The sequence below is a fragment of the Triturus cristatus genome, chromosome 3_1 (assembly GCF_964204655.1).
Source record: "Triturus cristatus chromosome 3_1, aTriCri1.1, whole genome shotgun sequence".
In the NCBI taxonomy this organism is placed as follows: domain Eukaryota; kingdom Metazoa; phylum Chordata; class Amphibia; order Caudata; family Salamandridae; genus Triturus; species Triturus cristatus.
This window is the reverse complement of record NC_140583.1, coordinates 781,607,874-781,752,052: the sequence shown is the minus strand read 5'-3', so window position 1 is coordinate 781,752,052 and position 144,179 is coordinate 781,607,874. Positions and strand designations below refer to the sequence as shown.

General features: G+C 44.3%; 1 long non-coding RNA gene across 2 annotated transcripts; it reads right to left on the bottom strand.

Moving 5' to 3' along the window:
• Positions 1 to 64,316: 64,316 nt before the first annotated feature.
• On the bottom strand, positions 64,317 to 141,017 carry LOC146861022 (uncharacterized). Of its 2 annotated transcripts, none has more exons than XR_014978900.1 (7): positions 140,870 to 141,017; positions 132,956 to 133,049; positions 132,439 to 132,572; positions 132,165 to 132,262; positions 129,347 to 129,406; positions 125,212 to 125,442; positions 64,317 to 65,525 (listed from the first exon to the last, which is right to left on the bottom strand). It is a non-coding gene; the product is annotated as an uncharacterized LOC146861022 (long non-coding RNA). The 2 variants fall into 2 exon arrangements; XR_014978901.1 differs by lacking the exon at positions 64,317 to 65,525 and adding an exon at positions 66,095 to 66,141.
• Between the last annotated feature and the right edge of the window lie 3,162 nt (positions 141,018 to 144,179).

The window sequence follows — 144,179 nt, the reverse complement described above, 5'->3', positions numbered from 1 at the left end:
TCCATATTTGCTATATATGCATCTCCCACGTTGGGCCACAAGACCATTCTCAGTCTTAACAAACATTTCATACAACGTATACGCAACCTGCTCTACCTCCATACAGCTACCCGTCACTGTGTCATGAGACTAGAACTAAGTTTCAGATCTCTAATATCACTCCACTACAGAAGCACCATGAATTAATTCTGTGATCGTGCAAAAGCGGATCCAACATCACTAAAACATCTAATTTATCAGGAAGTAAGCAAAACTACATACAAGGACTTAGAGTTGCCTTCTTTACCTGCAAGCTCAGAAAACTATGATCTACCGGATCCACAGACACTGGAGCAAATTATTCGATCATCCAGAAAATCCTACTGTGTGGTATCTTCTCTCACAGAGGGACTCTGACCTGGCACAGGCCAAAGAATACAATCACATGGGCTTAGTGTTTTATACCTGCTCTTTACAGAGTCAAAAATACTTAGGGTAAACTTTGCTTGGTTATGTTAAAATTACATTTTTAAGGTTCAGATAGTTTTTAATCCCGATTTATAAAATTGAAGGGAAATGGAACCCAGTTTTTAAAGATAAAACTGCTTGTCAACTATGTGAGCAGACAACCGAATCCCTTCTGCACATTTTATGTATCTGCCCTAGACTGTTGCATTTAAGGAAAAATCATTTATGCCCCATGTTCAACAAGGCAACATTCTAATCAACTGTGGAAGCTGTCAGGTACTGTTTTAGCGTTAGGGAAGATAGTGAAATAATGTGAACAACATTTTTAGATCAGGTTTATAAATCCCAATCTGTATGATTTTATTCTCTTATCCATAAATCCTGCTTTGTCTCTTTTGTATTTATATTTAAGCAAGCTATTTGTATACAACCTACATCAAATGATATGCTTTTGCACATATTGGGCACTTGCACTACTACGTATCTAAGTAAAGTCAGCTAGTAAATCAAACGAGATCGATGGAAGAGGCCGCTTGTGACTGTGTAATTGCCCAGGACAATAGTGAAATAATAAGGCTAGTAATGTTAATGGTCGAGATTTATAAAGCATGTCTTCCATTACACTTTGCTTGATCATGCATGTATCAAGGTTCATGCAAACAGCTCCTATATACTGATTGCAAATGATAAATCTGTAGATTTTTGTACACTTCCTAAAAATGCGTATTTTGGAAATGGCATTTGGCCAAGAATTTCCATGAGATCTACCGTTTAATCCGCTTGTTACTGTGATAGTTTTAAGGGTAGTAGTACAATAATCTGCCAATAAACCTTTTATATCAGGCACACAAATCATAACTCTGTGATTTAAATATTTTGTCCACAATCTGAATTGTATTGATCAGAGTTCATATGCAAAGAAACAGTTTTCTTTTATGCCTTGAATTTATAACACTATTATTTGAGAAATGTTTCACCCATTTTTTAAAACTTGTATCCCTCCCTACTCCCCCTCCCCCCCGCCCCCCCCCCGCCCACGAAATGTATCTCTAGTTGCGCCTCTGCTTGTCACCAATGCAATAACATGTGATTTTGGTATATTTGGGGCAGAGCCATCTTGCAAACACACTCAAACTTTCTGCCCACTCACTGGACCAGACACTTGATTCCTCTTTATTTTTCAGATAAACATTTCTGCACCACATAACAACATACAATGTCATGCCTAATGCGGGCTACAGAGGGCGGGTTCAAGGCTTGGGGAACAAGTAGTGTCCCAAGCATAAGTAACCCCATACCATCCCAAGGTCGGAGCTGCTAACTAAGGAGCTGGGGAACCAGGGGGCATATTTACAATGAGGCGATAAAAAATTATCGCCGCTTTAGCGGCCGTTTTCGGCCGAAAAGCGGCGATAATTTTATCGCTATATTAGCAAGGTCACGCTAACGTGTGAAACCTTGCTTTAGCGTGGGGATTTCTAACGCGCAGCTTTGCATCTCTAATGAGATGCAAAGTGGGCGTTCCTGACCTGACATGATAGGAGAAATGTCGCTAAGCAACATTTCTCCTATCATCAAGCCCCACGCTATGAAGCATAGCGTCAGGAAAAGTAGCGATAACACCTGTTATCGCTACTTTCCTAACACCTGCTTCAGGACTGACTTAGCCATGATATCCTATGGAAGGAGGATATCACGGCTAAATTTGTGAGTCCCTATCAACAAGCTAACGTGAGATTATCGCTGGGTTTCCAGCGATAATCTCACATAAGCCAATTAGCGCTAGGATTTTTATCGCTGATGAGATAAGCGTTGATAATAGCACGCTATCTCAGCGATAAAAATCGGCGATAGCCGGCGATAATTATCCGAGCGCTAAGTGCGCTCAGCGATAATTATCGCCGGTTGTTGTTGATATGCCCCCAGGTTCGAGTCTCGGCATCGGCTCAATATCCTGTGATTCTGGGCAAATCACATAATCTCCCCGTGCCTACCAAAAATGAATGTGTGGGAGACCGCAGGAGGAGGAACGCGCACTAAGGACCTTGCACTTTGCACTTTCTCCAGAGGCCCTGACCTAAAGGCACCCAGCACTTTGACCCTGGTCCCTGGGCGGCAGTGAAATTGACGGCGGCGGTCCCGCTTCGCGGGAGACCGCAGGAGGAGGAACGCGCACTAAGGACCTTGCACTTTGCACTTTCTCCAGAGGCCCTGACCTAAAGGCACCCAGCACTTTGACCCTGGTCCCTGGGCGGCAGTGAAATTGACGGCGGCGGTCCCGCTTCGCGGGAGACCGCAGGAGGAGGAACGCGCACTAAGGACCTTGCACTTTGCACTTTCTCCAGAGGCCCTGACCTAAAGGCACCCAGCACTTTGACCCTGGTCCCTGGGCGGCAGTGAAATTGACGGCGGCGGTCCCGCTTCGCGGGAGACCGCAGGAGGAGGAACGCGCACTAAGGACCTTGCACTTTGCACTTTCTCCAGAGGCCCTGACCTAAAGGCACCCAGCACTTTGACCCTGGTCCCTGGGCGGCAGTGAAATTGACGGCGGCGGTCCCGCTTCGCGGGACGCGCGCGGGCGCGCCCGTGCGAAGACCGGGCCAAGACGGGCCCGTCTTAGCCCGTCATAGCCAGGCATAGACCGGGCTGGGCCTATGACTTTGGTTTTTGGTGTTTTGGCCCTTCTACCTTTGAACATCCTTGTCTTACCAGCTAAGTGGTTATTATACTGCTTTTTATAGTTTATCTGAGTTACTACCCTGTGGTATTCCTCTTTCTTATTGTCTGTTTTATCATACTTTAGCCTTTTAGTCTTCCCTACTTAGATTTCACACAATGACTAAGAGAAAAGCTGTAAGTTCCCAGTCTAAGAAACAGACAAAAGCGGGGAGGGACCCTGCGCCTCTATTTTAAATTATCTAACCGGCGCAATGGGAGCCTTGGAGGAGCAAATAGTGTCGGTTGAAGAAGCCATCTCTCGTGATGGCACGGTTGTTACAGTCTGCTCAGGGGACTTACCGGCGAACCATAGTAATCAATCGGTGGCTGACCATATTGTGACGAGTAATGGGTGTGTACAAGACACTCCAGATCATATATCCTTTTCTGAACAGGACGCTGAACTACAACCACCCTCTAAACGTTCAAAACACCCAATTACAAACGCACGTTTAGCGGTAGATTCAACCCCGAGGGCTAAAGTCAATCTACCTAAACCCGGTCCCAAAGGAACTAACAAGCCCCCTGCAAAAAAATCTAAAAAAGCATCGTGTGATTTGGAATTTACCTCGTCCCATAAACCACCCCAGGCTAGTTTATCAGCTATTCAAACCAAGTTAGAGGCACTGGATACCTTTATTAGGGATTCCCTCAGTAACATCTCCACTAGGCTTGGTGTAATCGAAGAGGTTATACTTAAATATCCCGAGCACGTTATTACTTCCGAAGTGCCGACATCCAACTCTATCGTACCTATAAACCGGCCAAATAAAGACAAAGCTGAGATCGCATTTAGATCTAACAACACACAGTCGAACAACAACAGACATCCTGGTGTGCGTTCACTCACATCGCAGGGTAGTACCTCAAATTGCTTACATCAAAGGCAAACCCTGCCAGACCACAACATTGGTGACGTCAGTAGACACAATATGGTACCAGCTGTAAGCCCTGTGCCTGCACAAACTGCCCCTTTCCTCGACCTACCGCCCCCCGCGACACCCTACACTGTGATTCTAACCAACGTACCAAAACTCAGAGTTGACCAGAACGAACCCTGGCAGGAGTTAAGAAATAAATCCTTGGCGTGGCTGGGTTCTAGGATCGGTGAAACAGGCAGATTGTTTGCGGAATTTAAAATGGTAAGAAGGGTGGGCTGGGTGGGAAGAGATTCTAAAAATTTGCAAGGTGATTGTGTGGTTTTGAGCTTTAAGACACCTCAATTTGTTCAATGGATCTTGGGCTCTATGGAATATCACTCACTGATCCCAGGCAACATTGGTGTGGTTCCCCTGGGTTTCTTTTATAAGCCCGGTGCCTCAGGAAAAAGAGCTCCAAACAAAGACTTTGGCCATTCATATCCTATACATACATATAACCGATTTGAGTCCTTGCCCCCTCTAGAAGATGTAGACTGACATAGTAGACTGGTCAAGCAAGGGGACATTTTGGACCAAACACCTGGGGCGGCGCCATCGCCTAGTACAGATGAAATCCGCATGCCACTTCTCGATAATAATGTACGGCGAAGTGACATGGCTTGTATTATACCTCTCCGTCCGGACTTAGTGGGAAGTTCAAGCTTAGATTCTATAATTTCCAAAACTACCCTAGCACCTGACTTCACGACCATGGGTCCCCAAACTTGTATGTCCCAGTTGTCACCTATGGAAATTGTGGTTCATGACTGTGAGGGGGAGAATGCAAGAGTTAGTCCTAAAGGTCTTCAAATTGCTTACTGGAATGTAGCAGGACTGAAATCGAAATTGTCAAATGGTATCTGGCTGGACTTTATACGGAATTTCGATATTCTTTGCCTACAGGAAACTTGGCTAGTGGAAACTGTTCACCTGGCTGGTTTCAGAACCTTTTTTACACCAGCAGTTCCATCCTTTTCCGGTAGAGCAAAGGGTGGCCTTTGTGTTTATATTTCCAATTTATTGAACTTTGATAAATGTAACTTCTTTGATGGCCCCTATTACCAAATTATCGGCCTTACTTGTGATCGTCATTTGAAATTGATAGTAGTAAACTTTTATAAGATTGTTCCTCAGCCACTATTTGTGAGCACTCTAAAAACCCTTTTAGAAAAGCTGGAGTGGATTCAGGATTCCCAGAACAAGGATGCAGTCCTTTTGTGGGGGGGAGACTTTAATTGCCCATTATGTGAACATACAGGTAAAGGGCTATGTGGCTTAACTCACGATTATAATGACGAAGATTGTCTGCCACATTTTGCACACACAATCCAAGGAGAGTTACTTTATGATGTTTTATCAACACTGGATTTGGGCTTTTGTAACATGTTAACTACCCCTCCAACTGCGTTCTCTCCAACATTTAATGGTCATGGTGCCTCTTCCACAATAGATTTTATATTGTCACATAACAGGCACTCTTCTAGAGTTATGAATTTTTATACACATGACCTAGCCTTAAGTGACCATTTCCCACAAAGTACATGCATGATGATGAAGTCCCATCCATCTGGCAAGAGGGGCAGAGATCTCAACAATATTGATAACATCAAACTCACCAGACAGAATGGATACGTACTAAGTTGGGAACGAGTTAATCCTGAAGAATTTCTGGGTACATTAGTCAGAGATTGTTATAGTAACATTGTAAACTGTCTACAAGATCCAGGTGATTATAGAGCCATTTTGGAGAATTTCTTAATAATAGGAAAATCTATTAAAAAGGCTCTTTTTGTTGAATCTAATAAAAGTAAGGCTACAAAGTCTGGGTGGTTTGACCACATATGCACTAAAGCATATTCAAAGCTGAAGCAAGTGCTACATGCCAATCCCAAAAACCCAATCGATGTTTCTAATGCTAGGAGGGAATATAAAATCGCTTTGAAAAATAGGAAATTGGAAGTAAAAAAGATATTGTGGTCCACTCTTCAGGAAGCGGCCTTATCGAAAGACTCGGCGGCCTTCTGGAAAGCCGTCAATGCTCCATTCCTAATTAACCAGAATAGGGCCACCATTGAGATTGAGACCTGAAAAAGAATGGATTAGTCATTATATGCAGCTTTATAGTTGTCCTATTGACACTGAAAACGCCCCAGGCCTAGTGGATTTTGAGAAGCCCCCGCCGGGTGCAGAATCCGCAACTCATCTGGTATTTGAGCCCCATGAGGTAAATGAGGCCATTTTGGCTTGCCAACGGGGCAAGGCACCAGGTCCGGATGGCATCCCTGCGGACCTTTTTAAATGTAATCCTGATTTATGGGGACCTCTTTTAACCTTACTTTTTAATGCTTCTAGTGCGTTAAGTCTTCCTCCTACCTGGTTAGTCTCGATTTTAGTTCCCATTTTTAAAAAAGGCGATAGAGCTAACCCGGCATGCTATCGTCCAATTTCCCTGTTAGACTCTTCGATGAAAATTGCTGGTCGAGTGGTTTTAAACAGATTACAAGAATGGGCTGAAGACACTGGGATTTTAAGTGACACTCAATATGGATTTCGCAAGGGTATGGGGACAGTGGATCAGAGCCTTAATTTAAATCTTTTAATTAATAAGTATACGACAGCGAAAAGGGGCAATTTATACTTAGCCTTCGTCGATTTATCTTCAGCATTCGACTGTGTCGTCCATGATAAGCTATGGGCAATCCTAGAAGACTTAGGTGTGGATATTCCCCTAATTTCTTTTCTCAAACAGCTCTACGCAGGGGCCAAGGCAAGGGTGAGGTACGGGACTGAGGGTCAATGTACTACTGATTTTAGGATAGGTAAGGGAGTGAGACAGGGTTGTGTTCTCGCTCCCTTCCTCTTTAATCTTTATATTAATGGTTTAGGTAAACACTTAGTACTTAATTGTATTGACCTTCCTCAAATAGATTCTAGACCCATTCCGGCTTTACTATATGCTGATGACGCCGTGTTAATGGCCCGTACTCCCCTTGCCCTACAACGTGTTGTCACTGCTTTTGAGAATTTTATGACCAATTTGGGACTCACTATTAATGTTACCAAAACATTTGCTATGTCTTGCGGTACTAGACAGAGTAGAACCCCTAAGACCATGTTTGTATACGACAAACCTATAGAGTACACCAAATCATTTGCATACTTGGGCATTTTATTTGATAATAAATTGAGTTGGCATCAAGCTGTGAAAGCTAGGAGGATCCTGTTCGTTAGAACAGTGACTGCCCTACATAATTTTAGCAAAAAGTTGGGCAAAAGGCCCCTCTACGAATTGTTAAAAATATATAACGCAAAATGCGTCTCTGTTGCTACTTATGGAGCAGGTGTCTGGGGGGGTCGTTGATGTCACTACCTTACAGACGGTGGAAAATAAATTTTTAAGGTTTTTATTGGCGGTTCCAGAGTCCACCTCAACTTACTCATGCCACGTAGAATTAGGAATTGGTTATTTAGAAGACATTATCAAAACACAACCAATACTCGAGTGGCACAGGATTTGGACCTCGGATAATCTGGCTCTGAACCGCTCTATAATCCTTGACCTTTTAAAATTGGAAGGGGTCTTAAAGATTAGATGGCTAACATACGTCAAATCATTCTGTGGCAAATTAGATCATTGTGAGTTTTACGATAACCCCACAACCTTGGCCGGGATAGCGAGAAAAGATCTGAAAAAAATGTGTTTGGATTACCTAAATGATCGCAGATTGGCCATTGAACTGAAGAAAACATCAGTCCAGAGCCACCAGTTGATTTCTACTCATTTATCAATTCAACCATATATAAAACTAGTAGATGGTGACTTTAATAGGTTTCTGTTAGTTCGATTTCGCCTGGGAATTATTCACAGGCTATTAAGTTTCCCGGAACGGAACAACTGGTCCAAACAATTATGCAATTGTCCCTGCGACGATATCTCGACTCAATCGACGTTGCATGTTGTACTTCTGTCTAAATTCTATTCCATTCCTAGGAAAAGATGGATTTTGCCAGTCTTGAAATTGTTTGGCCTCAGGCACTGTCGACCTGCACTTATTGCTCTACAAATGTTAGATACTGTCTTTGCTGTAGCTTCAGTCAATGCTTTTTTAAAATTTATCTTCAAATCAAGGAACCAGTTGTTAATGTAGTCATATTTGTTTGTGTTTTTAACTTGAACTGTGATATCCATGCTTTTATGATTATTGATTTTAATCGAATAAAGCTGTATTTGATTTGATTTGAATGTGTGCTTGTGCAATATAACTAGTGCTCATGTAAAGCGCCCCAATACCTTCGGGTCGATATTTGCGCTATATAAAACTGCTAAAAAACAAAAGGCTGGCTGGAACGTTCTACTCCAAACTCTGGATCTCAACCCTGTGTACTGCCCTGATATGCCCTTCTCTATCACAGGACATGTAGATAAACATTACCCTGCCAAGCTGCACAAAGCAAACTTACCGAGGCTCCTTGTTACTGAAGCCAAGAAAATGATTCCCAGTCTCCCGCTCACATAATATATATCAGAATCACTTAATTTCGTTTCAAATTTTCCTGGTGGGAGGCCTTTCTGGGTTTCACCACCGAGTGCTGCAAAGCTGGACTCTGCTGATAGGAGCCAAAGTCTCCCCATAAACTAAAGGTGCCCCCCCTGAGGAGGGCAGGGGCAGAGAGCACAGAGTTATGTGCTGGGAGGGCCGGGGCATGCTTTATGCTTTGTTCTGTTTATATAGAAGCCTATCAGCAGCAAACCTCTTATCCGAAACGTGTAAACAACACAAATCCCTCTTTATAAACTATCCTGAATCGCAGCTTGGGGCTGCGGTCCTTGTTCGGCTCCCCACTGCTGTGATAAGCTCCCACTTTTCCGAGAATTATAACATTAATGTGGTTTTGTAAAATTTGCTCTGTCCATGGTCACTCTCTTTTTATTTAATGTCAAACAGTTTATTTTATTGGTCGTAAACAGACCACAGTTTATAAACTGCTGTGCTTTGTCACTTCGCTTAGTACATATGTTCAAATCTGGTGAAAACCGGGAAGCGTGGCTTGAGTTCCAGAATGGCTGCATAGTAGCGGAGCCCCTCCTCTCCCAGGATAATGCTCCCTAAATAGTGCAGTAGCGCAAAAAGGTATCTTGGAGGGGACTAGACATGGGGAACTAACGGGAAGTGGTAGGGAAGAGGCTAACTTGTTCTCTGGGTCTACTTTCCTACTGGATTCACGCGCTGCCCTTTGAAGCCGGGTCTGATTTGGGATGTTGCCTTGGGAAGGGCCCCTTGTATGCATTATAGTGGATCCTGGGAGTGCTTTTTACCTTCTTCTCCATGGGGCCCATTGAACAGCCATACTGAGATCTGATGTAGTGCTTGCCTGGTGGGGAGCGCTGTTTGCCATTATTGGGGGATACCTCTAAGGATACCGGCAGAGAGGATCTAGCAGTATTGACTGGAATTTCAGGGCAGTGGGGGCTTGTTTGCCTGAGCACAGCCGTCTTGCTGTCATCAAGGTTGACTAAGGTTCCATTTGGGGTTGGAGTGAAGCCCGCCTGCCTCCGAGGCTGGCAGCAGCATTCTGAGCTAACTCCATGCTCATGAATTAAGAGCAGCATTTCAGAACCAACGTTAAACCGTAATTTCAGTCCTGGAACCTGCATCCACAACCTGTGAAACTCCGTAGATTCAGAGCCTCCCTGCCATCCCGCTACTTGGCAGGATTCAATTTTCCTGGAATATTGGTCTATCACGTTTCCCACCCTCTTCCCTTCACCCATGCTTAGTTCCATATTTCGGAGGAAGTGATGGAGCGGCTGGCTGGAAAGGGTGGGGTCAGACCAAGGAGGAGATCTGGGATCTGGTGCTTTGGAAGATAAGAGGAATTCTGCACTGGAGCTGGGTGAACCGCCGGAGGACTCATTCAGTGTCCCTGAGTCCCATGGGACCAACAACTTGTTTCAAGAATGAACCGGGGTTCTGCCCCTATCAACGGAACTAGAAGGCCTCCCTTGAAATTTTTTCAAACACTGAAGAAAGTGTCACATAGAAAGTCTTATGCCTCACCAGGTATGTACTTGCTGCTCGATACAGAACACTTGGGGTGATTGGAACCAAATTTGGATAATGCCATCTACCAAGCAGGATATTGGAGTGCATAGTCCCTTATGGTTCAAACATGGCTAATTAATTCAACTCTTATTCTCCTATGTCCCATAACCTGCTACAATGCCTGTTAATGCTCTGTTTGACTTTGTTTATCCAATTTTAGGCGATGATATTTGGGTTAAATCTTTAATGTTTTGTGCTACCTGGAGGTTCGACTTGTCAATAGAGGGTAACAGGGGTGGCAAGAGGGATCTGCTTCCCACTCTAACATTTTAAAGCTATGTTTATTTTTCTGGTGAAACAGGCACTTCGTACATTGAGGACGTAGGCCGTACAATTCTTACCGTCTGGAAGTGTTTGGTGGGCATAGTTAATTCAGGTGATGTGGATTTTGAGCTTGGAGCTGAGTAATTATTTTAGTTCGTGCTTTAATTTGAGTGGGGCGCATTGAGTGAAGCTGGTGTCTCTTCTGGATTGTGGCTACGGAAGACTGCTTTTTACTGTCAGTTTTAAGGGTTCTGTGGTGCAGAGGTGGAAATGTACTGCTGTGATGACTTGTGGCGAGGACCTCTATCTGAGCTTTAAGGTCAGTAGGGCCCTATCCTAGGATGATCATGGCCTGCAGGTCAAAATTAAGCAAACACTGTTTTTAACTCTTGCTGTAGCACTAATCAGGCTCTGTTCTTTTGCAAAAGCCTTACCTCCTATCAAGGGAAGGGAATTTTATCAATAAGCGTTAATACAAATGGCTGGCTGGCGCTGGTTTTATGAGGAATTCTTGGGGTGTTCCTATCCTTGCAAAGAAACCCTTGCCATTTTGTTATGAGCAAATGGATTCCCTCCCCTCCAACATCACAACGAGATCTTTTTTGAGCCACAGTTCTATATGGGTAGCCTATGTGTCCACAGAGTGGGCGAAAATAGAGAACAATCTTACTGACCCTTCTTGGCTAAGTCACACAGAACGGATTAATACAGAGACTCCTCCAGGACAGCCGGAACTCTTGCAGGGTTATTTTTTAAGTGGGCTTCTCACATTGGGTTCGGAGGGGTCAACAAATACCACACAACATATCCATAAATGATTACTATATACTAACCTAGAGCAAAGAAAATGACATACAATTATGGTACTCATAAATAAAACATTAGCAAAGGCACTTATTTAAAATGTGAGCTATAAACTATAGCTAAGATTTTAATTAAAGGCTAGTGGAAGCCTGTGATATAGTCCTTGCTGATCTTTCATATATATAGGGTGATGGATTGTGGGAACAGCAGATATGCCTGTGACTAGGGTGTGACTGGTGGGAATAAGAGCGCCACCCACATGGGGGAAGGTACTTACCGTTTCTCGAATCCCTGCCACGAACACCGTGTGTCTTCAGCCTATCATAGCGAAGCAGGCACTTTTTAAATTGGATTCCAGCAGTATTCTTTTACTGGAAAGGCATCTGACGAAGGAATCAATCCGAAATGCATTATGCCACTACCAATTAAATCTGCTGCCAGAAGCGATCCTGAGTGTGTGCCTGGTTCTTCTTCTCTTGAGGGGCCTTGGTTTTTGATATGTCGGTGCGTGGCCACTATGCACCAGGGCGCCCCACCCTACAAGCAGCACTACAGCGAAAGTGGCAAAGTTGGTGTTTTTTCAATGGACTTGAAACGCTGCAGCGCCGCCGTTCTCCTGCGACCTAATACTCCAGTACGGGACTTCCAAGGAGTCTGGAGGCGGCAGGGTGATGGATTGTGGGAATAGCAGATATGCCTGTGACTAGGGTGTGACTGGTGGGAATAAGAGCGCCACCCACATGGGGGAAGGTACTTACCGTTTCTCGAATCCCTGCCACGAACACCGTGTGTCTTCAGCCTATCGTAGCGAAGCAGGCACTTTTTAAATTGGATTCCAGCAGTATTCTTTTACTGGAAAGGCATCTGACGAAGGAATCAATCCGAAATGCATTATGCCACTACCAATTAAATCTGCTGCCAGAAGCGATCCTGAGTGTGTGCCTGGTTCTTCTTCTCTTGAGGGGCCTTGGTTTTTGATATGTCGGTGCGTGGCCACTATGCACCAGGGCGCCCCACCCTACAAGCAGCACTACAGCGAAAGTGGCAAAGTTGGTGTTTTTTCAATGGACTTGAAACGCTGCAGCGCCGCCGTTCTCCTGCGACCTAATACTCCAGTACGGGACTTCCAAGGAGTCTGGAGGCGGCAGTGTGATGGATTGTGGGAACAGCAGATATGCCTGTGACTAGGGTGTGACTGGTGGGAATAAGAGCGCCACCCACATGGGGGAAGGTACTTACCGTTTCTCGAATCCCTGCCACGAACACCGTGTGTCTTCAGCCTATCGTAGCGAAGCAGGCACTTTTTAAATTGGATTCCAGCAGTATTCTTTTACTGGAAAGGCATCTGACGAAGGAATCAATCCGAAATGCATTATGCCACTACCAATTAAATCTGCTGCCAGAAGCGATCCTGAGTGTGTGCCTGGTTCTTCTTCTCTTGAGGGGCCTTGGTTTTTGATATGTCAGTGCGTGGCCACTATGCACCAGGGCGCACCACCCTACAAGCAGCACTACAGCGAAAGTGGCAACGTTGGTGTTTTTTCAATGGACTTGAAACGCTGCAGCGCCGCCGTTCTCCTGCGACCTACTACTCCAGAACGGGACTTCCAAGGAGTCTGGAGGCGGCAGGGTGATGGATTGTGGGAACAGCAGATATGCCTGTGACTAGGGTGTGACTGGTGGGAATAAGAGCACCACCCACATGGGGGAAGGTACTTACCGTTTCTCAAATCCCTGCCACGAACACCGTGTGTCTTCAGCCTATCGTAGCGAAGCAGGCACTTTTTAAATTGGATTCCAGCAGTATTCTTTTACTGGAAAGGCATCTGACGAAGGAATCAATCCGAAATGCATTATCCCACTACCAATTAAATCTGCTGCCAGAAGCGATCCTGAGTGTGTGCCTGGTTCTTCTTCTCTTGAGGGGCCTTGGTTTTTGATATGTCGGTGCGTGGCCACTATGCACCAGGGCGTCCCACCCTACAAGCAGCACTACAGCGAAAGTGGCAACGTTGGTGTTTTTTCAATGGACTTGAAACGCTGCAGCGCCGCCGTTCTCCTGCGACCTAATACTCCAGTACGGGACTTCCAAGGAGTCTGGAGGCGGCAGGGTGATGGATTGTGGGAACAGCAGATATGCCTGTGACTAGGGTGTGACTGGTGGGAATAAGAGCTCCACCCACATGGGGGAAGGTACTTACCGTTTCTCGAATCCCTGCCACGAACACCGTGTGTCTTCAGCCTATCGTAGCTAAGCAGGCACTTTTTAAATTGGATTCCAGCAGTATTCTTTTACTAGAAAGGCATCTGACGAAGGAATCAATCCGAAATGCATTATGCCACTACCAATTAAATCTGCTGCCAGAAGCGATCCTGAGTGTGTGCCTGGTTCTTCTTCTCTTGAGGGGCCTTGGTTTTTGATATGTCGGTGCGTGGCCACTATGCACCAGGGCGCCCCACCCTACAAGCAGCACTACAGCGAAAGTGGCAAAGTTGGTGTTTTTTCAATGGACTTGAAACGCTGCAGCGCCGCCGTTCTCCTGCGACCTAATACTCCAGTACGGGACTTCCAAGGAGTCTGGAGGCGGCAGGGTGATGGATTGTGGAAACAGCAGATATGCCTGTGACTAGGGTGTGACTGGTGGGAATAAGAGCACCACCCACATGGGGGAAGGTACTTACCGTTTCTCGAATCCCTGCCACGAACACCCTGTGTCTTCAGCCTATCGTAGCGAAGCAGGCACTTTTTAAATTGGATTCCAGCAGTATTCTTTTACTGGAAAGGCATCTGACGAAGGAATCAATCCGAAATGCATTATGCCACTACCAATTAAATCTGCTGCCAGAAGCGATCCTGAGTGTGTGCCTGGTTCTTCTTCTCTTGAGGGGCCTTGGTTTTTGATATGTCGGTGCGTGGCCACTATGCACCAGGGCGCCCCACCCTACAAGCAGCACTACAGCGAAAGTGGCAAAGTTGGTGTTTTTTCAATGGACTTGAAACGCTGCAGTGCCGCCGTTCTCCTGCGACCTAATACTCCAGTACGGGACTTCCAAGGAGTCTGGAGGCGGCAGGGTGATGGATTGTGGGAACAGCAGATATGCCTGTGACTAGGGTGTGACTGGTGGGAATAAGAGCGCCACCCACATGGGGGAAGGTACTTACCGTTTCTCGAATCCCTGCCACAAACACCGTGTGTCTTCAGCCTATCGTAGTGAAGTAGCCACTTTTTAAATTGGATTCCAGCAGTATTCTTTTACTGGAAAGGCATCTGACGAAGGAATCAATCCGAAATGCATTATGCCACTACCAATTAAATCTGCTGCCAGAAGCGATCCTGAGTGTGTGCCTGGTTTTTCCTCTCTTGAGGGGCCTTGGTTTTTGATATGTCGGTGCGTGGCCACTATGCACCAGGGCGCCCCACCCTACAAGCAGCACTACAGCGAAAGTGGCAAAGTAGGTGTTTTTTCAATGGACTTGAAACGCTGCAGCGCCGCCGTTCTCCTGCGACCTCATACTCCAGTACGGGACTTCCAAGGAGTCTGGAGGTGGCAGGGTGATGGATTGTGGGAACAGCAGATATGCCTGTGACTAGGGTGTGACTGGTGGGAATAAGAGCGCCACCCACATGGGGGAAGGTACTTACCGTTTCTCGAATCCCTGCCACGAACACCGTGTGTCTTCAGCCTATCGTAGCGAAGCAGGCACTTTTTAAATTGGATTCCATCAGTATTCTTTTACTGGAAAGGCATCTGACGAAGGAATCAATCCGAAATGCATTATGCCACTACCAATTAAATCTGCTGCCGATCCTGAGTGTGTGCCTGGTTCTTCTTCTCTTGAGGGGCCTTGGTTTTTGATATGTCGGTGCGTGGCCACTATGCACCAGGGCGCCCCACCCTACAAGCAGCACTACAGCGAAAGTGGCAAAGTTGGTGTTTTTTCATATATATATATATATATATATATATATATATATATATATATATATATATATATAAAGAATGGAGAGCCCACAGCTGTAACATCCACTCTTGCGGACACTTTATTTGTGCATGGCAGCATCAAATCTTTTACCTTACGCGTTTCGGCGCGCATGCGCCTTGTTCACAGGTGAGTATCATAATAACCCAGTGGTCTTCTGGCTCAATTAAAAACCACATTACCCAGAATGCACCAATATTCAAAATTAGTATCACGGAAAGTCCTTTGTGTTTCACGATGCACTCGGGTTGTTAAAATTTCAAGCTTAGTGCTCTTGGCTGCCACACACTAAAATACTTGCTCGAGATGAAAGATCAGAGTCTGTCGGAAAGAGGAAACACCTCCTTCGTCTCCCTTTCTCTTAGCCATCACCAAATCAATTCGGAAGTCCATAAGGCTGGCGTGGTGTCGAGCGAGTCATGCCCCTCCATTGAATCACCACATGTTTCTCCACTTTGCTGGGGCCACCAACTCTGCAGGGCAGGCTCTAAAGCAGGAATGGAGAATCCTGTTAAACAACAACACGAAGAATGGAGAGCCCACAGCTGTAACATCCTCTCTTGCGGACACTTAATATATATATATATCACGCACAACAATCTTCTTCACAGAAAGACTCGCGCTCAGAATGAAACCAGAAATTTATTCAGCAAGGTTACGCGTTTCGACAGCCAAGTTGTCTTGATCACACAAAGTAATACACATTGCAAGTAAATCTATATAGGTGCTGATACAAAGAAAGGACTATTGTTTGACAAGTGGTGATGGTAATCACGGCGGCCATTATTGAATGTATCAGATCATAAAAAGTCACATATATAACTGAATTAGATCTCTTCTCCCTGTGTTATAATATGCCACCTATTATTGTTTTAGTAAACATGGTTGAAAAATCATGTAATATGGTGCAAGCATACGAACAGGTTCAAAATGCATGATTTGCCAAATGCAATATAACCAAATCGTACGCGACAATAAGCGCAATAAATACAACGCTGCCAAAACATGGTAGAATGGTTATAGGATATACAACATTCAAAAATGCCTCAAATATTATAGCGTGTGTTATAAGACAATGGACAGACACAGAATCATGTCCTAAATCCATAGAAATGCCTCTAGTAACAATATATTACCTGATATACCTCAGATATGTGTTCAGCAATAGTGCTGCAATAATAGCATATGAGGTAATTATCCCACAGTAACATGTACCCAATAGAATCAGCATAGTGCTGTGACATGGAAAAATTACTACCGGCATAGTGCCCATGTAGCGGGCTATATATATAATTCAACTATATGTATACAGTCAGAGAACTTGTAAGATATGCATACGACACTGCTACCATGATGTATCCTTTGAACACATAGCATATGAGAGATCATTGCAATGTTAATCGGCCAACAGCACATCAACTATATAAAAACCTATTATCTAGCACCCTATAACAGATTCCTAAAACAAAGAAAGGAAAGAAAATACCCAAAATTAAATATACAATATAACAAAAATAGAAAATCTTATCTAGGATGGACCCACAGGACGGGGAAGAAAAGGGTAGGGTGACCGGAACGGATGAGACAGTCCGCAACTAAGGTGACCCTTCCTTTCCTCCTATGTAAAGAAAAAATATACAAATTGATATTAAAATCTGATAGTATAAACTATTACTGCATAGTTAGTACCCATAATTTAAAAGTGTCAAACAGTAAGAATAAGAATACATGCAGTCACATCAAAATAGCTCATATCCCAAGGTTGAAACCAGTCTTAATCATAACGTAAATGTGAACTCAATTCTTCATCAAGATTGTGGCCCTTCGGGTACTTAGTTTCAAGTTCAATTATCCACCTGGATTCTCGTTTACGTAAAAGTAAAGTTCTGTTACCTCCTCTAGGACCAGTGTGGACTTGTTCCAACGCAAAATAACTAAGCAGGGAACTGTTAGACAAATGGAACAACTCAAAATATCTGGCAATAGGATAATGAGTGTCGTTTTTATTTATGGCATGCATATGCTCCAGCACTCTTTTCTTTGCCATAAGTGTCATACTGCTCACATACCACATTTGACATGGACATACCAGGACATACACGCAATATGTGGAACTGCATGTAAGAAATTGGTTAATAGTCTTGGATGAACCATGACCTGGAATTGGCACTGTTTTTATCATACAACTGTTGCAGCAGGCTTTGCAATGCCCACAGGGATAAAAATCTTTGAGATTGTGTTCACTTATAGGTTTGCTAGATGTTATATCATTATGGATGAGAATATCTCTGATACTGCGGCCTTTTCTATAAGTTATTTTGGGTCTCCGCTGAAAAGTTTGGCCAATAATGGGATCACTAGTAAGTATGTCCTACTTGTCAGCAAGTATTTTGCGTATCTGTCCTGAGTTCCCATTATAGGTGAGAATAATTCTACTTGTCTCCTCCGAGGTATTGGCAATTTCAGTGTTCACTTTATCTTTGGGACCTAATATTTGAGTACGATCAACTTGATTTACTCTGCTGATGGCTCTTTGGATTACCCACTCTGGGTATCCCCTGTCTCTGAATCTCTTGGTCATGGTCTCCTGTTCTCTTTCAAATGCAGTGATAGTACTACAATTTCTTCTCGCTCTCAGCAGCTTCCCATAAGGAATACTCCATTTGAGGGTATCTGGGTGGCTGCTGAGAGCGTGAAGAAGAGTATTACCAGCTGTTATCTTGCGAAACAGACTGGTTTGAAGTGTATTTGCTTGAGGTTTTATGAGTAAATCCAGAAATTCAATGGAATGTCTGCTCATATTACTGGTAAGAGTAATATTGCTGTTGTTTACGTTGAGTTTATCTATGAATTCTGTAGCAAGTCCCTCAGTATCTGACCACATGAGAAAAAGGTCATCAATATAACAAAGCCAAAGTTTAACTTTGGTGAAATATGGGTGAAGTGTTTTATCATGTCTAATGTCCTCCTCCCATTTTCCCAAGAAGAGATTAGCGAAATTAGGGGCAAAACATGTACCCATAGCAGTACCCATGGTTTGCTTGTATAGAGTGCCATCAAACATAAAACTATTGTTGGTGAGGCACAGTGACATCATCTCTAATAGCATGTTTGTGTGTTCAAGGTATTCAATGGGTCTAGCTTTCAAATAGTGATGACATGCCTCAATGCCTTCAGTATGGTTTATAATAGTGTAAAGTGAATTTAAATCTAGGGTTATCATAAGGTCATTGGGTTCCCAAATAATTCTTTGAAGTTTTACCAAGAAATCTGTAGTGTCTTTGACATGAGAAAGGAGTTCTGTGACGTACTCCCGTAGAAAATGGTCTACATATTTAGACACGTTTTCTAAGGCACTCCCTATTGATGAGACAATAGGCCTACCAGGTGGTATTGTAGGATTTGTATGGATTTTAGGCAAAAGGTATAAAATAGACAATTTGGGGTAATCCCGTTTGAGAAAACAGTATTCTTCCCATGTTAAATAACCTTTTTGCTCCCATTCTTTTAATCTGTCCTAAATGTCAAAGATGCTAACATTGTACATGTCCATGTTGACTTTCATATAAAAATGATGATCATCTAGTTGCCTTTGTGCCTCCAATAAATACTTGTCTTTTTCCCAAAGGACGATATTTCCTCCTTTATCATCCGGGCGGATAATGATATCGGTGTCACTGGCCAATGTTTTCAAGAAATCTTTTTGTTTGGTAGATAGATTGAACTGAATGTTATTATTCGTTCTATGTTGAAGTTTAAGTAAAGCTTGGGTAACAACCTCCTGGAAAGTATCAATGTTGTCGTGGGGGAGGTTAGGGTAAAATATAGATCGAGGTTTAAATTTTGTAGATGCAGTAGAGTCAGTAGGGATATCAAGCTCCCATTCTTCATTGCTTGTAGACATATTAGGATCATATCCCATTGCTAAGTCATGCATCTCATGTAGCGTTTGGGCATCAGCAATGTTTAAATTAGAGAAAGGACGGTTTATGTTCTCAACTCTAGATGGTTTGTTACCACTGTCATGTCTGTACAAAAGATGCCATTTCTTCAATTTTGCTTTCCCAACAAATTTATACAGATCAATACGTGTGTCTGCATAATTAAAACTTTCAGAAGGACAGAAAGTTAAACCCAGGTATAATGTACTTTTCTCAGAAAATGTTAACTGTCTTTTACTCAGATTAACAATAGTTTTGTTTACCGTGTCCGGATCCATTATTATTTGCCTCTGGAGCCGCGTGTCTTGCTTCCCATGGGCTCTCTTGCATTGTTCTTTTGTTTCCCTTTGTTTTCTTCGTTTGCGTCTCTGTTTGCTCCTCCCCTCCCTCTTCCTCTTCCACGGCCTCTGCCTCGTGGTTTCCCTCTTCACGGTAATGATTGGGGTGCTGATCTTGGTATCTGGCGGCCTTTTCTCGAGACCCTGACCTTGTCTAAAAAAGTCGCAGTTTTTGCTGGAACTAGTCTTTCAGAAATTGAACTTACTGTGGAGATTGAAACATCAGTATCTGATCCACTTGCTTCTATTGTGGGATTCTCTGCTTCCTTTGTTATGGGTTCTGTCATTTCTTTTGATTTTGGTAAGTTTTCATATAAATAGTCATATTTATGACTATATGTTAGAATACAACCGGATTCATAATCCACACAGTCTCTATGTAATTTCCGCTGTTTGCGATTCTTTATATCTTCCTCATGTTGCTCCAATTTAATTTTTAGATCTTTCATGAATTTACTAATTAAATCTTGCTCATTATTTTTGGATAATTCATCTTCAAGTGCGCTTATTTCAGATAGGATTGAGGAAATTTGATTACGGCCCCATCTTGCTTATTGACACCATTGTGATGTTGCCCTCACTCAGGCGCCATGACCTTCGTAGCGTTTCTTCGTACTCTGAACTGTAACATGTTAAATGACCTTTTTGCTGTCTCTCTGAGCAAAGCACATTCTGGGACCCGGCTCGAAGCAACTAATTTCTGTGATAACCATCTATTGACCCTTGGTGATCCTTCTCTGCCTTCCCTTTGTTTTACCAATCACCACCTGCATCACACAAACACGTCCTGTTGTAAATTAATTAAACTTAGGAATGCTCATGCCACCTGGCCTATAGGGTCAGGTAGAGAACACGACCCTAGGGAAGGAATTTCTATTACCTGTTATCCTGTATCTTGTAAAAGAAATGTTTGCTAGTGAATGACATGTTTTTGCACATTGAGGGCGTTGTTGCTTTAGGGGATTTAAGCGCTATAAAAGACTGTGTGCCACGGATTGAAGTGACAGTCTCCTGAGAACCTACCACTGATGTACTTCTAGGACAACTGTACCTAGCTGCAGCTAATAAATTGAAGTTCCTACGCCAACAGAGTGTTCCGTGTCTCTGTACAATTAAGCAGGCGAACTCAGAAGATTTCAGGCGTACCCTGTGCCGCCAGGCCAAATTCAGCCTGGTTCTTCAAATGGTGCCCTCTGTGAGGCGGCTTCAGAGGTAGTGGGTCCAGCCCTAAGATCGTGAGGAGCCCCACAAGGAAATTCCGGAGGACGCGCACCACGTGATCGACCCCTGCATGTCGTAAGTGGACCGAAGGTTTTTACAGTGTGGCTTCTCCTTTCCAACAGCTGCGAAGACCTGCTGCCCTGACTGCCGCCGTGCTTTGGCTCCTTCGATGATGATTGGTATCGTGAGACATTAGACGGACCTCTGTTGGCGTAAGAAAACATCTGGTTAAGTTAAGTATAGTGGCCACTCCTTTGTCTTTGTTTTGTCTTTGTTCGACTTTTGAAAAAGCCGAAACCGAGGGGTGAGTGCAGTTTTTGTACTATAAAGTGACTAATTAACCCCTTGAAGTTTGTGAGGAAACTAGTGTAATAGCGATGCCTGGTTTCAGTAAGTTTAGAAGATGGTGTTGTGGTTGTTGCGATAGGGATTCCCGACTGGAGGACTCTTGTCCAATTCCTCTGGCCGGGACTCCCACTTATGAAGTATATTCTAAACATGGTATTGGCCCCATAGCTTTTAATGAGGCGTGGGTTCGCTATACTAGGAAAGATGGTGTTTTACGGTGGCCGCAGAATGGCAGTTTTGAGCTCAATATCTTCGATAATTTGGAGGGAACTTTGTTTAAACGAAAAGCCCGGCCGGCTATGTTTGACTCTTTCCGCTTATGGCGTAAGGAGGCCAAACAGAAAGAAATAAAACAAGCTAAAATAGATAGGAGGGATATGTCATACAAGCTGCCCAACAGTTTAAAAATAATGGGACCGATCATGTGATTGAGGTTTCAGATAGGCAACATCGTATGGCGGTAGATAAATGTTATCCAGTGTTGCCAATTTCCCCTACAGAGAAGAATGTGGACCCTGAGAGGGATCCCTTAATGTCCCATCTGTTGAGGTTACCCCCGCCTTATGCCCAGGGGGCTAATGTACCTTTTGCACTATAGCCTGTGCCAGGGGCAAATGTACCTTTATTATTACCACCTGTCCCACCTGTTATTCCACCTGTCGCTTCTCAATCGATTCCTGCACCCCCATCACAGCCTCTTCCGGTATTACCGGGCTCTCCCTTACCTTCGTCTCCCTTCGTACCTATTACTCCCTCTTCTGCCCCGCCTAATATTCTGTCTCCTGTCCTAATCAAGAATTCTCCCTCCGTTCGAAGGCGAATGGTTGATACCGTTTCTGGCCTTTTGACCCCTCTCTTTGGGACACTTAAAATGACCCCTGTTCCTCCTCGTAGACAAACTCGTAGTCAGCTCCCAGGTCCAGATGAACGGGAAGTGTTAGATCTTCTTGCCCGAAGGTGGATCACGAATGGCTCCCAGTATAGTATGCAAGAAATTATGGACACCTTTCAGCAGTGGGAGGCACCAACGCAGAGATATGTTTTTGATACTATGTGTAACATTTTAGGTCAAGAGTGGAAGGATATGGGATTGGGACCAGCCCCTCAGGGCCTGCTAGATGTTCAGGCCGAGTTTGGTAAAGGGCTGATTGTGGGCGCAGAGTTTGAGGTTGCGGTAAGAACGCTTTTCACCTTTAGAATGATGTTTGTTTGTCGGTCTTTGCCAGAACGCGATTCCTCTGTTAGACGAAAATTAAAACACTATCCTATGAGAGAGGTTCCCCCAGTGTGGAGAGAGGAGGTTGCAGCTCAGGGTGGTAATCCTCTTATACCTGCTCACTTTCAACGTGTGTGGGTGCACATTCCTTGGAAACGATCTGAGGTATTGGCCCTTAAACAGTCCTTGCCGGACACCCGTAAAAATCCTGCTGGGTACTACAAAGAGTTGTCCCAAACTGTTGATGCATGTATTATGAATTTGGCCGATATAGACATGCTAATGGGTAATGTGGTTCCACAACCATTATGGGCTAGGATTCGGAAGGAGAACCATCCCGGGGAATTGGGGGGTCATTGCGCTGCCATACTTGCCGCAGACAGACTCCAAGTGGGTGGTGCCAAACCTGAGGCTTTAATTACAGAACTCCCGCTAGGATCATTGCCTTACTGAAAACTATGATGCCCCCTCTGCGAGTTAATTGGGATAAGTTAACAGCTTGTAAGCAGAAAGCGTATGAAAGCATCTCTGATTTCTTCACTCGTTTTGAGGAGACGTTTATTGATCATAGTTGCCAGGATATGAGCACGGAAGGTGGCCAACGACTGTTTGTAGACAAATTTGTGTCTAATTTGGTTCCGGAAATATCTAATAAATTGAAGAATTGCGAAAGTGCGTGGGCAGTATCATCTTCTGCCCAGATATTGGCTACTGCTCAGTATTATGAAAACAGGGATAAAGAGGAAAGAGAGAAACTTGATAAAAAGACTAAAGAGCTGAAAACAAAAGTTATTTTGCAACAAGCTTATACCCCTCGCCCTGCCCAACGTGAATTTCAGCCACCTCAACAATTTCAGAGACAGTTGCAGAGGTCTGGGCCTTTTGTTCCCCGACCCCCACTGGGCCAAAATCAATGTGCTTACTGTAAAGAAGAAGGCCATTTAAAGTATAATTGCCCGGTTTTGTTATAGCGTACGGGCGGCATTCCCGGGTCACGAGGCCGGGGTGGTTATCAGTCAGCACCCAGAGGTAGAGGACAAGGTACATCGCCTAATAACCAACATTCCATGCCCCCTGGAAACTCCACGAATTATTTTGATCAGCCAACTGTTCAGTCTACCAACTATTACAATGATGATTATTACACCGAGGATGAGAGTCAGAATTTCAAATCTAGTTAGGACAGCCATGGACAAAGTGAGGGAGTAGTATCAGTTCCAGTGGACCAAAGCGGGCCTTATGTTGATGTTGTAGCACTAGGTGTTACAGAGCCATTCCTATTAGACACTGGTGCGATGAAGAGTTCTATAATTCACTCTAAACTCCCTGGGGCACCTTTGTCTGGCTGTACAAATGTTTCTGTAGGTTTTTCTGGCGCCCCAGTTCAAAACCCAGTTTCACGCACTTTGCCCATTTCCATAGGTCCTTACAAATTGGAGGCCCTGCTCCTTTTAACAACTGGTTGTGGTGAAAATGTGCTGGGTTTGGATTTATTGAAGAGATTGTATGCGACATTACACTGTTCCCCTTCTGGTGTACGTCTTACCGATGTATTTGTCTAAAGACCAGCTTTCCCCTGAATTACACTCTCTTCCCGCCGCCCTCTGGGCCACCGGCCCCAATGATGTGGGCCTCCTGCGGATCCCGCCCTACATTGTTACCCTCAAGCCTAATGTTAAATTTCCTCGCATTCCACAGTATAGAATTTCCAATGACGGCGAAAAAGCTCTTTTGACTATAGTTCATGATTTGGTACAAAATGGTGTGGTTGAAGAGACTAGGGGAAATGTATGCAATAGCCCTGTTCTGCCTGTTTTTAAACGAACCGACCCTTCTCAGCCACCTGTCTATCGTTTTGTGATTGATCTCAGAGAGGTCAACAAGACTGTAGTACCTCAATTCCCTGTTGTCCCGGATATCAATGCCCTATTGACAATGATACTAGGCCTGGGCAAAAATTTCGTTCCGTTCGCGGAAATTGCGATAATTTGGCATTTTTGCGTTCCGCGGAGAGCGCGAAAATGTCAAAAATTCCGGTTTCCGCAGCTTGGCGATAATTTGTTTCTTGCTCGCGCTGTAAAATGATACATTCTCGCGCGCGCGCGATCGCCTTACCTGAATCCCTGCGTTCGCCGACAAGTTTTCTTGATCCGGTCGCGTTCTCCATGAGATGTTGTATTGTTTTTAGCCATTTGCGCTGTCTCGCGACAGTTCGCGCCCGCAGTGACGTCATGCGTCGCGCGATCACGTCTTTCTTCTCGCGATCATGCACCGCGAGAACAACTCAAAACAAGATGGCCGCGCCCGCAAGCAACCACATGGGTAAGTTGGCGACCCGCAACCATGCAGAAAATCTCGCGAACATGCCGGAAAAAAACTTCCGCATCTTCGCGATATTTCTGCTTGTTTGCGATAATTTTAAACATTCTCGCGATAATTTGCGAAGGTTAATTCCGCAAATTCCGCCCACCCCTAAATGATACCTGCCTCAGCCTCCTGGTTTTCCGTAGTGACCTCAAGGATGCTTTTTTCAGCATTCCCATTGCTGAGGAAAGTAGGGATATTTTTGGCTTCTCCTTAGCAGGCCGAAGCTTCCGGTTCAAACGGGTTCCTCAAGGGTATTGTGAGAGCCCCTCCATTTACAGTCAAACATTGAAATCACAGCTCGATACTATGTCTTTACCACCAGGTGCCACTCTCATTCAATATGTGGATGACCTGTTGGTTGCAGCAGATTCTGAGGATACTTGTAAAAAGGCTACTATTTCACTGTTACGCCACTTATCTGATCACCACCACAAGGTTTCACCGTCTAAATTGCAATATTGCTGCCAAGAGGTTACCTATCTAGGTCATCTCTTGTCAAAGGAGGGACGGGGATTGACCCCAGAACGTATTCAAGCAATTGCCCAAATGCCTATTCCATGTACGCAAAAAGAGGTGCGTGCCTTCTTCGGTATTACCTCTTATTTTAGACAATGGATCCCCAATTGTTCCCTTCTGGCGAAACCCTTGTTGGCACTCACTCTTAAAGATACACCACACCCGCTTCCATGGACTGCGGAATGTCAGAAAAGTTTCACTGATTTACGTACTGCCTTGTGCTCTGCCCCTGTGTTAGGTACTCCTGATTACAGTAAGCCTTTAACACTCTATGTTCATGAGAAAGAAGGTTGCGCATTATCAGTTTTAACGCAACGATTTGGGGACAAGCAACGTCCCTGTGCCTATTTTTCGGCCATGTTAGATCCAGTGGCCAAGGCGTTACCTAGCTGTTTGAGAGCTACAGCCTCCGCAGCCGTTTCCATTCGCCAGTCTGCTGGATTGGTATTAGATAATACCCTCATTGTCATGGTGCCGCATGCAGTAGACACCCTCCTAAATAGAACGAAGACTCAACACCTCACGAGTGCCCGCCTTTCGGGGTACGAGTTGACGCTCTTGGCTAGCCACATACACATTAAGCGATGTAATACCTTGAACCCGGCGACATTGCTGCCAATTCCAGTAGAAAACGGTACGCAAGAGCAGCATGATTGTTTCCTCCGCACGGAGGAAGAGACGAGAGGCAGAGTTGATTTAAAGGATACTTCACTCCCGGACCCGATGGGATCCTATGGGTGGACGGTTCTTGTTTTAAGCTTCCCAATGGTGAAACGACCTCAGCCTATGCAGTCACTACCTTGTACACCGTTGTGGAAACAGCGCGTATTATGCATAATTCAGCTCAGGCAGCTGAATTGATAGCACTGACTAGAGCTTGTGTGTTGGCTGAAAGGAAAAGGGTGAATGTGTATACTGATAGTCAGTATGCGTTTGGAGTGGCTCATAGTTTTGGCCGCCTGTGGAAGGAAAGAGGGTTTCTCACATCCTATGGCACTAAGATACAACATGGCCAATTGGTAAATGACCTTCTTGAATCGCTCACCTTGCCCACTTAGATAGCGATTGTGAAGTGTAGTGCACATAAGAAGATTACTGATGATGTAGGTCAAGGAAATGCTTTCGCAGACCGGATAGCGAAAGAGACGGCTAGAGACGCTACAAGCCGCATGTATGTTGCGGGCTCTGCTAGATGGGTTACACAAGGAGGGATGTGTGAGAATACTGTGGACAGTGTGAAAACGATCCAGGCAGAAGCCACAGAGAAAGGATTGAGTAAATGGAAAGAGAGTATAGGAAGGTTGGATGTGACAGGGTGCTGGACAGACTTGTCAGAACATCAACGCTGGTTGTTACCAGATGCTTATGTACTCACAGTAGTTACCATGGCGCATGGTCCAGCCCACATTAGCGCTAAAAGTATATGCAAACTTCTAGCTCCGGTATGGCAGAATGTGGGGATCTCTAAATATGCAGACAATCTGGTTAAGCATTGTATTATATGCTTGATGCATAACCCGGGGAAGAGAACACCAACACCGGCAGGCCACTTTGCTCCCCCAATGTACCCTTTTGAGGTGTTGCAAATAGATTACATTCACATGGAACGATGTAACAATCTGAAGTATGTTCTTGTTGTGGTATGTGCCTTCTCCCGATGGATAGAGGCCTATCCCCATAAAGATAATACTGCTCTATCCACTGCAAAAGTCCTTTTGAAGGAGTTTCTGCCGAGATGTGGGTTACCCAGAATTATTTGGAGTGACAACGGAAGTGAATTTGTAGGTCAGATCATGCAGAAAGTGTGTGCAGGCCTTGGCATCAGACAAAAGTTCCACGCAGCAAACCATCCTCAGTCAGCGGGTTTGGTAGAATGCTATAATAGCACTCTTAAGCTTAAACTCGCGAAGATACAAGCCAGCACGGGTCTTGCTTCGCCTGATGCTCTGCCCTTGGACTAGAACAGCCACCCATTCCCGTATGGGGCTTAGTCCTTATGAGGTTGTATTTGGACGCCCTGCAAATGTTTGGGGAGTCCCAAGGCCGAAGAAATACTCAGAGATAGAGCATCCGTTGTTAATTGACTATTTGCATGATCTCACCACTAAATTACGTGTCCTTCACCAACAGGTACAAGATACTTTGCCTCAGGCTTCAACTGATCCTGGTCATACCATACGACCCGGAGATTGGGTCTGCATTAAAAACTTCCAGAGGTCGAAGAACTTGGAACCTCGCTGGAGAGAACCTCGTCAAGTACTGTTAACGACACTTGAAAAAAGAACTGGGTACATGGGGTACATTGCAAGATAGTGCCCCTACCATTGCCTTATAATCAGTGGGTTCGTAAACGAATTGGCGATTCTGAAAGCGAAAGGATACCAAGATATGGTCCGTTTAGCGATTCACACCTAGACTTTGCCAGATCAGAGGGAAAAGACGACGAGGTCGCCCAAGCAGCAATACCACCGGCATTGGAGTTGGACCCTACTGAACCACATCTCCTTTTCCCAGAACAAACTGTACCTGGTTACCGGAGGTACGATTTGAGGTCCAGACTGAACAAGAATACCTCAATAGTACCTCATTGACTTTGTCTTTATCCCGATTTCCACACGTTGCAGGGCCGTTATCGTAGTCTCAGAATTGTGACCCAAGGTGTGGCTCTAGGCCTGTGGGACTTGTAGGAAAATAAAAAGAACTACAGACAATCACAGCTTAGTGGAGCAGCCTCCCGTCACGGGCAACATTTAGAGATGGAAATGACTGTTCGAAAGGGAATGGACAAAATACAAACAATAAGCACGAAGCATTGTAAATTATTGCATAATCGTTTTGTGGTGGCTTTAATAATATTGATTTTAATGTGTATTATATTGTCTTGCGCAGGATGGGGACTACATGTAATTTTTACGCAGCCTATTCCCAAAGTTACCGTTGAAATGCATACACATGTCACTTTACCCCCTCATGTTGAGTCGAGAAGGAGTGAATTCCGTAACAACACATTTGTTTCTATGCTACACCAACATCAATTGGCTACTAATGCGACGAACTGTGGGTTTGTGGTCTTCTGCCAAGTTCGGTGAACACTGGAATACCATACATTACCCTTCCTTTTTCATTTAATGGTTCTTGTAGTGCATGGTGGGAATTGAGTGCCAGTTGGGTATTTTCTGGAGATGGTGATACCATTTATGTTGGCAGGACAGAAAAAGGATAAATGGGACGAATAGTGAGAAGTCAGAATATGCTAATCGCCAAACCAGATCTACGGATTTGTTTTTCCTGTCCTCTAATAAAACCTCTCGAAAAGGACAAACTTTTCTAGTGGTACCTGAACAAGCACCATTCTGTATTAGGAAAGGAGGGTTAGAATATAAAGGTACAAGCAAATGGCAGCATATTGTGACCTTGAATGGGACATACTTCGTGTGTGGAAATAAGGCTTACACTTCTCTACCTGGTAATTGGAGAGGCACTTGTTATATCGCTTGGTTGTTGCCACCTACATATATAGCGGATGCCAAGCATCATTTACAGAAAAGAAGGGTGGTGTCTGACCAGGATGCGTCAGGACAAAAAGTCGGGGATGTCTTGAAAGGACTCCTTCCATCCTGGGGCCCAATAGCCAACAGTAGAGACATAAGACAACTAATTTGAGTTGTAGAAGCCACTGTCAATGAAACAGCTGGAGCTTTGAGTAATCTCACTGCAGAACTCGTTGCTGACCGCCTTGTCACGCTTCAGAACAGGATGGTATTAGATATTATTCTTGCTGACCGTGGGGGCATATGCAAATTGATCGGATCTAGCTGTTGCATTTATATTCCAGACAACGCCCCTACAGTATACCAAGCCATCTCTAAACTACATAAGATCGCTGAGTCCGTTCACCAGGATGAAGGGAATTGGTCTCTGATGGGATGGTTTTGGGGACTACTGTCTACATGGGGATGGAAGATTCTTACGTTTGTCGGATCGACTTTGGCTATTCTCTTCTCATGTTGCCTTTGCCTACAATGTGGTCCCGCTATATGCGGGCTCTGCGCCACCCTGTGTGTTCCAAATCCTATATCCCAGAAAGCAGAAAACACAAAAATAATGCTGCAACAACAGCTTGTAGATTTCATGACTATTGAAATCAATTCTGATTAACAACAGCCTGTGTGTTTTTGCCTGAGTAATGGCAAAAGGAGGGTCTGAGGAAATTTGATTACGGCCCCATCTTGCGTATTGACACCATTGTGATGTTGCCCTCACTCAGGCGCCATGACCTTCGTAGCGTTTCTTCGTACTCTGAACTGTAACATGTTAAATGACCTTTTTCCTGTCTCTCTGAGCAAAGTACATTCTGGGACCCGGCTCGAAGCAACTAATTTCCGTGATAACCATCTATTGACCCTTGGTGTTCCTTCTCTGCCTTCCCTTTGTTTTACGAATCACCACCTGCATCACGCAAACACGTTCTGTTGTAAATTAATTAAACTTAGGAATGCTCATGCCACCTGGCCTATAGGGTCAGGTAGAGAACACGACCCTAGGGAAGGAATTTCTATTACCTGTTATCCTGTATTATGTAAAAGGAATGTTTGCTAGTGAATGACTTGTTTTTGCACATTGAAGGCGTTGTTGCTTTAGGGGATTTAAGCGCTATAAAAGACTGTGAGCCACGGATTGAAGTGACAGTCTCCTGAGAACCTACCACTGATGTACGTCTAGGACAACTGTACCGAGCTGCAGCTAATAAATTGAAGTTCCTATGCCAACAGAGTGTTCCGTGTCTCTGTACAATTAAGCAGGCAAACTCAGAAGATTTCAGGCGTACCCTGCGCCGCCAGGCCTAATTCAGCCTGGTTCTTCAGGATTATCTCTCTATCTTCCCAGGTGTACTTTATAAGTATATTCAACATTGTTCTGGATAGGCCTGGGCGAATATTTCGTTCCGTTCGCGGAAATTGCGATAATTAGACATTTTCGCGTTCAGCGGAGTGCGCGAAAATGTCAAAATTTACTGTTTCCGCAGCTTGGCGATAATTTGTTTCTTGCTCGCGCTGTAAAATAATACATTCTCGCGCGCACGCGATCGCCTTACCTGAATCCCTGCGTTCGCCGACAAGTTTTTTTGATCCGGTCGCGTTCTCCATGAGATGTTGTATTGTTTTTAGCCATTTGCGCTGTCTCGCGACAGTTCGCGCCCGCAGTGACGTCATGCGTAACGCGATCACGTCTTTCTTCTCGCGATCATGCACCGCGAGACAACTCAAAACAAGATGGCCACGCCCGCAAGCAACCACATGGGTAAGTTGGCGACCCGCAACCATGCAGAAAATCTCGCGAACATGCGGGAAAAAAACTTCTGCATTTTCGCGATATTTCCGCTTGTTTGCGATAATTTTAAACATTTTTGCGATAATTTGCAAAAGTTAATTTCGCAAATTCCGCCCACCCCTAGTTCTGGAGCTATTGGCTGAGTTCATCCAAGACTATTAACCAATTTCTTACATGCAGTTCCACATATTGCGTGTATGTCCTGGTATGTCCATGTCAAATATGGTATGTGGGCAGTACGACATTTATGGCAAAGAAAAGAGTACTTGAGCATATGCGTGCCATAAATAAAAACGACACTCATTATCCTATTGCCAGACATTTTGAGTTGTTCCATTTGTCTAACAGTTCCCTGCTTAGTTATTTTGCGTTGGAACAAGTCCACACTGGTCCTAGAGGAGGTAACAGAACTTTACTTTTACGTAAACGAGAATCCAGGTGGATAATTGAACTTGAAACTAAGTACCCGAAGGGCCACAATCTTGATGAAGAATTGAGTTCACATTTACGTTATGATTAAGACTGGTTTCAACCTTGGGATATGAGCTATTTTGATGTGACTGCATGTATTCTTATTCTTACTGTTTGACACTTTTAAATTATGTGTATTATTTTGTGTGATCAAGACAGCTTGGCTGTCGAAACGTGTAACCTTGCTGAATAAATTTCTGGTTTCATTCTGAGCGCGAGTCTTTCTATGAAGAGGATTGAGACCTGCCCGGTTTGACTCGCCACCTGTCTATGGGCCACGGACTTTGGTAATCTTGGTCGTTTTGTGTGCACATATATATAGATATATATATTTTCACTCCTCTTCCCCTCGGTACAGCCGCCGCTCTCCAAACCAACGGGTGCGCCGTCGCCAAAGGACCACCCAGGAACGGTCCGTAATATTGCGCTTTCTTTCTCCCACAGGCAAAGATTGACGACGCTATGTTCTGGCCAAATAATTTAATGGGACAGCTTGAAATATATATACCGTAATTGCACATATATTTCATTTTTCTCGATGGGGGAGCACAACCCTTCTAATGCCAATGTTCTGAGTTCATGGGCAAGCTGCTTGTGAGTCTGTCATAGTGTTCCCAATGATCTACTGTTCTCACCTGAGGTGCAAAAACCTCTGGGGTTATACACTGTCTGCGTTAATACACTATGCACACTGTTGCATTGTATTGGGCTGGGCCTGACAGGTATTATAATATGATTGTAGAACTGCTTGGTGAGCTACCAAGCCCAAGACTTCTGGATGAGGACAGCCATAGATTGGATGAGGTGTTCATAATCGACAAGATCACTGGTGATGTCTCTCTAGTGCAGTCCAGGAAGATGCGTGGGCACAATTGTTCACAATACTAGTGGTTGGATCAGTGGGTAGTTCGCAAGATACAGAATGAGGCTAGGGCAGATGGGGGTTTGACCAACTGTCCAAGGAATGCAAGCATATCTTTAGTACACAAGAAGGGTAGCCCAGTGGAGGCATGTTCTTCCTTGTGTCCTATCCAATCAAAATGCTGGCCAACAAACAATTATTGGTGGTGACTGCTATTATTCACCCGGATGAATAAAGATTCCCCAGAGGTCCAACAGGCCGAACCTCTGTATGCTTTAGGAGAGAAAACTGAAAAACCCTGTCACAATCTTTTGGCTAGACCCCGAGAAGGTGTTCCATTCAATATAATTGAGCTTTCTCACAGTGGTTCTACAGAACATCGCTTTGGGTGGTACTCCTGCATTCATATCAGATGATGTTCATGTAGGTAAATGGCAAATTGTCACATGATCCATGAGAGTTGTAGCTGGCACTGGCACTGGCACCCCAACACTGTGTCTTTGTGAGCCCCATGATGAAGTATGCCACCCTTGGATGGGTATGAGTAAGTTCATACATTTGAGACTGATGTTTTGGTTTGGGACAGATAACTTGGAGTATTCTATGCAGTGCTACCAATGTCTGCCCCATTGACACAAGAGCAGAGTGTGCATGATGGCCTGGAAAAAATACAATCACCTTCAACCTCACCCAACTCTAATGCCCACACAAAAAAGTGTTTGTCTATGGCAGCACATCCTCAGTTAACATTGCTGGTGATTTTCTTACAATGATCTCTCACTTCAAACAATCCATTGAAGTTCATTTTTTATAACCCACAATATAACACACTCCTCAACTGTAAAGCATCAGAGGTGCTGCTCTTTACCTTTGCAATTCGCATACAACAGTGCAATGTTGATCGCATGCTGAAAGTATACAGTGGTATTAACGGCAATGGATTCTTAAAAGGGAAGCACATCTTTCTACACATCTTTATCTTGATACTACCCACAGCACTGTGATAGGGAAGAATTCCCTTCCATGTGGAAGAACTGGTAGAAGAGTTTAAAATAAGCTTGATGCAGGATGGATCATCATCAAAGGTGAAGGACCCACTCCAAAGGTACCATCATAGTAATTGCTCGCAAACCAAAATATCAGGGCAATGACAATGCATTGACATACGGGTGCTGAACAGAGCAATTAAGAGGGAACATCACATTATGCCAACATTCAGTAATCTCATAACTGATGCAAATGCAGCCAAGTGGTTCTCAAAAATTGCTCTGAAAGACAGATATCATATTTTAAGACTACAGAAAGCCTCAAGATACATTACCACTTTTCCCACAAACATTGGGCTCCAAAGACATAAATGCCTCCACTTTGGGATTTCAGGTGCCGCAGATTTGTTCCAGAACTGCTTTAGAGAAGTACCATCAGCCCTTCCAATTGGAGTAAATGTGAGCATTGATATTCTGGTATATGCTAATTGATTGCGCAACACAAGAGCCCTAATCCAAAGATCCGTAAAAGTGGTACGAATTTCTCAAAGTGGAGATTGATTTCTTTAGGTACAAGTTCACCTCTGAAGGTGTCACCTCGAATCTCAAAAAAAAGATGCTCCATAAATGCACTTCCATCACTCCAAAACATCTCAGAAAATCATTGTTTTCCGGGAATAGTGACATACTGTGGGTGATTCCTACAGAACTCCACAGTTCTCACGAAACTACTGTGCAACCTTCTTAAATCAGATTCCATCACCATGAGGGTCTGATTTGATGAAAACGGGATTGCTTTTCAAAAGAGAAAAGATGGACTGTCGCAAAAATATCAAAGAATCTTTTGATCCCTCCAAGCTGACCGAGTTAGTGGTTGATGCCAGCCCCATAGGCGCCTTTCTCCTTCAACACCCGGATAATGTGGGCTCTGGTAACATACACTACTAAAACGCTGATCAGCGCAGTGATATTTATATATTTTAAAAGAGGCTATTGCAATCCAGTGGGGGTGCAGACACCTCCATGTATTCCTGCATGATAGTAACTTTAGAGTTTACGCAGACCCCAAATGACTAATCCCTGATAGAGCGTCTTGAGATTTTGAAAGTTGTAGGGGTGCATCATATTCACCGTTAGTCAGCACCCTGCATATTAATCAATGTATGTTTAGAAGTGCCATAGAAATGTATTGCTGTAATCATTTAACATTGAGGTGATTAGGAATGTAATAATGCTTTGTGAAGATTAACGTTGCTAGTTATCGTGAATGTATTCAATAAAACGAACAATCATTAGTTTTGTACGATGCAATGTATTAGGTTAAACGTGTGTCATGTTAAAGTCATACGTGTAGGGCGCTTATTTACTTACATGAGAATAGTGAACTAATGCTTAGAGGGTGATTTAGTAGTGTGTTTAATTTTGTAAAGGCCCGATCGCATATACGTTAGGAGAGAAGGCCTGTTCATTTCTTATGTTAGCTAATGTTGTAGGCCGAAAATGATTCCCTTGGTAAAGGCTTTGGGTTGTAGAGGAATGTAAATTCTTAAGACGTGAAATGTTTCTTCTCGTTCCCATGTTTCTGTTGCAGGTGCAAGGACATTTAGCTCGTTAGTGAGAATAGGTCTTTGTTTTAGGAGTTAGGATGCTGTGGGAAGCCAACAGGGGAGTGTGTTGGAATGTGAAGAATTTACTTCTGGCGAGAAAAGGTGCCTGGGACCCAAGGTCAAGCTAACAGACGTTGGACGACAGACAATTTCTGATGGAAAATTACAGAGAGAAGACCTGGCCGAAGAGGTGTGCCGAAGGGCGTGTTCTATGATTTTGGGGTTTTGTATTAGGGACAGTGCCCCGTGGGTTGAGCAGATGAGGATTAGGTGGGAAGCTAGAAGGAGCATCTTAGATCGAGCTCTGACTAAGTGAATGTACTTCTTAGGAAGTCTTCACTTCTGACACCTTTTCTTTGATCCTCTTGCTTGGGATGGGATTGTTAAGTAGGGATGTCACCTTAGAGTTAGTGTAGGGATAGAATCGTTTTTCCTTTGACTAATGATTCCCAAAATAGACATTAGCCTGACGATTATTTTCCTGATGCTTTTAGAATCTGTAATTTTTTTTGTTTTGAGCCGAATGAGAATCTTGCGTAGGCTTACTTTTGTGTTAGTGCCTATTTACCTTTTGCACCTTGTATTGAGGTGTTTATATGTTGAGATGTTTTTGATCGTAATAAAATCTTTAAAATTTTAGATTCAGAGTCAGTGATCCTTTTCAAATTAAGTCTAATTGTGGTAGTTATATTTTGATAATTGTGTTCATCCCCTCTCCGCTATTTGGCAGATAAAAAGATCCTGGCGACCTGTGAAGGATTCTTGGAGACAACCAGGTAGGCAAGAATCCGACCCTAGCATCCCCTTGTTCCAAGCTCAGCATTTGAGCCACACCCATGGACCAAAAAGTGCATACTGCAGCTGTGGAAATATAACTTTGACATCATCAACACGCCACACAATTAAGGCAATCCAGCAGACTGCCTTTCACAAGATCCCCACTGAGAAATGAGAGAAGAGGAAGAACAGATCACTGAAACATAATAGAATGTTCGAATTACAATTCGCACCTAAAAACAACATTCAATCACGCTGGAGGAAATCACGGCTGCTACTCACACTGATGAATGACTGACCACTGCAAAGGACACCACCCTCAACAACACATGGCAATCAATAATGCAAGCATATTCATACAGACCCCTCTGGAAGCTATATCCACCATATAGCCCCTCTTCAATGTGAGAGTAGAACTCCCAGGAGCCAGAGAAGGGATATTATTATGACACAACTGAATTGAGATACCCAAGTCACTAGTCCCAACAATGCTGCAACTCACCCATAAGTTCATCAAGGTGGGGTGGTGAAGACAAAAATGGGTCTAGGACAAAACATGTTGTTACATATGTGAGCACCCTAAACAAAGTCCATTTCATCGCTGCATTTGAGAAAGACAAAACAGTGGGCAATATTTACATTTCTACCTTAATTACCAACCCACTTCCAACAAATTTGCAAAAAGTACCTTTGCATAAATGTGGCTCACTTACCATTTGGAGGACTCTATATACCGTACTACTCCTCATAGAACCCTTCACTGAGATGCATGAATTGGTTCAGAGTCAACAGTGAGTGACTAATGATAAAGTTAGCAAGAAAAAGCAAGCCACAATCAACAAGTGTTAGAAGGTGGTTCTGACACTATGGGCCGCCCGGATTTTTTGATTTTTGAGCACCTAATTGTTGAGCTTTTACTGTGGGGGAGCCTCATAAGTTGGGACTCACCCACAGTGAACTCAGGATGTAAGAGACTGCATGGGGATTTTACTGATGTTCCCCTGGCTTGACCAGGCCACTGCGCAGCAGCTGGAGTAAGGGACACCGGGCTGGTTACAAGCAGACACATGTGTACATGCGTGTGCACACGTGTACGGGCTGCGCAGGGGAGATTCCTAGCGTGCACAGTCCAGGAGCAGCTACAAAGTGAATGGTGTGGCAGGACTTATGCAGTATTGGATGGTGATATGGAATAGGCTTTATACGCTGGAAAGAAACATGCCAGGGAAAGTCAGTGTGTTTTACTGTGTTTTCACTTCATTATTTCCCTAAGGGAATGTGGGGCCCATGGCTAAATTAACTTCCACAAGGCCTACAGTTTCCAGACATGCACTAAAGTCCATTGTATTGGAGGTGAAAAGAAGTATTCTGCAGAGTCCAAAGTCATATTTGTACTGCTTTTGGGTCATCCAGAACTGTCATATTTCTGTGAGCCAGCCAGGACCAGACCCAGGCTGAGGGCTGACCTCAGCTGGATGGATTGATAACCTTTCTTCCACAAGCTAGGGCCTCCTCTCCACGAAGAGAAGATGGGAGGGGCTACAGGCTCATCCATTAGCAGCTGTCACTGGGTGCCAGGCACCAGGCTGCACCAAGGAGGGAAGGCAGTGTGGGCGAAAGGGGCTTCAGAGACACTGGATGACACCATTTTTAACAAACCCAGAGGCTGGACAAGAAGGAGGGAGCAGGGGCAGGGACGTGATGTGTCGCTGTTTGATAGGACCAACAGAGACTTCCTGCCAGCCCCCTACTCAACTTTTAAAAAGTGCCTGCACAGGAAGAGAAGCTCTCTGGGGTGTGTGCTCGGCTGAGGCTTAAGGTGCTGGAGCCTGGCGCAATGGGCAGTTGGAAGGAGAGACCCCCTGACTGCCCCCAGGACCCTATCAGCACCAGAAGAAGAGCCCAGGACTGGTGTACAGAAACAGGGGCCTCTGCGCAGGGACAAGAGGGGCCCAGAAAGAGAGCCTGGCGAAAGGCTGGCGCAGGGAGCCAGTGAAGACAGCACACTGCTGAATCTACGCTCTCAGAGTCCCAGAGGGCAGAGGAGAGTGTTCCCAGTGGCGGGGGCTGGTGAAGAGGAGCATGAAGCGCCCCATAATGCGTCGCCAGGCATTTGGAAATCTGCAGTTTTGGTGCTTTGTGGCCCCCAGAGGAGGGGGTCACACTCACGTGTGAAAAGGGGTGCAGGGGGCTGCAGGAGCAGGTGCTGGGGAGCTGTTGGAGAGGCCCAGTCTTCCCCCCCCCCCCAGCACGAAGAAATCTGCCATTTTGGTGCCTGGTGGCCCCCAGAGGAGGGGGTCACCCTCACGTGTGAAAAAGGGTGCAGGGGGGCTGCAGGAGCACCGCAGTCTCCCCCAGCATAAAGAAGAACAGTCCACCCCTAAGTTTCACGGGGCATCTGAAAGAATAACCTCTCAAGGGCTCAGCCAGCCTTTAACACCTTCTAGGCTGGAACTTATGTTCTACAGCTGAGGGTGTACTATGAAGTGCATCACGGAGTGAAGGGCTGAGTTGGGGGATGTCTGGAGAAGGGCATCCCCTGGAGGTGAAGTGGTGTAATTGCACCAAAATGCATTTACTATTGGTTATTTCTTTTTCGGTGGACTGAAAGTCACATGTGTAAAGTGAAGTGCCTGTGTAAGGTGATGTTAAGCTAAATGGAGTTATGTTGCTGGACCTTCCTGCTAGGGGGTCTGGTTGCATTTATGTAATCCCATGCTTTTACCTGTGATTCCTTTTAAAGTGAAGAGGCACACTGCAGGAGAAGTGTAGTTGCCAGGAGTACTTCTTTTGAAGGGACTGTAAGTCACATGTGTAAGGAGATGTCATAAGCCAAGTGGGGCTATGTTGCCAGACAGTCCTGCTAGGGTGTCTGGCTGTATATGCGCAATCCTGTGATTTCATCTGTGATGCCTTTAGGGGCTGTAATTGCAATGCATTCAAATGATCAACCAAGGTGATGAGTACTGTCATTCTAAAGTGTGCGTAAACATGGATTCTTGCTGCTGCGCTTAGGTGAAGACCCCAGACTGCTAGCCCTTAAGATATAGAGGTGCATACTTTATGGTCAGTAGGAGATGCTCAGTCAGGGTCATGTGTCACCAAGGCAGGTTTACCCCTTTTTAATGCTTGTTGAGGTAATGGGGTGGGTCGCCACTGGGATGGTGTCAGTGCGCAGGGCCCTTGCTCCAGGTTATGTTCAACTAACTGCATTGGGGGCAACTTGATGTGTATACATGGGAGTGGTGGTACTAGACCCCACCCCCCCCTGCGGGAGGGGTGGAGATGTTATGCAATGTCACAAAGTAATTCCATCAGCTTATGTATATTTGTAAATTGGTGCATAGTATTGAGTGGTGTGTGTGTTTAATAAATGTACTCTTACTTTTATAAACCAAAGTACAGACTGGACAATCAATTATTGAGTGTTATTGTTGTGCACCTGCAAATGGCGATTACTAGCCCACACCACCTCCCTTGAGTAAGCCTCAGACTGCTCTGCAACGCTACCCACTGAGAGTCAGGCGCTACAATTGGTTGTTTGGTTCCCAGTGAAGGACAAATGTAGTCATGTTATTTGTGCAGGCCTCACAGATGCTTCCTCGTTTTCCAACAACAAGCATTTGCAATGCAATCGGTCTCGCCTTTGGGACCTTATATGTATTTAGCTATGCAGCACATTAGCCTGGCTGCTGAAACATCTACTGTTTTTTAACATGGAGGGAAAGTGAGCACCAAACTGCGTGGCACACCCGGTATGGGAATACATGGAGAAAAATATTGCCTTTCAGAGGGAAATGGTACAGTCCAAAGCTCTGTTTTTAATATAAAAGCAGGGCCTTCGGTGGTCACATCACTGAAAATACAAGATTTAAAAAAGAAATTGTGTCTATGGGTGCTTGTGGAGGACAATGTCTATGGACTGGAATCTAGAGGATGCTAAAGTCTTTCTGGTATTGTACTGCCCTCTGCTGGTCGTTTTATATCAAGAAAGTTAAATAGAGGCAGTTGCCAGAAAAATAAAAAAAAGAAAGTTCCTCAGCAGAAAGCAAGTCTGGTATTTTACTGAGCTCTGCTGGTCATTTTCTATCAAGACAGTTAAGTAGAGGCAGTATAACAGAAAAAAAGTTTCTACGCGGAAGCAGACAAGTCCTAGGGCTGATCTCCAGAGCCCACAAAGTACATACACATATGAGTATATACTAAAGTATATGTACTAAAGTATATACAAAAGTATATACAAGAGGTCTCGAAGTCTCGACCTAAAACTCTGAATTAAGAAGACTGTGTTCTTCACTGTGGCTGATTCCCTACAAGCAAGTTCAGACCAAAATGTGACACCCTCCAGTGGATTGCCATAATGAGACAAGTAACATAATGATTTTGGCTAAATGAGGTGAACTCAAAACATATAATATTTGAAGAGGCTAAAAGGCATGGGAATGAGCGCAACACACTCCTTAGAGAGGAAGGCTATTGCCTGTGAGGGGGAGACAGAGGAGTTCTGCCCGTGAATAGCACAAACAGATTCAGAACAACTCAATCTGGGGGTACCCCTCCAGTCTTTATTGGTTTGTTTTCTTATTGTAACACTGCAGTTTTTCTATAACTTTGCCTTTTCGATGCTTAATAGACAAAATGTGTAGGATGAAGTATCAGTTCTGATATTCTGGCCTCTTAATAAAAATGATTTAAACATAGAACGCCGCAATCCCAGACACCACAGGGCAGTGGCATAAAGAACCCCACTGAAACTACACCTCCCGAAATCATGAAAGATTGCAGGGTTTCTTTCAACAATCCCCACTGCCATTTGTGGTCGCAGCCTACCTTGTCTCAGTACTATTGAGACTTTGACGTTCAGACTCTTTATTATATATTCTGTTAACCAGGTTGTTTTATTTTGTTTTTAATACATTTTTGAGAGGTGTGTTCTGAGCATATATCTGAATGGGTGTGGGCATTACTTGATCCGGTGCTGTGACTCTTGCTCCTGTGGGCAAGTTTATTGTGTCCTAGTGATGTCAGCAAGGTCATAAAATAAATGGACAAAGCACGAAAAGTGTTGATACGTGCTGATGGACACCGGAACACCCGTGCCCATGCCCAGCTACATGGCAGGCCGCATAGTAAGTGACACCACAACACACACCTGCTAGTTGGAGGTCAGTGCCAAATTGTTAAAAGTATTTCGAATTAATGTTCCCAGGACATCCAGAGGCATGGTTCTTTATATCTTTGCCAATAATGACTTGCAGAGGAGTAGTTTACATGATGTATTGGGGCTCATGCTGATGAAGCGTGGTGTTGCATGAGAGTGGGGGAACACGTCGTGTTCCAGTTTAGGGCTATGGCACATTGGAAGGACTGGCACATGACCTCCAAGAAAGTAGTGTATGAGGGTCATGATGGCCCCAGAGAATGTATTAAGATCTGAGAGCAGTGGTTTTAACACTTTGGACTAAGCATTGCTTTGTGAGGATACGAGGTCAATGGGAAATTGCCTGGACATGTATCCTGATACTATTGCCCGGTGTACGGCTGGAAATCTCAACACCATATACACAAAGACACAATGCCTTCATCTCATGCAGGATATTCGGCGCGGTCAGTGGTTGATCACTGTTATGGATTGAGCTCTTCATTTGCAATGAATGTTTCAGATGTTGGGGGGACATAGCAACATTACCTTTTAGGAGGATGTCCAGAAAGTGACGATGATGAGGCTTAGGTGATGAGGTGACAGTCGTAGTGTGGCCCAGTGTCAAACCCCCTTTCAGGGGGTTGGGGGCTAGCAGGGGTTACTAGGCACAACCAACGGGGTTGTGGCCTTTTTACTTTTGCTATACCGTGGCCCAACCTATTATGGGTCCTGAGTAACTGGTCTAGCACTGGAATTTCAGTGATGGGTTTCGAGCAGTCCAAGGCTCTTCGAGGGAGAGGTAGGTGTGAGCATACTCAAGCGCAAGACTCAAAGTACAAACAGTAACTGTAATAAGCTGCCTGTGCAGTCAAATACTTGATTTTGTATCAAAGCACTATTTTGATATAAACACACAAAGTATAGAAATAATACACTAAATAATATCCATAGTCTCTTAATATCAGTGTGCTATTCCTGGGCGGTTCCCTTTGTCCCTTCTAGTGGGGCTGGTTATTCTCCATTAAATAATGGAGGTGGCTTTCAGGTGTTGTCCATGCTAGCCACCACACAAAAAACTCTAAGGTTGGCCTTGAGTGAACATCTACAGCACTGCCCTCTAGGTTCATGCAAGTCCCCGACAGGCCTAATGATGCCAAATAGTCTTACCCGACTCGAGTGCAGTAGGACCAGGGTGTGTCTTCATGGACTCCAGTTTCCTGATGCTGATAGCCTGCGACCTCTCACAATCTTTTCCTGATGATGCATCAGGCTTACTTGGTCTCTGACTGGCCCGCTGTAAGTGTTCTTCACAGCAGCCTTGGTACCACGATCTAGGGCGACAGCCCAGTCTTCACAATACCTCCCCCCCCCCCCCCGGCACACAGGGAGCGATATCACTTGCACAAGGGCGAAAGCTGGCACAAACGCTAAGCCGAAATTTCACAGGGGCCTCCTCCTGGCACTAGGGAGTTGTTGACTTCGTAGACACAAGGGCAACAGCCCTAGTTTCACTGTATCCCCCTTCTGGCACATGGGCAATAGCTCAGTTTCACTGCGACCCCCATCTGGTACATGGAGTCGCCAACATTGCAAGAAAAGGTGGGCGGCACACTTGCAGCAATCCCAACCAGACTGGGTATCTCACACTTCGCTCACAGGGATCTTCTCAGCAAGGTCCTTACTGGGACTTGCTACCTTCAAGTGCTCTCCTCCTCACATGCTGTTCTTGTCAGGCAGGCAGAAGGCTGATGCTCCATGCTCAGAGCAAGTGGTCTGACTTCCTGGGTGATGGCTCCTCACCCAGCAGGGAGGCTAGCAGCCCTTGATCCATAGTCCTGGTTCCAGCAGTTAGAAGTCTTGTGATGTTCTCTTCTGTTGTACAGTGCTGTGAGCAACTTGTGGGACTCATGCTTCTACCTTTAAGATCAAATCCAGACACAGATGTGATTTAATGTCTGGTCTTTTGAAACTCCAGTTGTGGGTCTCGACGTCTTTGAAGTGCCCTCCCCCCTGTCCTGTTCTTTGTCAAAGGGACAGTCTGCCACAGCAGGAGTGGCTCCAGTTTTGATTGATCCACAACACAGGGCTAGGAAGTAACTGGGGATCACACCTGGCTCTATGCCTCCACAGAAATATGCCTCAAAAAGGTCCAAACTCCTAATCCTTCCCCTTAATCATGAATCCCTGGTCCTACAGTGACAACCTTATCAGAGACCTTAGATGTGTGAAGGCGATGCTCTGCTCCCCTTCCTTCAATCTGAGTGTTGGCCACAGGAAACAGTTCAAAGTTTCTATCTTGGTGCCTGAAATCTGCTCTTCCTCTGTGCTGGCTCAACAGAAGGAGAAAAGGAAACACAACAGACTCCATGTGGGCGGAGTTGATTGTCCCACTGCTGGAACACTGTATGGCGGTGCAGTTGTGGTTGATTAGCAGCTCGTAACACCATTCCAAGTAGTATTGCAGGATCAGGATATGCCGAGTTTCTGTTTATTATCAAACACTGCTCCCAACTTTTAGATCAAGGTGATTATGTGCTATGCAGGCGGTGCCCTGAGCTGCCCGGATTTGCAGATAATAGCCCTCAAGCTTAGCCCTTTTGAGGACAAAATGATAAACCAATATGAGGTTTCTTTAAAAATGAGTTTAGGTTCTATTCTCATTCATAAATTGAAATAAATTCAGCAATGCACCCTCGGCACTGGGTTGTGCTTTCTGCAATGCTTTATTTGACCTGAAGTGGCGCTGTCTGTATGCTTGTGGATGGCGCTGAATAACTACAAAGGAATCGTAACCAGAACAAGAATAGTCTGCCCTCCCTAGCAGTCTAGCGTGTGCTGCTGAGACTGTGCCGACTTCCTGGAACAATATGCTTAGTTTGTATTTGCTGTCCATGTGTTTTATCAAGTGTAATACAATGGCTTTTAAGTCATGCCTTAAAAATTTCATGATTGGTCTAAAAAATTAGAGCCGGTGCTTTCCGGTGCTGAGCACCGGCACTTAATTGGTAAAACAACACACTTCGGACAGAAGAAACCAGCAAAAACCCTGCCAACTACAAAAGGCTCGACAGTTGGACCTCCTGCCCTTCCTGACAACTGCAAGGCCTCCAAGTACCCCCAGAAGCCCTTCCAGCCTTCACCAATCACCCTGGACCTCCCTTTGGTCCAGAGGCTGTAGTCCCCAGCATCCACCGGTAAAGAAACCGCATTGGTCGAGGACCGGCACTTGTGTCGACGCAACTCTCCATTGCCAACGAAACTCCAAAGAAACCACGTTGGTTGAGGACAGTCATTTGTGTCAACGCAGCTCTCCACCACCAATGAAACATTGCAGCCCAAGGCCTCCACCAACCTGAGGGATCTTCGCAGCATGACGACCCATGCGGCAAACAGCCCCATTCCTGTGAGCCTGTACCTTCCTGCTGGTAGTCCTGATGACTAACAACTGCACTGACCGCACAACCACCTCTCCTTTATGACAGTCTGCCCTATAAATCCATCTGTGGGCTGAACGCTGTTGGTGAAACCTCCACAACCAGTGTCCTCGACTCCTGCACTCCTGCTACAGGCCCAGCCCTACTCCTGAGGTGCCTGAGTCCTGGACTTCCGAACATCTTCATCCAGCCGGAGCAGAAGACCTCCAGCCTTTACAGGTAGCGTGGTCAACCAAAACTCCCTGGCAGAGTCCTCATTCCAGCAACTGCGACTGTTGGCTTGGTGGTACAACCCCCCTCCCCCAAGCCTGCATCTTCATTTCAGCAACCGCAACTGCTGCGTTGGTGTTGCTCCCATAGAACCTCAGTGACTTTCTGCTAGTGATCGCGACGGTAACTGTGTTGGCGTTCTACTCAACTAGAAGAAAGCCCATACTTCTCCATTGCTTTCTGCACCGATTGCTAAATATTCAATGGTATTGGCTGCCGACGGCGTGGATACGAAAGTACTGCATACTTTGAACTGCATTGTTTTTATTTTGATCCCTAGTCTACAAAGTATTTATTGAAGTATTTTACACTGTACAAAGTTTATTCTTATTTTAAATCTTGCTTCTCCAATACATATAAGGATTCCTGTTATTTTTCTACATCATTAGTCTCAGATTTATTCTTGAGTGCATGTCTTGTTTATTGGCTCAGTGTGTGACAACAAATGCTGAGCACAACCCCGAGATAAGCCTGTCTGCTCGCCCCCACACTACCAAACAATAGAGCATAAGTGCTATCTATTTTACCACTAAACACCTTCATGGGGATTCTTGGTCTCTCTGCATAGTATACTTCATTTTAGTGCACTGTACAGAAAGCCAGCCTCCTACAAACACGCTATCTGCTGGAAAGGCCTGAGAACCCAAATTGTTGATAGAAGATATCTACAAGACAATGAAGACCTCAGACTAATAATTAACAGGCACATGCATCAAAAATGCCATTTGCGATTCCTTATTAGCGAAAAATAAGGATTCGCTAATAAGGAAGCGCGAATGCCTATGCATGTAGGAATCGCTGTGAAAATAGTGATTCCTACAAATTCCTTAATTGCGACTCGCTATTAAGGAATGGCTCCCAATTCATTCCTATGGGTCTACTGGCATAAACTTTGAGTATAAGAATGAAGGCAGAGATTTATCAAGCCTTTGCGTCGTCCCTGAACAAGGTGATGCAAGGATAACGCAAAGACTTCAGTAATATGTGCAAAGCTGCGCAAGGGATGATATGCGATGCCTTGAGTAGCTGTGTAAAAAAATGCAATGCAATGCAGCCACTTGCACTGCGTTGTGTTACATTTTAAGCTCTGAGGCATTCCATGGATGGAGCATTAGGCATTCCTGTGCATCCCCACATAGTTTTGTTGCAATCCTAGATTTACTGACGTCTGTAAGCCTGGGATTGAGCCAAAATAGTACGCCACCCCTACCATGGTGTAACGAGGAGAAAATATTTGTTCTTATTATTATTTCCTCTTTCTAAGTAGATGCATTGTACATCAGGCATGGAAAGAAGAAAATGCCTCTAACGATTGTTTTTGTGCAGGAACATAGGCAGCCTTGCCGTAAGGTGCACGGGTGCCTATTGGTGCTAGGCGATACCAAAGGGGATGATGGACGGAGCGTTAGAGCAAATCAAACACTCACCCCCAGTCAACTGATCTGGGTTTAATCCATCATCATTCTTTAGCTCACTCCACCACCCCAGTTTAGACATGGCCATATGCAAATCAGTTTGACCCTGTGCCTCATGGGAACAGTCAAGCCCGAACTGCCAAGCCATGTCTTCCCTGGACCGGTAAAAAAGCATCCTGGGACCGGTTTCGGGTTTATAACCCTCGTCAGCCAGGCTATCTTGAATCCAGTGGCAAAGTGAGCAAGGGACCCACGTCTGGGCATACCCTGCCAACTTAGGGCGAACAAAGCGATACCAAAGGGGATGATGGACGGAGCGTTAGAGCAAATCAAACACTCACCCCCAGTCAACTGATCTGGGTTTAATCCATCATAATTCTTTAGCTCACTCCACCACCCCAGTTCAGACATGGCCATATGCAAATCAGTCTGACCCTGTGCCTCATGGGAACAGTCAGCCCGAACTGCCAAGCCATGTCTACCCTGGACCGGAAACAAGCATCCTGGGACCGGTTTCGGGTTTACAACCCTCATCAGCCAGGCTATCTTGAATCCAGTGGCAAAGTGAGCAAGGGAACCACGTCTGGGCATATCCTGCCAATTTAGGGCGAACAAAGCGATACCAAAGGGGATGATGGACGGAGCGTTAGAGCAAATCAAACACTCACACCCAGTCAACTGATCTGGGTTTAATCCATCATCATTCTTTAGCTCACTCCACCACCCCAGTTCAGACATGGCCATATGCAAATCAGTCTGACCCTGTGCCTCATGGGAACAGTCCAGCCGAACTGCCAAGCCATGTCTTCCCTGGACCGGAAACAAGCATCCTGGGACCGGTTTCGGTCAGCCAGGCTATCTATTGATGCTAGGCAGCACAGTTTGCCAGCGCAAGGAGAGAGCAGAAATGCTCTGTATCTTTGTAAATATGGACCATTTCTGCTCACTGCCTTTCATGCAACACAGCGCAGCAACTTTGCTTGCTGGACTGCGTTGCATGAAAGATTGGTAAATGTGCTCATCCCCCCACGTGCTGTGGAGAGTGTGAGAGGAGGCACAGCCGTGCATGACTACTTATTCAATAACCTGAACCTAATCAACAGCACTGGCAAAACGAAAAGTGAGGGGGCCTCCCTGCACGGTACGAAAAGGGGCCCCCTCCAAGCTCAATCAGGAGCTCTCTGGCCAGAGTGCAGTGCTGAGGCGGCACCCTGGAGCTTGGGGCCCCCCACACTGCGGGGGCTCTGGGGGCCTGTGTTACGCCCCTGAGCATATGGGATTTAGGAGACTTGGGGGCATATCAACAACAACCGGCGATAATTATCGCTGAGCGCACTTAGCGCTCAGATAATTATCGCCGGCTAGCGCCGATTTTTATCGCTGAGATAGCGTGCTATTAGCAACGCTTATCTCATCAGCGATAGAAATCCTAGCGATAACTGGCTAACGTGAGATTATCGCTGGAAACCCAGCGATAATCTCACGTTAGCTTGTTGATAGGGACTCAGAAACGTAGCCATGATATCCTCCTTCCGTAGGATATCATGGCTAGGTCAGTCCTGAAGCAGGTGTTAGGAAAGTAGCGATAACAGGTGTTATCGCTACTTTTCCTGACGCTATGCTTCATAGCTTTAGGCTTGCTGATAGGAGAAATGTCGCTTAGCGGCATTTCTCCTGTCATGCCAGGTCAGGAACGCCCACTTTGCATCTCATTAGAGATGCAAAGCTGGACGTTAGGAATCCTGACGCTAAAGCAAGGTTTCACGCGTTAGCGTGGCCTTGCCTATTAGGCGATATAATTATCGCCGCTTTTCGGCCGAAAACGGCCGCAAAAGCGGCGATAATTTTTTATTGCCTGCTTGTTGATATGCCCCTAAGTCTTTGTAGTTATCATTTTTGAATTTGTAAAGAGTTCTATTCTGGGCAAGCGGCCATCATGGGGTAGAGATGTGATATAATGGTAGAATTGCAGACCTCAGAATTGAAATACTTGGCTTTGAATGCCAGCACAGTAAAATGGGTGCTCCTGGGAAAGTCACTTAGGGGCATCTTTACAATAAAGTGGCGAAGCGTGTCGTTAAGTCAAGAAGACTAACCACACGCGTTGTCAATTTACAAATGCAGGGCTGCACCATATTTACTAGAATATGGTGCAGCCCTGCATTTCCCCCTGCGCTGGTGCTAACTTTAGCTGCTAAGCACCAACGCAGGCACTCTTGCACCATAGTGCAAGGGGGCATATGTTGCGGGGAAGATTGTTTATGTGCATCAAGATCCCGCTTCCTGCACATAAACAATCTTTAAATGCTGTTTTGTAACTTCTATGTGTGCTGTTTAATGCAACACACATGGAAGTTGCAAAACTGCATTTTTTTTTAAATGATTGTATATGTGCAGGAAGGATGACCTTCCTGCACATAAACAGTCATAGGCAATATGCTGTTTCTATGGCAGCACACATGGAAACAGCAAAAACGAAGAGAAATAAAGATTTTATCCTCGTTTCACCTGTTTAAGACCAGGTTTTCCCTGGTCTTAATTTTGGTGCTGCCTTCTATTTATGCTGCCCTTGTAAATAGGGGGCAGCGTCAAAATCAATGGGTGTTGCGGTGGAACGCCCATCGCAACACCCATTGCCTTCCCCTTTAAAGCTAAACACAGCGTGAAAGGGTGCCTTATTTAGAAGGCATCTTTAGTGGCTTAATGCTGCCTTGTAAATGAGGAGATGCCCCTATCACCATCACAACGTCACTGAAAGTAATGTAGTGGTGACAATAGGGGCTTGTAAATATGCCCCTTAGTATCTTGTTCCTTAGTTCTTTTCCTGTGGGCACGCTGCAAAAATATGCAGCAGTATTTTTCTGTTCCACAGAGGAAGATAGGCCAGAGAGAGAAAAAGAGACAGAGAACAGCAGCAGGACAGATAAAGGAAACCAAAGAGCAGTGAGGAAAAGAGAGGATTTAGAAAGAGAACAATTGCCAGAAAGATGGAACAAGAGGAAGAGGGGAAGATGAGATAAAGGGACAACTTTAAGCGTGGAGCCTAGAAGACGGGAAGATGGAGGATTTTTGGCAGAACAGGAGAGGTGAAAGTAAGGGGAGATTACGTTTTTTTTGCACCAGGTGCTCGTGCCATGGCATGACGCCGCCAGGCCACGCATGGCGTCAGGTACCGATGCAGCAGCGTATATCACCCGAGCCCCGCCCCACAAATAATTGTGTTAACACATTTGCCACGGTATGCAGTGGGGGTAACTTGCAGTGGTATGACCAGGGCTTTAAGTGGGCCGGGTCTCACCGGGTCTGAGCACCGGCAGTGTTTTTTAAGGGGGCCTTGAAACGGTTCTCTATCAGGCTCTGTTTTGTGCCCTGGCACAGGCGGTCCGTTTTTTTTCCAGACTGCAGTGACCGCAGGCACATCGATGTACGCCTGCTCACACTGCCCTTCTCACTAGTAGAGAAGTTACAGCATTAAGTGGAAGCGTTTTCAATATTATATACAAAAAACCATTGTTGCTGCTTATTTATCTTATGCAACAAACAACCATTGACAAAGCCAATAGTCCTGCCTTGTTGTAGGTATGATGTTACTTGTATCATATATCTGGATGCAATGACAGAAACAGCGAAATACAAGTCGGGCGGCACACTATGCTAAGCACAGATTTTTAGCTTATATGTTTTTTAAGACACGCCCTAATTACATTGGCCACGCCTCTTTGAGAGCCTCCCCAGTTTTTTCATCCCACTTAAAGCCCTGGGTATTACCCAAGATTAATTGGCGCTGGTGGTCTGAAGGGAGGCAGGCTTGCAGCACTGGATTCAGGTACAAATGTTGTGTGCTGTGCAGGGACTGCTGCCCTGAGAATGCTGCTTTGTACATTACACAGGAGGAAGCTGTACAAAGTCAGTTTTAACTCCAGTCAGAAATGATGCACTGTGTCAGGTCATGTGTGAGCAGGTCATTCAGCCCTGTATTTTTTTCTTTTCTTTTTTTTTAGAATTCTGCTACTTCTAGTGACACATTTATCATGGAAGGACAAAACTACATGAGCCAGAATGAAAAGAGAACTTAACCACTGGACCAACACCTGGCATGGCTCAAATTTCAGGTCGTTCTCTGTACTACTTTCGCATCTCTTTCAATGGAAATATTGGTGTAGTAGTACTCCCCCCGTTTTAGAGCACTGCAGCCCAAGTACAACGAATGAAACAGGAATGAATACATGGTGTGCGCCCTGGACTTCGTGTAAATAAATGCAGGAAAAATGGCAGTGCAGCGCCCCTCAGCTGGCTCCTCCTCGGCCAGCCCTGCCCGCAGCAGCTGCTGCCCCAGGCCTGCCCTCTGGTGCTGAGTGAAGCCATTAGAGGTGGAATTCCTCTGCGGCAGCGACTGGAACAAAGGATGGGCTTATGGATGCCTCTTAAGGGTAACAGTATCCCGGAACACTGTGAGCGCCCCACCCCCACGACTGGCGCGCTGACTCACGCCCCACCTGGCTCTGATGAAATCCTTTCAAGGCAGGAATAAAGAGGACTAATGCTGCTAATTACTCTCACAGGCCCACTTCCCGAGTATCTCCTCGACCTCTGCAAACATCCTAATGCAGGGACTCAAGTCAAGGGTTTCCTGTTGGTGCCTGCTCTACTTGTCCCTCTTCGGGTTCTTCCACCTGACATTTCCCTGTTTGAGGTATCCCCTGTTTAAGATGCTCCCCCAACAGAACCTAAGAAAGCTGTTGGTTGGAGGGGGCACCAAAACTGTCCCTCTAGTTTGAAAGGGGAGTGTAAAAAGTGTCTGCTGGTACTTTATGGATTTTTCTGGTGGTACAGCCATTTTACTATACCACAAAATTAAGGCCTAACAGGCAGTCTCCCTCGTCCCGCTTCTCATAACTATGCATATATTTTTTCTTCCTAGCTTTAGTGCACAGTGAAAACACTTCTGTATGAATGGAAACAGTGCTGTATATCTGCAGTGGTAAACATGGGCTGCCAGCTATAGCTGTAGGAAGCTCTACCCCTATTCTTACAGCCCCTACAGCGCCTTCTCCTTTGGGGACAATCCAGAGAATTTCCCGGCCAGGAGTCTTCTCCATAATTGGAGAGAAGAAACTTCAGAATCCAAATCTGTTTTGTTTATGAGTGACAACTCAAAGCACACATGTGGACCCTAGTCTGAGCATGAACCCACACATAAAAAATACAGCGAAGACTGCATTCTACAATCTAAAACTCCTACAAACAATTCAGCAATGGTTCTATCAAGACTGAACTACAGAAATGCCACACTCCCTGGCACCACAAAGTCACACTTAGCTCTCTTAAGAGCCACTCTAAAATCAGCAGCAAGGATGGTTACTGGTGTCAAAAGACATGAGCACATCTCCCCCTCCCTGGAAAATCTTAGGGGCATATTAACAAGGGCTTTATCGCCGCTTTTTTGGCTTTAAAAGTCAAAGAAGCGGAGATAGAAATATCGCCCTATCAACAACAGGCTGCAAACATGCAAAATCGCATGTTAGCACCCTTTTTTGCTACGCTTCCCTTTGCATCTCTAATGAGATGCAAAGTGGGCATTCCAGAGCAAAATAATAGGAGAAATGTCGCTAAGCGACATTTCTCCTATTAAGCTACACGCTAACCCTCTTAGAGACAAAAAAAACAGCGCTAACCACAGTTAACGCTGCTTTTTTTATGTCTGCTAATTTTCAGACTTAGCCATGTAATCCAATGGGAGGTGGATTACATGGCTAAACTTACCATGGGCTATCAACAAGGATATCCCTATCCTTGTAGTTTTATCGCTGCATTACCAGCGATAACCTCCCAAAATGCCGCTATCGCTGGATTTTTTATCGCCTAGGCGGTTAGCGTTGTTAATAACGCGATAACCAGGCGATATTATCCAGCGATAGTGGGCGTTAAAAAAATTAACGCTAAGCGCCCTTAGCGTTAATTTTCCTCGTTCCTTGTTAATATGCCCCTTAAATGGCTATTGATCGAACCACGCTGCTGCTTCAAAACTGCCTGCCTCACTCACTTGGGGGCATATTATCAAGCACGGCGTTATCATTAGCGCCGCATTAGCGGCAGAAAACTGCCGCTAAAGCGGCGATAATGGGCTTGATAATATGCCGCAGAGAATTCCAATAGAAGCCCATGTTGACACCAGAACATGGGCTTCGATTGGAATTCTCTGCGTATTATCAAGCCCATTATCGCCGCTTTAGCAGCAGTTTTCTGCCGCTAAAGCGGCGATAATTTTAACGCCCTTTCTTGATAATATGCCCCAAAGTCCTTCACTCCCGGCAAACCAGACTACCTTGCATCCAAACTCACAAGGCCGGCCAGTGAAGAAATCTAAGAAGCACCAACACTCTACATCTCATAAACAAAAAGCCCTAGCAAGCTCTTTCTTGGGCAATGCCCCCAAAATCTGGAACTACCTCCCAGTACATAGCAGGATGAATCCCTCCTTCATGTGCTTCAAAAGACAATTAAAATATCTCCTCCTCAATCGGCACCTTATCCCTTCGGACTCTAACACCTAGCACGCAACTAGAGTCTCTTCCTCAAATTATATATTATTTCTGTTGTTTATCTCTAGGAAATGTGCTGATCCAACTTTCCACAAGCTTTTATTCTGTGAGGTAAGGTGAGGTAATGAAAATGGCATTTAAAGTGAAAAGTTGCCATTTCAAATGAAACCTAGCAATCAACTTCAACTGGCAGTTAATTAATGGCTAATTTCCTGAAAAGTACACGGTAAAGACAGCTTCTAATTCACGAAGAGTGGAACATTTTGACCACAATGATTAGGAATTAGGATGAATGTACTTTAAATCAACTTTTATGTCAATTTATTTGGCCACCGCTTAATTCTAGAACAGAACTAACAGCCTGAAACTGCAACAATAACTTGAATCACCCTTGACTGTGCCATCACACTATGCTTCTCTACGATACGCGCCTATTATACCTCTGGGGCATCACCATGGACATCCATGTCTAAACATTTCAGCAACAAGGACAGGTGCATGGATCTCTACAGTTCTGAACTCTCTTAGTATATCAGTGGCCCATAACAGCATACAAGGGATTTTATATGAATGTGAAACAGACCTAAACTAGTTCTCAGATTATACAGCATTAGCAAATAGCACCGACAAAGCCAAATGGCCAAAGATGCAATGTTTTATTTAAGGTGCCCAGCAAGTAGGTAGTGAGCGGATGTGAGGCCCTGTCAGCATTGCAAGTGTGGGCATGTAACAACCATGTCACATGACTGAAGACATGCTAGCTAAGAAGATAGCAGGGTCATTTATATTAGTCCTGAAGAAACACCACTTGATGCAGCTGGGTAGCAAGTAAACATGTTGGCCACACAAAGGACTAAAGACTAACTGATGTTCAGTTGGTCTGCACTAGTTTTTAACTTTGCCATAGATTACTTTAAGAGAATTAAAGCAGTATTCACTGGCTATCTAAGGGCAATTTTAATTTTTTCACTACACTCACTACCCGATACAAACTTTTGGGAAAAGGGAAAGAAAAGATCTCAACCAATGAGCCCTCTATTTTGAGAGGCCCACTTGGTATTGGCCTGCAGTTGCTGCTTCTGTGTGTGGGCAGTGGTAAGGACTGGACTTTGCCTTGTTGTGGTATTCTGCTTAAGAAGATTCTCCAAGGGCTTGAAGCAGAGCTTGCCTCGTGTTCTGCAGTCTCAGGGACACAAAGACTTGACCTGCAACTTGCTAAAGAGCACCTGGACTCCTGATTGCCAAAGGTTGCCAATTCCAGTTCCTGGGACCTTGAAATCGTGTGGTTGGTGCTGCAACCCAAGAAGAACAACACCATCACCATCAGCGACACCGCCAGTGACGTGGAGACCTGCATCGAGGCCGAAGGCACTGCTCGTGAAGTGCACGGTGCACCGCAACTCTGACGCCTGCAAGTTATCGATGTTGGTGACTTCCCAAACTCATCGACACCTCATTGCTGAACGGAATTAATGCCTCACTGCTGACGCCGCCTCACCTCCCCAGCCAGCCAAGCTCGACGCCTCGTGGACTCAACGTCTCGCCTCCTCTGTGGCAGTAAGGAGCCAGCCTCGCCTTCGACCATCGAAGCCTCACCTGTGTGATGCTGTGCCCCATCTTCTGAGTTCAATTCCAAGGTACTGGTATTTGGGGGTCCGTGTGACTCCGTGACCGACACACGCACCTCGTGGTCGGTGCTGTACTTTGGATTTATGCCTGTCATGACATCGTAATAGACCCAGTTGGAGCTAATTGCTTCTGAAACCGTTATTTTTGCAATAATCATTCTAAAATGTTATCTTGATATATGTATTGTGGATTTTTGTCATTTTGGTCTTATTTGGTTTAGATAAACATACTTTATTTTTCTAAACGGATGTGATGTCCATTTGTTGTGTTTTTACTGTGTTACTGTAGGTTTGAGTACAAATACTTTACACATTGCCTTTGGGGGTTATCTAAAGTGTGTAACTCCTTTACCCTGACTAGAAGGAGGAGGTGCAAACCTCTGGTATCTAGAGACCCCTATTTTTACCAGACCGTGTTGCAGGGTAACTTAAAAATGAAGAAAAGACAGACTCCTCTTGGAAATGTAAAAACAGCTGTTTACTGTCGCAGAAGGGAGGGAGATCGTCCTCACACAAGTAAACAACCAGTCTAAATTTGCTGCCTCAAAGGCAGATGTTTTTATACACAGTCAAACAGTGCTAGGTACAAAAGTTCAAACAATGAATTACTAGGCAGTTACACATTGGTACACATTAGTTATGGAAAAGCATGAGGTCAGCTGTGACCCTAGACTTTAATCTAATTCTCTATGCATCCTTTGTTGCAGTTCTAACAATGCTTAACAAACTAAAGTATCCTTCTACTTTTGACTGCATGTGTGTTTGGGTTGAATGCATATTTATTTATGTGTGTGCTCTATCGTGTGCTCCTAAGACCTCTCATCAGATTCCGTGTGTTCTTGGCTAATTCAATCTCCTGCTCCCATTGCCTACTCATGTTTCAATCTATTGAAAACACAGAATACTTGCTGATGTACCTGTATTCTAAGGCCATATATTCCTTAAATCTTGTCAAACCCGGGTTTTCCTTTGACTATGACCTTACAGGTCATGCACTCTGTTCTTAAGTAAACTCTTCACCTCTTTTTCATCACCATGAGTTTTTGGCCTGCACAGGTCTTTCACCATGTAAAGCTGTGTGACGATCTCTGCTGTTGTGCAGTGTTTTCATAATTGTATTTCTTCCATAACATTCCCCCCTCTAGTTGATAATTTACCTACTGGACCAAAACCTTGGTCTACACTTGGCACTAGGGGATATATGTTGCCCTGAGCATCTATTACTCGAGTTGGTGTCCTAAGTGGAAACATCCCTCCTGCCTTCATACCAATCCTTCTACAACATGCTAAGACTAACTGGATGGTACATTATGCCACTAGTAGGCCCACAATGGCTGGCAACACGGCTCTCAACAGCCCAACATCCAGGATAGCAGAAAAGAAAACCACCTGGTAAACCAATTATATGGAGCACCTCCTTTATCTACCTTTTTCTTCTGTAGATTGTACAAAGTTTGTATAGAATCTGACAAAGTTCCATTGTCTGCTCGTTTTCCCAGATAAAAGTACAACAAGCAGTTCCTAGCTTGGCACATACCCCTCCTTGCATAGCCTTCATAAGGTCACATACATAACGGTGCTGCATTAGCATCATTCTCATTGCACTCAGCTCTTCATTTGTGGCTTTGAATCCATCTTATGTTGTGTTGATGTACTTGAGGCGCTCACATTCAGTTATCTGCAGCCAGCGAGTTGTTGCCTTAGCATGAGCAAATGGCAGAATGCTCCCAAAGTACAGCTGTGCATCAATAAACAACCAATACTATGGAGGAATATCGTCCATATGATAGTGCCATAATACTCCGCAGTTCTCTTCTTTCAATGATGATGTAATAAAGTAGTTGACTGGTTCATGTGGTGTTCCTGTGGAGTTGATATATTAATTCCAGGAATTACCATGGCAGGGGTGTGCTAGGTAACTGGGCATATAGTAGTTCTCCACACTGCCAATATTAGTCCACGAAGCTGGAGGTGCCCCCCTGCATGGTGGCATTATCTATTGTGGCTCTACAGTTGGCATTATGCCCTATATTAACAGTGCCATTTCCTTTGAAACACAAAGAAACAGAAACAGATGTTAGTCTCATGACAGTCTGAGGATTCACTGTACTATCTATCCAAGTGTAACGTGCAAAGTTTTTTTCCCAAATTTGCGCTTCTTGACTAGCATTAGTACCATTGCATAAAGACATGACCTTACAGGAGAATTCGATATCAGAATGCCATTTATCATAATGGGCAAAAACTGATCCAGTGACTCTAATTCACGGCCTATTAACACAATCTGGGGCTAAAGGATTTACTAAGAAACTATTACACTCCATGGGTGGGTGTGTTACTCCTAAAAACTCTAAATTTAAAACTATCTGGATCCAATCTACAGTGGTAGGATGACCTGTTTTTGTCATGCGTGATAGCTCATCCTTAATGCCCTGTCTATCTGTAAGGATATATGAAACTTCTGCTGAAGAGTCATATTTTGTTGAATTGACAAGAAAACGCACTACTTTAACTTATATTAATTGCATTTGGGCCTTAATCCTACACAAGTAGAGATGCAATAGACATAGAGCTGTGCTTCGGTGTACTTCTTTAGTTGAATGTAGCCTATCTGGTCTTGTAGCATGAGGAATTAGAGAGCAGACAAAACATGATTTATTGGTACTTTCTGAACCTATGTCTGACATATGCCGATACACATATTAATTGATAATCTGGTATGGACATTATGGGACACATTAGCATGGATAGAAAGTTCTCTTTGAAGGTTAGTGAGGTTAGAGCTAGAACAGAAGTTCTTATAAAGAGCAACAATGGAATAGATAGTAATAGGAGATGAAAAAGGAAAGCAAAAATACATAACTTTCACGCCATTAATCAAAACAATTGTCCAAAGACACAGGTGGAGGGAGGTATTTTTATGATGACAATCTTTGTCCCACCTCTTGTTCCATTTACATTGTTTATGAAGCTTGGCGTGATGCTGGCTTCAGACGAATATCGGTTAGATGGATCCAGGGTTTCCTGCCATCTAACTGCATCAGTGGGGAACACCATGTTCATAGTGAATAGTCTGTTGAATCTTGTCTGTCTCCATTTCTAGGTAAAATTGGGTACAAAAACCTAGTCACCTTTGTGCACAACTGGGAGGTCGACCTCAGTGGTGGTTTGTTTCTCCATCCTTTGGTTACCTGTTTGGAAATGAACTTTGCAGCCTTGATTAATTCATAAAGGTAAACATGCATTTCATCATTTAGGATTTCTGCTGAACTTTCTCCCTGTACATCACTTCTAGTGGCAAGTATGTGCATGTTTATGGGTCTCCAGGTCACTATATGATGGGGTTCTGAAAGGAAAAGAGTGCCAGTTGTAGGCACTACAACCACTTCTTGTGCAATGTGGCAAATAGCTTGCTGATTTTATTCTTTAGCATGCTATTCAGGCGCACAACAATGCCATTGCTTTGGGGATGGTAAACAGAGGATAGTTTATGTTTTATCCCTAACATTGTCGTAGGATATGTAAAGATTGCATTAACAAAGTATGTGTCATTGTCAGATCTTATCCCATCTCGAATTCCCCAGCATAGAATCACCTCACGAATCAGAAAAATAGCAGCTTGTTTGGCATCACAATGGACGCACGCTCCTGGTTCAATCCATTGGGGAAAAGGACAAATTACAACTATAAAATACCGATAGTTGCTACATCTATCTAGCAGGTCTACAAAGTCAATATTGAGGGCTTTAAAAGGACCTTGTGGTCAAGGAATAGTAAAATGTATCCCTTTCAATGTGGGATTGGGAGAAAACCTTTGGCAGATAGTACAATTGTGAGGGTACGTGGTAAGAATGTCATGCAAATTGGGAATTAACCAGTCTTTTTGTATTTGCATAGACAAATTAACTCTTGATACATGAGCTGGTAAATGCAACTGATCAAGAGCTATCATAATTAAATCCTGAGGCATCACTGGATTACCTGTGGACTATTACACCTATCTAGCATGTCTACAAAGTCAATATGGAGGGCTTTAAAAGGACCTTGTGGTCATGGAATAGTAAAATGTATCACTTCCAAATGTGGGATTGGGAGAAATCCTTTGGCAGACAGTACAATTGTGAAGGCACTTGTTAAGAATGTCATACAAAATGGGAATGAACCAGTCTTTTTGTATTTGCATAGACAAATGAACTCTTGAGACGTGAGCTGGTAAATGCAACTGATCAAGAGCTATCATAAGTAAATCCTGAGGCATCACTAGATTACTTGTGGATATTTGTCTATATATTACGTCATCCCCTGACTGGGAGCATCTTCGAACATCCCATAATTGCTTTTCATTTTGTGGAGTGGCTTCCCCGCAATCCTCATGGATGTAAACATGTTGTCTCACCATAATGAGGCGTGACATTGTCTATGGTAGGGTTATACTCAGATTCAGGTGATGAGGCAGTATGAGCCAGCAGAATAGTGGCACATTGTAAACCTGATGGCACAGGCGGGGGTGTGCGCCTAGCGGCATCTTTAGCAGCCCAATCTACTAGTGCATTAACTCGTGACACAAAATCCTGTCCATTTGTACGTGCAGCACATTCCACAACTGTCACTGCCTGTGATAACGCAAGTGCTTCTATTAGAGACTCTACGAGATTCCTAAGCATAACAGGACTTCCATCTGACTTGAGGAAAAGTCTCCTACTCCATCTCATAATAATGGAATGTACAGTGGTAGTCACATAAGCCGATTCTGAATAGACGGTGATGACTTTTTTTCCTCCTTGCTTAAGAGCCGCTATCAAGGCAATTAATTCTGCTGCTTGTGCAGAATAGTGTGCTGGTAGTGTTAACTGCTCTACTATGTGGAGTGTATCTAAGGAATCATGCTGTTGTGCTCTATCTACTGCTGCATCTGTGTGTCTTACTACTGTGTCGTGGTCAACAATAAAAGAACCATCAACAAAATAGGCACTGCTACCTGGTATAGGGCCCTCTGTTGCTTGACTTGATTCATTTGGAATGTAAGTTTCACAGTCATGCGCATCATCCTCAGAATCTAATATGGGATGAGTGAACAATGTCGCAGGATTGAAAGTAAGACAATTCAGAACCTTAAAAAATGGTAGTGACAGTATCACCTCAAATCCTGACACTCTCTGTGTAGTCAGAGTAGTCTTAGCCTTCTGAATGATAGCAAACACTGCATAGAGCTTCAAAGGTGCACCCATGACAATGGGGGTGCTCGTCTGCACTGCAAAGGCTGCAGTGGTGAGAGCTTGCTTGCAAGGATAATGTCCTCTCATCACTGAATCTAACTCTCCACTAAAGTGTGCAATGGGTTTGTGTCCTTAAGGATATTTCTGCGTAAGGACAGCTGTCATAACTTGACCATTGTAATGGCAAAATAGATAAAACTCTTTGGTATAATCAGGAGTTCCCAAAACTGAAGCATTTGTCATCTCAGTTTTCAGTTTCTGAAAAGTCTCCCTAATTCCTGGTGTTCAGGTTATCTTGTCATTCCTGTCATTTGCTTGTTTGATAGAAGCTTGCAAAGGCGCTATTAGGGTACTGCAATCAAACACACATTATCTCACATAATTAGAGGGTACTCCTTCACTCTAGGTATGATAGCACCTTTTCTTAATGTAATCCTGAGTTATGTAGCAGCACGATTAAGGCCTACATCTATGATTGTATACACTGCTGTGGTAAATGCAGGCCGTGCTCTGATTTGATCTCCAGTAGAGGAATCTACTGGTACTGCCATAATCTTGGAAGGTGAAATTCCAGGGGTAGAAAAAATCTTGGTACCATCAGACTCAAAATGAATGATCATATTTAACTTGGCCATAAGATCTCGCCCTAACAGATTAGCAGGGGCAGCTGGAAAAAACAGAAAACAGCCATCAATGTATGTCCCTCATATTTCCATTGCCACTGGATTAGTAAATGGAACCCTCATTAATTCCCCAGAGAATCCTTGTGTGTCCATTGATCTATTAGAGATTGAAAAGTCTCACTCTCTAATACAGAATTGAGTTGCTCCTGTATCTATGAGGCATGTATACCTCTTGTTATTGATACCTACCGTCACAGTGGGTTCCTCATCTGGACAGTGCATCACTGACAATATTGGACACATGGAAATACTTTGTGGGCACCTTCATTGTGTATATTCTCCCAAATAATTTGTCTGGGAAAGATTTCCTCCTCTCACAATTACACCTCCCTGTCCACTTTGAGGTGGAGTCACCATTGGGGGTGCTTGGTAACTGATTGCTGCACATTTTTATATGGCGTCTGAGATACATATATTATTTGTGGGTTTGACTGTGGCTGTACTGCTGTATTCCCTGGCTGTTTGTAAACTTCTAACCTTTCAATTTGTTAATCTCATCTCTTAGTTCTGCAATCTCTGATGAAATGTCCATTTCTGTGACGGTAATTACATATTTTGTTCATCCTTTGGGGACCTATGCTGCCTCTTCCTATTCCTCTTTGTCCTCCTCTAACACTTCCTTGTGCCCTTAAATTATCCTGTTGTTGGGGATACTGTTGTTGGGTGGTCCCTGGGACTGATCCGACAGACATTGCAGTCATCTGTGTAGTGACTGCTACTACAACTCCTTCCACTGCTCCTTTCTTTGCCAACTTTTGCTGCACTAACTTTGCTGCTGTTTCCTCTGTCACTTCCTGCTAGTTTCTCTCTTTCTGCTGCTTTTTCTTATAAAAATGAATTATATGTGCCTGTATCTTACCTTCTCTGATTGAGTCGAGCTCATCTTATATCCGTTCTTTCATTCCGGATACTCGTTCAAATTTAGGCGGCCTGCTGTTGAGATGTGAGAACGGGGGAGCCTCTCGGAATACTCGTATGACTTTCCTTGGATTTGTTCCCTTGAAGTATTAATATGACGGTCTGGTCTTTGTCCTGAGCGGGGTCTGGCTTCTACAGCCATTTAGGTGCTTTTACTCCCTGGAGAACTCGAACGTGATTTATTCATTGTTGTATGTGACTGGATATTGAATACATTGATAAGGCAAAGGCTGTTTTTCTGCAAATTATGTCCTTGGTTGCTCTAAACTTAATTCCATATGTCCTGATGATGACCTGTTAATTCTAACAGTCGAAACGTCTTCAACGACTCTCTGGCTAATTGGGATTAAGCATTGATTGCATTATTTTCTCGTCATAACGAATGCAATCCTCAGCACTTGCCATATCATCAGCCTCGGTTGTAAAATGCGGCATACGGACGATTTCAGGTAAGTAACAAAAAAAAATGTATTTTATTTTCGTTCGTATGCTGCATTTTACAACCCTCCACCCTGCTCCTCCCCCGCCCCACGTCACCGCCCGGTGGCACGCCCTATACGGGCCGTGGCTGCCCTTCTTGTGGCCTTTGACTCATCTGTGAACTAATCCTTCAGTCCATTCTGTAAATTTGTCCACATATGGCACAACACTGTACCAACTATTCTCTCCTTCAGCAACTATCTCACTAGGGGTGAGATCCGCACTGCGGATAACTGATTGGACATGCATCAGCTGCATTGGCCTATCATGTAGTGTCAATCCTCCCAGAGCCTCACAATATCCCATCCTGGGGTCTGGCTGGCCATGTGCTCCCTGAAACCGCACCTGCTCAAGCTCTGTTGCTTGGGGTTTCCTAGCTTTAGAGAACATATCTTGCTTTCTTTCTCTAGGACTGTCAATGCGATTAGGCAATCCTCTTGAACCCTTTGTGTGATCTAAATTGAGAAGGGGACTTTCTTAAATGCTAATATCTTAAGTGGAGTGCCTAGCCTTTGGGGATCTAAGTATTTCACCCATACTATCTACACACCTATGTAAGGACTCTATTCTATTTGACATCCTCCCAAAACGTCCATGTATCTGTCCTGAAAGGTTATCATAATACCCTTCTCTCCTTACTTCTCTCGCATTTCTCCTACCCTCACTTTGTAACAACCATTCCTGAACACTCTCTAGTGAAACTATTATGTTCCCTTTCTCCTTCTGCCAAGGTGGTAGATTATCTTCAGTCCTGTTTCTTGGGATACTGCTCATAGTGCCATACTAGTTGGCCTGTCCACATAGTCACTCCATCTAGCATCATCTGTATTTTTTCGCTGTTAGGTATACATTAATTCCCTAACTACCCTTCCTGTTGCATCTCTTTTCTATAACAAGTGTGATGTGGCTGATGAAACATGTGACTTGTCATCACTGTCTCCTGGATTTTGGTCTTAACTTCTATCTTCCCGGGGCGAGGCTGAATCTAAATGCTGTGTACGGCATTTCTAGTTGACCTAAAAAAACTGAGAGTCACCCACCCTTACTTGCTGTCTGAGAGTACTCGCATGTCTTGGCTTTGACATTTGTGGGGCGACATTAGGGAGTTCTTTTGGGTATTGTGAAGGGGTCTCAACTTCAGGGTTCTCATATCCCACAGCGGCTTCTTGTAGCTGCATCTATGGATATATAATAGGTACCCTGGGAGAAATACTTGTAGGGTCATATGAAGGTGGGAGATTGAACGGGGTACTAGGAGTGTCAACATTTGAGAAGTCCTTAGACTTCTCACAAAAGAATTGCCATAAAGCTAAGGTGCCTTCTCACTTCTGCAGTTTGGCTCCTGCAAATTTTATTTTGATTGATATTGATACCATTTTATTAAGCACGACAAATGCCCAAAGGCATCTTGGCGCTGAGATCAAGGCAGGTAGAAGTACCAATAGAAAACCGGCCTTAAAGAAAGACTGAAAAAAGCCAGGTTTTAAGTTGATCTCTAAACTGGATAAATTCAACTGAAGTTTAAGTTCCAGGGGGAGTGTGTTCCACAATTTACAAGTGGAGTACACAAAGCTCCTGCCTCCTCATGAAACTTTCTTACAGTTGGGTACTACCAGAGCTCTGGATGCAGAGGAGCGCTGTGTGTCTTCTGGGTACGTACCACTTGAAACGTTTCTGCAGATGTTTTGGGCCAATCCAGCCAAGGGATTTGTGGCCCAAGCAGTGATTTAGAGGCCACCCGTTTCTTAATCTAGCGCCAATAAAGTTCAAGTTTCACTGAGTGAAAAGTAGGTATCTTCTTTAAGAGCCGGGCAGCAGCATTCTGTAAGAGCTGTAGTTTATTAAGAGTGCCTAAATGAAGACTCTGGTACAAAGCATTGCAGTAATCCAGCCTAGACAAGACTAATCCAATGAGAACTAATTTTCGTAGGTCAGAATGGATGAAAGGAAAAATGTTTCTTAGTATTTTTAAAATGAAAACGCAGGACGTGGAAATTTGCTGACTTGGTCTCTAAAAGTGAGGTTGGCATTGAACATTACCCCTAAATTCTTGACTTTGGGTGCTGTAATCGGTAGGGTCCCGAGGGATGAAGGCCACCAAGAGGAGTTCTAAAACGATGTGTAATAATATGTTCTAATATTTTACCACAAAAAGTCCCTTAGTTTGGCCATGGATACACATATTTCTGAGCTTCTTTAAACCACTTCTGACAATATTTTTGTAATTTTCTCTGATCATTTGGAAAAGTCTTTTGCATATGCACTAGGGAAGTCCCTATTACTTCTCGTATTTCTAACAATTCTTACAATTTAACTTTTTATCTGTCTAACCAATATTATTTTTTCTTTTATAAATTTCACACTAGTCCTTATGACAAGAGAATCTGTCAGTGCTTTCAAAACAATCATATATTAACTCCTTAACCGTGGCGCAAATTCCGTCGCGGTGCAGCAGTTTTATTGAGTGGGCGAGGCCGCGTCGGCCAATGGACGTGCACTGCACTACTGAGGTAGTGCTCGCGACGGCCGTTGGCCGACGCGCAAATGCAACGGGTTAAACATTATGCATCACAATATCATTAGGCAACAACAAATCACTCTGTGGCCACATTTCCATTCACATGCACCCACATGCATTCACCATCAACATCTTAAAAACATTTCAACAGCTCCTAAATGTCAGTCACCAATGTTCTACTCTACACAGTAAATGCCATCAGAAACCATTGGCCACTTTCCTCTGGGCTTAGAGAAGATAACCCTTAAACCATGTGTCTCACAGACCATGGAATGACTTCTGGACATCAGGTCTAGGTGGCAATTTGAATGTTCAGATCGTTCCTGGAGGTAAGGTTTAGCAACTTTAACCTTTCAGCTTTCCTTCCATGTTAAATATTGGAACACATATACATAACCCAACTTCAAATCACCCACATTGACCACTTCTAACTTTTTATTGGGATAAACATGTTAACTGACTATGTAGCACCTTTATCTTGATATTGTGCATCACATGTACAAAATTTGCATGTAATACTCTTATCTCTTTTACAGCTTTACATCTATATCTGTATTTAGCATTGCCAAAAGAGACATGTCATACAATATATACAAAAACATGGAATGAAGTCCGCATTGTCCTCACCTTAAAGATGGCAATCCTCAGATCCTACATGTCCCCGTGAATAGGCAGAACTAGAGACAACATGGTATCTGCTCACCTCATCAAAGATGTGCAATGATCTATGCAGCAGGGGCAGGCAGTGCTCCAGTGGCAGCAGTCAGATGAGGTCAAAAGGGGCCCCTGGACTGGCTCACCAACTGTTGCAGGCTAACAAAAAAAATTAAGTAAGACAGACTCCTCTTGGCAATGTAAATACAGCTCTTTACTCTTTCGGCATGGAGAGTGACCGTCTTCACACAAGAAAAGAGCTGGTCTCAATTTGCTGCTTCATTGGCAGCTATTTTTCATACACAGTTAAACAATGCTAGTTCCAAAAGTTCGAACAATGAATTACTGGGCAGTTACACATTGGTACACATTTGTTATAGAAATCATGAGGTCAGCTTTGACCTTGGATTTTAACCGAATTCTCTACACATCCTTTATTGCTGTTCTAACAATACCTAACAAATAAAGCATTCTTCTGCCTTGGACTGTATGTGTATTTGGGTTGAATGCATATTTATTTGTGTGTGCTCTATCATTGTGCTCCTAAGACCTCTTATCAGATTCCATGTGTTCTTGTCTAATCTGTTGCTCCCATTGTCTAATCATGTCTAAATCTATTGAAAACACAAAATGCGTGCCTGTGTGCTAAGGCCATAAATTCCTTCAAGCTTGTCAAACATGGGTTTTCCTTTAACTATGACCTTACAGGTCATGCACTCTGTTCTTACATAAACTATTCACCTCTTCTTCATCAGTTCTTCAAGTTTTTGGCCTGCACTAGTCTTTTACCACATATAGCTGTGTGACGCTCTCTGTTGTTGCACCAAGTTTTCATATTTTATTTCTTCCATTACAACCCTCCCATTCCCCCTTTTGATTTTTGCCCCATGACCAGGATCCCTGTTTTCCATACAACCAGTTTCCTGCCATCAAATCTTGGACTTCTTTCAAGCAGATTGCCATTTGATTCAGAACTGCAGAGTTTTTCTCCAATTTAAGGGAGATCTACCTGTTGTCTGTGTACATCTATGTCTAACATAGTGGACTACTAAATATAATCTAGAGCATATTTTCTAGACAGGGTGTGCACTACTGAAAACACTAATTCGAGTGTGTATAATGCTAGTAATACTGAAGTTTAAACTCACTGTTCAACATGCTTCATATACAGCATACAAAACATATGTAATCATAGTATCAAACCAATAAACCATGGATGAAAGTCCATCTTCTTGTAGTGCTATTTTTATTGGCACTTCTCTTCAAAAGTCCAAATTAACATGAATTCTGCTATCCTTAAATTTCATGGGAATGCTTGAAATACATCCAAAACAATGTTGTCGAGCTTGTGCCTCAATCCCAATGCATTTCGGGTGTGATTATCCACCCTTCGTCAGGGGATATCTACAATCAGAATCACATAATGTTACTTGTATAATTCAAGGATTAAAGTAAATAATAAAACAATGAAACAAACATTTAATGGGGCCTCTGAAATTCAGGAGAGAGTATAGAATTGCGTCGGTAGTACAAGAAAGTGGTTATGTTTGCATTCTTTGAAACTGAGTTGCAGTTGTGCCGGAAAGAGTACAATGCCGGGGCTCACCAAAAGTATAGAAAGAATAGAATAGAATAGAAAGTTTACCAACCACCTAGTGCTCTGAGTCCATTAAATAAATACCACACTTCTGTGTGAAACACTAAGCTGTATATACCTGAGAGGAAAATCAACAAAATTAAATTTCCAAGCTCGCCAAAATCACAGCTCACCAAAAACCAGTGAACCCAAAAGATGCACGTGAGTCTATGCTTGCCATGCTGTCAAAGCATCATGTGCCAAAAAATACCAATAAAAAGAGCCAGTCAGGACTCACCATACGATTGATGAATCATCTGCTCTGCGAACAGAGCGAAGACGCACTACCACAGCGTCCAGGGTACTAAATACCACGTGTACCACTTCAAATGCTCGTTCCTAAAGTAAGTCGCCCAACCGTTAATTTAACGTGTTTGGAAATGGCTGAAAAAGTAAAAAGACACTGCTAAGTGGGCGGATCAGCATTTGTATGAAATTTCCCTAAGGCGTGCTCAAGGACTAAAACAAACTAAAAAAAACTAGACTTAAACTTACCAACAGCAATGTGAGGTGCACCAAACTAATCTGCACGAACGCCGCAGTATGAGTGTTCGGTGTGTTACTTCCTGTTTGGTATATGAAACCGCGCCAAGCGGACGCGCGCTTTGTTGGTGCAGTGGAAACTAAGATAGGACTCAGACTGTGGAGTGAAATAAGAGTTTAAGCGGCGGCCATATTAGACCGATGTGTAGAGAGAGTTCCATGTGCCTACTGAAAAGTATTGAGAATGTTATGCCGTGAGTTAAGCACCATGTATAAGAAGTGCAGGATTGTGCCCATGTGCTAGACGCACAAATACAGATAAAGTGTACAATTAGTTATCTTCCTGGCACAATGACATAAACAGATTTGAAACAATGTCACTAAAAACGATAAATTTTGAATTCCATTACCAAATAGTATTGAAACAATGACAGTCTTCCCTTGCTAATGAATTGTACTGCATATTCACCCCATCAAAATCTAAAAACCACATATTTTTGTGAATATACCATTAATCATTTTCTACACAAAGCTGAACACAATAGCTATCGATATTAGATGCTTGGACTTCACAGTGTATGATTACTATATAGCACTTCTGAAACAATTCTAAAATAAATACATTGTTGTAATACAATGAGCAATCTATATATGACATTTCTACAATATTAAATTGTTTCAGCACGAAACTTCTCTTGAACATGTAGTATCTAAAAGCCACTTGATACATTCTAACTTTATCAGCATACAATTATTAACATAGATTAAGAGAACCAATTTATCACTATGCTCAACTGAATGCTGGACTTGAAAAGTGGCACCACATAAGATCTTATTAGAAAACCAAATCTTAACACTGCCCTTCTTAATGCATGAGTTCTGGAGATGCTCATCTGAAACCATTATATGAAATTGAAACCCCAAAGAGTTGCAACTATGATTATCACCCTTGAACCTACATTGTGTGAATAAAAAACAACAAGAACAAAAACCTGAATTTACCAAAAATATCTGTGAGATACCGGTGTCGTCTCACTCAGTCTCTAAAATAGTGAATTGTCTGAACAGTCAGAATGTAAGTTGCTAATATTTTATAAAAAACAAGACCATTCCAATTTGTCATTCAGACCTTTAGGACTCATAGTATCAAGGTACCTGATCCAAAAAGTCTCCCTCTGTGTAATGAATTTTGACATGTCCCTGTCATTGTATTCCTTCATTGCTTCAAGCACACTGAATCGTAATTGTGCTATGGAATGATGTGCTTCAATCCAATGACTGGCTAACGGAGAGCTGATAGTCTTTGTCCGAATCCTGCTCTTGTGTTCTGTTATCCTGACTCGCAAAGACCTTTCGGTCTTTCCTACATAATACATGCCACAAGGGCACCGAATTAGGTAGATAACATTTTGCGTGTTGCAGTTTGCAGTGAAATGCAGCTTGATCTTTTTGCCTGTCCAGGGATGTGTTATGAATGTACCTACAATCACATTGTTGCAGTGTGAACAATTATGGCACCTCATCATGCCTTTATGTGAGTGTATATCTTGGGTGTCTCGTTTCTTCAATAGTTCTTTCAAATTGTTGGATCGTTTGTAAGCAAAAATAGGATGATCCTTAAAAAGTTCTCCAAAGTCTGTTTCTGTTTGCAGCAAATCCCATCTGTTCAGAATGATTTTTTTAATCGCAGGTGAGAGGGTTGAGAAAGTGGAGACAAATACTTCTCTTTTCTCAGTAAGTTTATCTTTCTTCTCTAAAAGAGATGATCTGGAAAACCCTGCTGCTCTTATAGCTGAACCCTCCACGATGTCCCTAGGAAATCCCATAATGTTTTGTGTGATGCTGTCAAAAGTTTCTTTCATTGCCCTAGCTTCAGTGGTGATGCGTTTGATTCTAAAAAATTGTGAGAATGGAAGATGTCTCTTTAATGACTCAGGATGAAAACTTGTATACAACAATGTGTTATTTCGATCTGTAGGTTTTTTTAAAACTTTCGTGGTGATCTTAGATTCCTTAATGTCAATGCTTACATCCAGATATGATATAGATTGTCTATCTATAGTATATGTAAACTGTATCCTAGGGTTGATTGTGTTCAGTGAAATTAATCTCCTCTCTAGTTCTTGTCTTTCTCCTCACCAAATTATAAAAATATCATCTATATACCTACGGTATATGATGAGATGCTCTCTCATTTGATGTCATTTAGAATGCTTTCCTGCTCAAACTTCATCATAAAGATATTTGCATAGCTTGGTGCCCCTGCAAAACCCATGGAAGTACCATTGGTCTGGAGAAAGTAGCTATCCTTCCATTTGAAATAGCTGTTGTAAAGGCAAAATTGAAGCAATTCTAATAGAAAAACTTTATCAGCTGAAATACCCCCTTGTTGTAATAGAGCCCACTCTATGGCTTCTATACCTTCACCATGGGGTATTGAAGTGTAAAGGGATATAACATCCACTGTGGCTAGCCACACATCATCTCCAGGTGGTAAAGTGAGACTCTCTAAGAGATTCAAAAAGTGAGTTGTGTCCTGTACATAAGTGGGACCCGACTGTACAATTGGTTGCAAAAAATTGTCTAAATATTGACCCAAGGGTTCATGGATGGAGTTGCAACCTGACACTATGGGACGAAGTGGAGGATTCCGAAGATCCTTATGAATTTTTGGCAGCATGTATATAACTGGTCTACGTGGAAACCATATGTACAAGTATTCAAAGGTTTTAGAACTAATCCAACCCATATCTTTAGCATGTTCAAGTATTTTAAGGAGATTATATTGAAACTCAGAGGTAGGATCCTGTTTGAGTGATAAATATGTTGATTCATCTGACAACATCTCATTGACTTTAGATTCGTAACAGACATGATCCATTACTACCAGGGCTCCTCCTTTATCTGCCGGGAAATACACTAGTGCATCATTATCCCTTAGGCTTTTCAAAGCTCTTCTCTCCGCTGTTGTAAGATTGTGATGTTTTTTGGATGGAGTAGGTATGAGAGTTAAGTCTCTCTTCACAAGCATTTCAAAAGTGTCGAGAACTTTATGAGACACAGGGGAAACAAAAGTGCTTTGGGGTCTAAATTCAGCCTGTGCCCTATCCGTCGGGTCTGAAATGGTAAAACTTTGGTTGGCAAAGAAATATTGTAGTCTCAGTTTCCTCATGAACTTGTAAAAGTCTAGTTCTGTATGAAATGCTGTGGTGTGAAATGTAGGCACAAAGGAAGTACCCTTATTTAAGACTGCTATTTGTGTCTTTGATAGAGTATCTGAAGAGATGTTCACAATTAATGCTTCTTCTGTCTCCTGCCTACATTGGGTTGCTTAATGCTTTCCACTACCTCTCCTGGTTTTGTGGTGCCTGACTCTCCAATTGTCTGTGCTGCCCGTGGATTGTTGGCAGCTGGACTGGTCTCCAAAAAAGAAGCCTTAGTGCTTGAAGTGGATGGACCTTGTGCGGGTATATGAATACCAGTAGATGGTACTGGTGGTCTGGCATGGCATAGTGGACTGGCATGGTCTCAATAAAATGTACGCATTATTAGAGAAGGTTTCAAAGGGGAAAGTCCCCAGTTTGACCTGCTGGGTGTGACTGGTTAAAAGGGTGTGAACCAGGCTATAATGGTTCTCTTCCTCCTAACACTTTGGCCAGATGGTTTAACAGAATCTGATGATCTATGATGACCAGACGACCAGTAGAGCACAAGCTTGCCTTTTAGCACGATCATCAAGTCTCTCCAGTCTGATATTTCATAGTGAGGGACGTGTTCCTCCTCATGGGCGGCCCGCAGACTAGAAGTCTCTTAGCAGGTTATTTGCATCCAAATGTATGGACAGTTTTGGATAGTTAAGGGATTACTGGAGTTTACAACACTTTTGGTTCAAGTGAAGCTAGAGTTTGAGCAAGCTGTCAGAATCTGCTATTGAATTTTAGCAGTTTTGTTGGGAGACTACCCTGGTAGATGTGTGATATTGTATAGGCTGGTGTTGTTACTGCCAGTAGAGTGAAGTCAAGATTCGTGGCCTTCCTATTTCAGATGTCTGTGAGGGATCATTATTTTAAAGGAAAATTGATTTTTATCAATGTCCTTAGCTCGGATCAGAGTAAACTCAAGCAGCATTGCATGTCAAATGGGCTTTTCAGCTTAAATGTCAGAGAATTATGTGCTTGCTAGCAAGCTGTCTGCCATGATGCAGTCAATTTTGCTTTGAAAACCACCATGATGTCATTGAAAAGGTTGGTCCAATGAGTAGGAATGTGTTGTTCAGGAACTGATACTGCTAACTCCATTGAGTGGTTTTCTGCTTTTGCTCTTCATGATTGTAAATGGGAGATTTTCAACCTGATGCATGCCTTAGGTTAACATGCTATTAGTGGTTGTTGAGGCAAAGTGTGTGAGCAGGGCATTGGATGGGAACTGGGAGCTAGTGGTGCACAGTGCTGCACAGGGGAAAGGGAACAGTTGGTGGATCTAGTGGTACACAACAGGGATGAGGAGGGTGTAAGAATCAGGTATAAGCGTCCAGGAGTAGTTGGGCCTTTTGCTTCAGTGTAAGTGCTTGGTGCGGTCGGTGCAACAAGTATCACCCGTCTACCCTCCGATGTAACAGTCTGCTACTTGGGGCCATTTTTTTACCTTTGTGCGCTGGAGAATTTCACAAACTAAGGAAAACAAATTGTGTGATCTTGCAATTTGGGAGACTTTGCATTTTCATACACGTCTTGTGGTTGGTCACTGATCAAGATCTAGACCACCGACTTCCCTAGATCTCTTTCTTTGTTTCAGAGTGCTTCAGTCCAAGAGAAAATTCACATTCAATGTCCGTTGGAATGCGTGCTGAGGTCCAATTGTGTGTCAACGCTACCAGTCAGCAGCAAACCTGAAGATGGCCAGTATGACTGCCATTCATGAAAACAATTCTGTAAGAAGGCATGTGCAGTGAGAGAAACCTGCTTCCTGCAATTGATATATCCATGTGTCTTTATCTGAACAAGCAAATGTGGAATTCAGCTGCACATCATGAGCAGCAGAACCATCCCGACACCCTCACTCCTATCTGGTCTACTGTGCATCATTTTCAGCTTTATTTTAATGCCCTTCTTTTAACTTCATTGACTGCTTTTCTCCACACTCCACCTTCTTTGTTCTCATTTAAATGAAAAATATGTGTTTGATTCCTTATTCATTCTACGCACAAACTTTATGCATTGGTACATTGACACCATTAGATAGTATTCTTTAAAATACATAAACAGAATACAGTACTTGGGAAAAGAACATTTCTTGTCTCTGCGCTGCATGACGTCTTTACTTTTATGGAACAAGCTGCAAAGCAGGCGGAAGTTGCTTGTCTATTAAAGAGACACATTGTTAGGGTATCCTGCATGCAGAATAGACGCCATGGGATACCCCATGTGCAAAAATCATTCGAGATACTGGCAAGACATTTTCTGCTCGGACTGGTCTGCCACTAAGCAACACTGAACAACATTTCATTGCCACGATATTTTCAGAATTTCGCGAGCGTAATAAAATATTTCACGCGAGGTGCTTGATAGTGCATAACCGTTTTGATCATTCCTCTTACTAGACACAGCGCCTTACCGTCCATTATTTTCACCCCGTATTCGAGTCTTGGGCATGAACATTCTGAATGACGAACATGTATCCGACCATTTTTTTTTAAACTTGACAAAACAATTAAAAGATTTGCCATTAGCACTCCCAAGTGTCTCAGCTGCCCATTAGCTGCTGTGTAAACATCCCCTCTGTTGACATAACCTTTCAACCATTAAGCCTCGACCCACTTTGCAATAAGTGGCCCTGTGCATTGTGGAGTTAGCAGACTCTTTGCCTATTCCCTGCATTAAGGACCTGTGATTAAAGGCCTGTATGTAAAGAGGAGACGGCATGGAAGAAAGACTAAAACGAATAGAAGTGGTTTTAAAAGTCTCTGGACAGCCCAATACCCGCTGCTTGTGTAAACATCCCTGCGGGGTTATATTACCAAGCCCTAAAAAGCACAAACGAAAACAATGTATAGCATCAGGTGGACAGTTCCTTAAAGTGAAAAAAATTAATTGTATTGCAGTGGCGGCTGGTGACATTTGAAAGTGGTAAGGCGTAAAATAATTGTTGCACTGTGGCGAATAAGCATAGCGAGCGAGCCAGAACAACCCACCGGGAGGTTCGTTGGGGGTTCATTACCCTGAGAAAATTTTTTAAAAAGTGGGCAAATGGTGCATTTTAAAGCACATTTGAGAAATGCAAATAATAAGACATTTAAATGAACTTACACATGAAGTCAAGTTGGAATAAAGTCATTAGAAGTAGCAATTAGAAATAGAATTATCAAAACTTTCCCCGGTGCAGATGTAAAGATATTAATTCAATTAATTCAATCTACTGTACGGATGAGACTGGGCTATCAAAAGCTCTACTGCTAGGAATTCCCCACAGATGTACAAATATTAGGCACCCACTCCTCCCTCTCCAACCCCACAGATGTACAAATATTAGGCACCCACTCCTCCCTCTTCAACCCCGCAGATGTACAAAGATTAGGCACCCACTCCTCCCTCTCCAACCCCACAGATGTACAAAGATTAGGCACCCACTCCTCCCTCTCCAACCCCACAGATGTACAAAGATTAGGCACCCACTTCTCCCTCTCCAACCCCACAGATGTATAAAGATTAGGCACCCACTCCTCCATCTCCAACCCCACAGATGTATAAAGATTAGGCACCCACTCCTCCCACTCCAACCCCACAGATGTATAAAGATTAGGCACCCACTCCTCCCTCTCCAACCCCACAGATGTATAAAGATTAGGTACCCACTCCTCCCTCTCCAACCCCGCAGATGTACAAAGATGAGGCACCCACTCCTCCTTCTCCAACCCCACAGATGTATAAAGATTAGGCACCCACTCCTCCCACTCCAACCCCGCAGATGTACAAAGATGAGGCACCCACTCCTCCCTCTCCAACCCCACAGATGTATAAAGATTAGGTACCCACTCCTCCCTCTCCAACCCCGCAGATGTACAAAGATGAGGCACCCACTCCTCCTTCTCCAACCCCACAGATGTATAAAGATTAGGCACCCACTCCTCCCTCTCCAACCCCACAGATGTATAAAGATTAGGTACCCACTCCTCCCTCTCCAACCCCGCAGATGTACAAAGATGAGGCACCCACTCCTCCTTCTCCAACCCCACAGATGTATAAAGATTAGGCACCCACTCCTCCCCACAGATGTATAACAGCTCTGCCCATGGCACTGTCATTTGCACTGAGGTTTCCGAGTGAACTACAGTTAACAGGTTGAGGAAGGCCTTATCATTTAAACACCCTCGATTTGCGGCTTAGGTGAAATAAATGTCTTATCAAGTCAACAAACTAAATAAAGTCTAGAATTTGAAAAACTGCTTCCTGATTAACCAACTCCCTGTCAGCATTTACAAACAACCCCCTCAGAAGCAGAACATCTACATTGACATCTTTCTTGACCGAGGTAACGATGTCACCGCTGAAGAAAAGCACATGCATCATTTGAACAAAAAGATTTCCTTTAAAACGGAGACGACATTTGAAAGGGGAAAACATGGCTTGCCATCACCTTTAACCAGTCACGGCCGGTAATGCATGACGGGTAGGGGGGTGGAAATGGGGTCGTCGCGGGTGGTGGAGGGGGTAACGGGATTGTATTTCATTGGGGACAGCAAATATTATTAAACTGGTGCTGGAGTATGTGGATTCTCTGAGGTTTTGAGCTGTGAGGAAGCTGTAACATGGACTGCTGAAGGAGGTCGGGAGGATCGTTTGTGGAGCAGCCCAAGGATAACGACATTCTGTGAAAATTGGGCATGAGAAAAAACAATTCGACCCCCTACTATCAGAAGGAGAGCTGAGGTGAAACAATTCCAGGTGCGCAGTTTGAATTCGACACAAACCCAGGCGCGCGTGAGAGGTTCCCAAGTCAAAAAGGAAGATCATCCTGGACTCATTCTAGCGTCATCCGATGACTTCAGCCAGGCTATTCCTGTAATTATCTGGGGAAGTCATCCCAAGCCATCCTGAAGTCTGCCCACAGAGCAAAATATTTAAATAAGATGACTCTTACTGTAATCACAAAAACTACTCCAGGATGGTGTCCTGATTACTTTAATTAAAAATGCGTGATGATCCTTTACAACTCCAAGAATACTAATTGACAACTGCAGGATGAGTGTGAATTACTCCAGGATGGTGTACTGATTACTTCAATTAAAAATGCGTGATGATTTTGTACCTCAAGGAATACTAACTGACAAGTGCAGGATGAGGTTGAAATACTACCGGATGATTTCAGGACAACCTCATGGTTAGTTTACAACCACTGGATGATTTGCTAACATCTACAGAATTATTATGCATTACTGTAGTATGATTTTATGACAACTTCAAATTGGAGTTAATGTACACAAGGGTATTGGGAAAACACTACAGTACATCCCCTCATCACTGCCTAACAACCAAGAGTACTCAGTGGAATTATTTAGAAGTAATCCCAATTCGTAACATCCAAGAGTATCCACTGGATGGGCACTCTTGGCTATTGCAAATGGGGATTACTTCAGAATGGTTTAATAAAATGCTCTCGATGCTTGTAGATCACTCCTAAATGTTTAAATACAGACTTTCCAAATGTCCTTTCCTTCATCCTGGATTACTCAAGTCTAATTTAAAAACAAATTTGAAATGAAATACTTGGGTGAAACATGGTGTCCCTTTAAAAAAGAAAACTGTATGGGTTTAAAACAGGATCCTTCTTTAAACAAGGACAATGATATAAATTGAATTTGTGAGGAGCGTTGGTAAGAATACCATTTGCATTGAGTAGCAGCCTTGCAACGTATGACCTTTCCCCATACGAACTGTGACAGGTCTTCATTTGAGCTAAACGAAGTCACTCTAAGTTTTGATATGGTGACCTGTGGCAATACACCGAACAAAGAATTGGTTCAAATAAATGGATCTGAAATTACTTCTCACTGTGTGCTTTTATTTCGCCAAAGCATGTACATGACCTCAAAGAGAGATAGTATACTGTTCAGGATAACATTAAAAGTAAGGAAAGAGAATTTTAAAAAGTCAACAAAAGAAGCAGCTCTATTGCTGCAGCCACTGTGGTACCGATAAAACATTCAAAAATAAAATGCAAGACCCTATAACTAATCGCCACTTTGCAGACATTAGGCCATGTGCAGTGTGGGTTTGCTACAGGGTCAACCCACTGATACACATGACTGTTCGGCTGTGCACAGCATGGGGTGGGTGCTTGTGAGGTGGTTGGCAGCTACAGGGTGTTGGTTGCAGTGTGTGTGTGGCCATAGGCCAGGCCCTGTGGCCAACCCCTACAGCACAAAGCCAAAGGCAATGTGCAGCAGGCAGTTGGCTACCCGCTCAAAGTTGGGCACCCAACCTCACACTGCCAAAGGCCATGGGCAGCGTGATTTTGGGGGCCCACAGGGTTTGGATGCAAGTCCTGGCCAGAATTTATCAAACTACGAAGGGTTGTCCAAATGGCCTGGCAGAAGGTGTCTTATCAGTGACAAATGCATACCTGTCAATCTCTTAACTTAAAATTGCAGGTCATGTGAAATCTTTGCCATTGTTGGGAATCACTGTGCAAACTATTCCAATCATAAGCTAAGAATTACCACCTTATTTCCAGGAATGCCATTATGCTATGTGTGGGCACCACTATGTAACAAAGGGGCACAATATGTCAAGAATGACAACTATTCAGTCCGACCCAGAATTATGCCAAAGACAGGCACCGTCATGTAGAAGCCTCTACTCCAGTGGCTGCTTTCAATAGAAAGTGGTGGGGCAGCGGGGAGTTTGTATTAAAAAAAAAAAAGATAATAAATTTACTTCCAGAAGCGCAGTCCAGCTTCGAGACTTCCCACCCAATCCTAAAGCTACTATCATGCTATTACCCAGCATGACAGCAGTGCCGGGATTGGCTGAGCAGGCTGGTTTAACGCTCACTCAGGCACAGGGAGCCTGTGGCCTTTCTCCACCCGGAGATACAACACAGGATGGTTGTAGAAATGTAAGTGCGCATGTTGGTTTGGCCGCCCTAAGACGGCCTTCCAAACCAACATGCAAACTAACTGCTCCCACCGCTCCTCCCCCCTGCTACTGTCCCTTGAGGATTGCCCCGTCCTAGACTGGGCCACTTAGCGGACTCTGCCTATCCAGGAAAAAATAAAAGGATAATACATAGTTTTGTTATGTTTTATTGTTAATCAGCTGGCTTTTAGCAGTGAGGAAACGCTCCTCTGCCATTACGGAGGAGCCGCTGCTGCTCTACTCTCTCCACCTTCCCAACCTCACCACCTTCAAACCTTACCAGGAGAAAAGATAGAGATGAAGACCATCATTCCCTGTAACATGCGTGCACAGTGCATTTCACCAGCGCGCACAGACTCTTGCATAGCGTGCATGTAGTTGATTAACGAGCACCGTGAAAGGTGTGGTCGTTTCTTAACTTCGAAGCGCAGTGGTATTACAGCACAAGAAACACATTTACACCCCCCAAGTATTTACCTTATAAGGCAATGTGCGATTTTAAGACCTAAAGTATTTTTGCTTTTAGACAATTATTGTTTTAGATTCATGTGCGCCTGACGTGTCCCCTAACAATGTTTTTCAAAAAACATAATAAAACAAACGGTGACAAAGCCAAATGGCTGGTAATCAATGGCAGAACTTTTGGCTTTGCCATTGCTTGTTTAATATTTTAAATTGTTCAAACCCAGTTGTGTCACTTTGTGGCATAGAAAAGACCATTGTAAGGGAGTAGCGTCACCGTAGGAGAGTGATTCCAAGTTTTGTGACTATGCAAGGGGTGGCCTGCAATTTAGTGATCGAGTGGCCCAAGGGAAGAGATTTGGGGTTGTGGGCGAATTTGGGGTCACTTTTAGTTGCTATCTGCACTGTCTGGAGAAGAGTGCGAGTGAGTGTTGGGCTGGCAAGTGAGTCCTGAACAAACAGTTCTGATGATAGTAGTATATAAAATGTTGAAGTTACCCCCACAGTGCATGGACTGTCGTCGTAATAACGTACCAGACCTGGATTACAATATGCAAACACTTTCTAAGGTATAGGAGTAGGGAAAAATAGTGACGAAGAAGAAAGGAATCAGACAGGTGGAAACCATGAAAGATATATGCAAGAAGGAAAAACAAAAGGGAAAATAAGTATGGAGAAGTACGAAGGAAAAGATAAATACGTTAGAAAAAGTATGTTAAGAGAACTGGGAAAGCTGAGATTAGGAGTGCAAAAATGGGCTACAACATGGTGAGAATAAAAAGTGAAAAGAGGAGCGAAGAAAGAAGACAGAGGGAAAAACGATAAAGGAGAGCGGAAGGGAAACCCGGGAAGGAGAATAATGAAATGCAGCGAGTGTGAGGGTAAAGCGAAGCAAAAGAAAAATTGCAGACAGAGCAGAGAGTGAAGGGAGAATAGAGAGAATGGTAGAAAAGCTCAATAGTGAGACAGATGTACCATGCAGTCACGCAGAGTGCTGTGGTAAATAATTTAATTACCGGTACTTAATTTGATGCGGAAAATTTAATAAGAATAGCTCAATAAAATAAGAGGCAGAATCCGTGGTATTAGAGGTTCGGAACGGGCTTTATTCCAAAACACAATTCGAATTTGTGGGCTTCATATTCCATCACCACGAAGGTTCAGGAAGTGAAGGACAATACTTTATTGACAGGTAATCATTTTTATAGAAGAGGCATTACAGTGAAACAGATGCAGGGGACGTAACAGTTGATAACAGAGATAAAAACATACATGCGTAACTAAAATGGGTGTAACTAGGCGTAACTAAAGAACGTCATTAGGTATGATGTCACAAATGGGTGGTTCCATGAAAGAATTTCGCAATGTCAGCAAAAATACTTGGCAGACATGCGCGCGCAGCAGCATGACGTGTGATTGACGTGCAACTAGGGGGAGAATGAGACTTGACATTTAGCTCTACATGTGGAGACAGAAGTCTGGGGTTATGTCAACCTAATCCTAAATCATATCTTACATCCTATGTTTAAAGAACTATGTTATCCAAAAGGAAAGGTCTCTCGAACAAAATCTATTCTATACTGACTGTGAGTGCGTGTACAAGCGTCTAAGTGTCTACATGAGATGCAAGGGCAGAAATCTTCCATAGTAACAGGGCTATGAATTACTTGCATAAAGACAGAGAAGCCGGGCCCTTTGCTCGGTAGCTGGAAGAATGTTTACTTAAACTACTAGACAGGAATGCATTGGATGGGGAGCGGAGCAGATAATCTCGAAGGTGAAATACAGTTCTTGGCAAGCAGACAGGCCGAGTCAGGCACCGTTAGCCACGCAGGGAGTAGGACAAAGTTCATGAATACAGATGCGAGCTCAGACTAGAGTTTTCAGAGGCAGAAGGCAGGAAAAGGCTTAATGGCAGAATCAGGGCCTACTCGCCTGGACTGTAAAATGGCATAAATGAACCATATAAAGCCGGTGGCCTTTCATACTTAGGAATAGAATATCCGGCCCATTCATGGCGGATCTGAAAGAGGACATGTTGACGGTGGACGCACATGTATTTGCGTCTTCATAACTGGAACTGGAGGAAACATACATGTACTTGTGATTTATACATGAAACCGTTGGGGTCCAAGATAGGGGACATAACTGATCATAAAAATCCATATTTCCACATTCCCTCCTTGTCCCCTACTTGCCCTTAAGAGATATCAATCTTCATCAATCCGTTGATCTGTTCATATAACATCATTTGTTCTTCTTTCTTCTTCCGGGATCTCGAACGAAAACTTGGATGTGGGATACACGAGGTGGCACACAGACCACAAATCGCTGGCCCACATTGTAGACATAAGCAGCAACTGAATAGTATGAGAAAGCCAATACCTAGGAAGGAGAGCATTCTCCATCCCCAGGCTGACAACACGCCCCAGAACCAACCGGACCAAGTCCAGGTGCCTGGATTCTGGTGTATCTGGCTTACAATCTTATGAAGGCGAGTTATGGCTTTATATACAGACGGCGAATTTTCTGGTATGAAAATGCAACAACTTGATCCGATGACCCTACAAGCTCCGCCCCTATCGGCCAGGATGACGTCAAGGACAAGACGATTTTGAAGCACAACAATCCGCATAGCAGACTGCTCTTCTGTTAAATTGCCTAAGGCGGAAATAGTTTCGTTCACTACTGCTTCAAGGGTTCTGGTTAATCTACGTATCAGCTTACTATTAGTAACTGTACCTATATAAGGAAAGAAACCTTTATTGAAATCTGTGTATTTTTCCCATGCTGTTTCAGTGTAATCGACGATTGGGAGATCTCTCTGCTGTCTATTGTGTACTAAATGAGTATTTCTGTGATAATCAGGAGGAGCTAGGAAAACAGGTGGCAAAAGGAATCCGATGTAGCAGGTACCATCCCAATCTAGAGGCAAACGTATATATGCAGTCTGACCACATACGAAGTAGGAATGGCGAGAAGCTCTAAATGTAGATTTGCCTTGATCACTGAATTCTATTACAGTGGTGCATCTACTATGGCCCATATGTATGGAACCATTCTTTCTTACACACAATTCACCTTTAACTGGAAATACTGACATAGCGGGCAAAATTGGTGCAGCTTCGGATTCAACATTCAGGATCATGAGATTAAGCGTGAAATTACCTAATCCGTATACTTCATTTTCTAGATCGGTTCCTGTTCTTTTGGGAAGTCCCTCCTTGTTAGGGTAACAGACTTTGAGTAAAACTAGGTTCAGGTTTCCCCATACCCAATTGTCTTGATAAGTTACTGAGTTTGAATCTAAGGAATTAATTAAACTAAACCATGCTCCACAGGAGCCATTGTGTGTGAACGGATATGGAAAGAGAGGCAGAATTCCCTTATAGTTCTGATAGGGAGGGAGTCGGCCACATATCCAACAATTTGTAGCATTGCTAGTCTGATGGGAATGATGTAACATACTAATAAAAGTGTTATTGCGCAGCGCAAATCTATAGGACAACTCATGCGGGGGTAATTCACTAAAAGAATGTTCAGCAGTAACATTGTAAACATGTTTAGAAATAGGATAATATATGTGCAACAATATACTTGCAGCGATTATTAAAAGACTTAAGAAAAACAAAATTAATAACGTCACTGTGCAATGACTACGCAGTGATTTACAGTACGCATGTTGTTTCAACTGCATCTTTCGGTTTCTTTCTCTATTCAGGTCTAGGGGATACATGTCAGAGACAAATTCGACCGATTCACCTTGGAGAGGACTTAAACAATCAAATTGTCTGACTTTTTAGACCGTAATTTTAGTTTGTATAGTTCCTTATCGCTTAGTTCAACCAAAGGAAGCTTTGAGTCAATCGGTGAAGACACGCGAGGTGTATCGTTTACATCAGACGGTAGTCCATGAAATTTCTTGATATGACTTGAATGTATCCAACCTTTGCGACCTTCGATCTTCACGGCTGTCCTCGTGGTGAGCAGTACAAGTTGAGGCGATTTCCACCTAGGATCCAGCTGAGTCTTCCGGTCAAAATTCCGCACTAACACCAGGTCCCCGGGAACTACGTCATGGGGTTTCACCTCGGTGTTGTCGGGAAAGGCTGCAGCTACCTGTGAACGACAAGATTGTAGTGCAGACATCAAGGAAGCCAGGTAATCTGTCAGCATATTACAGTCAACATCAGTTATTTTGCGTGGTATAGGCGTCCCCCACATATTTGGTGGTCTGCCAAAGATCACCTCATAAGGGGATAGCCCTGTTCGAGAGTGTGCTACCATTCTCATGTAAAAGAGTGCAACTGGTAAGGCTACTACCCAATCGACACCTTTCTCTCTACATATTTTGGACAATTTAATTTTCAGAGTTTGATTATGTCGTTCCACGAGACCTGCTGCCTCGGGGTGTCGGACACAGTGAAATCTCCATTGATAGCCTAACAAAAGTGAAACGTGTTTCATTAGTTCGGATGAGAACGGCTGGCCGTTATCTGAGTAGACAACACGTGGTAAACCATACCGTGGGAAGAATTCTCGAACCAACTGTTTGGCAGTAGTCGGGGCAGTGTAATCTGAAACCGGGTATGCTTCTGTCCAACGGGAAAGAGCACAGACAACTACAAGAACATATTTGAATCCTCGACATCGTTCCATCTGGATATAATCCATCTGGAGGACTTCAAAAGGGTGCTCAGGAGGCTGAAATCCACCCTGTTCTACGGGAATGCTTTTACCTGGGTTAAACTGACAACAGATCATACAGGTACGAACTTTTTGTTTAGCTGCTGCTCGTAAATGTTTGTTAAACCAAATGTGTTAAATGCTGTCTAGCATAGCTTTTTCTCCTAGGTGTGCTGGACTATGTATTGTATTAATGATAACTTGAACCATAGAATCAGGAAGGAACCATACAGATTTTTCCTTCGTCATCCATCCTTGATCCGTTTGGATCCCTCCTAATTCAGTCCATTTCTTTATTTCATCTGGTGTAGCATGTGTCTGTATGTCAATTACGTCAAGAGCGGGATCCTTAACCATCATGCAATGTGTTGGTGTCAGAACTATTGTCTTTGTCATGTCAGATGTGTGAGTTTGAGCAGTCTGTTTAGCTGTTCTGTCAGCTAGATCATTGCCTTGGGAAATGATATCAGTAACTTTCGTATGAGCTTTACATTTCATAATTGATATTGCAGTGGGTAGATGTATTGCATCTAATAAGGCATGAATGAGGGGTCCGTGCTGAATGTGGGCACCGTGAGAAGTTAAATAACCTCTCTCTCGCCACAGCACGCCGAAGTCATGTACAACTCCGAATGCATAACGTGAATCTGTGTATATGTTGACTTTCTTATTCGTAGCTTGAATACAGGCTTGTGTCAGAGCGATGAGCTCTGCTGCTTGAGCTGACAAGGTATTTATGCAATTTGTTTCAATGACTTCAGTGTCTGTTGTGACTGCATACGCGGCCACTAGCTCTCCTGTACTTGTTCTCATACATGAACCATCTACATACAACGTCAGGTCTGGGTCTGACAATGGGACGTCTGTCAAGTCTTGTCTAGGTTTCGTCGTGATAGTAATAACTTCAATACAATCATGTGCTAGTGGGTCTGTTCCGTTTACTGGCAAAAGTGTGGCAGGATTCAATGTACTACAACGTCTGATTTCTATGTGTGGCTGAAACAATGTTAATTCGTAACCGGTGAGTCTTGCTATAGTCAAGTGTTGTGTTTGTGTGCGGTTCAAGAGAACCTCTACTGCATGTGGTACTTGTACTGTCAATGGATGTCCTAACACTATGGCATCGCTTTGTCTGATTGCTATAGCTGTCGCTGCCACTGATTTCAGGCACGCAGGCAGAGCCTGAGCTACGGGATCTAATGTACTAGAAAAATAAGCACATGGTTTGTGTGATCCTGCTTGTTCCTGTGTGAGTACTGACAAAGCAGTACCTTCGCGTTCTGTAACAAAGAGTGTAAACTGTTTATTGTAACATGGTGTTGCTAAAACAGGTGCTTGACATAAAGCTTTCTTTAGGCTTTCAAAAGCTTGTGTATGTTCCTGAGTCCAAGGGAGGACAGTCGATGTGGCTGCCTCCTGTGTTGTCAACTGAATGAGTGGTTTTGCTAGAAATGCATACTGAGGGATCCACTGCCTACAATATGAAGTGAGGCCTATAAAAGCCCGCACCTCCTTTTGTGTCTTGGGTATTGGCATGTTAGCAATTAACTGGATGCGATCGGGTGTAAGCTGCCTTCCCTCCTTGGACAGCGAGTGCCCAAGGTAAACAACTCGCTGGACACAGAATTGCAGCTTAGAAGGGGACACCTTGTGCCCTTTTTCGGCCAAGAATTGTAAAATCGTCAGTGAGGCTTTTTCACATTCAGGTTCGCTTCTAGCGGTGATCAGCAGATCATCGACATATTGAAGCAGGGCAGTGTTGACTGGCATGTGGATACTGTCAAGTTCTCGTTTCAGTGCTTGGTTATAGATGCTGGGGCTTTCTGTGAATCCTTGAGGTGCGCGTGTGAATTTAAAGCTTCGTCCATTTAAACTAAATCCGAACAAGTATTGGCTTTCCGGATCTATTGGGACGCTGAAAAAGGCATTCTTGAGATCAATTACAGTAAAGAATGTTGCTTCGGAATCAATGGCTGTCAGTAATGAAGAAATATCTGGGACTACGGGGTATTGTGGTACAATACATTTATTTAATTCGCGCAGATCAATAACCAGTCGATATACTGGCGGGGCTTTTGGATCAGTTCGTTTAAGAATCGGAATTATCGGGGAATTACATACATTGGAGTCCGTTTCCACAACCACTCCTTGGGTAATAAGCTCGTCAATGATTTGCAGTAAAGCCACTATAGCATCTGGGGGTAACTTGTATTGTCGCATTCGTGGTAGTACCACTCCTGTCTTTAGTGTGACTCGATATGGTGTAATGTTCATGCAACCAACATCTGTAGGGCCTTGTGCCCATAAATGTGTGGGTAAAGTCTGCAGTCGGTGATCCATGTCTCGTGACACATAGTGCCCTTTGAAATCACGTAAAAACAATCTTACTCCTTCCGGAGAACAACATATTATAGCTCCTAGAGCTTTCAATGTTTTTATACCTAACAGGTTTTCTGGACATGATTTAGTAAGCAATAAATCTGTAGTTCGTGTCAAGGGACCAATCGTAAGTGGAAGAGGCTGTGATACTTCGTTAATGATAGGTTTTCCTGAAAAACCAAGGGAAATATTCTGTGAGCCTGAGAGGGGTGCCCCTGGAACTTCACTACGTTTTATTGTTGTTCGGCTTGCCCCTGTATCAAGTAAAAATTTTCTATCTTGGCCTAATAGTTCACTGTGTACATAAGGTCCTTCTTGATCTACAGGGACCTCGATAAGGGGTAAGCCAACTTCCCTCTCTAGGCTGTTTCATGAGTATCGTTGATAATCAGGATAGTCATACTGTGCGGTCTGGTACATCTGTTGTGTCGTTGTTTGTGTGGCAGCAATAGGCTGCGGTGGTGGAGCTGGCATAGATTGTTGCGGAGCCGGCATGGACTGTGCATGCTGCGGGGCTCCTTGTTTGTTCTGATCCTGTCTAAGTGGCCGTGGTCTTTCTTTTGTATTACCTATGGCGATATTATGTTTTAAAACTGGACAATCGTGTACATAATGACCTGGCTGTTTACAATAGTTGCATGTCCCTTTTACAGGACCTGCTGAAACACTGGACTGTGTCATACCCTTTTTATGACCGTCAGCTGGAACTGTCTGGGAAACTAGCATTTTCATTTTCGTGTCTTTCATGCGTCTTTGTTCATGTTCTTGTTCCTCTCTAATTCTATTGTGATGGTACTGTAGCATTTGTAACATTTGTGACGGAGTGTTACCTTGCCAGGTACTCTCGAATTTCAATACTCTATTCTTAACTTGGGGCAAGGAATTTTTCAACTAATTTTGTCACAAACAGATGTGGATACGATTCGCTACTTGCTTTTATTCCACTATTTATACCAAAACATTTTTCGAATCGGGCATAGAAATCACTAGTGTCTTCATCTTGCTTTTGTTTACAGGCTGAGATTGCACCCCAGTCTTCCTTTTTCGTAGTTAATAACCGTGGCAGTACCTGTACTAATAAACCTGGTAGTATTTTGGTCTTTTCCCCGAGCCCTAAACCTGGACCTCGAGCTGTTTCTTCGTTTTCTAATGCTGTCCAGTCTATCTTTTGGTCTCCCACCTCCCAATCCTTTTCCTTGAGTTTTTCGTAAATGCCCGCAGGCATTAATACCTTTAATATTTTCATAATGTCGGGATAGGTATACTCTCCCTTGAGCAACATGTCTTTAATTTCACGGTGGAAACCCGCTGGGTCTTTGTCATGACTGGGTACCACTTTCTTCATTTCTAATAGTTCCATTTTAGATATGGGTGTGTATACAAACACACGTTTAAACTGATTGTCATCACCTTTTATCGGGTGGACTTCGCGTAAGGGATTCTGTCTATCCATATAATACGTCGTTCTTTCCTTGATGGGCAGTGAGACATGTTCGGGGCATACAAAAAGAATGTACTGATTTCTGGATTCTAGTATTTCTCTAATTAACTCAGTACCTGAACCTCTCCATTTATTCGTGAGTAATTCAGTCAATATATCAGGTAGGGGACCAGGATCGGAGTGTTGGCTTTTATATAATATAAGGAGTTGTTGAATCATATAGATACCAGCTAAACGCTGTTCATCTGGGGTGAGGTTCAAAAACGTGTGCGCTAGTGTATCATCACTATATTTTCCGGGACTGTCAACCCAGTGAACGGCTGACCTGGCTAATTCTTGTTCGTCCATAGAATCGAGTATATGATAACCCCTTCGTTCTCGGAGTAATTTGTCAGCGGCTTGGAACGAATGTTCGGGGGACCTTATATTTATTATAGGTGTTTGGAAATTTCTGTTATTATCTGGACGTATCGGACGTATCGGATCAGTAAAGCATCTAGTATTATTACAAGATCTCCCTCTACCTACATAGGCCATGGTTTCTGACTGTCCTGTGGGCAGTTCTAATTCTTCCTCCTCCTCCTCCTCGTTTTGTTCAGGCTGGTCTACCGCTAATCTTTCTTCGTGTATTCGTTCTACTTCTTTGCGGATCTTTCGGCACATAGCTACTATACTTAATCTTTTATCATGTCTCCCCTCTGATATATTCCGACTCCATGTGGTAAGAATTCGCATTTCTTCCGGATTTACCCCTGGTCGGTCTTGATTTCTGATCACACAATTTATGAGGAAACGTAACAGTTCCCCCTGTATCTCCACTTTCTGGTACTCCATGGCTCTATTAATACTCTCAGAATCTCGCCCTGACTGGACAAAGTCATATATATTTTCTAAATGTGTAGTCATTCCTGGTAGCCTCCCTAAATATATTGCAGCTCGTCGGATACGTAATGATGCCAGCAGCATTTCGTCCTCTTTGCCGGGCACAGGGTCGTATCTACAATCTACTAGAAGTTCCTTAAGCATGTCGGGAGTTACTAGTTTGGGCGTACGTTGGTGGGCTAATTCTTGAAAGGAAAGTTTATTTACTCTGGGTGGCGTAGAAAAAATGTTTGATGTACCTCCTGTAGCACCACCTGGGGTGCTGGATGTGAAAGGATTCGTTGAACGTGATATAGCAACCATAGGTGTGGATACAGCTGTAGAAACAGATGTGCTTGCCGGAACTTGTGTCGGAGTTTGTTGTTGCGGAGGTACAGACGGAGGGTCTTGGCGTTGAACCCCCTCGGCAGGCGGTCTATGTGGTGCAGTATTAGCATACTCGGGAGCTGCGTCGTCTAAATAAGAGGAAAGGAAAACATCTTCTGCGGTTCTGGGATGCCCTTTGGGATGTACTTTTATCGGAAACAATGGCGGTGGCAAGTCTTTTGGTATCTCCGGAGTAGCCTTAGGTAACCCTTCGGCCAGAAGAGGATACATACCATTCATAAGGGCATTTCTTTGTCTGTCTACTTGTTCTGACTTTACTCGAGTACCTTCTTCAATTAATAGATTTTCTCGGACTTTATTTGAATTCTCCTTACTTTTCTCTTCCTGTCTGAGTGCTTTTTCTGTACGTCTATATGATTCTTTACGCCATAATTCAATGGCATCTTTCTGTGATTGTCTAGCTTTCTTTTTCCATAATTCTTCCTCTACTTTCATGATGCAATCTGCATCCCAGGTCCCAGCCGCGGGCCACCTCTGTCTTTCTGGTAATTCCTTGGTGTAGTCTACCCATAAATCAAGAAATAATATGGCGTCTAGGCCATGTTTATGATACATGAAGTACCCTGGAGTGTCCCTAGGAGGAATGGGAACAGCTTCTTCGAGTACCCCTTTTCTAGTTTTGATCTGTCTTAATTTCGAAAAGAGCGGCATATTGAGAACTAATCTGATACCTAATTTTCAACACGTTTAATACAACAAAACACAATAATGAACAGTCATTCACACCACAATATGCAGAACGTATTTAAAACCTTTAACATTTAACATTTAATGAACAACAATGATGGCCATTTAGGGAACTAGTCACTAAGCATAATACTCGGCACTAACTAGGTAATTCTGAATTATATACTAGACATACTTGATATACTGCTAAACAGTACAGATACACTGCTGAAACAGTGCAGACCGGATTTGTGTACCCAAACCCGTCTTGACCGGCACAACCTATGTGCACGTCAGAACGCCTCCCCGGCAATGGTACTCACCGGGTAGCTCGGAACGGAAGGCCTCGGAACTGAACTGAACTGGACTTGGACCGGACTGGACTCGACTCGAAACTTCGGAACCTCGGGAACTGGTGGGCCTCTGTATACCTCGGATCTTGCTCTCTCAGCTAGGCTCTGGTCGGGATACTTCGCACTTCTCACCGCCTCGTCTGGGTGTTGATCGCAGCCTCAGTTACCCCCGCTCGGCAGGAGGGAGATACAGGAAATCCTGTGGGTACGCGTTGTTGTCCGTCCAGCTGTGGCAGGAGACCGGGCCTGCAACGCACCTCCGGCGCGTGAGATGAGAAAGTGTCCCTGTTCGGGCGCCATATATGTGGTAAATAATTTAATTACCGGTACTTAATTTGATGCGGAAAATTTAATAAGAATAGCTCAATAAAATAAGAGGCAGAATCCGTGGTATTAGAGGTTCGGAACGGGCTTTATTCCAAAACACAATTCGAATTTGTGGGCTTCATATTCCATCACCACGAAGGTTCAGGAAGTGAAGGACAATACTTTATTGACAGGTAATCATTTTTATAGAAGAGGCATTACAGTGAAACAGATGCAGGGGACGTAACAGTTGATAACAGAGATAAAAACATACATGCGTAACTAAAATGGGTGTAACTAGGCGTAACTAAAGAACGTCATTAGGTATGATGTCACAAATGGGTGGTTCCATGAAAGAATTTCGCAATGTCAGCAAAAATACTTGGCAGAGATGCGCGCGCAGCAGCATGACGTGTGATTGACGTGCAACTAGGGGGAGAATGAGACTTGACATTTAGCTCTACATGTGGAGACAGAAGTCTGGGGTTATGTCAACCTAATCCTAAATCATATCTTACATCCTATGTTTAAAGAACTTTGTTATCCAAAAGGAAAGGTCTCTCGAACAAAATCTATTCTATACTGACTGTGAGTGCGTGTACAAGCGTCTAAGTGTCTACATGAGATGCAAGGGCAGAAATCTTCCATAGTAACAGGGCTATGAATTACTTGCATAAAGACAGAGAAGCCGGGCCCTTTGCTCGGTAGCTGGAAGAATGTTTACTTAAACTACTTGACAGGAATGCATTGGATGGGGAGCGGAGCAGATAATCTCGAAGGTGAAATACAGTTCTTGGCAAGCAGACAGGCCGAGTCAGGCACCGTTAGCCACGCAGGGAGTAGGACAAAGTTCATGAATACAGATGCGAGCTCAGACTAGAGTTTTCAGAGGCAGAAGGCAGGAAAAGGCTTAATGGCAGAATCAGGGCCTACTCGCCTGGACTGTAAAATGGCATAAATGAACCATATAAAGCCGGTGGCCTTTCATACTTAGGAATAGAATATCCGGCCCATTCATGGCGGATCTGAAAGAGGACATGTTGACGGTGGACGCACATGTATTTGCGTCTTCATAACTGGAACTGGAGGAAACATACATGTACTTGTGATTTATACATGAAACCGTTGGGGTCCAAGATAGGGGACATAACTGATCATAAAAATCCATATTTCCACAGTGCTTAAACAAGAAGAAAAATTAAAACTGGGAAAGGTGAGCAGTGCGAGGGCACAGAAATACTTCCATGCTCCAGGAGGGGCAAATACAAAAAGCGGGGAGAAAGCCAAAAAAACACTAACGAAAAAGAAGTAAGCAATTCAGAGTGGCAATGAAGCCAACTGGCAAACCAACATACTGGCTCTAAGCCAACAGAAGCTAACAATACGTCTCTTATGCACTGCCTAACAGACCTAAAAATGGAGCAAATGTGTTGCCCTATATTTTGAACTGCTTGTGTAGTAGGTCATTGAACATGGATTACTACTGCCCCCACTTCATAAAGATGTTTGCGCCAGGTCAATAACAAGCATAGACAAAGCCAATAGGTCTTGCCTATGCAAGAGTTATTGGCTTTGCCATATGCTTCAGCCATGTTGTACACCAGCGTGGCTGTTGTTCAGCCTGGCTAAAGTTACTGGGGAAAAGGAGAGTGGAGAGTCAGAGTGGAGTGTTATGGGGGCTGTCAAGACTATCATGAAGGGTAGAAATCAAATCATAAAGCAGCGTTTGTATACTTACAACATTATGCAGAAGTTTCACACATAAGATTTGGCACATTTATGAAGCTCTCTCTTCAAACAGCATATTGTTGAGGTTTTGACAGGTCCTGCATTTATGTAACTTATATACAGGGCTACTCGAATTATAATATTCTACAACTGCTGCGTTTTTCACGTAATTTGCCACATAATCCATCATATGCTGCATAAACTGCAGATTTGTTTTTAAAAGTTGATTCTAGCTCAAAGTTACCAAAAGGAGAGTAGTGCGTATTGTGGCACAGTGGAAAGGCTGTAACAAATACTGTCCAGTCACCTTTACTTTACTTATTGCTGTATTTGAGTGTTAATTTGAAAACTAATGAGGGGAAACATTTGCACACAGTGTTAACATATGCACAGATGTCAAAATAACGAAGTAATACTATCAAAAAAATGCGACCCATTATGCTACATAATTCTTGTTTTGTGACCGCCTAAGTTAGTCACCATGCTGCATAATGTGGACCGTCCCTACTGCTTAATTCCCGTGTCTCTGCTTATTTAGCACAATAAATCACCAGGGCACGGTGGGGGCGGTTCATAGGGGCATATTAACAAGTCAGGCGAAAAAATTATCGCGGCTTTAGCGGCAGAAAACTGCAGCTAAAACAGCGATAATGGGCTTGATAATATGCTCTATGGAATTCCAATTGAAGCCCATGTTAGATGTCCTTCACATTTAACATGGGTTTCAGTTGGAATTCCACGGAGCATATTATCAAGCCCATTATCTTCGTTTTAGCGGCAGTTTTCTGCCGCTAAAGCCGCGATAATTTTATCGCCTGGCTTGTTAATATGCCCCAATGTAAGCACAGTAGATGAGAAGTGCAACCCACTAAAGGTATGGGCTAACAGGAACGAACAAAAATGTTGAGAATATTCTGTTTCTTGATATGATTACGGCTGTAAAATGGAGGCTTTTCATCTGCCACTGTGAGAAAATCGAAAGAGAAAATGTGGCCACCGCTTAAGAAGCCGTGGTGCGAGTGATATATATGAGATAAGAAGGGCTTTAAGTGGAATGAAAAACCTAGGGTTTTCTCATTGGGGCGTGACCGAAGTAGAGGGTGGCTTGAAAACCCTTAAGCTTAGCAAAGTGTGTCACCCGACTGGTATGTTTCTTCTTCTGTCATTGCAGCCAGATATATGATACAACAAGTAACATTACACCTACAACATGCAAGGACTATCGGCTTTGGCAATGTTTGTTATTTGCATAAGATGTATAAGCAACAACTACGGCTTCGTTTTCCGAATATCGAAAATGGGTTAGTCCTCGTGGTAGAAGTTGTAGACTAACGGCTAGAGATACCGACTTTGGTGCTGGGAAAAAGCAGGTTCGAGTTTTGGCGTATGCTCACCATTCCGTGATTCTAGGCAAATCACTAAACTCTGTGCCTACCAAAAATAATATGGAGTGATGTATTTGTGTCATGTAACTATTACCCATGTGAAGCGCTCCAATACCTTTGGGTCAAGTTCGCGCAATATACAATTGCAAGAAAATCAAAAGTGTATACTGCCGCAGAATTGGCTTTTTTTCACCCCGAGGGCAAAAAAATGTAGAGTCCGATAGGGACCAATCTCAGCACCTGCTTCTTCAGAGCTGCCGGTGCCACTTAAAGCCCTGGACAGAAGAAAAAGGCGCGACTGTGGCGGAGGGTACTGGGAACGGAGACCTTGTTTGTGGCCAAAATGTTTGTGGACATTGCTAAATTTCAGACGCATAGCATGGCCCTAATTTTGGCGAAAAGTGTGAATAATACGCTGCACAGAGCATGATCTGATGTACGACTATACTGTCTGCCAGCCGCATAATGCAGGCTTTTCTTGTATTCAAATTAACCTTGATTTATGTAACCCTAGAAAGAGGGTGCTCGTTTTCAAAATATTCCTATTAACATTGCACGCATATTTCTTAGCAGCCTCCCATGTGCTTAAAGTAGGATCGTTTTATCCTTAACCTGAATGCGAACTCGTCCATAAAAGCAGAGGGGAAAGGTCAACTTTGTTTTCACCCACGAACGACTCAAACGCTGCACTGGTACCAAGGATACAATGCACATACGAGACTGGTCTTGCACTAATACCCCATCCCGCTTCGCACCATAACTGGGCCTTGTAAGTTTTCAGCAGCTGGGAGGCTTGGACTCCCGTGTTTACTCCACTGGCAGCCCAAACATAGTCTTACCGGACATCTTGGGTTCTCCCACGTCTGCTGCAGTGACACGGAGAGCATGGAAAGTAGTCAGGTTAGTAGTACATTTCGCCAATACTACCTGATGTATACTTGCCCACTCTCTGTTTCACTGCAGTGATGTGATGCTGAACGAGAGTCCGCTCGGTCTCGCATCACCTTTGGCGCCTCATTCTTCAGCCGGCATGATTACAGATTCCCGCCTTTGAAAGCGCAGTTGAGGAAGAAGCCCATAAGTGTAAAGGTGGCAAGCCATAAACCACTCTACTAAAAACAAATACCGACGACATTCAGCAATGCATATCCCTTCCATTCTCCTGCAAACACGCACAGAAGGCATCGGTAATCAATAGTCGGTGGTTTGGCACACCAGCACTTAATCTCCCCTCGCCTCGCTTGTCTTGCTTGAGACCCACTTCCGGCTGAGTACAACTTCCGGTATGAAGACCTTGAAATTGAAGAAGGACAAAAGTAGTCCCCCGGGCTAATGTTTAGCTCAGCTTCATTGATACCTCCAAATTGTGCCAAAGCACAAGTGGCCGATCCCATGAACACACAATTTTCAATGGTATTCAGAATTAAGTTGGCTCTTTTTTATGCTTGTAAATTTGTTTTTAACTCTCCAACTTTATTAGAATTTGGCTCTCACAAATAGTCAAGAGTGTTAGTCACCAAAATTGACTAGATCGTGCTGGCAGCATCGAGGAAGGAAACACAGAAAAAGAGAGCAAAACGAGCGGCACAGAGAGCAGAAAGGCACAAAAACGAGTTGCACAGAGGGCAGAAGGGCACCAAAAACTACATTGGCAGAGGGCAGAAAGGCGCAGAAAAAGAGAGAAAAACGAGTGGCGCAGAGAGGCACAAAAAACGAGGGAAAAACGAGAGGGACAGAGGGCAGGACACAAAAACAAGTGGCAGAGGGCAGAAGGGCACCAAAAACGACAGGAGCAGAGGGCAGAAAGGCACAGAAAAAGAGAGAAAAACGAGTGGCACAGAGGGCAGAGAGGCACCAAAAAGACAGGAGCAGAGGGCAGGAATGCACAGAAAAAGAGAGCAAAACGAGTTGCACAGAGGGCAGAAAGGCACAAAAACGAGTTGCACAGAGGGCAGAAGGGCACCAAAAACGACAGGGGCAGATCGAGGGCAGAAAGGCGCAGAAAAAGAGAGAAAAACGAGTGGCGCAGAGAGGCACAAAAAACGAGGGAAAAACGAGAGGGACAGAGGGCAGGACACAAAAACAAGTGGCAGAGGGCAGAAGGGCACCAAAAACGACAGGGGCAGAGGGCAGAAAGGCGCAGAAAAAGAGAGAAAAACGAGTGGCGCAGAGAGGCACAAAAAACGAGAGGGACAGAGGGCAGGACACAAAAACAAGTGGCAGAGGGCAGAAGGGCACCAAAAACGACAGGAGCAGAGTGCAGAAAGGCACAGAAAAAGAGAGAAGAACGAGTGGCACAGAGGGCAGAGAGGCACCAAAAAGACAGGAGCAGAGGGCAGGAATGCACAGAAAAAGAGAGCAAAACGAGCGGCACAGAGGGCAGAAAGGCACAAAAACGAGTTGCACAGAGGGCCGAAGGGCACCAAAAACGACAGGGACAGAGGGCAGAAAGGCTCAGAAAAAGAGAGAGAAACGAGTGGCGCAGAGAGGCACAAAAAACGAGGGAAAAACGAGAGGGACAGAGGGCAGGACACAAAAACAAGTGGCAGAGGGCAGAAGGGCACCAAAAACGACAGGAGCGGAGGGCAGAAAGGCACAGAAAAAGAGAGAAAAACGAGTGGCACAGAGGGCAGAGAGGCACCAAAAAGACAGGAGCAGAGGGCAGGAATGCACTGAAAAAGAGAGCAAAACGAGTGGCACAGAGGGCAGAAAGGCACAAAAACGAGTTGCACAGAGGGCAGAAGGGCACCAAAAACGACAGGGGCAGAGGGCAGAAAGGCGCAGAAAAAGAGAGAAAAACGAGTGGCGCAGAGAGGCACAAAAAAAAGAGGGAAAAACGAAAGGGACAGAGGACAGAAAGGCACAAAAACGAGTGCCCACTGGTATTGTTGTGAGTACGGAAGATGAGACTTGCTACTAGTAACAAGTGGCCTGCTTAGTGCCAGAGCGCCCTGTGTTTCATGTTGCTTAGTGCCCTTCCATTTCTAGTGCTTTGCAGCTTTATTAAGACTTTTTTTTAGTGTTTCTGGTTGCTCAAATGGATCGAATTTCTGTTATTTATATATTTCCCTCATCTTCATTGTTTGATTTTTGTTCCCAGGAAAGTGTCACTCATAGTCGTTGAATGTCACTCCTAATTACAGTGAAATATGAAAATGTCACACATACGCAATCTGAAACCTTGGCAGCTATGATAGAGGCATCATAGTCTTTCCACTTTTAGGTGCGTGAAATTCTATTTCCAACCTTTAACGCTGCATACATTTTGCTATTCATGCACAGCACCATTTCTGTCCTTTTTGTTTATTAAAAATTGCAAAGCAATTTTTCACCTTTGTATAAAAATGCACAACCACGCGATATAATCACCCTGCAAACTTTTACTCCGCATATGCCTTTACCACGCATGCCATGACAACGCAAAGGCGTGCACGGTGAGTGCATAAAATTTGTAAAAGTGTTTATGGTAAATATATATATATTTTTTAATATGATATGTATATATATATTTAATTTTAATTATTTTTTAAAAACAACTAAAAACAAAAAAAGGCCTTTTTTATCCCAATAACTAAACACCCCTAACATTGTTAAATTACCCATACCACCCCAATACCCATGCCCACTAAAATCTTAAATTACCCTTGGCACCCCAAATCCACCCTGAACCCTAAAACACACCCTGACCACTAACAATACCCCTGCACCCCCAATCCCACCCTGAACCCTTAAACTACCCTAGCACCCCAAAACCTAAACTGAACCCTGTACACTAAAATTACCCTGAGCACCGCAAAAACAAAACACACCCTGATCCCTAAATTTTCTACTACACCCCAAACCTAAAGCCACTCTGAACCCTAAAAATCCCCCAGCACCTCTAAACCCAAACACACCCTGAACCCTAAAAATTCCCCTACACCCCAAAACCCTAACCCACCATGCCACTTAAAAATACCCCAGCACCCCAAAAACTAAACCCACCCTGAACCCTAAAAATACCCCAGCACCCCAAAACCCAAACATACCCTTACCCCTAAAATTACCCATAACCACTAAAAATAAACCTGCACCACAAAACCTAAAATTACCCTGAACCCTAAAAATACCCCTGCACCCCAAAACCTAAACCCACCCTGAACCCCAAAAATACCCTGGGCACCCCAAAACCCAAACATGTCCTTAACCCTAAAACTACCCCGGACCACTAAAAATAAACCTGCACCCCAAAACCTAAACCTTAAAAATACCCCTGCACCCCAAAAACTAAACCCACCCTGAACCCTAAAAATACCCCAGCACTCCAAAACCCAAACATACCCTTAACCCTAAAATTAGCCATGACCACTAAAAATAAACCTGCACCCCAAAACCTACAACGACCCTGAACCCTAAAAATACCCCTGCACCCCAAAACCTAAACCCACCCTGAGCCCCAAAAATACCCTGGGCAGCCCAAAACCCAAACATGCCCTTAACCCTTAAACTACCCCTGACAACTAAAAATAAACCCGCACCCCAAAACCTAAACCCTAAAAATACCCCTGCACCCTAAAACCTAAACCCACCCTGAACCCTAAAAATACCCCAGCACCCCAAAACCCAAACATACCCTTACCCCTAAAATTACCCATAACCACTAAAAATAAACCTGCACCACAAAACCTAAAATTACCCTGAACCCTAAAAATACCCCTGCACCCCAAAACCTAAACCCACCCTGAACCCCAAAAATACCCTGGGCACCCCAAAACCCAAACATGTCCTTAACCCTAAAACTACCCCGGACCACTAAAAATAAACCTGCACCCCAAAACCTAAACCTTAAAAATACCCCTGCACCCCAAAAACTAAACCCACCCTGAACCCTAAAAATACCCCAGCACTCCAAAACCCAAACATACCCTTAACCCTAAAATTAGCCATGACCACTAAAAATAAACCTGCACCCCAAAACCTACAACGACCCTGAACCCTAAAAATACCCCTGCACCCCAAAACCTAAACCCACCCTGAGCCCCAAAAATACCCTGGGCAGCCCAAAACCCAAACATGCCCTTAACCCTTAAACTACCCCTGACAACTAAAAATAAACCCGCACCCCAAAACCTAAACCCTAAAAATACCCCTGCACCCTAAAACCTAAACCCACCCTGAACCCTAAAAATACCCCAGCATCCCAAAACCCAAACATGCCCTTAACCCTAAAATTACTCCTGACCACTAAAAATAAACCTGCACCCCAAAACCTAAACCCACCCTGAACCCTAAAAATACCCCTGCACCCCAAAATCTAAACCCACCCTGAACCCTAAAAATATCCAGACACCCCAAAACCTAAACCCACCCTGAACCCTATAAATACCCCAGCACCCCAAACTCCTTAACCCTAAAATTACCCCTGAACCCCAAAACATATAACCCTACACTCCAAAACCCAAACCCTATACATACCTTATACTTACATATAAATCACATATGCTTCTACCATTCATGCATTTACAACAAATTTCGTTGTAAAAGCATGTGTGGTAAATGCATATGCATTGTAATGCCATGCGTTGCAATGGCATTGCCGCGTAATGGTAGTTGCATTGTGATGGTATGCGGGGTGATGGTAGTAGTGGTAAAAGATTAGTTGTGTTTACCTCTTGCACTAGAAGTATAATCATTCTCAAAACATAAGGAGCAATTTCATCATGTTAAGAAGAAATGATGCTTGTGGAGATTTGGATGTTTATTTTCAAATCATCAAGCACAATTGGATCTTATGAAGTAATCACATACTCATTCTTAAATCCTCCTAAAGTCATCAGGAATAGTCACACCTTGTGAAGTCATCGCATACTCATTCTTAAGTCTTCCGGAAGTCATCAGGAATAGTCACACCTTGTGAAGTCATCGCATACTCATTCTTAAATCCTCCTGAAGTCATCAGGAATAGTCACACATTGTGAAGTCATCAGATGCTCATTTTCAAGTCATCCACAAGTCATCGAGCTCAAGTTTCTAAACTCTGCTGATGACTTCAAGAGCTTGATGATGTCTGATGATGTGAAAATGACTTCTAGAGTAGTTGGATGATCATCCAATGACTCTGGGATTGCTTCTAAAGTAATCCTGTTTGACCTGGGTTCATAAGGGCACTGAAACAATTGAACTGCTGCGTGGGTATAACTGATGACACATGCTGCTCGCGACCCCCCTGAGACTGGAAGTTTGCCCTATGTCAGCTTTGTCCCGCAAGACAGGTTCTACAAGGGGGCAGGGGAGCCCCCTGGCCTACCCAATGCCCATTCAAAAGTAGTGCATTTGTTTTTAATGGCGTTTTACGGGTACCTGAGGTACTCACCTCTAACCACCTCACTCACATGATAACCAGCAACGACGTGGAGTACGAAAAGTTCCTTTGTGCATAGCTGTGAAGTCAGCACAAATGCAAACTAAATACATTAAAATGAAATATAAAAGTAACTCACCGTCCCACGGCCGGGTCCCGACTCCCGCCGTCCCGCGCGTTGTCCTGCAGCAGCTCTCATCGGGAGTAAAGGCACCCAGAGGCAGAGCTCCCTCCCCTCCGCCAATCACAACGCTGCAATGGCAGCGTTGTGATTGGTGCGGTGCAGGCGCACAGCGCCCCACCCTGGGGCCTAATCGGAGGCCCTTTTCTCTATGTAGGCTGCATGCAGCAGCCTACATAGAGAAAAGGGAGAGTGCGCATGACTGCTTTGGTCAGCCCCAGGCCGGCCAAAGCAGTTAGGTTCCACAACAGTGGGGAAGCCACTCCCCCGCTGCCCTCAAGTGGGACCGCCCACCCTCCCTCCCACAACCAGGCACTTCTGCATTCTCACAGTGCGAGAAGCAGAAACATAAAATGGTAGTTTCACCATTTTATGTTTCTGCTTCTCGCACTGCGAGAAAGCAGTGGGGCGATGCCCATACGCCCCAATGGGGGAGCCGCCACTGTTGTATTGTCATTGTTAAGTGTGTCTGATTCTCCGTTGCAGAACTCGTTGCTATCACTGCTCGACAGCTTGCTATAGATTTAATAAGAAGATCAGTGGGACTTCTCACCAGACCTCCAAACATTTAATGTAAAAGTATTGGCACTCCTGAAAAGGCATGCTAAACCTATGGTGGGACTGTATTTAACAGCACTTCTTAACAGGCCTTTTTTCACAATTTTAATGGAACTGTTTAATGAGCACTTCATAACCATAGTTCTATATAGTGCTGTGTCCATCCTATGATTTAGGCATCCCATTGTTGTCTTGTGCAAAAGTTTTTTTTTAAACAAAAAAAAAGATAATTCTTTCCCAAAGAGGGCTTATCAAAAGTAAAGCTACCCAAGAAAACTCTGAAGCAGATGATTGAAACAGTCCCTTGCCCACACAGTTCAAGGACCACTGTTCCAAGAAAAAGGCTCAATCATTCTCATGTGGAAAAGAGTAGGGCCCAGAGTAAAGGGTGATTAAGAAATTTTGAGTAGGTGGCTCACCATAAGGCAACTGAACGGGCCCCCGAGCCTCGGCTCATGAGGCATCTAGCTCAAGAAGGGTTTCCTCATTTATGAATCGCTAATAAACCAGAGGTACAAAATTCCAGCTGAGCTTGAGAAAACCTTCTTAAGTTAAATGAACATAAATTGGCCCAACCCCACAGACCTAAACGTAACAAAAGACTGACACATTTCTGCAGAGTTACCAATGTGTTCAGAAATGTGCACTGTCCTTTCCACACACAGCAGATGGAGCACCCCTTCTTCAGGATGACAGGTGGTTTTAACTCAGGAAAAAGAGTATTTGCCAAGACCCTTCATATTACATTAAAAGTGTAAGGAGATCTCCAGAACATCATGACATAGAGCATATGTAATAACGCATCATCCCATTTAACAAAGGGGACAAGACACAGAGCAAAAACCCTCCTGTATATATTAGAAGAATCCCCAACTTCGCACTAAGAACCAGGTAACTGAGGAAAAGCTGCTTCAATATTCTGAGGGCACACTGTCCCAGATCTCACAAAGTGGCACTGGGTTGGCTTCTATCCAAATCACAAGCTGCAACACCTGAGAAAGGCAGAGAGAGATTGAATCCAAATGATTTAAGAGTTTGGATTTAAGGTTAAAGTTGGGGCATCAGGCTGGGGGTGTTGCTCGGATATGAATTTACCTTAAAAAATGAAAAGACAAAAGGCGTTTAGCAAAACAGCAACACATTGGTTTAATTAAACGCAGCAGCCGGGAGAGTTTAGACAGAGTAGCGTCTGGAGAAAGTCTCTCATTGTACAGAAGTTTTGGTCGACCATTCGTGAGGTACAATGAACTGATCTGGCATGCTTGGCCTAGTCATAAACAACAAGTACAACCATCTGATAACGGTGACAAAGGTGGCTTTCGACCTCGGGGAGAGCTAGTGTATGCCAGTGTGTATGTGTCCAGATGTCTGGTGTGGGAAGGGAGTTATAACTACATGTGGTGTGTATGCTGTGTCCTTATTGGCTGAGTGTTCCTAACATTATGTGGCTTCTATCTGTGAGGTATTTTGGGAATGCTCATCTTTGGCCAAACGTGTTTTATTGGGGCCAATTCCTCAGATCTGTTTTTGGTTTAACTGCCTATTTGTGGGATCAGTCAGGGTTTTCCCTGGGTGCACGTTTGTCTTTCGGCTAAATGTAGCCCCACCTGTGACCTGTCAATGCGTAGGCACGGGTTTGGGTCGCAGGGCTTGTCTGACTATGTATCCCTGACTAGGGGTTGATGGCAAGGTCACCTTGGGGGTGAATCCGACAGCAATAACATGAGTTTGTTAAAATGTGCACAATTGACATGTCGGTCATTAATATAATTTTTACCAAAATCCTCAGTATTGTGCATTCAATTGTCATAGCATGCATCAATGTTGTCTTTACTGATATTGCAGTTGTTATCCGTGCATAGATTATGGCATAAATTGAGATTGTTTCTACTGGTATTTACATTGTTATGCAAGCCCAATTTATGGCGTGCATCGACATTGCATTTATTGGTATTGCCGTGGTCGTGCCTGCATATATCATGATGTGTAATGACATCGTATTCATGGATATTAACAGGGGTCTGAGTAACAAAACCAAAGTTCCAGTTCCAGTTGCAGGTGGTTCCTGTTTATGGCCGTTGTGAGAGCAAAAGGAGTGTTGTTTGTGCAAATTATTTATATTTAATTAAGTATTTATTTATCAGCATTAACATTTCAATTAGAAACAGTTTACATAACAAATGTTCAGTGGCAGCTCCTCCGCAATGGTGGAAGAGCGTGGCCCCACTCCCTGGGGCAGAGCCAACAAACGAAAAATAAAACAATGCTTTAGCATCTTTTTATTTTTCGTTTGCCGGCTCTGAGCCAGCTTCTGCAGGGAGGTGCGGGGCATGGGAGGGTGGAGGAGGAGTGCTTGTGCACTCCCTAAGTGCTCATGTGGGTTTGGCCGGCCATCTCAGGCCAACCAAAACACATATGCGCACTTAGGTCTCTCCAGCCCGGCTGCATTCAGCAGCTGGGCTGGAGAAACCCCATAGACTCCATGACCTGAGCAGGGGGTCTTTCTTGCCTGCTCAGGTCAATTCCGGTGCTGCTCTGCAGCACACGGATTGGCTAGGAGTCTGTTCCAGGGGCTGCTGGGACCCGGAAAGAGGCCAGCAGGAGTGACGCGATGCGGGTGGCGGCCAGTGGCGTCAGGTACGTTTTATTTATGTATTATTATTAACATGCCCCCTGTCACTATCCCCTGCGTACTTTCTCCCCCCACACTCTCCCACCCACCTCACCACCTTTGTTAATGGCGGCTGCCACTGCAAATGTTACGGTGTTGTAAATTGCAACTTCGATGTGATTAAGCATCTACTAAAGACATGAATTCTCCTGCCTTGCACATGTCTCTTTTGTTATGTTGACTGAAGTCTGGACTCCATTTTTGTATTGTCATGTCTCCACGTGTGCAACACGAGGAGAGTCTTATCTTTGTGTTAGTTGCTCTTGTAATCTGCCTAGTAACAGTCTATAAATAGTTCCTTTGTCCGTCTGGCGCATGCCCAGACTTGACCACATCTGTTATCAGTTAGTCCTTGCTTGACCATGTTTTCGCGGGCTTAAGGAGTATGTCAGCTCCGCCCACATATCGATCTTGTATTGCAAATGTCCATAAAAGGTAACATTCTTCGTCTCATGTCGTATCCTCCCACTTATGAGCCCCTCTGTTGTGTATAAAAGGGGACCGTGTATGCAAGTTCTTTGTGCTACTCTATGCAATACTGAAGGGTATTGTATGGATTGTAGGACCACCCTTAAGGGTTAATAAACTCTGTCTTTGTACTTTGCAGTTTCCGTGCCAACTTCCTTATAGATTCCTTTACAGGAGAGCGAACCCTTGTGTCCTGCGGGCCTAGCTGGGGCCTGTATTCATCAATTGGCGCCCGTCACGTGGGGCTCATCGGCGACTCGGATGCTCGAAGGATTGGTCGCGACGAAGGTGAGGAATTTGGCCGGGGATGTGATCACTGCCAGAGGCGTTTTTAGTCCTGGCATCCCGAGGTTTTTCTTCCTTCCCTTCCGACCTGACCATCTGGGTGGCGCCGGTCCTCGACTGAGACCTCTTCTGTCGGTCCTGCCGTGACAGCCGTTTGGGCGAATTTCAGAGCTTGGCAGTTGGAATCTGGACTCTTGATTGGTAAGAACCGTTGTACGGTACTTGCTCCGAGTTTTTGAAGCCTGGGTTGGCTATTTGAGTTTGATTTGTGATGACCGGTCATATCTTGTATTGATTATTGAGAGAATATATGCGTTGCAACACATATAGGCAGGTAATGTGGAGATATTTCTCCGGAACTGTGTAACTTTGAACAGCACAACGTTTAAGTGCCATTTTTTTTTGATAAATACTGCATATTCTGCATTATTTTTGAGCATGCCTGCTTTTAGCGCACTCCGTAAGTGGTGCTGCTGCTTTGGAAACCGGTTAAACCACGAGGAATCTGCTCCAGCTCCCCCAGAGGGGACTCCTAATAGGGATATGTATGTGAAGCATGGTCTTTCCTCCATAATGTACAGCACAGTATGGAGGAAATATACCAAAAAGGATCCTGAGTTACGGTGGCCGTTGTATGGGTCGTTTGATATACGTAAGATTGAGTATGTGGAACAGTGTATGTGTAAACGACGTGCGCGTCAAGACATGTTTGAATGTGTGCGACTATGGGTGAAGGAAGTGCGTGAGTGAGAGAAACGCGAGAAAGCACTGTTTGATAAAGAGCAACGAAAGAATGATCATGTGAGAGCGCAGGAAGCAAAGCGTCGGGAGGAAAGAGAACAGACGGAGAAACAAGAGAAAGAACGCAGGTTACAAATCTCGGGTCAATATGCTGTTCGTCAGCCACTCTATCCTGTCCTTAATAATCATGACGATGATTTTTATTTATTAGATCGTTCTCCGCCTCCTTATGTTGGCGCGTCTGCCCCGAGGCCACAAGATTCTGGATCGGGTTCGAGTAAGGTAGACACGCGGTCCATGTTATCGGCTGAGCGAATGGGTGAGCTTCGACAGTTTTCCTATCGTGCATGTAAGGGCAAGTTATCCCTTGATGAGCAGTTGGCTTCTTGGGAGTCGTGGCAGGATAGAGAAAGGTTGTATTTCTTGGGACACTTTTCTGATGAAGTGATTGCTGCCTTTCGGAAATATTCCAGTGTCTTTGAACCTGACGATGTGGTATTAGATGCTAGAGCATTGCGTAATGGTGTTTTCTCTCCCTCTAAGGCGCCTGAGGCGGTTCGGCGACTGTTTGCGTTGCGGGATGCGGCGGCAGATCTTAAAGAGAAAGCACGCCAACAAGTCGAGGAGGAGAAGCGGTCGGCTTCGCGTACCGGAGATGGACATTCATCCACCTCTCAATCAGATAAGAGCGATCTAGTGCATGCTAAACCAATGCGCGAGGCGGCGCCTTTGTATGTTCCTCCTAAAGGAGCGGGGACTAGCTCGGATATTACCTCCGCCGATGCTAAGGGATATTTTGTGTATAATTGGGTTTATACTCCCTGGCACAGGGCTGACGTCATGGCATTAAAGAATGCGTTGCCTGATCCCCGCAAGAATCCAGCGGCCTTTTACGAAGAAGTCGAGGGGGCCTTGAATTCTTGTATTATGACCTTAGCAGATATAGATTTGTTCTTTGGGCTTATTCTACCACCAGATATGTGGCGATCCGTGCGGAAGGTGGATGATGTTGCCACTTTTAAGGCTCGATGGTCTGAACTTGAGGATGAGGATAGGGAGAGAAAGCCCGCGCAGAAACCACCTCAGATTATCTTAGATCTCCCCGCTGCTATTCTGGCTAAGTTGAAGACAATCATTCCTCCTAAAAAGATTGACTGGAATATGCTAGCCTCGTGCAAGCAGAAAGCCGATGAATCAGTTGCAGATTTCTTTACGCGCTTTGAGGAGACGTTCCATGATTTTAGTGGTCAGTCTCTTACGGATGATACGGGTCGGCACCTTTTTGCTGACAAATATGTGGCGAATTTATTACCGGCAATTGCAGCTCGCCTCAAAGCGAGTGAAAGTTCTTGGTCCACTACGACCCCGACAGCCCTACTGACTATAGCTCAGTACTATGAGCGCCAGGAGCAAGAAGCGAAGGGGCAGGAGGAGAAGAAATCGAAGGATTTAAAAACTAAGGTGATGTTAGCACAAGTATATGGTCCGCCCCGACGGGGTGTAAATAGAGGTAGGGGAGGATTTTATGGTCCTCCCTCGGGCCGATCTGATCTGAATAGGAATCAATGTGCGTATTGTAAGCAATCGGGACACTGGGCCAGAGATTGCCCAGCGTTGCATGCTTCGCGGCAGGGACACAGTCAGGGACACAATCAGGGTGGCCCGAGAGGTAGAGGGAATTTCTCGAATTTTAGAGGGAATTCTAATGATCACGCTCGTTTTGACCTTGCCGGGCAGCAACGAGATAGGTCTAATGTTTTCGATCGACAAAATCAGTATCAAGTGTCGGGGATTGACCGTTCTGGGTACCATGATTCTCAGCATGCATAGGAATGCGTTGGATGGGGGTTAGAATCAGTTGAGGTGCCAGTTGATCAGAAGGGTCCTTACGTATCAGCTGAGGTTTTGGGCTCCACTGATCAGTTCCTAGTGGACACAGGAGCGACTCGTAGTGCGCTGTCTAAACAATTGGTTCCGAGGGCTCCCCCATCTGGCTTAATGGTTACATCGGTAGGGTTTGATGGAACACTCTCCCGAAGCCCTCTTTCGCAGCCCCTCACATTTCAGGTTAATTCCTTTTCTGCACCCTGTCCGTTTTTGTTAGCCCCGAACACGCCGGATAATATTATGGGCCTTGATATGCTGAAGCACTTCAGAGCTACGATCCGGTGTTCCCCTGCTGGAGTGCGGGTGATATTGAATGACAATTACCCCCTGTCTAAACGGATGTGTGTGGTTACAAAAGATGCTGTGTTAGCTGCCCTCCCTCGTGCTCTGTGGGCCACCTCGGATACTGATGTGGGACAGATGGTGATTCCGCCCGTTCACATTAGTGTCCAGGAGGGGGCGGTGTTACCACGCCTTCCCCAGTATCGTATTTCGCAGGAGGGGGAAGAGGCTCTTATACAGATTGTGCAGGATTTGATTAAGGTGGGAGTGGTGGAAGAAGTTCCCTATAATGTTTGTAATAGCCCGATTCTACCCATTCTGAAAAAGGATACGGATGCCAAAGTCTATCGGTTTATCATTGATTTGAGAGAAGTAAACAAGATCGTAATACCTCAGTACCCAGTGGTTTCGGATATCACGACGTTGCTTACTTTGGTCCCGCCTACGGCGACCATGTTTTCAGTTATTGATTTGAAAAATGCCTTCTTTTCAATTCCCATTCATCCCGATAGTCGATACCTTTTTGGTTTCACTCTAAATAATAGGTCTTACCGATTTTGTAGAATCCCTCAGGGCTATACGGAAAGCCCTAGCATCTACAGTCAAGCCTTGAAAAGACAATTGGACTCCTTTGTTCTGCCCGAGGGTGTCGCCCTCATTCAATATGTCGATGACATCTTGCTGGCGGCTGACACTCCGGAGTTGTGTGAAACGAGTACGTTGTCTTTGCTTTCCTTTTTGGCATCCCACAATCACAAAGTCTCTCGGAAAAAGTTGCAATTCTGTAGACCAAAGGTGACTTATCTGGGTCACCTTTTGTCTAAGGAGGGACGTGCACTCACACCAGATCGTGTCCAAGTGATTCTGGATACACCGACGCCGTCCACGCAGAAGGACGTGCGCGCATTTTTGGGTCTTGTTTCTTTTTGTAGGCAGTGGATATTAGGGTTTTCGTACATAGCCAAGCCATTGTTAGCCCTTTTGACAAAAGATACACCTATCCCGCTTCCTTGGACGAATGAGTGTGACACTGCCTTTCAGAAGCTGCGACAGGCCCTCTGTTCAGCACCAGTGTTAGGGACTCCTGATTATACCAAGCCTTTTTCGCTGTATGTGCATGAGAAAGATGGATGTGCATTATCGGTTTTAGTGCAGATGCACGGCGACAAGCAGCGCCCTTGTGCATATTTTTCGGCTGTACTTGATCCTGTTGCCCGAGCATTGCCTGGTTGTTTTCGCTCGGTTGCGGCGACAGCTGTGTCAATACGCCAGAGCGAGGGAATTGTGTTATCTCATAAGCTGTTGGTATTAGTCCCCCATGCTGTTGATGCCCTGCTTAATCAGACAAAGACGCAGCATTTGACCAGTGCCCGTTTAACGGGATATGAGCTGACGCTTTTGGCTCCTCATATTACGTTGAAGAGGTGCGTGACGTTAAATCCTGCCACATTGTTGCCATACCCCGAGACTCGGTCTGAGGCACGAGAAGCACATGATTGTATCCTTGTGACCGAGGAACAAACAAAGGGTCGTATTGATCTCCAGGATACGCCCTTTTCAGATGTAGATGGAGAACTGTGGGTGGATGGGTCATGCCTGAAGCTACCAGATGGTACGACTTCAGCAGCGTATGCGATTACCACATTGCAAACAATAGTGGAGACAGCGCGCATACCACAGAAATCAGCTCAAGCAGCGGAACTGATAGCATTAACACGAGCGTGTGAGCTCAGTACAGGATTGTGTGTGAATGTTTATACAGATAGCCGCTATGCCTTCGGAGTAGCGCACGATTTCGGCCTGCTCTGGAAGGAAAGAGGGTTCTTAACGTCACATGGAGTACAAATAATGCATGGGGAGTTAGTTCATAATCTTTTAACTGCATTGACATATCCGAAGAAAATTGCCATTGTTAAATGTAGCGCCCATAGGAAGGTAGTCGATAAAATTGGAGAAGGGAATGCGTTAGCAGACCGGGTGGCACGGGAGACTGCGATGCAGCCCGGTGCTACTGCCATGTATGTAGTGAAGTCACAAGTAGAAAGATGGCATGATACGAAGGAAGAAGTGCGAGAAATACAGAGGACCGCTTCTGACAAAGAACGGGAGCAATGGTCCAGTGAGGGAGAACTGGATGATGAGGGTTGCTGGAGAAATAAGCAGATGGATAGATGGAAATTACCCACAGCTTTTGTACAACCTATGGTTCAGATGGCACATGGGCTAGCACATGTTGGAGCTTCCGCAATTGTAAAATTGCTTACCCAAGTTTGGGAGCATCCAGAGATTGCTAGCACGGCAAAGAGGGTGGTGCAGACCTGTATGATCTGCCTGAGGTACAACCCAGGAAAGGGTACTCGGACCCCAGCAGGAGGGTTTGTAACACCTACTGCACCCTTTGAGGTTTTGCAGATGGATTACATCCAGCTTGAGCGTTGTAACAATTTGAAGTATGTTCTAGTAGTGGTGTGTGCCTTTAGCAAATGGGTTGAGGCATACCCCACGAAGGACAATACTGCAATGACTACCGCTAAGATGCTGTTGAAGGAGTTCTTCCCTCGATATGGCGTTTGTAGACTTCTGTGGAGTGATAACGGGCCCCACTTTATAGCGGATGTTATAAAGTATGTTCTGAAGGGTCTAGGCATCACCCAGAAGTTCCAAGCAGTATTCCACCCTCAATCTGCAGGACTAGTCGAGAAGTATAATGGTACACTGAAGCTCAAGATCGCTAAAATTCAGGCTTCGACGTCTTTGACTTGGCCAGATGCTTTACCGCTGGCGTTGTTGTCAATTAGGTCGGTACCGCACTCTCGAATCGGTCTTACACCGTATGAGATTGTCTTTGGACGTCCAATGAATATTTGGGGTCCACCGAAACCTAAGACTGTGAATGATGTACCTTGTGTAATGATGAATGATTATCTGGCACAGTTAACGGATAACTTGGTTTCCATTCATCAGCAGGTCCGGGAGGCGCTCCCTGATCGGTCCACCGGCGAAGGACATAGTCTCCGGCCTGGGGACTATGTCATGCTGAAAATCTTTGACAGGACGAACAGCCTGGAGCCGAGATGGGTTGGCCCTGAGCAAGTCTTACTGGCAACGAGGACGGCTGTGCGAGTTTCCAACAGAAAGAATTGGATCCATTCCCTGCACTGCCGCAAAGTACCGCTCGGATTGGTGGAGCCCGCTGTATTGACCAATCAACGAGAGATTCTGACCACAGAGAAAGGCCGTGCTGTGGAGTCGAACGACGCTGAGGAGCTCTTTCCGGACCACGCGACTCCTGGAGGAAGGCGATATCATCTGAGGCCAAGAAAGTGAATCCTTCAGTATCGGGACATGTTGTCAGAACGGCCCTTGGGTTAGTGAAACGGAGAGCCAATGAGGCAAGGGGGGGGGATCAGCCCTGCATTAGTGTAGCGACACCCGTCTTGGCCCGTTGGTGAAGAAATCGACCGCTGCCCAAGGGGAAGAGTTCTGACAAACCTTTAGTTTCAGGAAGATATTGATTCTCTATTCTGACATGGAGAAAAAGAAGATCCTTTGTGCAACAGGTTTTATGCTCACAGTAGCTATTGTTGGGATAACCACATGGTTTGTGGAGGATGTGACTCCTGCTCGAGAGTTGCTTGTGTTGACCACTCCAGTGCCCGCGGAGCACTACTTCTATACCCTTCCGTATCAAGAATTGAAGCATCGTCAGTCCTATTTGAATAACACTTTCATCCAGATGTTACATCATACCCATGTTGCCACCAATGCTACGAACTGTTGGATATGTGGTATGATGCCAGCTCATCAGAAGAAAGGAGGAACGCCATTCATACCTCTTCCTTTCTCTCATAATGGCTCTTGTAGAGCATGGTACACTTTGCTTTTTGCTACTCGGAAACCCACAGTGGGACGATTACTCTTCAGACTCAATAAAGAATGTCATCAGGATAAAGATGGATATCCGCAAGCGAATGGGACAATTTGGGAATGGGAAGAGTATCGACCAGACAATGAATCGATTCCATATGTTTTCACGAACACCAGAGACACTGTGGGAAAAGACAAATTTGTGATTCAAGTGGCACAAGCGGACCTGTGTGTCCAAAGTGTGGGTTATATTCCTGTCGGTGTTAGCGATTGTATTACCATATTAAACATCGATGGATTGAATAACAGTACTTTCTTAGCATCCCATAATACGTACTTTGTATGCGGAAATAAAGGTTATTACCGTTTGCCAGCCGGTTGGTCCGGAGTATGTTATGTATCATTTTTGTTACCTCCTGTATTTCTGGCACCTGCATCCTATCATAAGGATTTAAAGTTATTAAATAATGTGACTGTAAATAGGTATAAACGTACTCTATCAATTGATGACGTGGACCAGACTGACACCAGTTTGCAGCAGTACATCAACTTCAATTTAGGATTGTTTTTCTTCGTTGGAGCTGCCCTAAATAGTAGGAAAGTTCGAAGATTAACACGAGTGGTAGAGGCTGTGACAAACCAAACCGCTGCTGCTCTTGGGAATCTTACGGAAGAATTACAGATTACCAGAATTGTTGCATTGCAGAATCGTATGGTGTTAGATGTTATGTTAGCTGATCGAGGTGGAGCTTGTAAAATTATCGGAAGCAGTTGCTGTGTGTTTATTCCTGACCACACACCTTCAGTCTATAATGCAATTAACAGGTTGCATAAAATTGCAGCTGAAATCCATACAGAAAACGGCACTTGGTCCTTTTCTGGATGGTTCTGGGCATTGATCACTGCTTGGGGTTGGAAGGTTTTAACTGGTCTCTGTATAATTATAGCAGTTCTGTTTTCTTGTTGCATCTGTGTTCAATGTGGTCCCTTGCTCTGTTCCTTATGTGTATCATTCTGCATCCCCGATAAGAAAGCTATTGCCAATGTCACTTATCAGAAACGTTTAGCTAAGGAAGTAGAAGAGATGATGATAATTGATATATATGATGATTATTCTAACAAGCCGGATGTCTTCAGTAAATGCTGAAAGGGTCGTCTGTTGTAAATTGCAACTTCGATGTGATTAAGCATCTACTAAAGACATGAATTCTCCTGCCTTGCACATGTCTCTTTTGTTATGTTGACTGAAGTCTGGACTCCATTTTTGTATTGTCATGTCTCCACGTGTGCAACACGAGGAGAGTCTTATCTTTGTGTTAGTTGCTCTTGTAATCTGCCTAGTAACAGTCTATAAATAGTTCCTTTGTCCGTCTGGCGCATGCCCAGACTTGACCACATCTGTTATCAGTTAGTCCTTGCTTGACCATGTTTTCGCGGGCTTAAGGAGTATGTCAGCTCCGCCCACATATCGATCTTGTATTGCAAATGTCCATAAAAGGTAACATTCTTCGTCTCATGTCGTATCCTCCCACTTATGAGCCCCTCTGTTGTGTATAAAAGGGGACCGTGTATGCAAGTTCTTTGTGCTACTCTATGCAATACTGAAGGGTATTGTATGGATTGTAGGACCACCCTTAAGGGTTAATAAACTCTGTCTTTGTACTTTGCAGTTTCCGTGCCAACTTCCTTATAGATTCCTTTACAGGAGAGCGAACCCTTGTGTCCTGCGGGCCTAGCTGGGGCCTGTATTCATCAACGGTACACAGACAGAGACACTGTATGGAAAGGGCAAAGTGGGCAATTGGCCAGGGACTCCACCATTCAAGGGGTAGCCTGGGTGCTGAAAATTCTCGCTACTGGATCTCTGTCTACTCTGTCCATTCACTACCTAAGTCGCACTCTCTTTCTTTGTCTTCCTCCATTTCTGGCTCTGTCACTCTCTTCCCAGTGTCATCTTAAGGGTTTGTTTGGGTCCCAGGTTTAGACATACTTTGACTGTTTTTGTGTGACACTCTATTTTAAAGGTTAACTACAACTCAATAAAGTTTGGCATAATGTAGGCTTGAATTTGTAGGATATGGGCAATAAAATGTGAAATTGTTCCGAACAGGGACCCTTAACATATGTCATGCCCGTGGCTCCCAAAATCCTTAAGATGGCACTCTACACAGATGAATGAGAGTGGGGTGGTTAACACTTGCTGCAAAGATTAGTTGTAACAGTTTTGTGACTGTAATTGGTGACGACACAGACATAACTAATAATAGAATATGCAGGATTGAACTAGACATATTTAGACGAGTGTAATGACTATCTTTTCAGAAGTTGCAGAAGGTGCTATTCATCACTCTGTTGAACTCTTGTAATGAAGATGTGGTGCCAGAGATATCCAGTGCAATGAGACTAGAAGGTGAAAGGATTGAACCCTTGAGCTGTTAGAGAATGATTTAGATGTACCTAGAAAGTTGAGGTTGATGGATCCGAAGTTTTAGGTAGGCGTGCATGGTGATAGCATGTCAGAGATGTAGTTTTGGAGCAAGATTATTTCCTGCTTTAAAAGAAGTGTTAATAATTTTACAAAGCATGGTTCTTGGTGGTGTTCTAGCTGGCATTGTGAAAATATGTTGAGGTGGGCTATTTGATTGGCAATTGTGCAATCCTCATGTTGCAAAGTTTATGGCTGTTTGGACAGGAATGTCCCCTCATGATAACCGGGCATGAACCCCTTACCCAAGTGCCTGACTTATGGTTTGACCCTGGTACCACACAAATGCAACATGTGTACAGAGGCCTAGGCCTGTCCCCGATAATGCGAGGATTGAACTATATAATCTAGCTTATGTGCAAGGGCCTAGACCTGTGCCTGGTAATGCAAGGTCTAGACCCTGTTCTGTAATCTGGGAGAGCGCACCAAGCATGCCTTCAAAGTCGGCATTGGACTACAGTCCATGCCCTGGGTTCATCACATAAAGTGGTGTCAGTGTACTTTGTCTTGTGAATCAGTAATGTGAGCAGACCTCTTTCTCTGTTTCAGGTTTCTGTTATTTCAGTTGTAGAACGTTGTGCTAACAGTTCATGCTCTTGCTGAGTGCATGTATGTGCAATGAGTGTATAGCACATATATGGTAGTAGCACTCTGTGTGCTGTTAGTGTTCGATTACTAGGATTATTGGGATCCATTTTGGAAGGTATTGTATTGTAATTGTATTTATATAGCGCTTACTACCCCTGATGAGGAGTCTAAGTGTGAGTCTGTAGTGTTAGCTGAAATTAAAAGTATAATGCAGGGATAGAAGGGGGAAGAGTCTAGAAAGTGTTTATTTGGAGATCATAGTAGTAAGATGATGTATGGGATGAGTAAAGAAGAGATGGAGAAGGGAAGCGTCTCTACAAATGGATTAGGCAGGTCCAAGTAGTAAATTGGAGTTTGGGATGAGTCAAAGGAGGGATACATGAGGGAAGAATTTAGAAAGAGTTCCTTGGGAGATCATAGTAGAAAAATACATTTTAGGGTGATCCAAGGAGGGGTAGAGGAGGGAAGAGTCAAGAAAGATATTTTGGGGGTCATAGTAGTAGAATCAGGTTTGGGATGGGTCAGATAGTGGAGGATATATTGTGAGGTATAGGGTAAAATATAGGGTAGTGCATACGATTCAACATGGTTAGATTTTAGCTTACTCTGGCAGTTTGCACACGGCCACCGAGAGGTGTAGGGTGGCCTGCCTGCCAGGTCAGCTCAGCAGCTGCCTAGGGGCCAGGCAGGTAGAGAAGCAGCCAGCTTAGCTGGGCATTCAGCGAACTAAGAACTTTAAACGCCCTTGAGGTGTACTTACAAGTAAATACAGTGTCAAATGTTGTTCCACTCTGAGCTACAAATCGGAAAGGGACGTTTCAGGAGTCGGGTTTCACACAAAATAATATTAAACTAATTAAATTTAAGTGAGTGAGGTGGGGCGCATAGGAAGCTATGGCACTTCAACAGCATGACACAGGATGGACGTAGTTTAATATACAGCCCCAGGCTAAGAGCAGCGTTTGTGTTCATGCACAAAGCCAGCGTGGTATTTCAGGGTACGTCGAATTATCATTGTAGGTTCAAGGGTGGAGTGACCTCCCCCTCCCCGAGAAGATTCTCGAGCGGGGATGTTGAAAGTGCGAGCATGCTATATAGTCATAAAAGGGGCTTTCTGGAGCCCGTGTGATGCTGTGACAGGTCGGAGATTCCACCTGCCCCAGTGACGGATGTCACGTGTGCATGTGGTTTAAGACTTGCGCTTCGAAAATGAGCAACTGGGACATAAGATAGGCCCAGGCACTAAAATAAAAGCGGCCCGCATCAGTGAATAGATAAAACAAGCATTTACAATGCAATGGTCTTGGCATTGTGAAAGTTAGAGCTATTGGCATTGCTCATGACATTATTTTTGTTTATGTTTTTGTTTTTAAAACATTTAAAGAAACGGCATTGTTATTTACAATGTCAATAGCTTAATCTCTCTCAAATGTGAGACCTATTGCATTTGCACCCACACACAGAGCCACACACAAAGCCACCCACACACACAGAGCCACCCACACAGAGCCACCTACACAGAGCTATTCACATAAAGCAACCCACACACAAATAGAGCCACCCACACAGAGCCACCTACACACACACAGAGTTACCCACACACAGACAGAGCCACCCACGCATAGAGCCACCTACAAAAAAAGCCACCCACACAGAGCCACACACACAGATGCACACACACACACACACACACACATAGAGCCTCCCACACACACACAGAGCCACCCACACACACACAGAGCCACACACACACACACAAAGCCACACACACAGAGCCACACATACATACACAGAGCCACATACACATACACACACAGCCACACACACACACACACAGAGCCACACACACACATACAGAACCACACACACACACATAGATCTAGACACATACACATTGATCTTGGGAGCCAAAGCAGAAGTGGCACCCAATTCACCTCCAGTTGTAAGAAGTATTTTAGTGAGTAGTATTTATTGATAGTAGTAGTTAGTGAGAAGAGAGTAGTATAGTGTGGGTAGTATAGTGATTTGTAAGTATTATAGAGTTGTATAGTAGTGGAGTAAGTTATTTTGTATTAGAGAGGTATAATTAAAGAGTGAGTAGTAAAGTGTTATTTCTAGAGTGTTATTAGCATAGTCATTTGTAATGAATAAGTATTGGAGTAGTAGAGTGTTAGTAGTGTTAATATTTGTAATAGAGTGAGTATTAGAGTGAGTAGTAGAGAGTGCGTTGAACATTAGTATTATTAGTAGAGTAGGAGATAGTAGTGTGTTTTTATAGTGTTGTAGAATAAGTAGTATAGTAGTATCGTTGTTATTAGAGTGAGTATATTAGTATTAGATATTGTGTAGTAGAATGTGACTAATAGTCATTAAGAGTGAAAGAGTGAGTATTAAAGAGTGAGTTGTAGACTTTAAATGGTAGAGTGAGTATTAGAGTTAGTAGTAGAGTACATTCAGTAGTACTCTTTCGAAAGTAAGGTGATAAATATTTATAAATATGTATTTATATTTGTACATATATGCTGCACATTGTTATGTATATGTGCATATATATGTGCATACTTATTAATATATTTGCAGAGTGCTGTATATATATGCATGCAAGTACATACTAATATATATTTATTCCATGTAAATAATCAATAAGCAAAATGTTTTAACATTTTTTCTGAAACTGTGTTTTTCCTTATCAAGTCTGTGACCTTATTCTTTGTGGCAGACTCCCATCCACCCCAATTACTAGGCAACATACTTATACTGGCCTTTTAGATATCACCTTAGTTTACCAATTTGACTCCCTGCCTGTGTCAGCAAAGAGTGGCCCACAAAAGATGTGTGAGTAAACACAGGAGTAAAGAGATGTTAAGATATCTACGCAATGGCCATCTGGTCGTATTAAAAAAAATATAGGACTGCATGAGGATGCAACATACCCCCGGAACGTGATCTGATTTCTCTCTCCTACTGTCAAACAAAAGCACAAAAGATCCACTGACAACTTTTACCCACGAATTTGTGGGTTCCGACTGAGCAAGACGCAGCAATTTGGGGCCCTCGATGTCCTCATTAAAATTCCCTCCGATTAGAGGCTCATTCAACCTTATTACTAAGCAGCCTGAGTTGGTGGGAGGGAAGTGTTAAACGTTGTTTCTAGATGTTTGCATTTATCACTAAAAATTAAGAATTTAAAAAATAAATGACTAATAAAAATTGACAGATTATCTGAAAGGTGGAAAAGACGTTTTGGGATTTATGATTTTTGAAGCAGCGAAATATACAAGGATATTCTCAAAAACAGTCAACTTCCTTAATTTCATTTCCATGTTTCAAATTAAAGGCTTGTTGGAAGGAGTATCAGTGCAAACTACAATCCCTATTTCTTCCAGCATATGTTTGGTTGGAAACTAGACAAAGTGCAGAATTCCGTATCCTTCACAAAACCTCGCTGCCACAGTTTAATTCTTAAATAGAATTTATGAGCTTTGCTATACTTTTAGGTTTACTTAGGGTTAATAATGAAACACCTGAATTCACTGTAGCGGATAACCTTGAACCAATTCATGCAGCGTTTTATAATCTGGTCAATGCGTTCGTACCCACCCCCACTGCCATAATTACCACAAGTGTAAAACACTGGACAGAAGACAAGCAACACAGAGAAAGCAATATAGTGAAGCTTCATTTTAAAAGGACATCCGATATTTCAAATAGGAGCAATAGGATGCATCAGGTCCGAACGTAATACGCCAGCATCATTTCTCTTGAATATGCCCGGTACCTTTTTCTGAAGAGCATTGCTAGGAATGAGATAAGCGAACAGTCACGCTCACGGCAACCGCAGGGTAATTATGTATTTTGCTGTTCAGGTTTCATTTGTGTTTTTGGCTCATTCAGAGGTCGATGGTGACCACCAGTGGTACTTGAGTGTTTTACACCAGTGAAAGGGCTGAAGAACATACGAATGACTTAAAAGAACAAGCCCATCTACAGCGTTTACCTTACGGGAGCGAGCAGCGGCAGGCGCGATAATTGCTAACAGATGGCGCTGCTGCTCGCTCCCGCAAGGTAAACGCCATACATGCACGAGTACTAAAAGGAGACAGTGCAAAACATGCACGAGTTTCAACGATTCCAAGAGGTCACTCTAACAGCAGCGATTGCGCGCTGCGTAGACGAGACCTAAAAACGACAACAAAACTCAGAATACATTGGGTTGTCACCTGAAAGTCGAGGTCTAGCAACAGTGCCCGCGATGATAGTTTGAGTTTTAAGGCTACCTGGTGACTCTGGATCACGAAGAAGAACACAATGCTCCTCCGATGCCTGCCTTCTCTATTGAATCAGTTCCGGGAGTGTACGTTTCGTTGGCTCAACCGCCAACATGCTTTGAGCTGTTAATGAAAGCCCAGTTTGAAGCAAACCATCCTTTGTGACAGAGCGACCTGTTAACCTTGGTGTGTTACGAACACGTTACACGAGGCACCCAACCAACCCCGGGACAACTGGCATCCAACCAAGGCTACGAAGACACCAATGTGTAAGCCGCACAACAATACGCTTGTGGAAGACGAACACTCTAATAACACACTTTCTGAATAAAGACTCTGGAAAGGATGTGGCGTTACCAATACAGCAGCCGACTTTGGAACTGGGAAACCAGGTTCGAGTCTCACGTCGGCTGGACATCCTGTTTTTCTAAGCAAATCACCTTATCTTGTGATCATGAGTAAAGTAACTGGTGCTCGTGTAAAGCACTCGGATACAGTTAAGTCGGAAACCTTCGGGTCAAGTTAGCGCTATATAGAAACTGCCCAAAAAAGTGACACGTCAGCAGCTGCTGCTCTCACCTCGGATGAAGATTCTAAACCGCCATTTTCAGTGTTCCACTGAAATCTAGAAGCTTCCGGGTTCACAGGCGGCTGATGATCACGCACAAGGTTTAGCTGGACAGGACGCTTACAAGGGCGGAGGTTCACCGCAATAAGTAATCGTAAGCTGCGTATCAGAGGAGCAGAGACCCTTCCCATTTTCGCGGGTTGCTGGGCAACTGCTACGTGGGCGCCTTGAGACCCTCACAGGTGAGTAGCGCGCTCTATAAATGTTATTGATTGATTGATTGATTGATGTGTGTCGACTTCCCGGTCTGTGGAAAGCCGATGCGTGCAGGTCGGTGCACAGTGAACGAGTTTAGCTAAAAGTAGCTACTTAAGAGGTGGATTCAGAACCCATCTAACCCCCACTGCGCGTTTAAGCCTCGTCTTACCCTTAGTAGACGCAGGATCCTGGGCGGACACGCACAATACCGCGACCAGAAACCGGAACAAAGTCCACAGTGGGCTTCAGCTCGATCAACTGTGCGCCAGTCCTGTGACCGAGGGAGCCGCCGTGAGAACAGAACTAAAGCACTCCCCGACCATAAAAGGACACGAATAGCGTTCTCCAAAGCCACCTATTTTTTTTTGTGCATATTTATATAGCGCAAACTCGACCCGAAGGATCAACAAGCGCAGCCTTCGGTAGCCGAGACCTACTAAACACGAGAACGTCCCTGTTAAAAAAAAAAAAAAACCACACCCACCAGTGTAAAAGGGACGGGGCTTAAAAAAGAGAAAGAAGTGAAAAAACACACCTCCGAAGACAGGGCTTGAATTGACAGACAAAGCTCTTCTCCAATGGCTGACCAGCATTTAAGAGGCCAGCCAATGGCGAAGAGGGGCGGGTTCAAGCCCCACTACTGGAAAACATTAAATCTCGCAGGCAAGACTGCGCAAGCGCAGCCTTCGCTAGCCGAGACCTAAAAATTGATAATATCAGTGACACCAGCAGCAAAAACAGCCTCACCTGTTCATGAAGCTGGTCCACAACTGATGCAAAACTGGCCTACACACTGATCTGTCAGGCCAGCCCCATCGGGCACTGCATGGCTGTCCTAAAAGGCCAGTCCGACCCTGACCAAGAATCATAGCAGGTATGTGGATGGCCAGAATATTTTGGTTTGTAATGGAACAAGAAGAAGGATGGATATAGCTTCCCCAGACAGCGGAGGTGTATTGCGTATTTTACTGTGGATGGAGGGTGGAGACACAGACACTAGGTTACTATATTCTAGACTGGCATCACTTTTAACCAAGTGTTCCGCTTGTGGCAGCTATTTTTAGTCCCGTTAGCTATGCCCTGGACCTCATACTTAAAAACAGCTACTAGTTTACAGCACCATGACTGGGGCACATGCCGTTCTGCTATCCTCCACCCTTTTCACCACGTACCAAAAGCCTTCCAAGAACCTAGTGTCAGTCAGAGCACTTTGTGGCTACTTCAGGGGTGTCAAGCATTACATAAATTTTGCTATAGAAAACCATACAATACAAGTGCATTGTCAGTATTGTGATTACTAATACCTATTTTTTTCTTGTTTAAGCTCCTCGGTGCGGTGTGTTTCAGCTTCCTTACCTGAGATGTGTACCCTTGTTTTCTTCTCTTTAGCATATAGGGTAGGCGTGGGCGGTAAATTCCGTTCCGCTCGTGGAATTTGTGTAATTTCGCGTTCTGCGGAGAACGCAGAATTGCCCAAAATGCTGCGTTCCGCATGCTCAAAATGCGTGTTCGCAAGGTATTTCCCCCCGAGCACGCAAACAGCGTTCACGAACAGGAAAAAAGCATCGCGAACAAGCAATTCCGCGTGATCGCGGTATTTCTGCATGCTTGCGGAGATTTTTCACCGTTTTGCGGAGGTTTGCGTAGTGCGACTACGCAAATTCCGCCCACCACTAATATAGGGCACACCCTTCTGTTTCTTTCTTACATTGAAGCTAGCATATCCCTAGTGTCTAGTCCATGGGACAACAAATATACATTCCATCATATCCCTCTGAATGCGTAACCACTGGTGTACTAGTGTTGAATGTAAATGGATCAGGGCTGAGAGAAAATGATAGATTTATGCTACCCACTGCATCAGGTATGTCTCACAAAGTACTCCAATAAATGTTTGGTTCTGAGAGGTCATTCCTCTGCAAGATTTCACAGATGGTTCACATGCTCAGATCTGCCTGCTCAAGGGATTTAGAGTGGATAGGCATCCACCATGGGGTGGTGTAAATTACATTCTAATCATGCCAGCGGTTCATCAAGGCAGTCCTTGGTAAAAATCAGAGGAAAGATTTGAAGCAAATTGCTGGTATATGAAAATGATACTCCTGCATGTCAAACCCCATGGGGCTGGAATAGAAGGATATGTGCATCAGAGCTGGGTAAAATCATATAATTTTGTCTTGTGTATCTCACATCACTTTTTGTACCCAAAATCTCGCAAGATACTAGTGGGAGTCTGGTTAGAGAAAAAAATAAATTTTCTGTACATACCAGTCTCCCGCTGGTATCGCAAAAGATGTTTTATCTAGAGATTAACACACACGTAAAAAAGAAAAAAAATGAAATTGCATAATTTGTCATTTCAATAAAGTTCATGAATTAGTGTAATGCAGACTATGCAAATTTCATGAATTACGCCAGCAGAATTAGAATTTTGCCTAGGCCTAACATAGACTCAAGCATCCATTGTGCCTAACAATAGCAAGACTCACCCTAGAATAATTATTGTAATACTTTGCTGCAGAGTTTCCATCTTGAAAGGGAAGGTCTAGAAGAATTGTTTACCTGTCAGGTTTAACAATCTGCGCCAATCCACTCTGCCCTTTAATAGCGGATCCAGCAGAAACACTTACTTCTCTCCTCCTGCAGAATCACCATGATGGCAATCCTTTGATAGTGACTAGAATACCCTCTTCAAGATGTTTCTTCTTGGTCTTGGTTTAAGGTATCGATAAATAATCACCCTCCACTCTGACAGAAGACCGGAGAATTTGATGGTGATGGAGCACAGGGCCCTAAAAAGTAATCTCTTAGTCAAGTCGTCAAAGATATTTCCCCATTGGTCATATGGACCTTTGTTAGCTGACATGAAAAATTGAAAGGGAGAAAACATCAACAATACATTTCTAACTGTGAATTCAACATGACCCCACAGTAAGTTCCAGTAATCACACAATATGGTTAAAGGTCTTTTATTTTGGATTACCAAGCAATCTAGTATATACGCAAACCGAGAATATGTTCAGTAAATGCAGTAATACAATAGGTTACCTGAAGCATCTCAGTAGGTTAAGGAGCAACAAAATGACATAGTAAATTGCAATAACCACATTTGCAGAGTGCAGGAATCTGTGTTTTCATTGCAGTACTCTTCCACTTTTTGCCTGATATCTGGTGCAACTTCGACTGAATGTGTGCTGGGTTCCTGCTAACCAAGTCCCCAGCACACTTGTTCTTTCCCTAAACTGTACAATTGTTCCACAACAAACACCCTTTTAGGATCCTGGAAAGAACCTAGTAAGTGGTACCCCTGATACCTAGGGTTTTAGAACTAAAAAGGGTCCTTAAAGGCTGCAGCATCACCCTAAGGGACCCCTCACTAAGATCATGCAAACTGCCATTGCAGCCTGCGTGTCTTGGTGCAGAGAAAATAGACCACTGCATGTGGTATAGGTAAGTCACCCCTATGGCAGGCCTCTCAGTCCTAAGGCAGGTTGTAGTATACTCATGTGAGGGTTAATCAACAAGAGTGGATATGTCACGGTGATATTTAAGTGCACCCTTAGATATTAACAGTACACAGTATTGTATTGTATTGTATAGTTATTGCATTTATATAGCGCTTACTACCCCATACGAGGCACCGAAGTGCTTTTTCTGCGAGTCGCACGCTACTCTGGAACCCATAAAGGATTAGTGTTGAGTTAGTATAGTAAATATGAAAGTAGTTTGAGTGATGGATAGGTTAGTCAGTTATTTGGATTGAGAAGGATAGCGGAGGGACAGAAGAGGGAAAAAAGGTTAGCATTTATATAGCGCTTGTTACCCCTAATGGGGTGTTGAAGCACTTTCTTGGCGAGTAGCACGCTCCTCCAGAACCCATGAGGATTAGTGGTGAATTAGTATAGTGAAATATGAAAGTAATTTGAGTGGTGGATATTAATCAGTTATTTGTATTGAGAAGGATAGAGGAGGAATAGAAGAGGGAAAAGGTTTGCATTTCTATAGCGCTTGTTACCCCTGATGGTGTGTTTAAACGCTTCTTTTTTTGGGGAGTAGCAATATCTTGCCAGTAGCAAAGCTTAATAGCCGATCCCCTGTGCTATGCCTTAGCCCACAAACACAAAGGTATACTGTTGGGTTGCTTCTAAAGCGTTAGAGTCAAGGCTTGTTTATAGCAACCTTGCGACATAAAACTACTTAAGTGCAAGCAACAATTCATGTCCTCACGGGAACTTCATTGAGTGCATGTCCGCTCAGTTTTGCCAATGTGCTGACATGGGACTGATATCGCTCAACTACAACCTCTGTGCTTAATCTGTCATTGTTGCATGGCCAGAAAGACTCAAGTCAATGAAAGTGCAACTTCATATCTAAAGTGTTAAAAGTTAATTAACAAATTTAAACAAAAACAAAAAAAGGAGGACATTTGCCCTGTTGCCCAAAAACACAGCAGAGTCACTTTTCACTTACAAGTAGCCGTTGAGAAAGAACTAGAAATACTGTCGAAGCATAACATCATCGAACGCTCCACCGGTCCTACGCCATGGGTCTCACCCATAATCATGGTGCTAAAAAATTACAGTGGATGTGTAGTGCGCATTTGCAATGAAATGCGCCACATCAACAAAGCAATTGAGAGAGAAAGCCATCCTGGTCCTCACATAGCAGACTTGATCATGCAACTGAACAGAGCCAAACTCTTCTCCCGTCTTGACCTGATCAAAGGATATCATCAAACTCGAGCTGAAAGCAAACTGTAGGTACATTACTACTTTTTTGGCTCATGTTGGTTTGTTCAAATACAAAAGACTGAGTTTTGGAGTGTCTTTGGCTGCGGAGATATTTTAGGATGTTATTTCCAGAGTAATTCAACTTGTTACACATGCTTTCAGTTACAGTAATGACATACTGTTATTTGAGACAACACAAATGGAACTTACACAAGTGTGCCAGTTACTTGCTGATGCAGATCTGATAGTGAATGCAGCAAAGTGTGAGTTTAACAAAACCAAACTCAGATTCTTCTGGCACATATTCTCTGATGGGGGAATGACTCCTAACACGGATAAAGTGCAAGCACTGTCAACTACTTGCCCTCCACAAGATGTAACCATGCTGCGATCCTGCTTACTCATGGCCAATTATGCTAAGATACATTCATGATTTTGCTACCGTGAGTACCCCATTGAGACACTTCAAGTGAAATGTCTCATTCCAGAGGTCTCCTGAATGTAACCAAAGTTTCAAAGAAATAAAACATGCAACTGATAATGAGGCTGAAATGGCCAATTTTGACCCCAAGTTTCATACTGAGATCACAGTTGATGTGAGCCCAATGGGGCTACGGGCAATTCTTGCTCAACACGAAGGCCTTTTGAATGCACAGAGACACATTGTGGCCCATGCCTGAAGAAGCTTGTCTAAAACAGAACGTGCCTATTCTCAGCCACAAAAGGAGAGTGTGACTGTAGTGTGGGCCTGCAAACATTTTCAAGTGTTTATATATAGAAAACATTTCACTGTCATCATTGACCACCAGGCATTACTCACTATCTTTGGAAACCTGAAAGCCAAGATGCCACCTTGTATCGAGAGGTGGTGGATTGCCACTGCAAGAGTACGACTATGGAATTGTACACAAGCCAGGGAAAGATCAAAACCCTGCAGACTAAATTTCTTAGAGTGCTGCTTACATCGCCACACTTCAGCATTCAAAGAGGCTGAAAAGTATCTCAACTTCATTATGAGGTTCAGTACCTTAGCAGCTCTAGCCATTGAATATTGCTGCTACCAACATAGATAAAGGCATGCTCATTCTCAAAGATCTCATTACAACAAATTATTTGAAAAAAAGTGGTCGACCCTTTGCTGAGGATATTGAATTCCAAAAATACAAACATGTACAAGGTGAACTATCAGTCACCCAAGAAGGTATCATCATATTGAGAGGCTTGAGAATCGTCTCACCTTGGAGCCTGAGACAGCAAGTCATTAAGCTGGTCCATGAAGAACATCATGGCATTGTGGCTACCAAAAGAGCTCTAAAAGAGCTCTAGAAGACTGAGTGCGGTGCCATCTTTGTAACAGTCTGTCTACCAAAGTGACACAGCATCCAATAACAATGTCTGACCTTCCTGCGCATGCCTGAGAGTGAGTTGCAGTTGACTTCTTTGGGCCTCTAAGAAATGGACATCATTTTATGGCAGTCATTGACGAAGATTTTCACGTTTTCCGTTGTTGGAACACTTATCATCAACAACCCATGACAAAGTCATTGAGAGGCTTGTTGACATCTTTGCAGCATGGAACATCCCTGCCATTCTCAAATCTGATAATGGTCCTCCTTTCAATAGCAAAGAATTCAAGGAGTTTCTAGTTCGAATCAATGTCAAGCTTCAAAAGAGTACACCTCTCTGGCCCCAAGCCAATGGTGGTGTTGAACAATTCATGGGCACCCTCAATAGAATAATCCAACAAGCAGTGATAGAAGGAATCAATGTCAACCGAGGCCTGTGTCAAGCCCTTTGTGCCTATCAATCAACTCCTCACTCCCCAACTGGTAAGAGTCCTGCCACCTTGGTATTTGGGAGAGGCATCAGAACCAATCTACTAAATGGATATTGGATCGATTGATAAATGCTGATAAAGTTTGTGACACAGACACTTCTCAAAAGTGCAAAATGAAGACATATGCCGAACAATGCCAAGGCGCCCAGGAAACAGTCTTCAACAAAGGGGACTGGGTACTGGTCAAACGGAAAAGGAAGTGGAAAAGGATGCTCCGTTTGCTGTCGAGCCTTGGAGGGTTGTGACGTGAAAACGACACACAGTGAAAGCGCATCGTCCTGGAAAGTCGACCACAAGGGACTAGTCACATTTTAAAAACCCTTTCATTATGTTTGTCAGCTCCTGAGATTACCAGTTAGACGACCTGACTTAAATATCCAGATCAGACATCTGAGCCTGTGGCATCAGTGCATATTCAAGGTGCACCTCAACTACCTCATTCAACCAAATCTGGCAGACCAGTACGAGCCCCTCAACGACTTATTGAGGAACTATGATAACGCTGTCCATACTTTTAATTTAATATAGGGGGAGGTGTAGTGTTGTGATATTATGTGAGCTAAATACAGCATTTGTAAAGTGCAAACACCTCTCCAATTAAGGAAAAAGTTGGAGACAGGTCTTTGAAGATGCAATACCTGTATGTACACGTTTGTTCCCAGAACCCACCTACCTGTCCCATCGCTTGTTGACTGTATGCTTTCCTCTAACCATCCATAAACAGTAATCAACCACCTATTGGCTAAGTTTAGGCTACACAAATACAAAAGAAAACATGTCAAACAATTCAATGGAATCCAGCGGTGCTCGGATATTGGTGCAGTGGAGTGGCGGTGTTAAATAAGTTAATTTTCTTTGTGCTGTTTCTTGGCATCCTGAAGCTCCCATGTGTGTTCAGCAGAGCACAAGTCTGGGGTACACGCAGGTAGATGTCGTCTAACCACTCTTTTCACAAGGTGATACTGTCCACCCAGCCAAGAAGTTGGGCCCATATGATCAACTCATCCAAGTGTAATTTTCAGACACCGGGCCACATTTGGCAGCTTCTGCATGTGGATTGTTTTCGTTCCGAGCAGCAACATGCAGGGCAAGGGGCCTTTGCTATTTTAAATTCCAGCTGGGCCCTAAACAAAGGCCTAAGTTAATGGTCCATTGGGCCTAGTTTTGTTCCAGTATCCTGGCTGGGAGCTAACTGGAGCCTCACACCTAGACGCAAATGCAATGGAGGGGAAACATAGACACATAGCTTTATATTATTTCACAAGTCCTTAAAAGCATTACTTTTGACTTTGTTCAGCCCCTGTATATAAGAGCTATGTATGCACTGCAAGAGCGTCAGATGTGTTGATCTGTCACGGTATTTGCACAAAATTTAAATAGTACTATTTTGTTTTATTTCTTTTATAACGCTACTCATCCCAATGCAGGGTAGTGTCAGAGTGCTTTACATCACACATACATATTATACAGTGACAATAAAAATCTGTCATCTGCAGGTTATGATGTGCTTTGCATGAGACATATCAACCGTCTATGCTACTTTGATTCTAAACTGAGACTAGACAAAACACAGATCTCTGCAGCAAATGCGTTAACCTCCAGCGTTTTCTTACCATCATTATTATTCACTGAGATTTACCGTGCACACAAAGATCTCTGCAGCAGGTGCTATAACCCCACCATAAAATATTTTAAATTTAAGATTTTGCAACCTGTTAGCATAAAAGATTTACAGCCATGTTTCTCCTTGTTGCCAATTTCTTTGTGGCAGAGTTTTATATAAACTAATTAGGATAAATATATTTGTTGAGGTCCAGATTTTGCATTTGGGTTGCGTCACTTTTTTGACACAACCCCAACGCAAAATTTTATTTGCAAAATATTGTAATGTGCTCCAAATTTCTCACGAAAGACCTTCTAAAAATATGTGAGGGCTACAAATCTGATGTCGCTTCTTGTGAAGTCACTTCCTGTGATGCTACGTGCTAATTACCGCACCATGATGTCAGTAACATTCTGCCAAACTTGGTTAGTGTTCTCCACTTCTGTTTTTTGAGGCGTGTGCCATGGTGTTAAGGAGTGATTGAACTGTATTAATTGTGGCATGTTGTGGTCTCCGAATCGTACATGTGTGATGTTCTACCCTTACCTCTCTTGTTCTTGGTGCTGTGCTTCTTGGTGCTCTGTAGCTCTTGCTTAATCTTCTTCTCCAGAAACTCTTGTTTCTTGCTCAGCATCTCCTCTGTATCCTGCAGGCGCTGGATGGCTTCTTGTGGGGTACGACCTTTGCCCGACTTCCCAGCCATACCAAAGAGCTTTCCGAACACAGATATGATGAGGCTTGAACAGGGAGGAGAGGCTCCGTATGTGCGGGATCCATCTGGTACACGAAGAAGAAACCACGTTAGTAACACCGGGCTGCTCCCCGTTAAACCTCCTGGTTCAAACACACCAACTCTCTCAGCTGTGCACCCCTTCCTGTATCATCTCTTTCAGTCCCTGATTTCCTCTTCCTTGCAGGCTCCTCCACCAAGGTTGCCCGGTCCCAGGTTCCGGCGCCACCAATTGCACCTCCACCAGCTCTGTCTCCACCACAACCAAAAGATCCAATTCTCGCACAGATCTCTGATGTCTAACGAACGCCAGGCATATAAAACAAAGAAGCCATGACAAGTACATGGCCTGGACACTCGTGATTGCATGTTTTCCAGCTATGTGATGGCTTCACTGTACCCCAAGGTTTTCGGTACTAAACACCTCATCTTAATAAACCTACAACGATGCCAGGGCTGGATTTATTCATAAATGCATGCAGAGGACACCTTAGAGGTGCCCCAGGAAAACACACCGGCTTCTAGTGTGTTGACTGACTGGTCTGGACCAGTCAGCTACCCTAGACAGGTTTCTGACTCCTTGAGGTCAGAGCCTTTACTTTTGGAGGTCAGGAACAAACCCTGCTCTGGGCAGAGGTGTTCACACCTCCTCCAAACAGAATGCACATCCCAGAGGGGAAAACTTTAAAGGCCCTGCCCTCTTTGAAATGTGACCCATCCCTCTCCTGTTAGTGGAAGATTCCAACGCCCCTGTCCTGATCCCACTTTTTGGTGGGAGGACAGGCATAAAAATGTGTTAGATTAGCAGGTGTGCCCACGTCTAGCCAGCACCACCCCTAAGTTGGGGCAGCTGATGTGTACCCCACTTTTTAGAACCCTCCATCATATTTTGGAGAGAATTAACCTATTAGGGTCAGGGTTATTCCCACTACCCATAGGAAGGGGTCATCTAGAGAGTGAAGTCCCCCTTAAGGTAGGTAGCCCATTGGCTACTGTCCAGCACTCCCCATAACACCCCTGAATTGAGTATTTAGGTGGTACGCTTCAACACAGAACTTCAGAGTCGATGGACCTAAAGATGAAGAAAACAAAGAAGAGATGTTGAACCCGAGAACTGAGTGTCTGCTGTGGAGTTTTGGCACGAACCCTGCCTGCCACTTCAAGACTCGGCAATCGAGGTGAACTGTCTCGTCCTTCTGCTGTGTGGCCTCTAAGAATGCTAGAGGACTACGAGCATGCCCAAAAATTCCCTCGAAGTAGAGAAACTACTCCCTGGCAGACCGCAAGCACCGAAACTGCAGTGTCCGGTTCACCGTCTTGCAACTCCCCAGCCCGACCAGCAAAGCAACTAACCAGTAAAAGGTACTTGTGCTCTAGAAGGTCAGATCTGTTCCTCCACCGACTGTTGAGGCACCAGGACTGACCGGAGCCATTTAATCCCAGGAGTACCGGGCACCATGCAACCCAGAAGAGTGCAGTTGGGACTCCAAATGTACCGGATCCCAGCAGCCCCTGAGAGACATCAGGATCCCTGAGACCCACTTCGAGAGTGGCCCCGCAGTCCTCAGTTTGCCCCTGCCAGCTGTTGGCCCCTGACCATGAGGAGCACCTTTACACACTGGGGCCAGCCAACCTACCTGCTTTACACCCAGCCCGCCCACCCTGGGTAACCACAAACCAGCTGTGCTCTCTTTGTTCCAAAGGCCCTTGTGACCCTAGTCCCCATTTGAGAGTTCTCGTTGTGCAGCCTGTTTTTAGAGGGCCTCCCTTCCCTGTAGCGCTTCAGCTACCAACTTAACCAACTCCCTGCTTCCGGCGGAATTCGGGACGCACTTAACAACCTGTTGGTAGAACATTGAATCTTGGCTTTACTACTCTAAACCTGGAAGGTGAACCCCGACAACTGTCTATGTTGGGTGCTTTCCATACCTGCATTTTCTTCCTATAGAACTGTATGATGCGTAATTGCGCACAACTTTGAACAATTTGCTCATCTTTGAAAATTCAGAAGAAATACAGTACTTACCTCTGAATGTAGTTCTTGGTTTGAAAATATATACACAAAATAATTGTTATTTTTCTAAACTGGTCTCAAATTTATTCTTTGAGTGCGTGTCTCATTTATTGCCTCTGTGAGTACAACAAATATTTAGCATTACCCTCTGATAAGCCTAACTGCTCGCCCACACTACCACAAATAGAGCGTTAGATTATCTACTTTTGCCTCTGACAGCCAATTGGTGACTCACTGGCCTCTCTGCACAGGGTAATTCTTTTTAGTGCACTATATAGAGAACCAGCATCCGACACTTAGACATAATTAAAGCAAACAGGTGTTTCCAAACTTTCCTTCTCTCTCCTAAACATAGATCAATTCCAGGATCATCTATCAAGGGATTCTGAATTAGGAGCATCTAAGAAGAAGGTGTCAACGTGATTAGACCTCAGTAGAAGTCTAAAGAAAAAGGAATGTGTTTAGCAAAAAGCTTCACACTTGCAAGAATGGGGCAAGCAGAGAGGTCCATACCTCTCTACGTTTAAAGGGAATCTCTCTTAACTCTATTTGCGAGCACCAATATGAAAGTAAAACGTCTTAGCTCTGTTCACACCCCCAGGGACCAATCAAGCCACTACTTGAGTACATCTGCAACATCACTTCAGGTTCACATTGCATCAAACTAAAACTTCGGTTCTCAACCTTGAACATCTTGCCATCCTGGTCCATGTTCACTGCCAAGTTAAATGCAAAACGTGAGCAAAAGAGTATATGTTTACAAATGCAAATATAGCTAGAAGTTTAAGTGTGAAACGTGAATAACGAAATGCATGTTTTCATATTTAAACTGAACATTTGTGCACACATACATAAATCTCTAGTTTCTACAGTGAATACATTTCAGTAAGGCATTTAAATGCTTCACACACGTTAATAAAATAAGAGGCACCCACTAAATATAATGTCAAATACACTTATATAATCGTATTTATAAGACGTGAACGGGTGGAGTCTAAATTGAGCTGCTTCAGTGGCATACCACCTCTTGACCACACCCATCACCCTTTTGTGAGAAAACTGTTTAACCAACTGTTGCATAGACAGGGTCATTGCTCCTATGTGGCCAGCAGGAGGGACAACTCTTTCCACAGAGGAGGGAACTTGGCTGAAAGGTGCTTTGGCCTGCCTCTAAACAAAAAAATACATTTGAAATTGCCAAACGTTCTCTTTGGTCCATTGTCTTTATGGTGCTATAAGAGGAGGCTATGCTGGATGAGGTTCTTGTCTTTTTGTAAGAGATGTTCATTTGGAAGTTTTCTCCCTTAAATGTGGAGTCACTGTACACTCTGTAGTGGCTCTGTGGTCACATATTGCTTGAAAGAGGCGATGCATACTAGGCTGAGTACCAGAAGAATGAAGATGCAGTAGCAGCAAGTATGTTGTGACTGGTTGATGAGGGGTGGATGAATGGAATGTTGTGAGTGTGTGTGTCTGCAGCACTTAGACGTTGATGTTGAGGGAAAAGGGTGCTGATAAACAGCACTGAGCTCCATTCAGGTTCACACTTTAGGGCAGACAAAGGGCATGGAATCTCTTGGGTTGTGTGAGACCGCCCCTGCCACCTGGGCAGTTTCCAAGTTGTGTACCTTGCCACATTGGTCAGCCCTGTGGCTTCAACTTAATCAGTGAACTCAATAGACTTATGGCACATAATATGTCAACCAGGTCCTGTACTGGGCATGCTAGCAGTAGAGGAAGGCCTTCTCTTTTGTGGGACTAGAAGAATAGAAAGCCCAGTGGGACTCAAAGGCTCTTGAAATTTCTGAGAGCTAGGAGATTTACAATATCTCAAGGCGTTTTTGAGAACTTCCAGGACTACCTAGTTCTAGCGATTTACCAGTATAGAAACCTCAACAACTAAGTTCAGTGGTGTGAAGGCAGCAGAGTGCACTTACCTCAGAGAATCCAGAACAGTCCTTGAACCCTGATCAGCTAGATCAACAGCATCTAACAACCTGATAAGGAAAAAGAGACTTTTAGTGCTTCTTTGGACCGTTTATTTATGTATACCTCATAAACAGACGGATGACTTGTAAGGATGCTCAATGGCGGCTCCTCCGCTAAGGCAGAGAAGCATCGCCCCCACTGCTGTTTAAGCAGTGCACAAAAGAAAAAGAAAATGATAATAACAGGACGTCATTATCATTTTGTTTTCTATGCCGCACTTAGAGCCAAGTGGGGGCGGGGCTGGGGTCCGTGACGCCAAGCAGATTGAGGATTGGTTTGCACTCCTCTAAGTGCAAACCACGAGGTGCAGACCTCTTTTGCTATTCCTCTCACTGTGTGGCTTTGTACTATACATTCTATAGATTTGGAGTACTTTATACAAGACTCCATGATCCTGACACCTGTTTTTGCTTACCTTAGATTAATCAAGATTTTGCCATTTTACTATAGAGTAGGATACGTTAGATTTCTTTAGAACTGCTAATAACTAGGCAGGAGGGTCGAATCTTTCAGATCCTCTTCCTCATCTTCTGTATCACAGCCACCAAGTTCCCGTGTGCTTCTTATTGTTTAGGCTGAATTACATTAGGAGATTCAGAGTCATTCTTGTGACATTATACTTTTAGAATATGCTTCTGAGACTCATTTATGTCAGTCTTTTTTTGAGTTTGTAATAAAACCCTCTAACTCCATTTAGTAGTTTTGGCTTTATTGCATGACTACCTTTCTACATGTGTATGGTAATTGAAAGTGATGCTAACTCCCTCTTACATGTCATGCAACTAATAAAAGGTCCACTGACCGAAGAGAATAAAAATCAACGGGCACATAGCTTTATCATTCCTAATTCCCAGGTATCGTCATGAATCTTCACTTAAAAGACCTCTATGCATTTTCCTTTGCACAATGTCCAAAAACTTATATAGATCGTAACCCTTTAAGCCATTCACATTACTAAAGTTGACAATTACTATATGCCCATTGGTCTATATGTCATAAACAAAATCATGGAAACAAGTCATGATACTGAAGCCCTTTCTATATTCAAGCACGTGGATTTTGGGACTTTTTCCTTTGACCCAAAGCAGATTTCTTTTTCTTCAGAAAATGGATACTTATAAATATTTGCAAATATACATAAAACATGATAGATATTTAAATGTGTCATCACTCTTACATTTTGTGCATACTTCAAATGCATATGCCAAGTATCAGCTTTAATAAAGCTCATAGGTGGTTCTTTGTCACAGCAAAACACTCGTCGGCTGACAAAATTGTTAATAGGCTGAACTAGCTGTTAGCATGGTTGCTTGAAATTGCTAGCAAGTGTGCTCAAGGGGCAAACTATTATAACAATGACCTTGTTTTGGCTGCAAGAAGCAGTGCACAACTGGAAATGAAATCTTGTAAGCTTTTTAGGCTTTGTGCTGTCTTATTTGTGCGTTTGCAGACCAGCAGAAGGGACTGGCATCACATGATCAATGAAATTAAAATGGCACCCATCCTCCTGCAGCCAAGGCATTCTGTTTGCTAAGATACGCATCAAGAGGCAAGGAGAGCTTCATTACTGTTCCTGGGCCGAGGTAGAGTTGGCAAGGAAGACAGATATATTCATACAACCCACAAGATATATGTAAGGACTCTCTTCAAGAGCTGAGCGATCTATTGCACAAGGGTGTGCAAAGGCAACATCCAGAGACTCAGCATACTGAGCAGCCATCACTGTGTCCTCAATAGGACAGCATTCACTCTGCACAGTGTCAGGGACACATGATGCACATGTAATATGCCACACACATAGCACACAACACATTACACACCACAGACAGAAGGTAAGGACTGTAGTTCTAGTCAGTCATTTTACGATGGGAATCAGACCGCAGTCAGGGGACCACAGGCAGGCAGGGGCTATTGGAGGCAACTGTGCTGGTTGTGTTCATTTCCCTCTGGGGTCCTGTGTTCCATCCTACTATGTCTTTGGTAAATAGCCCATGTACACCTCTTCTTCACTTAACTCGGGGTAGTGAGGGTGAGCAATCAAAGCGAGGCAGCATAGAGGGCAAGAGTTCAGAACACAACAGTCAACCAACAGACACTATAACACAATGGACAGCTCACTGCTTATTTTTTTAAAGGAAGAACTTTAATTGTCACAGCAAAACAAAATAGCACACAGAACACTATGGGGCATTATTACAGGGCTGTAATCAGTTCTACAATTCCTCTCCCCTCTCTGGGAGTTCATCATGTCTACAGTCCCCAGTATGTCTTATGAGAATAGGTATTAATCAAGTACTGGTGCAGGGTACTGGCTAATACCAACCAGTCATTCCTGGTAATCTGTTGGGGCAGTGGGCCAGGCACACATGTGCACACTCACTTCCACCCATCCACATGCACATAAAAAACAAATTATACTGCTGCCTTTTCTCATTGGCTAACCTTGTTGTGGATCAGCCTGTCAAGCCCACACAGAGCCCCCACTGGTCAAACCCTACCCACAATCCACGAGGCCACCAACCCACAGCACACTTCCTAGAATGTATGTGAGCGTGCATTTAATCAGAAGTCTCAAAGGACCATCGCGGAGGGTCTCACCAGATCTCGCATATCTCTGTGGTCATCTAGGGTACAGCCTTGTATGAAGACCATGCCCAAACCACAGCCACCCACCAGTTCTACAGAGCGTTCCCAGAAGCAGCATTGTGTTTTTGGCTCCTGACTAGGATAACTTGCAATATAGAAAACCTTACACTTCACACTTACCTGAGAGTATTCGCAATCATGTTGGCATTCAGTCTTTGGTCCTCTGAGATCCCACAGTGAACTTTCCTGGAGTAAAGACCCAGTTACCTGTTTTGAGACTAAGTAAAAAGAACAGATCAGAAAAGAATTGAATTCAAGTAAGAACAAAACTCTGCATTTAAAAAAAAGTACAGGCTGTGGCATTAATCTTATATCTGTCCATGTGACAATTTGAGCCACATTCATAGTCTGCGTTCTAAAAAGCAAGAGACAAATTAGGAAAGAAACGACTTACAGGAAGAAACAGGGTTCCACACTTTAGGAAAGGAAATGCAGTGGCACTTATCTAACACTCCATATGACTATTTGAGACTTGTTCATATCTCGTGTTCTCGAAGATTTTGGAAACTCGTTGAAGGGTCTAGAAACCTGTAAATGTAAATAAAGACAGTTAGACCAAAGGATGAAGCACTCATTAACACATCGCTAAATCAGAGAACGAAAAGACAAACTGGATGCATCAAACAAAGAAAGAAAACCTATGCAGTAGTATGTGAACAGAAAGTTTGCGCTTATTGAGACAAAAAAAAGAAGGACTATTTTCTAAAGGTAAAAGTTGTTGATGTGGATATTAAATTTATTAAGCTCCATGAATTGTGAGAAACCTAACTGAAGCAAGTTTGTTTTCAGAACAGGGAATGGTAGCACTCCAATAAGACAGCGTCAGATACTCAGGGCCGGACTAGCTGACAATTTATCCCATTACACATTTCCCTGGGAGTCTGATAGCCAATCTGCGAACCTCTAGGTACCTTCTTTCTTCACTCCATGTTGCTCACCAGCCCAAACGCCCCACTGCCAACTCTGTCACGCTCTTCAGTTGCTCAGGGCTTAAGGGGGCAGGCACTGCGGGGACATAAAACAAGCATTGGCAAAGCTAAGAGGTCTCGCCTATGAGAGCTATTGGCTTTAGAAATGTTTTGTAGCCCTGTTGTACTGTGCTTTGCAGTGTGGCTATTAAATTATCCTGGGTACTACAACATCTACTGTTACTTCACGTGTCACTGCTGATCGGTCACCCACACCCAAGGTTCGGCTTTCATGCTAATGAACATTGGAAATGCAATTCATGACCAGATAGGACAAGTCTGCAACCTAAAGGAAATTAAATGATTAATAAAAATACTATTATTCAAATAATGCCTTCACTAATTGCACCAGTCGGCGTTGCAATGAAAACAAACCAATATTGATTAATGGCAGGAGTGACATGATGCATGTTACTTGATTATTTTTGCAGCTTCTTTCTGAACTGTGCAAGTAAATGAGGGATGATTTTGTCTTATACTTTATAGTTTCCATGTGCTTACTGTAATTGTGCATTGCGTTTAATAGTTGTTATTAACCAGGGTTTACAATGTGCAGTGCCTAGGTGGAGCCTAAAGGCCTGCTTTTGAGCGAGCTGGTGAAAACAGGACCAATCATGTGAATTGCTTTTCAAGAAAGAAAAAAGGAGTTCCTGAACAGATGTTAAAATGGTGACCAGTGTATTTATATTGGACTTAGTCCCTGCTCTGGGGGATGGCTTAACACAGGAAGAGGCATGACAAATGCATGCCATGGACAAATGGGAAGAAAGAATATGAGAGTGACAATGGAACCAGCAAATTGGAAGCCTATGAGCAGGCTGTAAGCCCAGTATATAATAAAGTTTATAATAAGTATATACTAAAGTATATATAAGAGGTCGCGAATGCTTGACCTAGAAAAGCACTATAACCCAGCCAGGGCTAAAACACTTCTTTAACAAGCATTGGCATAGCTAATAGGTCTCGCCTTTGGGACCTTATAAGGGTTTAGTTATCCAGCACAATATCCTTGGTGCAACAACATCTAGTGTTGCATGGCTAAGCACTTATAAGGTCCCAAAGGTGAGACCTATTAGCTATGCGAATGCTTGTTTTGAGTGAGTGGCTCATGCAGGCATGCTACTGTGAGGTAGAGATGCTGCGAGTGCTTTTACAGGAGCCCCTGTGACATTGCGCCTCTTCAAAATGGATCCGGGGTCTGGTGTAATACTTGTAGACTCTATTCCTGTCTTCTCGCACCCAATGCATCCTTAAATGTCCCATGTGCAGCCAGGGTTGACACTCCTATTACCCCTGCCCTCCAGTGACACTTTACCTGTCACATGTGGTGGTAGTGGTGGTGGTAGTGGATGTGGTGGTGGTGGTAGACGTGGTGGTGGTGGACATGGTGGTGGTGGCGGATGTGGTGGTGGTGGACATGGTGGTGGTGGATGTGGTGGTGGTGGACGTGGTGGTGGTGGATGTGGTGGTAGTGGTGGTGGACGTAGTGGTGGACGTAGTGGGGGTGGACATGGTGGTGGTTGACGTGGTGGTGGTGGTGGACGTGGCAGTGGATGTGGTGGTGGTGGTGGACGTGGTGGTGATGGTGGTTGTGGATGTGGTGGTGGTGGTGGACGTGGGTGTGGATGTGGTGGTGGATGTGGTGGTTGTGGATGTGGTGGTGGTGGACGTGGTGGTGGTGGTGGATGTGGTGGTGGACATGGTAGTGGTGGACATGGTGGTGGTGGACATGGTGGTGGTGGACGTGGTGGTGGACGTGGTGGTGGACATGGTAGTGGTGGACGTGGTAGTGGTGGTGGATGTGGTGGTGGTGGACATGGTAGTGGTGGTGGTGGACGTGGTGGTGGTGGACGTGGTGGTGGTGGTGGACATGGTGGTGGTGGACATGGTGGTGGACATGGTGGTGGACAAGGTGGTGGATGTGGTGGTGGATGTGGTGGTGGACGTGGTGGTGGTGGTGGACATGGTGGTGGTGGATGCAGTGGACATGGTGGTGGACATGGTGGTGGTGGACGTGGTGGTGGTGGACGTGGTGGTGGTGGATGTGGTGGTGGTGGACATGGTGGTGGTGGATGTGGTGGTGGTGGACGTGGTGGTGGTGGACTTGGTGGTGGTGGACATGGTGGTGGATGTGGTGGTGGATGTGGTGGTGGTGGACGTGCTGATGGTGGTCGATGTGGTGGTGATGGACATCGTGGTGGTGGACGTGGTGGTGGACATGGTGGTGGTGGACATGGTGGTGGATGTGGTGGTGGACGTGGTGGTGGATGTGGTGATGGATGTGGTGGTGGTGCACATGGTGGTGGTGGTGAACGTGGTGGTGGTGGATGTGGTGATGGTGGACGTGGTGGTGGTGCTGGTGGTGGTGCTGGACATGGTGGTGGACGTGGTGGTGGTGGATGTGGTGAATGTGGTGGTGGACATGGTGGTGGTGGTGGATGTGGTGGTGGTGGACATGGTGGTGGTGGTGGTGGACGTGGTGATGGAGGAGGACGTGGTGGTGGTGGACATGGTGGTGGTGGACATGATGGTGGTGCTGGTGGTGGTGGATGTGGTGATGGTGGACGTGGTGGTGGAGGACATGGTGGTGGTGGACATGGTGGTGGACATAGTGGTGGACATGGTGGTGGACGTGGTGGTGGACGTGGTGGTGGTGAATGTGGTGGTGGACGTGGTGGTGGTAGTGGGTATGGTGGTGGCGGACGCAGTGGACGTGGTGGTGGACATGGTGGTGATGGACGTGGTGGTGGTGGATGTGGTGGTGGTGGACATGGTGGTGGTGGACGTGGTGGTGGATGTGGTGGTGGTGGACATGGTGGTGGCTGTGGTGGTGGTGGATGTGGTGGTGGTGGACTTGGTGGTGGTGGACATGGTGGTGGATGTGGTGGTAGATGTGGTGGTGGTGGACGTGCTGATGGTGGTCGATGTGGTGTGATGGACGTGGTGGTGGTGGACATGGTGGTGGACGTGGTGGTGGTGGACATGGTGGTGGATGTGGTGGTGGTGGTGGTGGACGACGTGGTGGTGGTGTTGGTGGACGGGGTGGTGGTGGACGTGGTGTTGGTGCTGGTGGTGGACGTGGTGGTGGACATGGTGGTGGTGGTGGCGGATGTGCTGGTGGTGGACATGGTGGTGGTGCGAGTGCGAGCGAAAGAGAGAGTGAGTGGGGATGAAAAAAAAAGCGCAGCACGCGCCAGATAAAGTACTGACACTGCCTGAGTTATTCAATGCACTTTATGCCCCACAGCTGGTAGTCGGAAAGTAACATGCAAACATAATGCAATGAATCTGATGGGACACTTTGGAGAGAGAGTGGTGCAGGAGGGAAAACTTATAATGTGATATTTTAGGGCTCAGTAGTGTCTGCCTTATATTGAGGCTATTGTTAATTGTCGCAACAAAGAAAATCGTAAGACGCATTGCTGTCTCTGTGCGACCTGCGACAAGATAGAGAGAGAGCGAGAGACAGAGTGCGAGCAAAAGATAGAGTGAGTGAAGGGGGAATGAAAAAAAAAACGCAGCCCGCGCTTTGTTTAATGACTGTGAATGACTAATGCTGAAACTCAAACAAGCAGCAGCTGTTTTCAAGCTCACTCGTGCTTGTGGTGGCATCCGCCTTGCGGGAGCGAGCAGGGGCCAATTAACATGCGCGCTACCTAGGCAAGACCTAAAAATGTGTTAACACTCGATGCCTCATAGTGCTCTTTTTATTTTTATTTGCAGACATGCTGCACAACAGCCATGCTACTATAAAGCATGGCTACAAATAATTGTCAGAGTCCACAATGCTCATGCTGTACAGCATGAACAAAAGACAATGGAAGAGTCAGTAGACAAAGGCGATACCTATTAGCTTTGCCAATGCTTGTTTATGACTGTTTTGTTATTTAGGTATTGCATGTTTTATGGATCGATGTTATCCAAAATGCACAATAAAAATAATAATGTGTCCTTTATGAAGTAAATGCCGGTTTGTGGAACTTGACCTCTCTGTTGGCCCGACAAATACAGATTGCTTAATGCCTGCCTGACTTCATCTTTGTGTTGTGCTTGTCTTGCTGTCTCATATTTGTTGCGGGGAGCCAGCAATTAAGCACAAGTTACTAATAATATATATCTTTAAACGCAATGTGTGGCATTGTTTCAGAGTCACTATAATCCTTTCACCGACTGAGTCAATTTTATGTCATCTTCGTTTTTAAGCAACTTTATACAACTCAATTTCAATATGGCTGTCGTTTAAATTTGTAGGCCGGAGATGACAAGTTAGTGAGCCATCATATGTTAACTTTTTGGATAATATTTAAATGGGGCTAGATTCATTGTATTCCCATGTTCTACTGCCCTTCAATATATTTCAAACTAAGATTTAGAACAAAGTAATTGTTGATGCTGGTAACCAATTGTGCTTTTGCAATTATTTACCAGTTAGGCAAAACTATGAGGAGGTGAATTAATTGTGGGGCTGATTTCCAAATATGTAAATAAAATGTGTTTCTCGTTTCTAGGTACTCTTTAATATTATAAACAGCCACATCATTACTGCGAAAACTGGATGTACAGGCCTCTTGCTCATTCAGTAGACCATGTTTGGGTGCCTTCTTCCGGCCAGGCAAAGACGGCTATTCAGGTCACGCTAAGCCTACACTAAGCGACCAAAGAAGCAACACGGGCAAAAAAAATATAAAAAGTAGCAACACAGGCAAATAAAAACAAGCATTTACAATGCAATGGTCTCGGCAATATTATAGGTAGAGCTATTGGTATTGCTCATTATTTTTTTTATCATTTTTGTATCCCTAAATAAATGGCATAGTCATTTCTATTGGCATTAGCTTTTTTGCATATGTGATACCTATTGCATTAGCAGAGAGAGAGTGATGTAGTGAGATAGAGAGAGAGAGTGAGGTATTGAAATAGAGAGTGAGGTAGTGAGAGAGAGTGAGGTAGATAGAGAGTGAGGTAGTGAGATAGAGAGTGAGGTAGATAGAGAGTGAGGTAGTGAAAGAGTGAGGTAGTGAGGGAGAGGGATGTTGTGAGGTAGTCATATATAAGCATAGAGTGATGTTGTGATGTAGTGAGATAGAGAGAGAGGTAGTGAAAGAGAGAGTGAAAGTGAGTTAGTGAGATAGAAAGAGTGAGGTAGTGAGATAGAGAGTGATTGAGGTAGTGATTGAGCTACACTTGCCTCTTGACGAGGGCCCTGGTACTTATTTATTTTTTACAAATTAAGCACTGCTTCCCCTTTTTATCAAATGACTCTTCTTTCCCTCCATTCACTGTATGCCTTATTCTCTCTGAGCGTAGCCTACCCTAAGCGTCATGTCTGTCTGCTTACTCTATATAGCTGTATTCCTGAAAACTGCCCCCGCCTCACCCTGTAGATCACAATCTGCTTATTTGAAACCATAGCCCTGCAGCATGACAGCATCTGATCTCTCCTTGCCTATTCAACCATCCCACCAGCCATTGCATGAACTCACATTAACATACATACCCCGACTGATGACCACATCCAAATGATCTACCACAACGAGACTGGAGGGAATGCACTGAAGGATTTCCATGGTAAACCCAACTACCACTAATAACCACTACATAAAACACCCCAGCACGTTGGCAAGTTTACAGAAGTCATACATATGTGTCTTTTGGGCTTGGAAGGCAAGGGCCAGTGCAGTGTGCTGTTTTCCTGTCACCTTTTAAAGGGAGTCCATCCATTCCTCAATTTCAGAAACAAACAAGATAGGCTAGAAGTATTGGTTCACTTGTCTTTGCTAAAGGGAATGTTGAAGACATTCGCTAATCACCGTAGGGAAGGACAACATGGTTCTCAGTCCACAGGCTTTTTCATTGAGCGGAAGAACATATGCACCCTACTAGCAAGCACTGTGAAAGCCAATAGGACTTTTGTTGGCTGCCAGCCTTTTGGCTTTGTAAATGCGGCTTTGTTTTGTTATTTTTTGTGAAGTTTATTCTAGGCAGAGCAGTCAGGCCCTCCCAAATACAGATAAACAAATAAAAAGCAAAGCAAAAATATGTTATCGGTGACCGTTAGGCTTAGTATTCCTTGGCACTGAAGGAAAGTACTTATGTGAGAAGGAGAAGAATGTTGTCAATCACAGGGAAGATGTCCAATGGCTGAAGTGGGCGGACTCGTTGTTCCAGGCTGTAGTGGATTGAACCTTAGTGGTGTAATATAAGTATATTCATAGGTGTGTGTGTAATTTTAGTAAAATCAAAAGTTATAGGCCAATGCCACACCTAAAACAATAAGTCAAAATCCACACTCAATATCTGGATTAGTAACAGAGTAGAGAAGAAGGGGGCGGGGGGCTGCTGCAGACCCTTCATGCAAAAAAAGATTGTCTTCTTTTATAGCAGCTTCAGAAATAAATATGCTGAAAGGTAGAAAAGGTAGTAGTTGGCCGTACTCAGAATCAAGTGTCCTAGATGAATGTATTGAAACGTGTGTCTGGGAAGTTGTTTTAAGTGCCTATTATGCATTGACACTTATGCAGCACTTGACAGCGAATATGGAACACATCTGGTTCGTGCACATAGGCGGAATGAAATAAATTCGGTACAGGGGAGAGGAATGCATGTTCAAGCCCTGAGGAATAAGGGTTTGTATTATTAGCATATTTGTACACTGGCCTGTGGCCATGCCCACAGTGGTTCTAGCAGTATCATAAAGCTTCTGAGACGTAGTTGTCGCTTCCATAGAGTGAAGTAAGGCAGTAGCCAATAGAGGACATCTAAAAACACAAATGGCCCGCTTCTGTTCATAAGAGCGCTCCAGAGGCAAAATAACATTATTCCTGGTGCCCTGAAAATCCAGGCACCATCACAGACCCATGAGTAACATGTGGCGCTATATGATTCCCAACAACACCATCCCGTACACAAACAGAAACCGCACACGCACAGCCCCAGGGGAGCAGGGAATCTCCGGGCCTCTCCCGAGGCTCTCCGGGGGCTGCTGGGCTCCACCGCGGCGGCGCAGCCCACCCTCTCTGCGGACAGAAGGGATGAGTAAAGATCTCCATAAAACATGCATCAACTTTTAGAGTTAAACCCCGCCCCGCTTTACGAGGAAATATTAATCTGCTCTCATTTATTGCTCTGTAAGGCTATTTTGACAAAAGTTCATTATCAGACCCGCTAAATGCTTTCAAAGAATTGATTGGGGCAATGATCAAATCAGGCTGATAGACACCGTGTGCTAGGAAGGACGGCAGCGAGCAGGGCGTCTGGAATCCTCCCGATTTTAACTGTATCGACCAGCAGAATAAACGAACTGTAATTAAATTTTCAGGAAAATTGAGAATTTGTTTTCGAGTCTCTGTCAATACTTATTATTTCAATAATATGATTATAAGCACAAGCGAGGGACGCCACAGCGCGGGAGGTGGAAATTAGAGACGGGTTCTTGCGTGGGGAAGAAGGGATGAATGCGTGTGTACGGCGGCGCAGAGGTATTCACAAAGCTGCGGGCAAGTGTATATATAATAAGGATGTTAATAGGTCTGTTTTCAGGCATGCTTTTGTATACCACTCCACAAAACATATAGGGGCAGTGCTCGTCCGCCAAAGCGTGTTTGTACGTGCTGTTGTTGTACACAGGGCTTTAAGTGGGATGAAAAAACGGAGGGGTCTCTCAAAGGGGCGCGACCAATGTAATTAAGGGCGTGGCTTAAAAACTCGAGAGCTAAAAATCCGTGCTGAGCATAGTGTGCCGCCCGACTTGTATTTTCCTGTTTCTGTCATTGCATCCAGATATACAGGGCACAAGTACTTAAACAAGACGATTAGGGTTAGACGAGACGAGGCAATAGACCAAAAATCCACGCTTACCTGGGACATAGTTTCATGATGCACTCGTAGAATGTAGAAAGTCAAGCCAAACAACGAGACGAGGCAACAGACCAAAAATGGCTTTAGAAAGTCAAGCCAAACAAAACAAAAGAAAACACGGGAAGCTTCCAAGCTTTTTCGGATTCGAGGGCGTGTTCCTGCTGGTCTAAAAGGGCGTAGCTAAAAAGTGGAAAGAACAGCAAGGAACACGCCCCCGAATCTGAAAAAGACGGAGCCTATTTGGAGGGACGGCTCTCTCCTCCAATGGCTGGCCTCCGTTTAGGAAGCCAGCCAATGGAAGAGAAGCAAAAAGAGAGGCGGGCTAAATAGCCACTCTAGGAAACATTAAATCTAGACTTCCGGTTCTGCCTTCGGCAGACCGGATAGTCCTCGACCTAAAAAACATGGGAGGGAGGGTGTTAGAGGGAAAGAAGAAACAAGGACAGGTTGAAAGAAGAACCATGATGGGGGCGGGTGGAAGGTAAAAGAAAAAAAGCTCTATGACGCGGGCAGTGTTGTCCACGTCATAGTGTTTTATTTTTCTTAAATAAAAAGTACCTGACTCATAGCACGTGCAGCAGAGGGACACTAATTACATGTATTTGATCTGTGCTTAGTCCATGTGCTGCCGAAAGAAAAGGAAGTGACACATGAGCAGCGCTGTCCAATCAGAAGGCAGCAAAGAAGAATGCCAGCACTGCAAACGAATGGTAAGTAAACGGTTAGTTCCAAGCCCATTGCAGAACACATGATTCTGGCAAGTGGGAGCGCATGACCTACCGCATGCTCCCCAGGCAAGACCTATAAAGAGATAATGAGAAGGGAATGAAGGCGGTAAGGTAAAGAGAGCTAAAAGAAAGAAAGAGAGTGGACAGAGATCAGAGTGATAGAGAAGAGAAGGAGAGAGACAGAGACTGGGAGCTTGGGGGCGGGGGGGGAGCTGACTACAGGGAGGTCTGCCCCTTGAGACAATTTGGGGAATGGAGCAGTCCAAACAAATTCTCCGTTTTTTGGACTGGTTGGGCAATGATTGGTCTACAATGTAGACCAGGTATTAAAAGGGGACATTTTGGAATACCTGCCACCATTTTAACATGCTAACAAGGTGGCTGGTATTAGGTTTGAGAGAATGTATGCGTTTATGCCTTTAGATCATTTCTTGGTAGGCAGTTGCCTTCCACAGAGCTTGTGGTCCTGGCGACAGCAGAGGATAAGATTGCCCAGGTGCTCCAGCTCTTGGAGGAGGCCAGGCTCCCTGTCTTGGTTGCAGTGGTGGGTAAGACCGTCGGTCGGCTGGTGAGGAGGGTGTCAGCATTTGTCACGGTGGTGGTGTGGGCCTGTTTGCTGCCACGATGGACCCCAGCTGTGAACAATGATGAGGTAAGAGGGCGGGCCGTTCGTGTATTCCACGAGCGGTCCCACGTGCCCAAGGCATGGGGTGGGTGCTAGGCCTACACGTCTACCTCACCTGTATTGCTCCAGGTGATGCGAGGATCAGGGGCTCCAGAATACCTGGAGCCCAGCGGGAAGTGTCCTCCTTTAGGTGTGCTGATTTTGGGCCCGGCAATGAGGGCCGGGCGGTTGGAAATCATCACAGTAGGGGGCGTGCCGGGATCACAGTGCCCCTTTACCTGCCCATAGATGGTTGAAGAGAAGGAGGGGAGGGTGGGCTATTTCTGCATGGAGGCGGTGGGATGTCAGGTATAGGTTGTCAGCGAAGAAAGGGAGGGGGTAATGCACGAGCAGGGGTAGCTGTCGAACCGAACCAGCCAGGCACCAATTAGAGGAAGATGAGGTTGAGGAAGGGATGAGCCTAGACAGGGAAACTGGTGCATGTTGGGAGGAGAAGTCCAGGCAGGGAAGGAAGTACTTCTGTGGTGGAACAAGCTGTCGTGGTTAGGGTCAGCTGGGCGGGGTGGGGTCAAGGGGGGAGGTCAGGACCATTAAAGCCACAGGGGAGTTTGGGGGACAGTGACCCTAGACATTGGGTTGCTTGAGAGGGCCCCTGCAGGGGCCCGGGCCTGTTTGGCCCAAGGAGTATTGGGTGTGAAAGCACAAGAGTATTTTCCAGTGAGTGGGGAGGGAGGGTGACAGCGGGTAGCCAGCACTTCAGTCAGGGATAAGAGTAAGGTTGTGGCAAGCATGGTGGCTGGTCTGTAAAGGAATGATGAGGAGGAAGGGGGGCGAGTAGGGAGACAGGTCATGACATTCATAGGGAGGGGTGGTCTTGGGGGGGGAGGTAGGAGAGAAGGGCATTTGAGTTTATGGCAAACAGGTACGGAGCAGCATTTTTTTGCAGGAGAGGTCTCTTCCCAGTAGTCGGGGGTAGCTACCAGCACACTGGACCTATCATCTTTCTTACAGGGTGAAAGGGTTGTCAGCGTTGTAGACTCGATGGAGCCTTGTATGGCTCTACCATCCCGGGAGTAAGAGAAAGCGGGGCCCATGACAGCTAGATGGAAATCCACGGGGGACGTCAAGATCACTGTCCCAAGAAGGCCCCGCATGGCTTTAGTAGTGCAACTGGCCAGTGGCACCTAGACTGCCCATGGCAGAAATTAGCAGCAGGCAAGGTGATCCCCGTCATTGGAGCTGTTGGGAGGGTATGGTACGGCTCACCAACAAGGACGGGAGCAACTGGTAGACTGGGGGGTATTGGATAAGCCGTGGTGGCAGGTGGAAAATGCTGCTACAAGCGAGGAGGTTATAGCTGTTTGGGAGGAAACAGAATTGGATTATGAGCAGATCCGTCTGGAAGAGAGGTAATTGCTTTAGGGTGAGGTACAGCAAGAGGCTGTCAAGCGGTGTTGGAGCAATGTGGATGGGGAAGATGAAGGGGGAAACTCATCAGTCTGTACTGCATTTCAGAGTCAATCTGAGGGACACTGAAGGCACAACAGTCGAGGTATGCTACACAGGAGGTAACTGGCAGCAAAAAGGCAGGCTCCAGAATGGGCACCAATCTTGGCCCCAGGTAATAAAAGCAGACAGGAGGGTGCTGAGGCTGCTATCAATCAATCAATTAGGGATTTGTACCCGTGAGGGTCTCAAGGCACTGGGGGTGGAGCAAGCAGCTCCATTCAGTCGAAGAGCCAGGTCTTGAGGGTCTTTCTGAAGATGTTCAGAGAGGGGGCACGTCTGATGTTGATCGGGAGCTCAATCCAGGTCTTGGCCGTGATGTAGGAGAAGGCTGTTCCACTCGTTCTGGCTCTGTGGATGCGCAGGTTTTCAGCGAGGGCAAGGTCGGCGGAGCGGAGGTTTCTCTTGGGTACATGGTTTTCACTCCTGAAGTGCGCAGGACTGCTTGTAC